The sequence below is a fragment of the Heptranchias perlo genome, chromosome 6 (assembly GCF_035084215.1).
Source record: "Heptranchias perlo isolate sHepPer1 chromosome 6, sHepPer1.hap1, whole genome shotgun sequence".
NCBI classification, from domain to species: Eukaryota; Metazoa; Chordata; class Chondrichthyes; order Hexanchiformes; family Hexanchidae; genus Heptranchias; species Heptranchias perlo.
Window position 1 is genome coordinate 41311918 of NC_090330.1, and position 144179 is coordinate 41456096.

General features: G+C 42.6%; 1 protein-coding gene across 1 annotated transcript; it reads right to left on the reverse strand.

Moving 5' to 3' along the window:
* Positions 1-8887: 8887 nt before the first annotated feature.
* Positions 8888-76862, reverse strand: LOC137322934 (GRIP and coiled-coil domain-containing protein 2). The gene is made up of 23 exons (XM_067986174.1): positions 76720-76862; positions 70854-70910; positions 70616-70700; positions 64829-64896; positions 63274-63378; positions 51420-53912; positions 48932-49004; positions 35872-35972; positions 35681-35779; positions 32357-32476; positions 27735-27899; positions 27472-27576; positions 25169-25331; positions 24331-24431; positions 23520-23597; positions 22671-22808; positions 20807-20928; positions 17359-17535; positions 15458-15675; positions 13987-14181; positions 13097-13236; positions 10813-11014; positions 8888-9769 (listed from the first exon to the last, which is right to left on the reverse strand). The coding sequence occupies exons 1-23, from the start codon at positions 76723-76725 to the stop codon at positions 9699-9701; spliced, it is 5082 nt and encodes a 1693-aa protein (XP_067842275.1). The 5' UTR covers positions 76726-76862; the 3' UTR covers positions 8888-9698.
* Between the last annotated feature and the right edge of the window lie 67317 nt (positions 76863-144179).

Here is a 144179-nt window from a genome sequence, read left to right on the forward strand (position 1 = left end):
AGGGCCTCTTGCCCCCTGCCCCCCCCCCCCAACTGTGGATATAGGATGTCCCTCCTTCTGTCCACCTCTTGCACCCAAGGTCTCTAGTGCATCAGCAGAGAACCTTGGTGCATGCGCTCTCGCAGGCCTGGTACAAACTCAGATCGGCAGCTTGGTGAGGTCTGGTGTGCAGATTGGAGGCTGTGGGATTTAGTAATGCGCAACCTTTATTCAATGTTTTAACATAACTCATCAGTGTGTAAACATAAGGATGGGATCTGCACCTGTGTTTTATGTGTGTGATGTCTGATCCCTGTTCGGACTCCATGCAGACAGTAGACTGTTATTTTCAGCAAATAACAGGAACAAGCTACCTTTAAGAGATTTCTAAGAAACATCTTCCCTTTAAAAGGTGGAGCTCCCTCTGGTGGTGGAAAGTGCAAATTGCATCCATTCCACATGCACGGCCTGGAAAGGAACGCGGATGGCAGTTAAGTGCTCCTTTGGGACCAAACTTGTGTCTTGCCAGCATCATGCTAACATTGCCCAGAACGGACCCTTAACCAATTTTTCCCCCAGTGTTTGTTGAGACTGAGTCATTGATATATACGGTCCTATGTTAGACCCATGGTCTGTTCTGAGTTAGGTGTGGGCAATACAATTGTCCTCAATCAGCCAAGGTATGCTGGAAAGCATATATATTTACTTACTGGCACACACATACATACCAGACGACAGAATCAGCCTCACCTGCCACGATCCCTACAATCAAATAGCTTGGTGGCATTCACCGTTTAGGCTTTTATATAGAGACTGGCCAGTTGGTTAAGATATTAGATGCTGACGGTGCCTGTGGAACCATAACTCATTTATCAGTTACTGCCTTCAGGAGAGGAGGGAGAAAATTGGAAAAGAAAACCTTCTATTACAATTTGACATTAGCATAGTTTTTTTATAAGCCTTTTTGTGTTACTATTGATACATTTAAATCTCAGCGATGGATCTAGCCCACAATACATTTCACATTGAATAATAGTTATGTGGATTAATTTGTGTAGTGATGTAATATAATATAGTTGTGAAATCTTTACATAGTCCCATGTCTGGTTGTTTTGTAATGTTGTGGAGGCAGCAGGATTAAGATGGAGTTTATAGATATGATGGTATTACTTGCTGCTGGTAAAATGGAAGATTAATGCGTCAGTTTTGCCATGTCCACACTGCAGACAGGGAGCCTCTCCTGTCAGCAGCACAAATCAGAAACTGGGCACACACTGTCCACAGTTTTCAGTCCAATTGTTTTAATAGTCAGACATTATGGATAGTGCACGCTAAAAATTTCCACTTTACGCTGATGGCGGAAGAGGCTCTCCACTGGCAGCATGGACCCGTAGAATTACCACCACGTGGACTTTTTTGGGGTACTTTCCCTTTCCCCATGTTCTTAGTTAGTTGGGGCTGATGTTGATTTATCAAACCTTCAAAATTATTATAGCCTTTAAAAGATAAAGTGTGGTCAAACTTGCTGCTGTTTTGTTCTATAATAATACAATAAGACACATTTGCAATTTTGAGACAAGTTGCCTCAATTCTAACTTGAGAGGGGTTAATAAAGATTGACAATTTTGAAACTCAAGTTTTTCCAAAGATATTCACCACACTACAAGAATATTTGTGTTTCATGATTCAGCACATCAATTTCTTCAGGTAGGAGCAGAGTAAAAGGTTATGGAGTTAATTGATATTACATATAGAGACATATACCTTTAGTAAATAAAAGCAATTGAAACTTCAGAACTACATTTACACAGCTGACGGATATAAAGCAATAAGTGTTACAAGTACAAGATATGTAAATACATTGGATACAAACTACTTATGCTCACTTATTGCTCCCTTTATATCCAAGGGCAGCGGAGTATGTATAAAAAGCATGTATTGCTTCCACACTTTCATGCCATTAATATTCTAGTCCTGTTTTATTGTTTAAATTGGAATATATGATGATAGACCTAAGGAATTGGTGATTGGATGACACCGATCAGCACACTGGACTTTCACCTCTGGGACGAGTTTGGAATCTAATCTCAGCTGATAGGATAATAAACTTTTCTCTCTGTTGATTGCAAGGGGTATACATATATGTTTGAGAGGTCTTAATCTAGCTCCTAGTACGAATGAGCCCAGCACAAAACTGCCTCTAATCCAATAATCTCACTCAGAGACCAGGAAAGAAGTGAAACATAAAAAAATTCACTTTGGTGCAATAAGGGTTCTTCTGAAGTTGGGTATCATTGAGCAGAGTAGGTGACTCTGTCCAGGCTCACACATAAATAATGGTCATGTGGGCAAGACACCAAAGGGCACCCAGCACTTGCTGAATCTTACCTGGGCAAGGTCAATGCCTTCAGGAATACTCTCCACTTGCCTGGATGAGTGCAGCTCCAACAACACTCAAGAAGCTCGACACCATCCAAGATAAAGCAGCCCGCTTGATTGGCACCCCATCCACCACCCTAAACATTCACTCCCTTCACCACCGGCGCACTGTGGCTGCAGTGTGCACCATCCACAGGATGCACTGCAGCAACTCGCCAAGGCTTCTTCGACAGCACCTCCCAAACCCGCGACCTCTACCACCTAGAAGGACAAGGGCAGCAGGCGCATGGGAACAACACCACCTGCACGTTCCCCTCCAAGTCACACACCATCCCGACTTAGAAATATATCGCCGTTCCTTCATTGTTGCTGGGTCAAAATCCTGGAACTCCCTTCCTAACAGCACTGTGGGAGAACCGTCACCACACCGACTGCAGCGGTTCAAGAAGGCGGCTCACCACCACCTTCTCGAGGGCAATTAGGGATGGGCAATAAATGCCGGCTTTGCCAGCGACGCCCACATCCCGTGAACGAATAATAAAAAAAATGATTATTTTTAAGTAGTCCTAGCAAATGAAACACTAATAGTTATAGTGAGAGTGTAAATTACATAGAAGCTCCCAAGTCACTGGATTTATTGCTTGGTTAGGCAACATGAGGGTGTGGGCCTCCCCTAACTGGCATTTTCACTGTACTCGGGGAAGAGGGCAAACCCACTGAAAGACTACTCCAGAATATGGCTCAATGGAATGAAAGAGCATGAATGCCACAAAGCCAACTGTACTAAATATAGAAGTTTTGCTTCACTTGTTCATCAAGCACACTTTCCCTGAAGGAAATCTGATATTCCATAAAAGTTATTCTAGTGGATTTACAATTAAAAAAAAGTTTTCACAATTTCCTGGCTAGAGCCCCCTTTGGCTGACAGATGCTCAACAGAGAATATTATATGGGAGCCCTTAGGCAGCTAATGCAATATCAAGTCTAAGAGTCAGGGAAATGGTAGTTTTGATCAGTAAACCAATCACAAATATGGAATTCTGCAATACTGCAAAAGATTTAAAGGAATTATGAGCCTTGATTTTCCTAATGAAATCAGGATACAGCCATTTTTTAAACTAAATGGTCAACAACTTGCCTTCTACAAGGCCTTTAATGTAGAAAAACATCCCAAGAAAATTCACAGGCTCGAGGAAAAACACAGGCACTAAGCCAAAGGAGATTAGAAGAGGTGAGCAAAAACTTGGTCAAATTGAAAAGTTTTAAGGATGGTATTTAAGGTGGAGATGAAAGTGGAGAAGCAAAGGGGTTTAGAGAGGGGAGAGCATTAGGCTAGAGCACCTGAAAGCACAGGTTGGGGCAGGGGGGGACACGGGGGAAGGAGGGGTTATAGTGCTGGAGGAGGTTACAGAGTTATGGAGGGATTTAAACATGAGGATGAGAATTTAAAATGAGGCATTTGGGCACAGGGAACCAATGTAGGCCAGCGAAGATGGGTAAGTGGAACTTCATGCGGGATAGTAAATGGGCAGCTGAGTTTTGGATGACCTGAAATTTGCGGAGGATGGGAGGCCAGCCTGGAGAGTAATGGAGTCTGAAGGCATGTACAAGGGTTTCAGCAGGAGATGGGCAGAGGTAGGGGTAAAGACAGGTAATGTTACAGAGGCGGAAGTAGGTGTGACAGGAAATGACTGGGCTCGGAAGCTTAGCTTAGAGTTGAACAGGTCACCAAGGTTGCAAAGTCTGATTCAGCCTGAGACAGTAAATAAGGAGACGAAGTTGGTAGTAAGGGTGCAAGCGTTTGAGGCAGGGGCCGAAAACAGTGGCTTCGGTCTTCTCCATGTTTAGCTGGAGCGAGTTATGGCTCATCTAAGACTGGATGTCAAACAAACAGTCTGAGCATGCAGCGGAGGGATCGAGAGAGTTGGTGAATCTTACCTGGGCTGGGTGTCATCAGTGCACATGTGGAAGCAGACCCTATGCCTGTAGATGATGTTGTCCTGGGGCAGCACGTAAATCAGTATGTTGAGGGGCCTTCCTCAGGGAGAAATACATCACATCTGAACTTAGAGAATTTAAGAAGATACACTTAAAGTATATGTGGTGTAGTGTCACGATACAGTCTCTGAAATGTATCTGGGTGGACAAGATCATTACTACCTACTTAATCAACAAAATCCTCCATTACTGCTTTTAAAACAGGGATCTTGGACTAGAGTTTTCAATATTTTCAAATTTACAGGCAACACATTCATTCAAAAATTAAAACTAAACGAAAAGGCTGAACCATGAAAAATTTATATATTTTTTAAACAAGTGTGCAATAAATTTATAATTGGGAACTACTGTAGATATATTTAACTGTCAATTTTGTGTTTACACAATTAGCTGGAAAGCCATTACATAGAACAAAGTTATTTAATAGCCACTAAGAAAGTCATTTGGTTTCAGTTCTGATTAGCAAATCAGTCTTCTGGGAAAACCAGGGCAGAGTTTTGAAAGGCAAATTCAGCAGAAAACTCTCATCTTCAAATTGAAAACAAAACCCTCACAAAAAGGGACTAAAATAAGCACAAAGATTTTCACAGGCTATTATCTCAGTTCACATAAGCTGTACCATTTTTCTAGCAGCTTCCCTTAGTAGTCATCTTTCAAATTGTAAACACAATGTACTACTAAATATGCCAACAAAGGTTGAATTTAAATTAATATGCAGTCAAAAGAAACTCCAATATTTTCATTCCCCAGTACACCTCTATTAAATGGGTTTTATATGTGAGACAAAATTCATTACAAACACACAGTAAGAATATTATCTGTTATGAGGCAGACTGATTTCAGCCCTGGGAGTGTTTCGTATTATATTAGGACATTCACTAAAAGTCCACAAATAGTTATAACATACAATGCTTGGCTTTCAAGGACCATTTTATCATGAGGATGGAGCATGTTTTAAATGATCTCACACAGGATGCAGGTACAGATTTCTCCATGAAGAAAATAGGCAAAAAATGTAACTATTGTTATATATTCTAACAGTTATACATTCCTTTCTGGTGCAAAAACACAAAAGGAAAAGCGGCCCAACCATGGCTAACAAAAGAAATTAAGGATTGTATTAGATCCAAAGAGGAGTCATATAAAGTTGCCAGAAAAAGTAGCAAGAGGATTGGGAGCAGTTTAGAATTCAGCAAAAAAGGACCAAGAGATTGATTAAGAGGGGAAAAATAGAGTGTGAGAGTAAACTTGCAAGGAACATAAAAGTGGACTGTAAAAGCTTCCATAAGTATGTAAAAAGAAAAAGATTAGTGAAGACAAATGTAGGTCCCTTACAGTCAGAAACGGGAGAATTTATAATGGGGAACAAGGAAATGGCAGAGCAATTAAACAAATACTTTGGTTCTGTCTTCACGGTAGAGGACACAAATAACTTCCCAGAAATCCTAGGAACCAAGTGTTTAGTGAGAAGGAGGAATTAAAGGAAATAAGTATTAGTAAAAAAAGTGCTGGAGAAATTAATGGGACTGAAAGCCAATAAATCCCCAGGGCCTGATAATCTGCATCCCAGAGTACTAAAAGAGGTAGCCATGGAAATAGTGGATGCATTGGTTATCATCTTCCAAAATTCTATAGATTATGGAACAGTTCCTGCAGATTGGAGGGTGGCAAATGTAACCCCACTATTTAAAAGAGGGAGAGAGAAAACAGGGAACTACAGACCGGTTAGTCTAACATCAGCAGTGGGGAAAATGCTAGAGTCTATTATAAAGGATGTGATAACAGGACACTTAGAAAATATCAACGGGATTAGACAAAGTCGACATGGATTTATGAAAGGGATAACGTGTTTGACAAACCTACTAGAATTTTTTGAGGATGTAACTGGTAGAATAGATAAAGGAGAACCAGTGGATGTGGTTTATTTGGATTTTCAGAAGGCCTTTGATAAAGTACCACATAAGAGGTTAATGTGCAAAATTAAAGCACATGAGATTGGGGGTAATATATTGGCATGGACTGAAAATTGGTTAACAGACAGGAAACAGAAAGTAGGAATAAAAGGGTCTTTTTCGGGTGGCAGGCGGTGACTAATGGGGTACTGCAGGGATCAGTGCTTGGGCCCCAGCTATTCACAATATATATCAATGATTTGGATGAGGGAACCAAATGTAATATTTCCAAGTTTGCTGACGACACAAAACTAAGTGGTATTGTGAGTTGTGAGGAGGATGCAAAGAGGCTTCAAGGCGATTTAGACAAGTTGAGTGAGTGGGCAAATACATGGCAGATGCAGTATAACGTGGATAAATGTGAAGTTATCCACTTTGGAAGGAAAAACAGAAAGGCAGAGTATTATTTAAATGGTGATAGATTGGGAATTGATGTACAAAGTGAGCTGGGTGTCCTTGTACATCAGTCACTGAAAGCAAACGTGCAGGTGCAGCAAGCAGTTAGGAAGGCAAATGGTATGTTGGCCTTCATTGCAAGAGGATTTGAGTACAGGAGCAAGGATGTCTTACTGCAGTTATACAGGGCCTTGGGTGAGACCACGCCTGGAGTATTGTGTGCAGTTTTGGTCTCCTTACCTAAGAAAGGATATACCTGCCATAGAGGGAATGCAGCGAAGGTTCACCAGACTGATTCCTGGGATGGCAGGACTGTCGTATAAGGAGCGATTGAGTTGACTAGGCCTGTATTCACTAGAGTTTAGAAGAATGAAAGGGGATCTCATTGAAACGTATAAAATTCTGACAGGGCTAGACAGACTGGAGGCAGGGAGGATGTTTCCCCTGGCTAGGGGGTCCAGAACGAGGGGTCACAGTCTCAGGATACGGGGTAGGATATTTAGGACCGAGATGAGGAGAAATTTCTTCACTCAGAGGGTGGTGAACCTATGGAATTCTCTACCACAGAAGGCTGTGGAGGCCAAGTCACTGAATATATTTAAGGAGATAGATAGATTTCTAGACACAGAAGGCATCAAGGGGTATGGGGAGAGAGCAGGAATATGGTATTGAGATAGAAGATCAGCCATGATCATTTTGAATGGCCTACTCCTGCTCCTATTTTCTATGTTTCTATTAGAGTTACCATGCTAAAGAACTTTTGTGCTCCAGTTATAAAATTCCACAAAATATCTATATAGCAAGAACATTGTGCACATTAGAATAACATTATTGTTTTATTAGAGAATCTGATAATGGTGAATTACAGCCGTGTGTGAGATTCCTTATTGGTTATGAGTCAAAATGTGGATATGTACTAGTTTAAATCTACTTACAAGCCCACAAAACAATGAAAGATTTACAAGAATGTTGCCAGGGCTTGAAAATTGCAGCTACGAGGAGAGATTGGATAGGCTGGGGTTGTTTTCCTTGGAGCAGAGGAGGCTGAGGGGAGACTTGATTGAGGTGTACAAAATTATGAGGGGCCTAGATAGAGTAGACAGGAAGTACCTGTTTCCCCTAGCAGTGAGTTCAAGAACTAGAGGACATAGATTTAAGCTGATTGGCAGAAGGATTACAGGGGACATGAGGAAAAACTTTTTTACCCAGAGGGTGGTGGGTGTATGGAATTCACTGCCTGAATTGGTGGTAGAGGCAGGGACCCTCAACTCTTTTAAAAAGTACCTGGACCTGCACCTAAAGTGCTGTAAGCTGCAGGGCTATGGACCGGGTGCTGGAAGGTGGGATTAGAATGGGCACCTGGTTGTTCTTTGAGCCGTGCAGACACGATGGGCCGAATGGCCCCCTTCTGTGCTGTATCTTTTCTATTGTTCTATGGAAAGACCTGAGAGATTAATAGTCACATTTCTTATTTTGCATCTTATGTATACAAATGGTACGTCCCTTCCCCATTCCAGCTGTGAGAGATGGTCAGTGGCTCATCATAGAAAACAACAGGCTGTTGGTAATAAATTGTGGGTGTGCAATGTCACAATAAAAGTAGGAGTTTGTCAGAGGTGGAAAATTTACTTAACTGGGGAAAGTTGAGAGAGAATTCCAGATGCATTCAAGGGGAGGAAGAGGAAAATTATCAGGAGACCCATCACTTCACTGCTCTCTCACTTTCTGGTTCAGTGATACTGAAGGATGACAAGCAACAAGTTGAGCACCTAACCTTTTGGCCACAATTAGTGAGTGGCTAATGGAAATTTGGGAAAGGGAAGAAATCCAATGGGCTTTGTATCCATAGATAAGATGAAATAGAAAATCAAAATTTATGGAAGAATCTTCATATACCAATATGAACAGCTTGTAAGGATAGTTTCAGAAAATATAAGGCAATAAACTACCATGTTATATATATTTCAAAATAATTCATTTGATCTCTACTGAAAAACTCAAAAATATATTGGCATAATTTTTATACAACTCTGAAAAAAATGTTGGATACATTTTTAAAAAAATGTATCCAACAGCCTTTGAGGTTCCAGAAACTCACTTCATCGTTACCTTATTGCTAGTGTGCAAATCCTTCAATCCCTTCTCTATACATCACTTTCATTTCTCTACATTTTCCAACATGGTTTATTTTTGGTATTGATTTATTCCATTTCGATAATAATGGTATTAATAATAAAAGTTAAACAAATTCAAATATACAGCTGATCCCAATGAACACATGACTGATTTGCCAAGAAGCTACATACTGGTATGATGACATATATAATCCCAGTAACATTGGAATTCTATGCTTTCGTGTACCTATATAATGCCCAGTCTTGCAGTATTAAATTTGCAAGCTTTAAGTATGTACAAAGTCAAGAAGTTCTTGGTAAACTCTTAATTGAATGAGTATATATATGTATATATATATATAATTTTCAAATGAAACATTTTTATACATTCCTTTTACCTTTTAAACATGTTAAAATATTTAGTTCGAGGGATTCATCATAACATTAATCAATAATTTTATATCAGACAACTCTAAACATCAGTAGCCCCTTTAACAATAGTATATAAAATAAGTGGGCTTATCATGCCAAGTGTTATCAGCTGCATGCTAACATTGTTTTCACATTATTGGAACAAAGAAGATAGGCTGATCATGAATTTACTTTAAACTTAAAGATTAATCACCTTTCTGTGCAAGTTACTTTAACATTTCTCCATCCAGTTACAAGTTCTTCCCAATAGTGATATAAAAGTAAGTATGAAAAAACACAATGAACGCATAGTAATGCATGCAAGCCAAATAAGAAACACAATAGGCAAATGAATTCTGTGAATAAGTTGGTCAATAAAGCAGGTCTCCTCTCCATAAAACAAACAGCTGTCGTCTTCTCTTCATGGAAAGGCTGGAATGTTAACTTAAATATCTTGTCCCATCAATCTTTATCTGAGTCCAGACCAGCTGTGAAGGTATGAAGCCCAACCTGATGACCTGGAAGTATTTTCCTCTTCTCCTAAAAATAAAACAAAACTAAATTAATGGACCTATTTATGCCTACTTTAAAACTGGGAGGTGGAAACTATGCAAGTTAGTAGGCAAATAAAGATGTAAATTGCATAATTTTCATGTATTTTTGTTTGGTTCAACAGGAAAGACTTGCTCTTCATGCATTTTCTCCCTGCATCATGCAATATCCCTGGCCTGGAAGGTGGGCAAAATACTTGCAAGCCACCAATGCTGCTTTAAAACTGGCTCTTTGAAAGTGCACAAGAGCAGGTTGAACACTAACATTTTCTTCCCCCTGGTTTCTGCTTGTTGCTTCACCATCCTTGGCAACACAGCTAACTTCAGGAAGTCAATGAGGAAGCAAAGTCGTTGGTAAATGTTTACTAGCATTTGGCCTGTACAAGTTATAAAATAAAATTGTAAAATTTTAACATTAGATTTCCCCTGACTGTAAAATCTCCTGCACCATGCACTATTAACAAAAATCTCCCATAAGCTACTTCTTCTGCCTTTCAGCCAGTGGATGAGGGTGATGTAAGTTGATTTGTCTCTGGAGAGAAGCACCTCTCCCACGCTCATGGCCCATTTAAGACTGAGAATTCACTGTATAGGGAACAAGTACGAATCTTCTTTTTACCAGTCCATGCACAGCATACTAGTACACCAGCATACTTTGCTAGAACGCTGCCTTCTTTACGTATACTCTGAGTTTAATGCTTAGGTCTTCAGACTGGTGTATCCAGACATTAGGGGGTCTGCAAAGGGATCCCAGATTATCAGATTTATGCACTTTTTGACTTATTAGCGTGTTATTTCTATACTGTACATACTAATAAAACAGATTTTCTGCAATAATAGCACTTTGGGTAGCTGACATTGTTTTCGACAGGTCAGAAGTCGCCAGAAGTGAGTCAATATTTGTAGGGGCACTGTACATAGAAAAGTTTGAAAACCACTGGTTTATTGTTCAAATTAATGTTAACAGGCTGTATGGAGTCCTCACTTATAGAAACATGCAGCATGGAGTTTTTCTTAGGTTTCAAATTTTACCTTGAGCTATGGCGGCAAGCTTACTTCTCTCCTCAGGGCTCAGTTGTAACATTGTGTCAATTACTGGGAGAAGGCTCTGCCTCTCGCTACCTGCATTTAGGAATATGAACTTCAACATAACATTCTTCAGGTACTCCAAGTTTGCGATAGACTTCTCACGTTCCTGGTTCCTCTCTAGCCTCCTCACTTCATTTTTCAGCAGCTATGTGAGAAAAGAACACTCTTTAAACTGCAAATTGAGTTAGAACACAAGATTAGAAAGGAGCATTCAATGAACTTAAGCATTCTGTGAGTTATAATATTTACTGTCACTTCACAAAGCCCCAACACCGATTTCGCAACAGTCTTTTTTATGCAAGCAGAAGTCCAATTATAACACTGAAAACAACAGAGCTATTCGCTAGTGAGTCTGGCACTGGCCTTTTTAAAAGGACAATTACCTTTTTTCTTCAGCATTGAGTTAAAATTAAAATCAAACTATTTGAATACTAACTAACTATACCAGCGTTGAATGAGCTCATCTCAGCCAGGACAGCAGATGGGTCCGCTGCAATTAACCTCAGTACCCTAGGGTGGGAATCAGCCAGGGTTTCCACTCCTAATTGCTGGCCAGTGACTCCTACTGGAAAGTACTTGTGTGGACATTAGGTGATGATATCGTCCAATTCATCAACTTTGACTTTGATCAAGAGAAAGGCTATCAAATTCTACCAAACAATTGCCCAGCAAAATCATGTTATATCAAACAATTGCTGTGCTCTTCCTGCACTTCTGGAGACACCAATGAAATTCCATTTATGATCTGTAGGCTAAACTCAGCTAAAGCAATCTCTCAAAGCACCAGAATCTCATCCACCCCCTCCATCCAGGGAGTGCACCAATGTTTGGGGCAGGATCAGACATGGAAAACTATCCATACTCAATCCTAACAAGGCTACATTCTGATTAAACCGCATTTACCATCAGGAGCTGAATAGAAGAATACAAAAATGCCATTAGGCCAACAAGTTCGTTCTTTTTTCCCCCACAGATCAACTTATCTGCCCTCTTACCGTATTCCTCAATGATTTCCCTCAGAAAATTATAATTACCTCTGCACTTTCAATAACGTTCTCTCCACAACACTATTACCCTTTGGGTATAAGTCATCATGTCAGATTTTGTGACAATTAGACATTCTTTACTACTATCGCAAACAGCCACAAACTAAAAATTAACAAGAATTTGCAGAAGCTAAAAGTAGACACATCTTGCCGTGCACTTAGTAACAAACAGACAAACATGCATTCACCCCCTGGAGTCACTTAATGCAGAAGATGTAGAATAATCAGAATTTTTTGAAATACCTGGCACTTTTGTTTGTGTAAATTGGTTTAGAATTTTACCTCATTCAAAAACTGTAGCAATTAGAGAACCTTCATACAAATAAATTACAGCCTAGTTTTAAATAGTAAAAATAACTACCAAGCACTAGAGGTAGCTCTAAAATGAAAGAAATATATATTTTATACATTTTATTTTCTAGTGACTTGACACCTTGAGTGTTGTGTCCAGAACTGGTCACCAAAACCCAAAGGAGACATTCAAGCTCTGGAAGCAGTTCAGAGAAGAGCCACGAGACTGATGCCAAGTGTCAGAGGAACAAGTTATGAGGAAAGACTGGAAAATCTTGAATTTTTCAGCCTTCAAGCGTCTGATTGTTGATCTTATCGAGTAAAAATGATAAATGGTTTAGAAATGAAACAAGACGACACAGGCTCAAACTAGTAAAAATCAAATTTAGGACTGATGTTGGGAGGATCTTCTTTACAGAAAGAAGGATCAATATATGGAATGGATTTCAGGTAGGGTAGTGGAGATGAAAACCCTGGAATCATTTAAGAAACCTTTTGATTCCACTATTGGGGGGGGCAGCAGCCACGGTTGGGGCTTTCTAGATGGGTAAATTAAGACGGGCTGAATGGCCTTTCTCACCCTTATCTGATCTCATGATTTATACCAGATGTCGTCAATTGTAGTAAAGCTACAATCACATAACAGACAGTGGTTTCTAGGTTTAAACACTGACTTTCACAAGTCAGGAATATGCACCTGACCACTGACTGACTTGCCCATGCTTCTCTTTCCTGACATCAAGTTAAGATGACACCAAAACAAAAACCAGATTTATTAAAGAATTGAAGCACATTTCATTTTATACTCTCAGCAAATTCCTCAAAATAAATAGATCTTGCACCATTTAACCAGTCACTTTAGTGCCCCACCCCACTGTGTGTATGCCTACCGTAATTTGTTCCATAAGGATGGCATTGGTAGCTTCTGTCTCACGTAGAAGTCCATTTAAATGGTCAATACTCTTTGTAGCTGTGTTTAACGTCTGTGCTATTTCCTCCTTGCTTGGCTCAGGTTGCCATTGAGGAGCATCTGCAAATCATCAGTGGAACAAGTGAGAACAGTTTCTATAGTTAACATAAATGTGGAAATATTTTAGTTGTTTTTCCTCAGGCCTTTTTTCCTTTAAAAGGAAACGAATAGTAGTTTCCCCAGTTCAAAATCAAAGATTAGGAAGTATTTTTAATTTGTGATTTTAGACTTTTCTTCTCTCCATAACTCACACCAATGTTGATTGAGGGGGCAAGCAGCTGACCAGTTTCTAGACATCTCAATCAAACCTCTAGGAAACATAAAAGTGTAGCCCAAAGTGATTCGTCCTTAGGTTTTCTTTTTGTTCTGCTGAGAAAATGCTGGTCTGCACTTGCTGTCTTCCTTAGTAGTTTCAATATGCAAAGAATACTATTGCAGACAGATAATTTTATGATATGCATTTTAGTTTTATAATAACTTCTAAAAATATATGCAAAAACCACTCAAGATTTAAATAACTACCATTTAGTGTGTCTTGAGGATGTTTGCCCTTCTTTATACCAACAAAAAGTAATTAAATATGATAAATTGGAAAATGATGAAATAGTTTTCTGTTGCGTTCAGGCCATAGATTGTAAAATAAATAGTCACTGTAATAGAGAGAACACAATATTTATAGATTTATGGCCTTAACTATTTTAATAATTTTTTAAAATCAGATATATACAACAAATATATTAGTCTGATAAGGAAAGTCAACAAAATAAATACCATTCTAGGTCTGTTCTAAATTCACTTTTGTCAACCAACCTAACTTAGTCTCAGGGAAAGTGAGCAATTGCTCAAGAGATGCAACTTGAGTATTGGTAGAAGGCACCGACTCTGTTTCGGTCATCTCCATTCCTTCCCCTTCCTCACGGTCAATAGAATTTATATCTAATAGAGATATGTCCACGTTTCTTCGGTCACGCAAAATCTTCCCTGATGGCTGAAGTGGTGGAGGATCTTAGACAAAAATATAGAAACAAGAGTCAAAATATGTTAGCATTAGTTTTTTGGACAGAAACTACATCAACCATTGATTACATTTTCACATTTATATGAATTTAAATACTAAACACCTCTATGTGCCCACACTACTTGTTTCTGGTGGCGCCTGTAACGTTTTTAGTAGCAATTTTGCACCAAATAATAGCCTGTAACGCTAGAATATATTTTTTTAAAACTGCTTTGTGTCTCTATGCAGTTGCAGGCTTTGGCCACTGGGTGGAGCTGTAGCTCACATTTTTTCCCAGCCACTGTTGGTAGCCATTTTGATTTTTGGTTTTGAAAGGAAAGTAGCCAGTAATCAGTTTTTAAAAAAAATTATTGTTTCATATATATTTTTAAATTTTGATATTTTTCTTTTTCATCCCTCCAGGTTTCACTATTCCATTCGGTCGGAGTTGAAGTGAATAGCATAGATGCCTTTAAGGGGAAGCTAGATAAACACACGCGGGAGAAAGGCATAGAATGTTATGCTGATTTGGTTAGATTAAGAGGGGTGGGAGGAAGCTCATATGGACCATAAACATCGGCATAGATCAGGTGATATACATTCTATGTAATATATTTTTCACTGCAATTCTCCTCACTTCTGCTCTGTTCCCACTGTTTGTTCACCTTATGGCCCGAATGATAAACATGTCTCTCTCCCGCACCACCCCCGCCCCACCCCCCACCCCGGTAGATAGATATCATCGCCCAAAGATAAGAACAATTTGAGACAGATTATATAATGCTGTCATTTAATGATTCCCTAATAGGAAGTTTTCTTTTAAGAAATGGATAAAGGAAATGGAAAATGTTTAACTGTTGGAGGGGAAATTTGGCAGCTAGAAGTGTCAATTTGAAATGGAAGTAATAACTATAATAAATAATGCTTGGAAAAACATACATATAAATGATTCATTATCCGAAGTCAAGCAATAGGTAATCTGTGAAAGAGGCACTTAATATATTTCAATCAACTGTTTTAAAGAAAAACACACACTTATCTGATCTGTAGCATTTTCACAACTTTAAGACAAATCTCTAGTGTGTTCAGTAATTAGCAGATAAAAATCAAAATAGAAAGCAAACCTTATTCTAACATGGTTCTAATATAAATTGCACTTTGTTGTTGTTCTCTCCCCCTTTAAATCAGCAGGGTATGGTTTCTAAATTCATCTACAATGATATGCTGTAGAATGACTGTAATCTGACATTAGCAGATGGTTGTCCGGCAGGTATTGAGACTCACTTGCTAAACTGCTTTCAATTTGAAGCTGGAACATCTGTGCCTCCATTTTGGACAATTGTTTCTGTAACATTTCAACTGTCTTTCTGTGATCTTCTTGCAGGTGCCGGACTTGCTCTCGGAAGCTGTTATGCGCTGCTTCATTCTGGGCAGTCATCTGACTCATAGTCTGAGCATGCTCCGATTTCAGCACTACATTTTCAGACTGCACGCTGCAAAATCTGTAAATAGTTTAAAAATACAAGTGTCATCAACTTACCTCAGTGCAATTGTGAAACATTACATAAAATATCATTCAGGTCTCTCCCTATGCATCAAGAAGGTGGGTAGACAGGAGCCCTAGCTTCTGTTGCTCCATACCTGGTTGTTAGGAGATCACAAGAGTTGCAACATCCCTCAATTTTCTGACCTTTTCTATTCCTTAGTTTAAATACCTAGGCTGAATTGAGGAATTCACTAAATGTGGAATTCTGTGGTGCAAATCTGGATTTTACCAACATGTGATGCAGTATATTACTGTATCATTAAACCCTACCACTGCATAAATAAATCTAAAGCAGCAGTAATGTAATTTGTTGTGCAACCGGGTGAGCATTAAATACTGAATTAGTTTATACAGCACAAAATCTATAGGGGAAAAAAATATCAATCAAGCATCACAATTCAATTTATAAATTGAGATTAATATGAACTAAACCAGCCTCTAAAAAAGAAATCCTACTGTCAATTTATAAACTTGTATGTAAGCACGAATGATAAATATGTATTTCTTCATGAAATTTCATTTCAAACTACATATTTCTGCAATACTTTTAATCACCTTACTCTGAGATTCACTATGACCAGAAAACTTAATATTCATCAATATACAAAAGACACAAGATTATATGGGATTAATGTAAATCATAAGAGACATAACCCACAAGAGTAACCCTCCAGTGACTTGTTAGTCATTTGAACTCTAAGTTAACTATAATTCGCACCATGTCGCCCATAAATATTTAATTATTTGCCTTTTAATTCCTCTGCTGCTACCACTGGTAATGAATGATTTGGAACTGTGTAGAATAGAAGGTTGGTGATGCAAAATGATGCAGGACCTCACCGTTGGGATGGCTAATTACTAAATAATTCATCATACTTCATATAACAATAGGCTATTCATATGTAAAACAGATAGAAAGATTATGATATTTAGGATCATAAACTAGTGGGATACAGTTATACACAATGAGTGAGGACAAGAAAATAGAGATTACAAATTAGTAATAAGCAATAGGTCTAAGCATCTAATGTTTGTTTTGTGAAGAGTAAAATTTAGTATATGACCTGTAATTTGTTTACATCAAGACTGCACATGTGTGCATTTGACTAGTTTGTGAAAATAGCTATTTTCCTTTCAAATATAAATAGTTTAAATTAAAATTTAAAAATCTTGTACTGCAGCATCTCAATGCTTAAAAGTAAACTAAAAACTATCTCATGTTGCACATTAATTGCAGGATTATTACTTTTGCACAATTCCAGATTTGCCAGATGTTTTCCCATTTAACCTTTATCTCATCTCAGATCTGCAAGAACATCAATTAGTCTTTAAAGTTCAAGAATAGATGTTGTAACTTACATAAAATGTCAGCTCTAGATATTACTAATGGAAAAGCCTCTGGTTATTGGGTTGTACAAAAGATGCAATGACAGGTTAAGAAAAAGTATATGAATTAGGTATTTTGTTGTAGCATAGTGATAACAAAAAATGTTACAGTAAATACACCAAGTTATACAAACTAATTTACAGATAGAGATCTTATTTTTCTTAAAGGTACTATAATATTTATAACTACTTAAGAACTGACCACTTTGTATAATGTCTACTTGAGGAGCTTGAAAAACAACAAAGGACATACTTTTCTCGAAGCTCAGCCTCCTTGGTCACAGTCTCCTGCAGAATCTTGTTATGTCGCTCCAGCAGCATGTCATGCTCTAACTGCAGAGTCTGTAACTCACCCACACTGACTTGTAGATTGCATTGAGTCTCCTGTAACTTGGCCTTCAGCTGGTCAACCACCTTTTGGAGGTGTTCTCTACAAAAAAAATGTTTACATTTATTCAGCACAACCGTTGCTTTTGGCACATCTCTTGAAGCTTGGATACTATTGGTCAAGCCACCCAATATTACACAAAATGTCATTTCAAAATAAAGCAATGGAGGAAGATCTCTATTTTGTGCTAAGTTAGTGATTGTAGTGGGAGCTGCTACAACAGGTTCATTTTGTATGACAAACTAGGGAGGGAGAAATGGACACCATAGAAAAGAGAAGACTGAGGGTAGAAAGAGACAGCAGGGTTTCACTCTCGAACACAGTAAGAACTAATCAAGGACATGAAAAGGCCACCTGGCCCATCAAAACTTATCCTTCTAGCATTTTAACTCATCCAAACGAGCAACCAACTGCATTTTGAATGCCTCTAATGTCTGACTCTAATATGCTGCTGGTAGATTACAACAATTTGCATTTATATAGTGCCTTTAATGTGGAAAAACATTCCAAGTCACTTTATAGAGGAGTTGAAAATAAAAAACAGTTTATTCCAAATGATTTTCATCCTTTGAATAATGAAAAATTTTCTAAGATCCATTTAAAAAAAATTAAATAAAGTTTTGCCCTCTGGTCCAACAGACCCGATTTACCATGAAGCAATATTCTGCGTTCAACTCATCCATACTTTATTTGCCTTGATGCTGTCCTTACCCACTCTTTAACCTTCTTCTCTCTATATTGACCAACTTAAACTGTTTTATTTTTTTCTCATGGCTCATTGAAACTTGAGGTCATTCTTGCTGCTCTTTTCTGTACCCTCCCCAATGCACACGTCTCTTTTGAAGTGTAGAAATCAAAACTGTAAACAATATGCCAATTGTGGTCTGACATTATATCGTCTCAAAATAATCTTTTGTCGACTTAAAATATTTTAGCTATGGATCCCAACTTTCTATTTGCTTCTCCACTTTCACAGTAATTAGTCCACTGCTACTCCCAGGTCCCCTTCTAAAACCATACTTAAGTTGTTCTAGAGGTTCGTTACTCAACACTAAATCTAGTACGGCCTTATCCTTGGTCGGTTCTACAACATATTATTCCAGAAAACTGTCGCGACCCAATCCAAAGTCCTAACTCTTCCCAGTCTGGTGTGTGGATAATGGCAATGGGCATAATAGGAGCTCTGCTGCATCTCAGATGTCCACAAAGTAGCCATGCAGAAGTTCTGAACTCAGAATGTTTTACCTATATAAGTGAAGGAGGTAGTGTGGAATAGTAAACAACAGAAAGAGTGAATTTTACAAGTCATAAAAAATGCACCTGTAATACAGATTGGGGGTTAAATTGATTAACCCCCGAAAACGGGCACGGGGATTGCGGTGCACAATTAACCTGCGCCTGGTTGCTGAGATGCAGGCAGCACGTAACATTCATGCTGCCTGCTATTTTACACGATTGCCGCGTGCAGCCAGCCCTACCTGCACTGTTGAATGGCTGCTCGCCAGTAGGGGCCCCAGATATCGCAAGTGGCTAGCACCACCTAAAGGCAGCCTGCACCTCTTAAAGAGGAGGAGAAGTGCGGCTGCACAAAGTGGTGGAAGTCAATGGTGAAGTGAATCTGTGCTGCAATATAGTGAAGCACAGTGATCATGGGAACACTGGAATTTTTAATGAGCAAAAACTTGGGTGCTCAAAGTTTGCAGGACTCATATTTTCAAAATATAAGATACGGGATGAACTGAGATCAGAAATCACACACGTAAAACACAGATGCAGGTCCCGTTCTTATATTTACAAACTGTTGAATTCGTTCAAAACATTGAATAAAGGTTGCTCACAACTACATCCCACGTCCTCCAATCTGCATGCCAGACCCCGCCAATCCGAGTTTATACTGGGCCTGCGAGAGAGCGTGCACCAAGGTTCTCTGATGATGCACTAGCAGTCTTGGTGCAAGAGGTGGACAGAAGGAGTGGCTTCCTATATCCGTGGGGAGGGCAAGTGGACCTCCAGACAAATGCTCCCGAGGCAGTGGGAGGCAGTAGGGGATGAGGTAAATGCCAGGAGCATAGCACCACTAACATGGATGCAGGGCAGGAAGAAGTGCAATGATTTGACACGAGCGGTCACGGTGCGCGAGTTCAACTGTCAAGTGGCATAGCCTACCAAATGTACCACTAGTTGCATCCACTGCTCCACGCACTACACCCCCCATTACCCAACCACCAACAAACTCTCAGCCAGTACTCAACTCTTCCAATCAGATGCTTCATCTCACCCTCACACAAGGGTTGCAAGCTGCACACCCACAACTCACAGGTCACACACACTGGCAGCTATTCAACCATGACAGCCACATCACCCAAACATCTTGCAGGGCACTCACCAACACACTTCCCGCTTTCTTGTAGGAGAAGGTGGCTCATAACAGAAGGTAGCAAGTGGCAGTGGCTCAATGGAATATGAACCTGCTGTCCTCTCTCAGGATGACAGCATTCCTGTCCTACCCCTGCCGCTCCGCCAGTGCCCTTGCTGTTGCCTGTCAGCTAGCCAGCCCACTCACTGTACAATATTTAAACTTTATTATAGGAGCATAGGAACAGGGGTAGGCCATTTAGCCCCTCGAGCCTGTTCCGCCATTCAATGAGATCGTGGCAGAGTTGTGAGCTAACTCCATATACCTGCCTTCGCCCCATATCCCTTACTACAAAAATCTATCAATCGAGCTGTCATCGACTGCCGTTTGCGGAAGAGATTTCCAAACTTCTACTACCCTTTGCGTGTAGAAGTGTTTCCTAACTTCACTCCTGAAAGTCCTGGGTCTAATTTTTAGGCTACATCCCCAAGTCCTAGTATTCAAATATAGGAGACCTGCAAAAACAGGTACAAATGTATCAGCAGCCAGAAGCAATAATCTAGCAACTAACCTGTAACTCCTGCATGATCCTTTTAAATATCGCTGATGGGGGATCCTCCATGCGGTTTAAGACCTGTTCAGCTGTGCGAGGTTAAGACAGTGCGTTGGCTGGAGAGTGGCGATACAAAATTGCATCTGTCCCTTTAAATCAGCATGGAAAATGAACCTTCTGCATAATCTCCCTACTTTACATGCTGCCAGCGTTCGTTAAGTGCACATGCGCAAATGCCTTTACCAAGATGGTGTCCTGCGCACATTACATCGCAAACGCGCATGCACATCTTGGACTCCACTTTGGGTCCTTAAGAGTCCGCGTAGCGCCTACAAAATAGGCACTACACGGCCCAATTTAGCCCCCATAGTATTGAGAACATTCTCTTAGGTTCTATAACTCACCTTTCTTGCTGGGTCAACTCATGTTCACTCTGGGCAGATGACCGGCTCTTCTGTTGCTTTAGGACATTATGAACACGAACTTTGTAACTTTCAAAATCCACAGCAGTTGCAGTTTGCTCAGCCTGTAAGGGCAACATGAAATCACTTCAATAGATGTACAAGAATTTCAACTAACTAAATTCTACCATTATTTAAGTAACTTGCATAGCACATCAGAATTAATCCTCAGTTCATAGCATTTAATGCTGTACATTGGGAATGTTTTTTTCTGATCAGGATTAATTAATTTCTAGTCACTTCATCTTTTGTAATGCTGGAAACCTCCTGACCTGTTCCCAAGGATAGTGAACATGTAAGGGTAAACTTTGCAAGGTGAGGCTCCCAGCATAGAGCCTTGCTTGACTGGAGCACAAATTGGAGAATCAGGTGCTCTAAATCAGAAGAAAGTTTTGAGCACTGTGAGTCGGGCATGGAGGTCAGTTTGCCAGACGCTCTGATCCATGTTCCCACTGAGCAAGTTGCTGCTTGGGGAACAGAAGCCATGCAAAATATACCCCATAATTTATAAAATTAATTAGAAAATACCTTTCTTTGTTTAAAAAGAAAGTGATGTCTGAATTAACATATTAAACTATTCATGTTTAGATGCTGAATATATATTTTACCCCACAAGAGAGAGGGAGAGAACTGACCAACTTACTAGCACCACAAATGTGAATGAACTATGGCAGGACAGGTGTGAAGTGAAAAGAATGACTAATCAATGTGAACACCACATTTAAATATGGCAGCTAGCAGACAACACCCTCAAAGAACCATGTACTGACATCAATGGCACACAGCAGCTTCAATGGCAAATGTTTACTTTCCACTGATTAATCTTCCTAAAAAAAGCTTGAAAATCTTTTACTTAAGTTGTTGTTTCTTCTTTCTAATTCTCACTGTCCAATTTGAAAAAGGTAACAGCTTTTTGAGAAACTACTATTCAGCCAACAGAAATTCTAAATATTAAGGTCCACCTGTTTGCACCATAAACGCAACAATGCCAACCTTTAACATGTTAATACCTGCAAACCCATCTGCTGCCAAGAGAACAGGTGGTTGGCCTGCTCAACAACATTGCTACATCCTGAAATCAGCTGCTGGGAGCTACCAGGCATGACTTTTCCTTCAGATTTTCCCTCCTCATTGCAGGAGGGTACCCTAACCTCTGCTGGGCATGTCTCCACTTGGTGCAGCTCAGAGGTAGGAGTCTGAACTGAGCAGGGATCTAACCTACTTTCATCCTCACTTCATGGCTTTGAGTGTGGATGCTCTAAGGCTCAGCGCTACTGTATTGCAAATTCTGCAACAGAACTTTTAAGAGTCATTCAAGACATTTTCAACTCCAAAATATGAACGAGTGACAAATTGTTTGACATATTTGCTGGACTTTAATTGGTCAAAAATTAAAAGTTTTATTAATTACTTGTATTTATTTTTATTGGAATTTATGATTTTTGTTTTTGTTAATCCACAAAAAAACTCAGCAAATTATCCTCAGAAAATCAACAGGTTTTATAACTCTACTGCTGGCAATTACTGAAAATGCATTGATGTTTATAATATTTATGATTTTGTATCAAAGAATCTTCTGTGCTAACTACAAACAGCTGTGAGGATGTAAAAATTTCCAGTGCTGTGGATACAGACACTTAGCTATCTGAGCCACGGACTGAAGAGAGAGACTGCATTCATAGCTCAACTCAAAACTGCAGTCATCTTGTTTCTTCTAAGAAACATCTACAGATATTCTCCAATTTTACATCAAAGATTGTGTTTCGGATCTGTTGAGAGCCTACTCCAAGTGCACTCAAGATTGTACCTTAGCAATATTGCACTCTTCCTGAAGAGCTGCCACCTTCTGTGTAAATGCACTCACTGTACGATGGTTCTGCTCATTTATTTGACGCAATTGTTCCTGAATTTTGTGGTTTTCAGCAGTTAACTCTGCCACTTGAATCTGCAACATTTAACAAAAATAATAGTCTATGCATTTTCTGCAAGACCCTTCGTTAAAAATTACAATCTCTACTGCTTTTATTAAGATTCACTACCGCAATTACTATGGGTAACATGGTCCAACAAAAACTAGAACAAAGGTGCAAAACCAGATTTTCCAAAGTAAGCTCTCTGGGTTACCCCAATAGTTTAGGCTTTTATTGTTGGCCCAATCATAGAGAGAAATTCTAGGTTCAATCCCTGGTCTATGTTGAGTTTCGTCATGTCAATTGGTGGGGGGGGGGGGGGGGAAGGGTTCTATAATTAGCTCCAATGTCCCCTGGCTACGGAGAGAGAAATGAGAGAACTTTCACTCTTGATTGCTATTCAGTGATCCCTGCTAGGAAGTGCATGCATATGGACATTGGATGAGGATGCATTGGGCTCTGTTGAAATGTCCCTTCCATGGTCATTCTCTTTTTATTTATTCTCAGGATGTGGGCATTTCTGGTAAGGCCAGCATTTATTGCCCATCTCTCGTTGCCCTAAGAGGGTGGTGGTGGGCCTTCTTGAACTGCTGCGAACGGTTCCTTCAGGAGGACAGTTAAGAATCAACCACATTGGTGTGTGACTAGATCACACGTAGGCTAGACTGGGTCATAATGACTGGTTTCCTTCCCTAAAGGAACATTTCCAAGAATTTAGTTGAAAAATAAATCACAGATTATGGTACCTTGTAATTTTCCACTTGCTGCTGGTTTGCTTCCAGTTCTCCCTTAATAGAAGCTTGAAGAACTAATTGGTCTGCTTCCTAAAAACATAATGTCATGTCAATTATACAGTTATTTGCCAAACCGCGTGAATTGAATTTAAGGGATAATTTCCATTTGATATTGAGTAGTAAGTATTCAATTAAAGTTTGTATAATATTCTGTATTGTTACATTTAATATCTTACACCATTTTATTTATCACAAAATCCAGTGTGCAAGTCTCTCCTACCTCCCCCTCCCCACACCCTGCACAAATGTTTTTTTTTAAATATAGGGAAATTGTTCTCAAGTTGTCCACTTTTTATGTATAAAATTTGATTTTAGTATTTTGGAGTTATGATTAAATTGAATGTGTACAGTACCATTTGTTGCATTCGTCTTTCGGTGGTTCTCTCCAATATTTCATCTGGAGATAATTTGGGTTCTCCTTTGGCAGTCTCTAATCCTTTTTTTTTCTCTCTGCAAGACTACCTCTTGCTTCCTTTCACTACCTTGTCTCAAGCACCCACATTGAAGCCAAAAATAATACTAGTCAGATATGCAAGAACTCCCCTCAAAACTGTGAACATTCCAAATCTCTGCAACCATCTTGTCTCAATCAGACCCTATTACACAGATGTACAAGTAACGTCCTGAAACTTGACAGAGGAAATGAAGATCCATTTATACACTGTATTTAATGATGCATATATTTACAAAACATTAAAATTCTATAATAAAAATATATTTTCACAGTGATTAGGATCATGCTGGGCCTATTGATGATACTCACAGCTCTCTTTGAATCAGTAAGTTCCTTTTTGGTTTTCACTAGAATTTGTTTCATCTTGGTATTTTTCTCTTTTTCCTCCTCTGAGGTTGTCTGAAGAGATTCTGAAATATGACCATATAATCAGCTTACATAAAATTACTTCTCTTACAGGCCTTATTATGTTATCTGTTGCAAGGATTAATATAGAATTTAATTAGGACGGCGCAGTTTATTTACTATATTCTTATGAAATGATTTCTAGATGAACAGATTTTTGGAAGAAACAGTATAAATATTGTCAACTTGAACACTGTATCTAATAGCTTTCTAATAAAATCAAATATGCTAAACCTTGAATAAAATAAAATGAATTTCACAACTAGTATTAAATTAAGGGAGAAGAAAAAGTTTTATTTAAATTCCTAACATCTATATCGAAAAAATCCCTTTCACTTATTAAAACGCTGTGGTGGTAAAATTGGTATTTGGCGGTAGCGCAAGACAGGCAATAGCGAATTGGTAGCCCATTTTACACCTCACCCATTTTGTGTTACTGCCCAAGACCAATTTCATCCCCTATATGTTTTTCTTCATCTCATGTAGACCTGCCATTTTAGTGCTATCACTGCCTAGGAGCTGCCTTCACCAAAATGGTTCTATTCATTTCATTGAGGGTCACAACCTACGAATGGCCTGTGAACTGCCTAAGACTAGAAAAGTGTTCTACTAGCCCTTTAAGATGCAATATATTCAGGCGTGCAAGTAGAAATGCAGCATGTAGTTCAAGATTTGTTGCTGAATCCACGTTTAATCAGCGATAATTTTAAAGTGTCCCAAGTACTCAAACTGCTCAACTTACTTATTTTATCTTCCATAGTTTCCAGTTTCTGTTTGCACAATGCAATTTCTTCTACTGCTTCTACAATCCGGTTGTCTCGATCAGTAATTTTCTGGTTCAGTTCTTTCACAAAACGCTCATAGTCTGCAATCTCCATGTCCATTAGAGTGCTTTTCTGAGCATCCTAGTAGCACAGTTAGAACAGTAAGTATTTGACTTGAACACTCAGAGTTACAGTTATCTGCATTGCACTTTTAGATTTCAAATAGAGTATGTTACACTGAGTGTGACGTATTGCTGGATTTATTTCACAATTATGTAATAAAGTCCCACTACAAGGTTTGAGCACATAATCTAGATGGACGTTTCCGTGCAGTCTGAGGTAGTGCTATATTGCCAGAGATGCCATCTTTTGGATGAAACATTAAACTGAGGCCCCACTTGCCCATTTAAGTTGCCACACAAGATCCCATGGCACTATTTGAAGAGCAGGCAATTCTCCCATTGTCCTAATCAATATACATCATTTAACCAACATCACCAAAAAGACAGATTATCTGGTTATTTAGCTAATTTATTGTTTGAGGCACCTGACTGTGTGCAAATTGGCAGTCTTGTTTACCAAAATAACAACAGTACTGCACTTAAAAAAAAAAGTAATTTATTGGCTGTGAAAACTCTTTGGGACATCCTGAGGATGTGAAAGGTACTATATAAATTCAAGTTCTTCCTTTTTCTCTTCCCTTTTTTAATATTTTGTCCTGAATTTGATTTGAGCAAACCTATCTCTGGCACATAAGATTTTTTTTGCATTTTTCCCTGATATTTGCCATTCAGCACTTAAATGGCAGGAATGCACACAGTAGCGTTGGCAACGATTTGAGAGTTTTTAAAATCAATAAAGATCACCATTTTACATCACTTTATTCATGTCAAATTTATTTATTTTTTTACACACAGGAGAATATTCTACAGGTGTTCATTGGTCTTTTTATTCCATACATGTTGGACATTAACCAATTGCAATTTCTGACCTGGAAGTTGTAGCAAATAATCGGGTTATAAAATTTCAAGTATCTCTCAGGACCGTCCCCTATGGCAGGAGTCCCAGAATACATCAGGATACAGTTCCAGTAGGTTTGGTTTCCAACATCTACCTAGCTTTGCGCTTTGTGGTCAAGATCAGAGTTTCTTTGAAACTACATCAGTCCCAGTTCTAGCACTTCACCTCATGCTAAAACAGTGTCTGTTGTGGTAAACCCTCTGAGGAATGCACTTTCACAGTCATAACTGTCTGTTCTAGAACTATTTTTCACCCACTATTGGTTGCAGAGAAAAGCAAAATACTGCAGATGCTGGAAATCTGAAATAAAAGCAGAAAATGCTGGAAACACTCAGCAGGTCAGGCAGCACCTGTGGAGAATGGAACACTGTTAACGTTTCAGGTTGTATGACCTGATTTACAAAGTGCTCTGGGAGTCTTTTGGACCCCCTGGACATTTTGCAAACGTATTTGACCTAATTTAAATGTTTAGAGAGCAGAAATTCTCCCCTCCCCACTCTCAATATTTAAATTTCAAACTTTTGGGTGACAACTCTACCCATGCATCTATCCACACCACCTTGTTTAGACCACACTTGAAGTACTATGAACAGTTCTGGTCTCCATATTATAAAAAGGATATAGAGGCACTGGAAAAGGTGCAAAAAAGATTTACTGGGATGAAACCAGAACTGAGAGGTTATACCCATCAGGAAAGGTTGAACAGACTGGAGCTCTTTTCTCTAGAAAAGAGAAGACTGAGAGGTGACCCGATAGAGGTCTTTAAGATTATGATAGGGTTTGATAGGGTAGATTTAGAGAAGATGTTTCCACTTGCGGGGAGACCTGAACTAGGGGCCTTAAATATAAGATAGTCACTAATAAATCCATAGGGAATTCAGGAGGAACTTCTTTACCCAAACAGTGGTTAGAATGTGGAACTCGCTACCACAAGGAATAGTTGAGGTGACTAGCATCGATGCATTTAAGGGGAAGCTAGATAAACACACGAGGGAAAAAGGAATAGAAGGGTATCCTGATAGGGTTAGATGAAGACAGGTGGAAGGAGGCTCGTGTGGAGCATAAACACCAGCATGGACCTGTTGGGCCGAATAGCCTGTTTCTGTGCTGTACATTCTATGTAATTCTATGTAGTGTAATGTGTAAAGCTCTCTCCTAAACCTGACAATTAAACATCCAGCCAGGCAGAGGACAAGTAATGTAAACAACGCTCTGTCTGTTTACCAGCTGCAGTGTATTTGTGTCTCTTGAGGTTTCCTACCTTTCTCACAAGTTCTAGTTCTTGTACTGTTTGTTGCAGCTGGTGTTTCTCTTTTTGAAGCTGCTTTTTAAGTTCTTCAACTTCTTTCAGCAGTGCATGGTTCTCCTGAAGAGTACAATTTTTTTTATATATATATATATATATATATATATATATATATAAACAATTTGAAGAAAAAGTAAATCCTTGATAAAATAACTCTGGCTATTCCACAGAATACAAATAAAACCATAAGGCATATGTCTATATTCAGTTTCCATTACCTTGGATATCTGCTCCTTAAGAAGCTTTGCAGCCTCGAGCTCCTTTTCAACAGCTATCTTGGCTTTCTCAGATTCTAATATTTGTGTTTCCAGCTGTCTGGAATTTGACAGCAAAGTTTCCAAACGAGCTAACATATCTTCCTTATCTGAAGTCAACTGGTTGTGCTGAAGGGAAGACATTAGAAATATAGAACTAGATTAATTAAGAAATAATACAGCTCATAAGACAATACTTAAAAATGTGGCGAGAAGTATCTAACTCGGGTAGCATTTTGTGCATTGTACTAAACCAGGAGGCCCTAAATTAACTAGAAGTTACAACATGGAAACAGGCCCTTCGGCCCAACATGTCCATGTCGCCCAGTTTATACCACTAAGCTAGTCCCAATTGCCTGCACTTGGCCCATATCCCTCGATACCCATCTTCCCCATGTAACTGTCCAAATGCTTTTTAAAAGACAAAATTGTACCCGCCTCTACTACTGCCTCTGGCAGCTCGTTCCAGACACTCACCACCCTTTGAGTGAAAAAATTGCCCCTCTGGATCCTTTTGTATCTCTCCCCTCTCACCTTAAATCTGTGCCCCCTCGTTATAGACTCCCCTACCTTTGGGAAAAGATTTTGACTATCGACCTTATCTATGCCCCTCATTATTTTATAGACTTCTATAAGATCACCCCTTAACCTCCTACTCTCCAGGGAATAAAGTCCCAGTCTGTCTAACCTCTCCCTGTAAGTCAAACCATCAAGTCCCGGTAGCATCCTAGTAAATCTTTTCTGCACTCTTTCTAGTTTAATAATATCCTTTCTATAATAGGGTGACCAGAACTGTACACAGTACTCCAAGTGTGGCCTCACCAATGCCCTGTACAACTTCAACAAGACATCCCAACTCCTGCATTCAATGTTCTGACCAATGAAACCAAGCATGCTGAATGCCTTCTTCACCACCCTATCCACCTGTGACTCCACTTTCAAGGAGCTATGAATCTGTACTCCTAGATCTCTTTGTTCTATAACTCTCCCCAACGCCCTACCATTAACGGAGTAGGTCCTGGCCCGATTCGATCTACCAAAATGCATCACCTCACATTTATCTAAATTAAACTCCATCTGCCATTCATCGGCCCACTGGCCCAATTTATCAAGATCCCGTTGCAATCCTAGATAACCTTCTTCACTGTCCACAATGCCACCAATCTTGGTGTCATCTGCAAACTTACTAACCATGCCTCCTAAATTCTCATCCAAATCATTAATATAAATAACAAATAACAGCGGACCCAGCACCGATCCCTGAGGCACACCGCTGGACACAGGCATCCAGTTTGAAAAACAACCCTCGACAACCACCCTCTGTCTTCTGTCGTCAAGCCAATTTTGTATCCAATTGGCTACCTCACCTTGGATCCCATGAGATTTAACCTTAACTAATTAGCCCTTTCAAGTGTTTCTCTACTGCAATTGTTTACTGCAAAGAAACTCAGACTTGTCCAGATTAATTTGGTATTTTCTTTTCCAACTGTAAGTAAATAGAAATAAAAATAATCTGTGTATTCCACCAAGGATGTAGGCGAGATAGTTCAATTGGTCTTTCTGAATGGATAAATTAAAATGGGCCAAGTGACCTTTCTCATCTTAATTATCTTGTGAACAGCTGGATTATAAGACCTCAAACTTTAGTCAAGACGGACTGTTCATTGTTCTGCTTTTTTTTAAACCCATAAAATAGTGCTGTAGTACCCAGACAATTTATTCAGCTATCTGGCAAGTACTGCAGTAATAGAGGATACTGTTTGGGTAAGGATGAAACACAATTTGTTGTGTGGCAGGATCCACCTCTTTTTCAGAGTGGTCTTGAAAATCCCATTATTGGGCAGTACACGACCACGACATGCTATAATCCCAGAAAAAAAATGGCCTCCTCTCTCATTAACATTTCCAACTTTATAACTTACTGCACCTTAACAAAATAAAAATTGAAAAGATTTAAATATTGTGATCTATGATTCATTTCACTGCTTTGCAAACAGCACTAAACTTGTTTAAATTTGCCCTTACAGCAATGTCTCCCACCCCCCCACCACCCCAATGGATTTTAAAGAAGAAAGAATGTAGGAGTACTCTTCACTGTTAAAGCTTTATTTCACAGCTTCGCGAAGGCTGCTTTGCACATCCCGCCTTCACTATAGCCCTGTAAACAGCAGCTGGGGTAAAATTATGATTTTCAACTCTCATTTTACGCTAAAAAGTTAGGCGACATCAGTAAGCTAGCTCCCCCTCAAAATAAAAATCATAAGGGAATGAGAGCTGGCAAAAAGCCCATTAACTGTAGCTGATGTTATTGATAGAAATATATAAAATATTTTCATGTGCTGTTGCTGGCATATGGTATATATAATTTATACAAGTTTCGGAGACAATACTCTTCATTGTTACAACATAGGTTTACAAGCATTTTGAAATGAAAAATTCCTAAATCATCAGAGAACAAGCAAAAAATAAATGGCAACAACAAGTTGTACTTATGATTACTTAAAATTTGAACTGTTTTTGAGAACTGTGGTAAACAAAGCATTTTTCTTTCAGTGGGTACAATTTTAGATATGCAAACATAAGAATATAAGTAGCAGAAAGAGTAGGCCATACGGCCCCTTGAGCCTGCTCCACCATTCAACATGATCATGGCTGATCTTCGACCTCAACTCCACTTTCCTGCCTGATCCCCATATCCCTTGATTCCCTTAGAGTCCAAAAATCTATCAATCTCAGTCGTGAATATACTCAACAAATAAGCATCCACAACCCTCTGGGGTAGAGAATTCCAAAAATTCACAACCCTCAGTGAAGAAATTTCTCCTTATCTCAGTCCTAAATTGCACACCCCTTATCCTGAGACTATGCCCCCTAGTTCTAGACTCTCCAGCCAGGGGAAACAACCTCTCCACATCTACCCTATCAAGCCCACTAAGAATTTTATACGTTTCAATGAGATCACCTCTCATTCTTTTTAACTCCAGAGAACACAGGACAACTCTCTCAATACTCAGTTAAAAAGGAGTCCAGTATCTCATGGAGAGAAATAACTTTTTTTGTATGTTAGGTTCTTTGGAGGTGGAAGGGTGGTAGGTGGTGAGCAGCAGATTTCCATGATCTTCTTTGACCTAAAGCCATGAGTAATCTATTTTTCAAAAAAGGGCTTTCACTTTTTCACACAGGGTTTGAATACACTTAAATATTACCTGTTAATACATTGCCATGTATACCCACGTACCTGCTACCTATTTTCATAATGCTGTCCAATAGATTTTTAATGACAATGACATCCTTTGTGATTCCAATCGTGGCATCTTATTCCTTCTTCTCCTCTGCAGCATTCAACACGGTTGACCACTCATTCCTGCTCCATTGCCTACCCTCTGATTTACCTTGTGGAAATGCCATTTTATGGTTTAATTCCTACATGTTTCAAGTTTAGCCAAAACATCTCTAGCAATGGCATCTCCACATGCCGAGTACCTCAAATCACCTTCCAAGTACCTCAAAGATCCAACCTTGCACACCTCCTTTTCCTCACTTGTATGTTCTCTCTCGGCAAGATTATCCATAGGGCTAGGGTCAGTTTCCATACATGTGCTGATGACACCCACCTCTACCCCTCCATCACTATTCTCCACTCTGTGACTACTTTTGTGTTGTCAGATTACTTATTTGAACCAAATCATGAATCATGCAGACCTTCTTCCAAGTGAATTTGGGAAGACCAAAACCATCTTTGTTCATTTCCTATCAAGAAGTGTTCCCTCACCCCCCCCACCCCCCCCAAACTCCATCCTCCTCTGGCTGCTTGCTGAAGTTGAACCACATGGTACACAAACTTAGTCTGCTGTTCAACTTTGAGCTTCAAATACCTTATGTTACCCATCACCAAGACCACTGATTTTCACTTCTGCAACATTGCCTGCCTCTGTCCTTATCTCATCCTACTGCTGCTGAAACCCTTATCTATGCTTTCATTATGTCAAGACTCCACTTCTCCAAACCCCCCCAACTTCGCTGGCCTGCTAAGATCCAACCTCCATAACTCATTCCCCTGCTTGCATTGAACTTATAAATCCTTGTCCTTATTTTTAAATCTCTCCGTTGCCTCATCCCACCCTGCCGCTGCAACCTCTTCCACCCCTACATCCCAACCTGTGCCCTATCCTCCTCTGGCCTTCCGTGCATCCGTCTCCTTCCTCCACTCTACTACTAGTGACAGAGCCTACATCTTTGTCCTATTCTTTCTAACTCCTTCCCTAAACCCCTCCACCTTGCCACTTCTCTCCCTACTTTTACAAGCATCCTCAAAGCCTGTCATGTCAATCATGCTTTCTGCCACATCTCTCAACTCTTATATTGCTGCTCACCCTGTTTCATGTGAAACATCATTGCTTCTATGTTAAAGATGCTATAGAAATGCAATTATTGCTATTGCCACTATGGACTCGATCTTTAAAGATTTTATTGTAATTCTTTAAACTTGGTAATTATGCAGTTGAAATAGACCACGATGCATTCTATATTTTACCAATAGAAAAATATTGTTCAGTAGGCAGCAGCACAGGAAGACAGCATCATACCTGTTGAAGACACGCACGTAGCTGTCGTGTAAGCTCTTCCATCTGACGTTCACAGTTACGTGCTCGCTCCTTTTCCGTATCCAGCTTTTCTGCTTGTTTCTCATATTCTAGCAAAAGATTCTGAGCCAAAGAAACATGATCTTAAATAAACTATAGCACTTAAAGAGAAAGTCAAACAGTTAATAGGCACTATAAACATCTTTTTTGTCAATTTAGTTGTGTATTATTTTAAACATCAAATGGCGCAGTAAGCTTTTTTGTCAATTTAGTTGTCTATTATTTTAAACAAATGGCGCAGTAAGCTTTTTTGTCAATTTGGTCGTCTATTATTTTAAACAACAAATGGTTTAGTAAGCTTTTCCAATGAGTAGTTATTTCAAGGTTCAATACAGGTCTGAGTTAGTTATTTTCAGTTGGGGTAGTGGTAAGAATGTCTCAGGGCCCTGGGTTGGGAAAAAGAAAAACAAAAAAAAAATCAGCCACTTCCAACCTCGACTGCTGTTTAGCTGGAAGTACACGTGTTGATGTTGGGTGAGGACAGAATCTGTTTGGCTATTACTGAGGCTACCCAGGATAGACTGCCATTCACCATCAAGGTTCATACGTAACTAATGGCCACTTGGACGAGGCACCAGAGGCTAACTGACACCTGTGGAACTGACCCCCCCCAGTAAAGAGTCAATGCCATCAAGAAAGTTGGGGAGTAAAATGGAAGAAAAAAGGGGAAGGAAAATAGCAAATGCTGGCAGCATCATTTCCTTACATGAAGAGGATACTATTCTCAACAGTGCAACAGCAATATATGACCATTTATATTATCATTTGCAAACCTCAACTCACATATGATACTAGAAACATCTCATACTCTGAAAAGTGGATTCTCGCAAATTTGCGATCAATTGTCATCAATCTGCTGGAATCTGATTCAGGTTGAAACTGAAATCAGAGGATCACTTGCCCTCGGAAGCAGTACAAATAGTACAATAGGCTGCTGAATTGACCCAGCTCACTGAAGCACCTTGGACTGGTGACTATCTTTACTAACATGAATTCAGTTGCCTCACATTGTCAGGCCCAGTAAGTCTTCCCAGTTGCTCTAATGAACATAATGCTTATTCATTCAATTATACCGGGTGACAAGAAAAACATTAACCTTATAATTAGGGCTAGTTTAATATTTTCAGGACCAGTCAATACAATGAATAATGAGTGATTACAAGTAGGAACTTCATAGGGGGGTTCAAATCACCATTATAAACTGTGAGGTAAAAGCTGAAGTGTGTTCCAACTTTATGCTAAACCTTGTGAAGAGAAGAAATTACTCCAGTTTAAAAAAAAATTCGTTCATGGCATGTGGGCGTCGCTGGCAAGGTCAGCATTTATTGCCCATCCTTAATTGCCCTCGAGAAGGTGGTGGTGAGCTGCCTTCTTGAACTGCTGCAGTCCGTGTGGTGAAGGTTCTCCCACAGTGCTGTTAGGTAGGAAGTTCCAGGATTTTGACCCAGTGACGATGAAGGAACGGCGATATATTTCCAAGTTGGGATGGTGTGTGACTTGGAGGGGAACTTGCAGGTGGTGTTGTTCCCATGTGCCTGCTAGATGGTAGAGGTCGCGGGTTTGGGAGGTGCTGTCGAAGAAGCCTTGGCAAGTTGCTGCAGTGCATCCTGTAGATGGTGGTGAAGGGAGTGAATGTTTAGGGTGGTGGATGGGGTGCCAATCAAGTGGGCTGCTTTGTCCTGGATGGCGTCGAGCTTCTTGAGTGTTGTTGGAGCTGCACTCATCCAGGCAAGTGGAGAGTATTCCATCACACTCCTGACTTGTGCCTTGTAGATAGTGGAAAGGTTTTGGGGAATCAAGAGGTGAGTCACTCGCCACAGAATACCCAGCCTCTGACCTGCTCTTGTAGGCACAGTATGTGTGTGGTTGGTCCAGTTAAGTTTCTGGTCAATGGTGACCCCCTGGATGTTGATGGTGGGGGATCCGGCGATGGTAATGCCATTGAATGTCAAGGGGAGGTGGTCAGACTCTTTCTTGTTGGAGATAGTCATTGCCTGGCACTTGTCTGGCGCAAATGTTACTTGCCACTTATCAGCCCAAGCTTGGATGTTGTCCAGGTCTTGCTGCAAGCGGGCACGGACTGCTTTATTATTTGAGGGGTTGTGAATGGAACTGAACACTTTTTAATCATCAGCGAACATCCCCATTTCTGACCTTATGATGGAGGGAAGGTCATTGATAAAGCAGCTGAAGATGTTTGGGCCTAGGACACTGCCCTGAGGAACTCCTGCAGCAATGTCCTGGGGCTGAGATGATTGGCTCCAACAACCACTACCATCTTCCTTTGTGCTAGGTATGACTCCAGCCACTGGACAGTTTACCCCTGATTCCCATTGACTTCAATTTTACTAGGGGTCCTTGGTGCCACGCTCGGTCAAGTGCTGCCTTGATGTCAAGGGCAGTCACTCTCACCTCACTTCTGGAATTCAGCTCTTTTGTCCATGTTTGGACCAAGGCTGTAATGAGTCTGGAGCAGAGTGGTCCTGGTGGAACCCAAACTGAGCATCGGTGAGCAGGTTATTGGTGAGTAAATGCCACTTGATAGCATTGTCGACGACACCTTCCATCACTTTGCTAATGATTGAGAGTAGGTAATTGGGGCGGTAATTGGCCGGATTGGATTTGTCCTGCTTTTTGTGGCCAGGACACACCTGGGCAATTTTCCACATTGTCGGGTAGATGCCAGTGTCGTAGGTGTACTGGAACAGCTTGGCTAGAGGCGCAGCTAGTTCCGGAGCACAAATAGTCAGCACTAGAGCTGGGATGTTGTCGGGGCCCACAGCCTTTGCTGTATCCAGTGCACTCAGCCATTTCTTGATATGTGATATCATTATCGTAACGGAATTGGTAGGGGTGCTTTTTTTATTTTCATTCTTTTGCTGGCAGTAGGTGTCATGGGGATATTGACAACCACAATGCTCCATTCAGTTTCTGAATTTACATAATTTATCTAGATCAGAAACAGTCGGAGCACTCCACTCGGTACGTCTCCCCAACCTAACTTCTACCTGTTGCTTCCTCTTTTTCTGAAAATTCCATAACGACCTCCAAGTTTTACTTAGTATACTGCCCTAAGCTTGCCTAACAGCATTTCATGTGGAACTTTATTGAAGGCTTTCTGATAACCTGGACATCACATCATAGAGCTTTCCACTGCCCACTTGGAATGTCACTTTCTCAAAAAGGGAAAGTACAAGTATACACAGTCAGTCATTCTCCAGTCTTTTGCAATTTTCCCCACACAATTTTAAGTAATTAATAATGTACCTTGTAGCTTTCTGCTCCTTGCATAATGTCTTTTATGGAAGATGACAATCTGTCTCGCTCAGACTTTACAATTTCCATCTCTTCTGTTAACAGTAGCACCTAATTGAAAACAAAGATCTCTTTATACAAAGGACACATTGTACAGACACTAATTTCAAATGGAAAGAGAACATTTTGACTTGATTACTTACCTGTTTTTTGCTGGCATCAAGTTCTTTCTTAGCTTTCACAGCTACAGCTTTAATCTTGTTCAGTCGGGTTTCCTTGTCATTGCTTACTTTTTCTAGAGCAACTGTTTAAAATTGAAACATTACAAATAAGCCAACCACAATTTTTCTCAGTCCTTTTTTTTTAAACATTGTTCTTAGTTATCGCTTTCATGGGTTGCTCAAGTTAAAACATAGAAAATTATTTTTAACATTGGTGGTATACATTATTTGAACAGTAAAAGTCACTAAGTTTAAAAACTGAAATATTAAAATCAACATAAGGTTCACAAAAATCATCTGCAAGTCTGTCCTTATGAACTAGTTGATACTGTAATGCCAAACCAAAGTTTTATCTTTATACTTTTTTTTAAAACAAGATATATTTCAATGACTGTGCATAAGTTATCCAATTTCCATGCTAATTTTTAGACTGCCGCAGATTTCCGATAATGTGGAACTGGAAGATAGCGAGTTTAGGACTCCAACTTTAGGGCTGACTAAATACAAAATTTTATTGCAAAAGTATACCACCCTCCCACTGGGCAGTATTTTAATTTTATTTTTTCACACTCCAGCCCTGAAAATGAATGTGGGAACTGGTTATGATCATCCTGATAACGGTCATCCTGATAATACAATTTGTGAATGTTTCCTGCTGTAATCCTTTGCAAGAGTAAGTCCAGTTAATGGGTGAATCCCATCCTATTTTTAAAAATTAATTTCCCATTTTCTTCATAAGTATTTTACAGGAATTCTTAGCTCCCTGCAAATATTTTGTTGGCCCAACACATCAAAGCAACATTAGATACAGAAAATAATATTCTGATATAGTAGGGTAGTGAGTGCATGTCAGCACTCAAACTAATGAGGGAGGGGGAGGGGGATGGAGAGGGTTTGCTCCTTTCTCTCTCCAGTATATCAGTATTTTTCATTTAACATCATGGAAGTTATGTTTTTCCAGCATCAAAATAGCAACTTATCTAGGATTCAAAAGAGAGATGCATGTGCCTAAGAAATTAAATACTTGCTTTCAATGCTGGCATGCTGCCATACTATATGCCTTTGGAAGGTTTGGCTCTACTACAACAATGGTGACATCATCAACAAGAAGCACTTATATAGTGCCTTTAATGTAGAAAAACCTCTCAAGGTCACACGAAAAATCGCTGAGCCAAAGGAGATATTAGGAGGGAAGACCAAAAACTTGGTCAAAGAATGGGTTTTAAGGTGAATCTTAAAATGAGGAGGCAGAGGCAGATGTTTAGGGATGGAATTCTAGAGAGTAGGATCTAGGCAGTTGAAGGCACAGCCACCAATGGTGGGGCAAAGGGAGGGTGGGGATGCATTAGACACAAGAGTCAGAGAAATGGAGTGCCTTGTGGGGCAGTTGTAGTGCTGGAGGTGGTTACAGAGATAGGGAAGGGCAAAGCCATGGATGGATTTAAACAAGAGGATGAACATTTTAAATCTGAGGCATTGAGGGACCAGAACCAATGTAAGACAGGTGTGATGGACGAGCAGGACATGGTGCAGTAATAGATTCAGGGAGCAGAGTTTTCGACGAGCTGAAGTTTTTGGAGGGTAGAGGTAGGAGCTTGGGTGGATGGCCAGGAGAGCATTGGAGATGGGCTGAGATAGGAGTAGAGGTGGATGAAGTCATGAAGCTTGAAGTAAGCATATATTCTCCATTACAAACAGTGAAGACAGAAGCTCAACAGGACACCAATGTTGCGAACATTTTCGTTCAGCCAGAGACAGTGGCCGGGAAAGGGATGGACTCAGTGGTGAAAGCCAAAGATAATAGCTTCAATCTTCCCAATGTTTAGCTGGAGAGATTTATGGCCCTTCCAAGACTGAATGCTGGAAGAGCAGTCTCACAACACAGAGGCAGTGGAGGGATTGAGAAGAGAGATGGAGAGGCAAGGTTGGGTATCATTGATATGCATGTGGAAGCTGACCCCATGGATTTGGATGATGTCACAAAGAAGGAGAGGCCAATGATGGATCTTTAAGTAACTCTGGAGGTAATGGTGCAGAAGCCATTGATAGAGATCTTTTAGCTACAATTGGATAGCTAAGACTGGAACTGAATGAGGACAGAGCGTTCAAGGCACCTGAACCTTTGCTGATAGCAACATAGCAATTGTTAGATGAAAAAAGACCAAGGTCCTTCTAGTTCACCTTCCACCATCTTGGTAATCGAATGATACAACGATAATGGAATTGTTGACTAATCTTAGCAATCGATCTCTATTAATTAATCTACAACAGACCCAGACACAAGGAAAGTCCCAGTGGTGGAGAGCCTTGGGAACCATAGGTCCAAATTGACCTGTTCCTCCCAAGCATGCTACACTTACCATGCCATGTCTCAAATTACTCACACACTATATCCAAAAATGTTATTTTCTGAAAGAAATCTATCTAATTTGCTTTTGAATGAATTAATACTACTTCCATCGTCTCTAGGAGACTGTTCCATTCGCTCACTGAAATATTGGGGGAAAAATTGGATAAGGGTCCGTTCTGGGCAATGGTACCATCCCACGCCCAACGGACCCTACGCAGGCAACACACGAACTTCGTGCTGCCTGCTACTTACCCTGAAATCTCCGTGCAGCAAGCGCAGCCCTCGCTGCCGAGAGGCTGCACGGAGAGTAAAGAAGTTGGAAATGGGGCGTGGACAGCGCATGTCATCAGCTGCCTACACTACTTAAAGGTGCAGGCACATTTCCAATGGCAGATACACAGCCAAAGAGGAGAAGGGAGAATGGCATCACGAGTAGCTGCACCAGCAAGAGAGCGGACACCAAGATTCTCTGACGATGCTCTGGAGGCCCTGGAGGAAGGTGTGGACCAAAGGAGGCCAGCCGTGTACCCGCAGGGTGGCCGGAAAGCATCTAGACTACAGCTGCTTAGGCATTGGCAGGCCGTAGCACAGGAGGTGAATGAGAGGAGCATTGCACCACGCACGTGAGTGCAGTGCCGCAAGAAATTTAATGATTTGACACGAGTGGTCAAGGTGAGTGAATGCAAGTGTCAAGTGGCACATCCTACCAACTGCAATACTCCACGCATGACACCTCCCGTCACCCACTCACCAACAAACACTGCCATCCATACGCAATGCTGCATCTCACCCACACAATACCACACTCGCAGGCCACACAACCACCACTCAAGTCACACAAACTGGCAGCTATTTGACCATGACAGGCACATCACCCACACACCTTGCAGGACACTCACTGACACACTGTCCTCGGTCTTGCAGGAGAAGGTGGCGTATAACACCCGCCAGCCGGAGGGACCTGAAGCTGGACGGGCATGTCTATGCGTCCTCACCCCCCTAGAGGAGACAGTGCTGCGGATTATTGGGCGGGCCATCGCTGAAGCCGTTACAACATGCCGCGCTGGAGGTCCCGGTCAAGGGGGTGTCTGCATATCTAATGATCCTTCTCCTTTTCCACATCTCTCTCCTCCCATAATCTTTTCTGACTCACGTGCTGCATATGCTGCCAGCATGCACCTCTTACTTGCTCCTCTCCCCAGTCCACATCTCAACCTGTTTCCCTTTGTCATTGCAGATACCCAAGAACACGTGGCAGCACCCGAGGAGGAGGAGGACAAGGACACTGAAGACACACCGTCACTTGATCTGACACTTGCTTCTACCAGCTCAGAGACTGACACTGCACGTCCTTTAGAGGTTAGGTTAGAGGGGGGATCTGCACATGGTGAGACACCGAGCACAAGTGCGCAGGAGCCGGGGCGGAGGGAACGGATACCACAGGTACCAACTCACTGGATGGCAAGGTCGCTTACTAGTTCTGCTGCAGAGGAGTTAGATGAGGACTTCGATGGGCCAGACTACAGAAGGCGGCTGATTGGCGTACACCAACAAATGCTTGGGGCACTGGAAAGCCTGCGCATAATAAGAAGGGACATGGAGGAGTCCAGCTCCAACTTGGTGCAGGGCTTTGCGCAGAGTTTGGAGCCCATCCTTTCCAACATGGAACGGGTGGTCACCTCCATCAAACCCACCTGTGGAACCCACCATGATGGAGCATCTGATGACTGATGTCACAGCATTCATTGCAGCACAAACATCTGCCATCCAAGGTCTGACTGCTGCATTTGCAGCTCAGACTGCTGCTATCGTGGCTCTGGGGACCACCGTGGAATGGGGCTTCCAAGGCATCACAGCACTCAAGCAATCCGTTCTCCAGCCGATCACCAGGATAGCTGAGGCACCGCCCCGGGAGCGTGGCAGTGGCGCCATGGCATTCGGGCCTGCAGTCCTCTCTCAGAACGACAGCATTTCTGCGCCCACCTCTGCCACTCCGCCAGTGCCCCTGTTGTTGCCTGTCGGCCAGCCAGGCCAGATTGCTGCAGCCCATGCTGAGATGGTGCAGTCTGAAGCCGGGCCCTCCAGGTCGAGCTGCTTGAGGTCGTCCTCCAAGGCCATCTGGACGTTCCTCCATTGAAAGCCAGAAGCCTACCACCACCCATGCTCCAGCCACTGGGAAAGCAGCTCGTAGGAGCACTAGGATAGGTAAAGGCACACGGACAATAGGCACTAAGGGAATGCACAAGGGTGAATAGTTCTGTTATGTTTGCATAATTTCATTTATTAATCCATACATGAGAGTTTGGTTTTGCAGTTGGTGGTGGTTTTTATGCATGCAATGAGAGGGACACCAATGTGATGGAGGGCGATGTGATTGTGTTGTGGGAGGGGCAAGGTGGGGAACGTAGGACTGTTGGTGCGTTGGGGGATACCGGACGCCGACACGGGTGTGTCCTCGTCCTCGTCCTCCTCCGCCTCCTCCTGATCTTCTGCAGTCATTGGTGGCAAAGGCTGGTCCCTCGTGATGGCGAGGTTGTGCAGCATGCAGCAGACCACCACAAATCTGGCCACCTGCTCAGGGAAGTACTGCAGGGCTCCTCCAGACCAGTCTAGGCAGCGGAAGCTTTGTTTGAGGAAGAATATGGTGTGCTCCATGATGTTGTGTGTGGCAGCATGGCTCTCATTATAGGCCTGCTGTGCACGTATGCATGGATTCCTGACTGGTGTCATGAGCCACGTTGTGAGGGAATAGCCCTAGTCACCCAGTAGCCAGACTTTGACTCGTCGAGTCGGATGAAAGATAGCTGGCACGTTGGACTGCCGCATGACAAAGGCGCCATGACTGCTCCCAGGGTAGCGGGCATCGACCTCCAAGATGCGATGCATGTGGTCCCTCAACGTGCAGCTGGTGTGCGAGTGAAAGCCCTTTCGGTTGACGAGGAAAGCCGAGTTGATGTGCGGGCCACGCAGGGCAATGTGTGTGCAGTCCATGGCACCCTGCACCATCGGGAAGCCAGCAATGCAGGCGAACCCCTGTGCTCGCTCGTTCTGATTACCTTTCCTCTCGACAGAGACAATGAACCTGTTCCTCATGTGATACAGTGCGTCTGTGACCTCCTTTATGCAGCAGTGCACTGCATACTGCGAGATGTTGCACATGTCGCCAGCAGAGTCCTGAAACGCTCCTGAGCCGTAGAAATTCAGCACCACGGTGACCTTCACAGCCATAGGCAATGCTGTCCTCGCCCTGCTCTGAGGCTGCAGTTGTGGCTGCACCAGTTGACAGATCTCTGACGGCTTCCTTGGTGAACCTCGGGGGTTGGATGCAATCCTCCTCGGTCATGTTGAGTTAAGAGAATTGATCCCGGAAGGCCCTCATTGGGTAGGGCCTCTTGCTCAGTGCCCTGCGCCTCCTCGTCCTCCGTCTCCTCACAGCTTGACCTGCTGGGCGTGTCCTCTCTGCATGCTCCCAGTCATGCTCAATGCCCAACGGGAGCCCTAGCAGAGTGCCCATGGTTGGCAGAAATGTTGTTCCACCAGGGTTGTAACTTTCCAACCTGTAAGGCAATACCTGCCAAAGCACTCTCAAAAGTAGTGTAGGGACTCTCAATAAGAATAGGGAGCTTTAAAAAAACATTTGCTGCTCCTCCAGCAGCCAGAAGCAATAAACCAGCAACTAACCTGCAACACCTGCATGGCCCTTTAAATAGCACTGGTGGAGGGTCCTTCAGGCACTAAGAAACGCTTAGGTGGTCAGGGATAAAACTGTGCGTTGAGTTGAGCATTAAGGTCCAAAATTGTGTGTATCACTTTAAATCAGCGTTGCACACTGATTGCAGCCATTTTCTCCCTACTGTACATGCTTCCAGCGTTCAGGAACTCCTATACCAAGATGGCGTCTGACGCATGTCACGCAGGAAGCGTGCGTGCACATCCAAGACGTCATCTTGGATGTCGGAAGGGCCGTGTAGCGCCGAAACAATGGGCGCTACACGGCCCAAATTAGCGCCCATTGTTTTCACAGATTAGTTTGGAATTTCCTCCCCTTCAAGTGCAGGCCTGTCTTTTGGTTCTACTATTCTGGATAAGGTGAAATAGCTTGACAAGGTCTACATTATCTAGTCCATTTAGAATGCTAAAAACAGCAATCATATCACCTTGCAGCCTTCTCTTTTCCAGTGAGAATGTGCCCAATTTACATAATCGCTCCTTTTAATCCAATCCCTGCATCCTGTCAATCATTCTGGTTGCCCTCTTCTATATCCTTTCAATAGCTGCAATATCCTTTTTAAATTGTGGCGATCAGAACGGTAGCTGTATTCCAAGTGCGGTCGCACCAATGCTTTATAAAGTGACAGGATTACCTCACTATTTTGGCTCAATATTGACCTTTCAATACATCCCAACATCTGATTTGCTTTACCCACTGCCACCGAGCATTATTGCAATAGCTTCAATTTATTGTCAATAAGGACCTCCAGATCTCTTATTTTCCCACGCACTTTATTTTCTTTCCATTTAAGTAATAATCCCTTTCTGGATTTTTTGTCCCCATGTTAAGCACTTTGCATTTCACTACATTGAATTTCATCTGCCACCTGTCTGCTCAATTCCTAAGTGTATTCAAATCCTCTTGTAGCTTACCTTATTGTGCTTTGGAGTCTACCACCATTAGCCTTGTATCATCTGAAAGTTTAGCCACTGCACTTGTGACTCCCAGCTCCAAATCATTTATAAAGATATTAAACAAAAAAGAGGTCTCAAGAAAGACCTCTGTGGGACCCACTGGTAACACTCTTCCAGGCCGATGACAATCCCTGTACCACTACCCTCTAGGTTCTATCGGTCAACAAATTACATATCCACTGTAAAATATTTCCACTGATTCCCATTTTCTTTATTTATAGTATGAGCCTTTCCAGAAGAACTGTATCAAAGGCCTTACTGATATCCAAGTACACCTCATACTCTGCCTTACTCCTATCAAGCTCCTTTGTTACATCCTCAAAGAAAACCAGTAGGTTACATTAGCAAGACCTCCCCTTCATTTACCCATTTGGCTGTCCTTTATGATCTTATCTTTACTAAGGGTTTCCACAACTTTACCCATAATGGATGTCAAACTCACAGGTCTGTAGTTTCCTGGGTCATTTTTGCTACCTTTTTGAAAAATAGGAGTAACATTTGCCTTTCTCCAGTATTCAGTGATTTCTGGAAGATTTGTGCCAGAGCTCCTGCAATTTGCTCCCTTATTACCTTAAGAATCCTTGGATGCATTTTATCCAACCCCTGAGATTTATTCACCTTAAGTTTGCACAGCTGTTCAGCAACCATGAATTAAGCAACGTAAATAACACAGAAAAATAAGAATTTAGTGCTAAAATTTTTTTGAATCATCAGAAAATGTGAACTAAGTAACTTTGCATTCTGAGACTACATTATATTCAATTTTGTTACTTTACTTTTAGAAGCACATTGGTGCATTGAAGAAGTTTCATGGAAGAATGACAAGGATAACTTAAAATTTTAAGTTATTAAGACATAGAATTCAATTTGTTTCACTGGAGAAATAAAAAGGATGGGGGACAAGAAGTATTCAGGACTTGATAATGCTGACAAATAAAGGTGCAAATAGACTACTTAAACTGTGATTTCAAGACTAGAGGACGTCAATGGAAAATGGCTCAAATGAGAGCAGCAAGTTTATAGAATTGACCTTTATGTAAGAAGCTAGCTAAGCACAAGTTTGAAAGTTATAAAGATTAAATGTGGACACAGGTGATCAAATACTCTGTGGAATTCTTTAGTTCCTGTTGAATCCAAGTTGAATATAAATTGAAATTTAGTGCTTAACAATCCTTCAGGAGCTTACATAGAATGTACAGCACAGAAACAGGCCATTCGGCCCAATAGGTCCATACCAGTGTTTATGCTCCACACGAGCTTCCTCCCTCTCGGATTCATCTAACCCTATCAACATATCCTTCTATTCCGTTCTCCCTCATGTGTTTATCTAGCTTCCCCTTAAATGCATCTATGCTAGTCACCTCAACTACTCCTTGTGGTAGCGAGTTCCACATTCTAACCACTCTGTGTAAAGAAGTTTCTTCTGAATTCCCTATTGGATTTATTAGTGACTATCTTATATTTATGACCTCTAGTTCTAGTCTCCCCTGCAAGTGGAACCATCTTCCACACGTCTACCCTATCAAACCCTTTCATAATCTTAAAGACCTCTATCAGGTCACCCCTCACTCTTCTCTTTTCTAAAGAAAAAAAAGCTTAGGAAAAAAAAGTTTCTCATCTTCTGGTAATTTTTACCTGTGGTTATATCCTTCCCTCAAGAGATTATCAAGCTTTTTGTTTTCTACCTTTGCAAATGGGCAATCACCTATTGTGTACACATTCTGTGCACTAATGTGAATTACCGTACATTTGACAACATTAAATTCCTTCTGCTACACCTCAGTCCATTCAGAACAATTTGTATGCTAGTCCCTCTACACATTAGCTTGCCACACAGCTTGATGTCATCAGCAAATTTCTTATTACTAAAAGTACCCTCATCCACACTGTTTTAACATTGTGGTCTAGAACATCCAATGTTCTGCCACGGATGATGGATGTTGTTTTCTTCCTCCAAATGTTCCTGCTGCATTTCTGGATAACTTTTTTTATGCTCTTTCTCAGAAAGGGAGAAACTGGGATGAGAAAAAGGAGCAAGGAGGAAATGAAAGAGACAAAAAGAAGGAACGAGGAATGGGGTAAGAGAGGTGCTAGAGAATGGAAGAAATAAAAGACTGAGGAAAATAGGGAATGAGAAAGAGGATAGTATAATTGTAGTTGCTGTGAGAATATCAGTGAGCATAGTGTATTATAACATTTAAAATGTCTGGTTCTTATTTAGTATACATTATTTCCCCATTGGCTCTTGAGCTTTGAAAGGTTGCCCAACCCCAGTGTATATAATGATAACAGCAAATTCCAGTCATTGGATGGTGATGAAAGTAGTGGGCCAGATTTTGCTGCAGCAGGGCATCTAACGTGTCAGTTGTTAGTCAGACTTGCCCCTGCACCCTTTAGCTCAAAAAAATAATGCCCACTAAATTGCTGAAAGTGCGGGCCGATAACAGCTCAGTAAAGGGAAACAGCGCATCTGGGACCTGAGTGAACAGGGCAACCAACAGGGTATCTCCTTAACCAATGAGAGTTAAGGATTGGGAAATAAACAGCAGAAGGACTGAGATGAAGGATGAATTAGAGTGGGTGAATTCAATGTCAAATCAGGTACGGAAAGAGAAATAAAGAGAGGGGGAAAAAAGATTGGATTAAGAGAGAGAGAAACAAAAAGTAAGGATTATTTTTTAATTGACATTTTTAAAATCTCCTAAAACAATTCATAACCTGAAGGAATGAGACTCCACACTTGGAATAGTTACTTTTCAGTGCCAGAGAGGTTGATTGGCAATCATTAACACTTATGTCATTAAAGGGGTATTTACACTATAATGACAAGACTTAACTTTCTGTGGCGAGTTTAGTTCGTATCTACCACGCAAATACAGCAATTTCACGACATTCAATGCATTTCAATGGTGAGGCAGACAGCAAAATGCCGTTTTTGTGAAGCTAATGACAGAGTGGCGCAACTCGGACAGCAACTTTTGGATTCTCACATTTAACAGTGCATCTACCCCTCACCTGAAGTTGCTGTACTGTTTAAGCATAAATAATCAAGAGGGCTATTAGCCTCACCATTATTTTGACAGCAAAATTTGGTCCACTGTTTATTGCAGTTAGGTTTCTGGATCATATCCTTCCAGTGGCCACAACAGGTTACTACAACAATTTTTTCTTTACAGCAGATTTCAGCACTAAAAGGAAACTTACTACCGCAAAACTTCAAAAGGAGGATTTTCTTTTGACTAAAAAACAGAAAGGTGCCAGCCTTGGCTCAGCACTTGTGCCTCTGATTCAGAAGGTCATGGGTTCAAGCCCCAGTCCAGACACTTGAGCACACAATCCAGTGCAATGCTGAGGGAGCCAGAGGTGCCGTCTTTCAAGTGAGATGTTAAACTGAGGCCCCATCTGCCCTCTCAGCTGGATGTAAAAGATCCCATGACACTATTCGAAGAAAAGCAGGGGAGTTCTACTGGTATCCTGGCCAATAATCAACCCTTAATCAATATTAAAAAATCAGATTATCTGGTCATGTATTTCATTGCTGTTCATGAGTGCTTGCTGTACGCAATTGGGCTGCCGCATTTCCCTACATTACTACAACAGTGATTAATTGGTATTGCATTGGCTGTAAAGCGGTTTGGGACGTTCTGAGATTGGGAAAGGCACTATATAGATGCAAGTCCTTTCCTTTCGTAGAAAGGAGAAGTTTAGAAAGCCATGAAAGAAATGGGAAAAAGTAGGCAAAACAGCAAAAAGGAAACCAAAAAATTACATAAAATGAAAGAAAATTAAGAATTAAACTAAGTAATTCAGAAAAATAGACAGTCAAATGTTCAGCTAGTGATGAAATCAGTGCCTCTCTCTCTCAAATACACAAACCAGTGACTTTGAAGTTAGGGTAAGCAGTTTCAAATATACATTGGTACAGGATTAGTAATCCATAGAAATATGTGACCTCAGCTTTAGAGTTCAACAGTAAAATACCAATTTCAGTTTAAAAGCCAGAGAAGATTAGCACCTTGCGCAGTAACATTTATCGTCCTGATTTTGTGCAATTACATCAAATGGTTTTAAAAGTACTGAGCTGACAACCATCAATATAACAAAGATAGCAATCTCAGATTTCACCAAAATTATTTTGGTTTATGCAAACACTGCAATGTCAGCAAGCTGCAATCAGGCATTTTTTTTCCTGTAAAGGCCTGGACACAAACATCAATGAATAGATGTCCGCACATTGAAATGGGATCTGCTGTGGGACATAATGGTTCAGAATTTAATTTGGGGAGTAGCTGAGCCACAGAAACCAGACGACCGGAGGCTTGAAAACCATTCTTTGCCAAATTAGGTTAATTTCAGCCAGAGCAGTAATAGGAGTGGCAAAATACAGTAGACCACAAGACTAGGAGTGAGCTACAACATAGGCCTGCAGGAGATTTCACAGATAGAGGAGGCCACAGAGAGACTTGTATACAAAGATGAAGATTTTGAAACCAATTTCTGGAGGGACTGGAAGGCAGTGGAGATAGATAAACAGGACTTAATATGGGATAGGATATAGTCAGCGGAGTTCTGGATGACTTGGAGTTTAATTAGAGTGGAGCGCAAGAGACTGGAATAAGGGTTATTTAGTTTGAGGGATAGGATCTGGCAGTCTACAAGAACATTTGGATGGGGTGGGGGGGGGGGGGGAAAGAGAGGCGGGAAGTTAAATATATATATTTACTGGATGATAAAGGAGGAAATTTGAGTTTGAGTTATGTATGTGGTTGAAGGACCCATGTATGATTGAAATAATACAAGAAGATTGTGAATTTTTCTGCTTTATAATCATACCTTCCCTTCTGTACATTGAAACCTGTTCTGTATTTTTTTTTAAATACACAATAAAAATGTGAAGTATAATAATGAATCTATTTACAGCTATGAAGTTTCAAGAAAGCATTTCTCTTCTGCAGGAAAGGATGTTCTATTTAGGAAATGAAAATGAAAGCACAAGTATATCAGGGTTTTACCAATGTCAGTGGTTACTTTGTTTTATGGCAGAAGAGCTCGAAAACATACACCGGTAAGCTAACCTACTTCATTATTGGTAATATATTCCCAGATGGAAAAGAGAAGGTACAACAATAGCCAGAAAACAAATATATAACAAATAGGACAATACAAATAAAACAGATACAGCTTGAAGGGAGAAAGGATGGAATGGAAACTGTTCAATTTGAAATTAGCACAGTGGAGATTTAAACTGCTCTTGCTATAGTATTAGGAACATCAGAATAATTCTCATTATGGAACATGCCTAAGAGACAATCAGTGCATTGTAAAATGACATTCTGATGGGAGCACACTGACCGTTTTAAAAGGCTCTTGATCAATCACAGTGACTGAAACGCTATTGCAACCCTGCTATCTTATTGAAGACCAGGCATCAAACCTGGGACATTCCTGGTCTGTATCACTCAGTATCACACCTGACAGTTTATTAACCCCTAAGCCACGGAGAAAGCTTTAATGCTGGTTTTCAGTGTCTGTCTATCATAGCGCTACTTTATAAAAGTCCACCCTGCTTCAGGAGGGGGAAAATCCCACCATAACTGACTAAAGGGGCACCATTAAAAGACAAGCATGAAACCAGAGGACTTATGTCGTATAAATGGAACAATGCATAGGAAATTGCTTAAATCAATGTTTTACTCTCTCATGAAAAAGCCTGAAATTCACTTGTTTTGCTTTCAATAAAAGCTTCTTCTTAAAGTAAATGTACATTAAAGGATAAAATAACACTGCTTAAACAAGAGTATAGATTGGGTAGGTTAGATATTGGGTGTGGATCATATGATCACATAGGAGCAGTTCGCCAGAGATCAGTTGTAGGACAAATTGTCAGAACCAAATTTAGTTATTAGTGGGAAAAATCTTTATGAAGAATATTTCTGAAAAACATTCAATTCCCATGTAGTACCAAATGGAATATTTACATTGATAGGAACTGAAATGAAACCATACCTATTTTGTCATTCCTTTCTACAATAGTGCTTTGTAAGGTAGTCTCTTCATTGGATGTTTTCTGCATCAAATCCTGTGTTGAACCGAAGACAAAGGTTACCCATTTTCTAGCTGTACTGTAGTTCAGGATTATTTACATTATAAAGTTTCTTGAAACAGAAAGCAAAAAACCCTTTTCCATCAAACTGCAAGATGCCAACCATTTCCTTCCCCAAAATATAAAATTTATTGCTCAAGATTTGATTTAAAATGTGTGAAAAACCAAAAATGATTATTCAGATGCAGACCAACAGCTACCAGTACTCCTGAATTTAAAAGGTTTCAAATCGTCATTCAGTTGAAGAGAAAGACAACTGTAACTTCATTCCACATACAATAAATTACTGCAAGACTAATTTCTCATCTCAGTATAGATCCTAAAAACTTGTACCTTACAACGAGTCTGCAGCACAGAAACAGGTCATTCGGCCCAACTGGTCTATGCCTGCATTTATGCTCCAGGCGAACCTCCTCCCTCCCTATTTCATCTAACCCTATCAGCACACCCTTCAATTCCTTTCACCCTCATGTGCTTATCTAGCTTCCCCTTAAATGCATCTATACTATATGCCTCAACTACTCCTTGTGGTAGTGTGTTCCACATTCTTACCACTCTTTGTGTAAAGAAGTTTCTCCTGAATTCTTTATTGGATTTATTAGTGACTATCTTATATTTATGACCTCTAGTTTTGGACTCCCCCACAAGTGGAAACATTTTCTCTATGTCTACCCTACCAAATCCCTTCATTATCTTAAAGACCTCTATCAGGTCACCCCTCAGTCTTCTCTTTTCTAGAGAAAAGAGCTCCAGCCTGTTCAGCCTTTCCTGGTAAGTATATCCTCTCAGTTCTGGTATCACCCTTGTGAATCTTTTTTGCACTTTCTCCAATGCCTCTATATCCTTTTTATAATATGGAGACCAGAACTGTGCACAGTACTCCAAGTGTGGTCTAACCAAGGTAGTGTACAAGTTCAACATAACTTCTCTGCTTTTCAATTCTCTCTCTCTAGAAATGAACCCCACTGCTTAGTTTGCTTTTTTAAAAAAATGGCTTTATTAATCTGCATCACTACTTTTAGTGATGTGTATCTGTACCCCAAGATCCCTTTGCTCCTCTACCCCAATTAGACTCTTATTATCCAAGCAGTACATGGCCTCCTTATTCTTCCTATCAAAACGTACCAATTCACACTTATCTATTGAAATTCATTTGCCAATTACACGCCCATTCTCCAAGTTTATTATTGTCTTTTAGCATTTTGACGCATTCTTCCTCTGTATCAATTATATCCCCCAATTTGGTGTCGTCCGCAAATTTTGAAACTGTACTTCTGATTCCCGAGTCCAAATCATTTATATAAATTGTGAACAGTGGTCCCAGCACTGATCCCTGTGGAACACCACTTCCCACCTTTTGCCAGTCTGAGTAACTACTCTTAACTCCTACTCTCCGTTTTCAGTTTTGTTGCCAGCTTGCTATCCATTCTGCTAACTGTTCCCTGACCCCACATGTTCTGACCTTAGTCATGAGCCTACAATGCGGTACCTTATCGAAGGCCTTTTGAAAATCTAAGTAGATTACATCTACTCAACCTTTTCAAATCCAAATATATTACATCTACTTGAAGCAACAAATTTATTTGTAAAAATTTTATCTGCTAGTTGCAGGCAATCTCTTCTTGTCAAGCCCACTATTCAAATTAAAGAAATCCTCAAAGACTCTATCTAGATCACTGTTCATCTTTGGAGGGAGTCAATTATTTGACAAAGCTAAGCATGGTACACAGACATAACAGAGGGTAAAAAAACTCCCAGAAAAATGCAAACTAACAATCTGCCCCAAAAGAGGTTTGGAATCTGAAAAGGACCATTTAAGTTCTGTTCAAATTCCTTTCACCATTCCATTGAAAGTTTTTATGAAGAAAAAAAATGAACTTTAGAAAGGCGGTGAAAGAATCATCAGCAGGATTTGGATATCAAACAACAAAAGTTCCAAATCAATTTGGCTACTGTGCAAACAGAGGTTTGCTTCTGTTACTTTGAGAGCAGGTATTTGGGGCTAAGAAATTTATGCCTAGAAAATAAGCTGGATTACCATGAGAAATTAAACAGATGTTACAACATCATGATCTTCAGTATATTAATGAACATACCTGGCAGTGAATTTACAAGGCAATGATTAAATCTTGGGGCTTCAGAGGATACATGTTGTAATCACTCCTAGTTCTTGGTCAGGTGATAGTAAGCAATCAACACACTTGCTAGAAGCTCGAGTTAAACTCATTAGTACCCGCAGAGGCAACAGACTTTCAACTCATAAGGCTTTTAGATTACAACACACGTTCCAAAGGTGAAAAGTTAGCATTCTAATCCAATGTATCACCCAGTTCCCCCAATTATATATTCTAATCGCATTTATTACGTTTAATTTTTCATACAAATGATTACCTTCAATGTTTGAAGCTCCTGTTTAAACTTTGATAGCTCAGACTCTTTTTCATTCAGCTGGAACTTTAATTGCTCCTCTTTTTCTTGTGTTGCTTCTTTTTCAGTTTTCTCATTCCGGTCTTGTTTTTCCGTTTCCAAGTTCTCAAGTTTCTCTGTAACATTCTGAATCTGAACCAACAGATCTTCATTTTCAAGGGTGATTTTTTCACTTAGGTGCTGCATCTCTAACAGATCTCTTTGCAATCCTTCCTTATCTAACAGTGCTTCATCTAGATGCTTTTGCAAAAGGGTTTTCTCTTTTCTGAGGTCATCTATTAAACAACTGAGCTCAGCCTGTTGATCTCTATTTGCATCACTTTGTAATTCCAATTCTCGTTGCAATTGTAGTATGCGCTCATCACACTGCAGCACCACAGATTGTTTTACCTCCCTAATTTTTGTCACATGCTCCTCCAGTAATTGCACTGCCTCAATTATACCTAACTCAGGAGCGTCATTTGTAAAACTAAAAGCTTCTTGTTCAAGAATATTAATTATTGCAAGTCTAACATTGAGAAGTTTTTGTTTTTCAACTCCATCTGCTAGTTGGAGACTATCTCTTTCCTGAATTAGATTTTGTAGCTGTTTATTGAGATCTTGAAGTTTTTCTTCATTTGCTCCCATATTTTCATTTTGTAATCTGAACACAGCTGTATCTTTTTGTAAAGCTTCTTTTTCTAACTTTGTAATAGTTTCTTCCAGATTCTGTGTTTTGGAGTCCAAATGCTCCTTCTCAGTTATAACAGCTCCTAGTCTGTTTTCCATCTCACCTAGTTTTTGACAGCTAGACTCCTTTTCAGAAACAGCCTCTTCCAAATGATGTGCAATTTCATCTAATCTTTGCTGCAATTCACATTTGTCCTTATCGAGTATTTGCACTTGTTGTTGAAGTTTTGCACATTTACCCTGCTCCCCCTCAAAAGATTGTTTCAACCTACTTAATGACTCTTCAGAGATACTCATTCTTGTTACTAGTTCCTCGTTCTCTCTGATTAAAGTGTCCACTTGTTCTTGAAAATCATTCACTTTTGCCTCCTTCTGAATTGAAGATGTCAACAACTCTTGATTCTTCTCTTGAAGATCACTCACAGTTTGCTTCAGTTCTTTTGCCTCCTCAATGTCAGCCTGCAGCTTGTTGATAGTTTCCAGAAGAGAATCTTTTTCATTAAAAACTCTTCTGAGTTTCTGCTGCAGGTCATGAATTTCATCAGATTGCTGTTGTTTCATAACTTCAAGCTCATAGCCGATCTTTGAAGCAGATTCTCCTAATTCAGTCTGTAATATTTCCATGGTTTTGCGCAAATTTTCATAATGAGCCTCTGCCTCTTCTTTCTCCTCCAATAATGTTTGGCAATGCTTCTTCAGATCGTCTATCTTGAGAAGGGATTCTTGTTTTTCTTTTTCAGCTGCAGTATGTAAAGTTTGTTCTAGCACTGAAATGTCTTTTTTATGTTGTTCTGTTATAACCTGCATTTCATACGAATGCCGGGTCACTGCCATTTCACAACTGTCATTAATAGCGTGAAGATCATCTGTCAGTTTTGTAACCATATTCATATATTCTTCCTTGGACAGCTGGAGTTCATTTATCTTAAACTCCCAGTCCTCTCGCTCATGAAAGAACTCCTCTTTTGTGTGGTGCAGTTCCATCTCTAGCTTCTCTTTTACATTTTTAATGTATGTAAATTCATCCTGTAACAAACTATGCTGCAATTCTATTTTTTTCACATTGTTCTCAAGGTACTTCACCTGCTCATTGGATTCAGAAACTGATTCTTTAGGGATTTCTTTTTGCAAGTGTTGGACCTCTTTTTGCTCTTCTGTCATTTTTCTTAACTGTTCCTTCAGTTGATTCAACTGATGCTCAGCGTTGGTCCTATAAGTGATCTGTTCATTCTCAAGACTTTTCTCTTTTATTGAATGTTTCTCTGTTAAATCTTGTTCCAACTTCTTAAGTTCCTTCTCATGCGCTATGACAGCAGATTCAAACTGTTGCTTCAACAGTGTCACTTCTTCACGATGGGTGGTTTGGATTATTTGAAGGTCCTTCCGGAGTTCCTTCATTTCACTTTCGTTTTCAGCAACAGCATCCCCATTAATTTCTTGTAGTCTTTTCATTTCTTCCTTCTGCTTCTCAGAACTAGCTTCTAATTGCTGTTTCAACTGCAAAATCTGATCTTCAGAGGCAAGTTTAACTTCATTTAATTCTTCTCTCAGTCGCTTTGCTTCAGTTTGCTGAGCTGAGTAGGCTTCAAGCTGTTGCTCAAGTTGTCCAATAAGGGTAATGTGTTTGAGATTTGACTCTTGAAGTTCATTTTCTAATCTGGTTACTTCCTCTTTGTGTTTTGCATGAGCAGCTTCCAATTCCCCATACAAAGCTTCAACTTTGTTTAAATGTTGATTTTTTAACAATTCTATCTCCTCCTGGAGTTCTGTTTCTTTTGCCAATGCATCCTTAAAAGATTAAAAACATTTTCATCATAGTTCATTTTACCACATATGTTTTGTTCACCTCAAACAGAAGTTCTAGTGACATTCAGCTAAATGGTTTATAAACATACAAGAATGTGATCAATAGTATGGTTAAACGAGAAGTCAACAGATTTTTAAAAAAATTACATGGATGCTACAATGATCTTGACAGGTTTGGAGCATCTTAACATATAAAAGCTTCACTACATAACTGACCATTGTAGACATTTGAATGCAGTCAATTCCAAGTATAAAGTTCTATTAAATCCAAACAAAAAGACATGTTCTTTTTTCCTTCCACAAAGGCAAACTATATTTAAAAGTAGAATATTTTGTTTGAACAGGGACAGCTACTGACCTCAGAGCAATAGATATGAAGCAGTTATTGAGCCAAAATAGTGTGAGCAAACTACACTGTCAGTGTGGAATTCCTCCAAACCAGTTCACTTAATGAGGTAACCAGTCAGTAACAAATGCTTGAAATAGACAGATCTACCAGCATCTGAAAAGCAGAAAGGTGGATTAAAATTTTGAGTCTAGACTCTTTGAATGTTAAATCTACCTTTTTCCTTTTCAGATGCTGATAGACAGGCTGCATTTTTGCAGCATTTTCTAAACCAAAACTTAATATTTAAACAAAACATACACATCAGAGGGACAGAAAAATAAAAAATGATAATGTTTTTCAATTTTTAAAAATCTTGCTAGATTTTTTTTTTAAAAGTGCTGTATGACAACGAAATTCTCTTGCTTCAGACTTCTAATTCCATTTTCTAGAACAGGGATTGCCAACTGACATATCACGAGCTGCATATGGCTCTTCTATTGCTGGGGTGCAGCTCTCTGTACAGGCCCACAGATTCCGTCATGATGCAAAAGATGCAGCGTGACATTGGAGCAGATAATGTTCCTTCCATTCTGGGTCAGGAACATCATGGGGCTAAATTGGGCCACGTAGTGCCTGTTGTGTAGGCAATACATGGACTCGTAAACTCCGGAAATGGCATCCGAGATGCACAAGCACACTTCCGGTGTGACATGCGCAGGATGCCACATTGGTAAAGACGTTTGCGCATGCGCACCTAGTGAGCGCCGGTAGCATGTAAAGTAGGGAGATTATGTCCTAAATCAGTGTGCAACACTGATTCAAAGGGACCACTGCTATATTGGAACTCCACGCTCCAGCCAAGGCACGGTCTTAACTCAGGACGGGTACGGTAGCATAGTGGTTATGTTACTGGACTAGTAATCCAGAGGCCTGGACTAATAATCCGAGGTCATGAGTTCAAATCCCGCCAAGGCATTACCATCACCGAATCCCACGCCATCATTATCCTGGGGGTCACCATTGACCAGAAACTTAACTGGACCAGCCACATAAATACAGTGGCTGCAAGAGCAGGTCAGAGGCTGGGTATTCTGTGGTGAATGACTCACCTCCTGACTCCCCAAAACCTTTCCACCATCTACAAGGCACAAGTCAGGAGTATGATCACAGAATCATAGAAGAATTACGGCACAGAAGGAGGCTATTCGACCCACCGTGTCCACGCCGGCTGAGAAACGAGCCACCCAGCCGAATCCCACTTTCCCATTTGGTCCATAGCCCTGCAGGTCATGGCTCTTCAGGTGCACATCCAGGTATTTTTTAAATGAGTTGAGGATTTCTGCCTCTACCACCCTCTCAGGCAGTGAGTTCCAGACCCCCACCACCCTCTGGGTGAAAACATTTTTCCTCGTTTCCGCTCTAATCCTTTTACCAATCACTTTAAATCTATGCCCCCTTGTTATTGACCCCCTCCGCTAAGGGAAATAGGTCCTTCCTATCCACTCTCTCTAGGCCCCTCATAACTTTGTACACCTCAATCAAATCACCCCTCAGCCTCCTCTGTTCCAAGGAAAACAACCCCGGCGTATCCAATCTGTCATCATAGCTAAAATTCTCCAGTCCTGGCAACATTCTCGTAAATCTCCTCTGCACCCTCTCTCGTGCAATTACATCCTTCTTGTAATGTGATGACCAGAACTGTGCGCAGTACTCAAGCTGTGGCCTAACTAGTGTTTTATACAGTACCAGCATAAATCCATATGCCTTCTTACCCACCTTATCTACCTGTCCTGCTACCTTCAGGAATCTGTGGACATGCACTCCAAGGTCCCTCACTACCTCTACACCTCTCGGTATCCTCCTATTTATTGTGTATTCCCTTGCCTTTGTTTGCTCTCCCCAAATGCATTACCTCACACATCTCCAAATTGAACTCCATTTGCCACTCTTCTGCCCATCTGACCAGTCCATTGATATCTTCCTGCAGTCTACAGCTTTCCTCCTCACTATCAACCACACGGCCTATCTTTGTGTCATCCGCAAACTTCTTAAGCATGCCCCCTACGTTTAAGTCCAAATCGTTAATGTATACCACAAAAAGCAAAGGACCTAGTACTGAGCCCGGCGGCACCCCACTGGAAATAGCCTTCCAGTTGCGAAAACACCCGTCGACCATTACCCTTTGCTTCCTGCCATTCAGCCAGTTTTGAATCCAATTTGCCACATTCCCTTGGATCTCATGGGCCTTTACTTCTTTGGCCAATCTGCCACGTGGAATACTTTCCACTTGCCTGGATAAGTGCAGTTCCAACGACACTCAAGAAGCTTGACACCATCCAGGACAAAGCAGCCTGCTTGATTGGCACCCCATCCACCACCCTAAACATTCACTCCCTTCACCACCTGTGCACAATGGCTGCAGTGTGTACCATCTACAAAATGCACTGCAGCAACTCGCCAAGACTAATTAGGGACTAAATTAAATAGAACCACAAAGGTGATAATCTTTGGATTATTACCTGAGCCACGAGCAAATTGGCACAGGGTAAATCAGATCAGAGAGATGAATGCGTGGCTGAAAGATTGGTGTGGGAGATGTGGGTTTCGATTCATGGGGCACTGGCACCAGTACTGGGGTAAGAGGGAGCTGTTCCGTTGGGACGGGCTTCACTTGAACCATGCTGGGACCCAGTGTTCTGGCAAACTGAATAACTAGGGCGGTAGAGAAGGCTTTAAATTAAATAGAGTGGGGGGAGGGCTCAGGTGGGGCAAAGTTTAGATTGATAAAGAGAAAAGACAAGGGAGTAGTACAGGAAAGTGATAGGGGTAATGACAAATAGAGCGCGTCAGGAAGGGACAGAGCGTACAAACATAAAAGTGCACTAGCAAATGGGGCCGGTGTAGGAAAGAATGGTAAAAAGACAAAATTAAAAGGTCCTTTATCTGAATGCATGCAGCATTCGTAATAACATAGATGAATTGACAGCACAAAATAGAAACAAATGGGGATGATCTCGTGGCCATTACAGAGACGTCGTTGCAAGGTGACCAAGGTTGGGTGCTAAATATTCAGGGTTATTTAACATTTCAGAAGGATAGGAAGAAAGGTAAAGGTGGTGGGGTAGCTCTGTTAATAAAGGATGAAATTGGTATAATAGTGAGAAATGATCTTGGCTCAGAAGATCAAGATGTCAAATCAATTTGGGTGGAGGTAAGAAATAGCAAGGGAAAGAAATCACTGGTGGGAGTAGTATATAGGCCCCCCCTAACAGTAGCTACGCTGTAGGGCAGATTAGATGGTATGATGGTGGATAAGCAGTGGCAAACATTTAAAAAAATATTTTATGACACGCAACAAAAATATATCCCTGTGAGGAGGAAAGACTCCACAAAAAGGGTGAACCGACCATGGCTAACTAAGGAAGTCAAGGATGGTATCAGGTTAAAAGAAAAAGCATACAACATGGCAAAGATTACTGGTAAGCCCGAAGATCGGGAAAACTTTTAGTCATCCTTTGCTGGTTTTTAAAGAATAATGGAGAGGGAAAAAATAAATTATGAGAGTAAACTAGCAAGAAATATAAAAACTGACAGTAAAAGCTTCTACAAGTATATAAAAAGGAAGAGGGTAGCTAAAGTAAACATTGGTCCCTTAGAGGATGACACTGGGGAAATAATAATGGAAAACAAGGAAATGGCAGAGGAATTGAACAGATATTTTGTATCTATCTTCACAGTAGAAGACACTAATAACATACCAATAATAGTAGAAAATCAAGGGGCAAAGGGGAGGGAGGAACTAAAAACTATCACTAGAGAAAAAGTACTAGGTAAACTAACGGGTCGAAAGGCTGACAAGTCCCCTGGACCTGATGGCTTGTATCAGAGGATCTTAAAGGAAGTGGCTACAGAGATAGTAGATGCATTGGTAGTAATCTTCCAGAATTCACTAGATTCTGGAAAGGTCCCAGCGGATTGGAAAACTGTAAACGTAACACCCCTATTCAAGAAGGGAGTGAGACAGAAAGCGGTAACTATAGACCAGTTAGCCTAACATCTGTTATTGGGAAATTGCTAGAATCCATTGTTAAGGAAGTCGTAGCAGGACATTTGGAGACTCAGAATACAATCAAGGAGAGTCAACGTGGTTTTATGAAAGGGAAATCATGTCTGACAAATTTATTAGACTTCTTTGAGGAAGTAACGGGCAGGGTGGATAAAGGGGAACCAATGGATGCAGTATATTTGGATTTCCAAAAGGCATTCGATAAGGTGCCACATAAAAGATTACTGCACAAGATAAGAGCTCATGGTGTTGAGGGTAATATACTGGCATGGATAGAGGATTGGCTAACTAACAGAAAACGAAGAGTCGGGATAAAAGGGTCACTTTCAAAATGGCAATCTGTAACTGGTGGGGTGCCGCAGGGATCAGTGCTGGGGCCTCAACTATTTACAATATATATCATTTACTTGGATGAAGGAACAGAGTGTCTTGTGGCCAAATTTGCTGATGATACAAGGATAGGTGGAAAAGCAAGTTGCGATGAGGACACAAAGTGTTGGCAAAGGGATATTGACAGGTTAAGCGAATGCGCAAAAATTTGGCAGATGGAATATAATGTGGGAAAATGTGAGGTCATCCACTTTGGGAGGAAAAATAAAAAAGCAAAATATTATTTGAATGGATAAATACTACAAAATGCTGCAGTACAGAGGGATCTGGGTGTCCTCGTACATGAAACACAAAAAGTCAACATACAGGTGCAGCAGGTAATCCAGAAGGCAAACGGAATATTGGCCTTTATTTCTAGGGAATGGAGTATAAAAGAACGGAAGTCATGCTACAGCTGTACAGGATGCTGGTGAGACCACACCTGGAGTACTGCGTACAGTTCTGGTGCCTTTATTTAAGGAAGGATATACTTGCATTGGAGGCAGTTTAAGAGAAGGTTAGAATCATAGACGTTTACAACATGGAAACAGGCCCTTCGGCCCAACATATCCATGTCGCCCAGTTTATACCACTAAGCTAGTCCCAATTGCCTGCACTTGGCCCATATCCCTCTATACCCATCTTACCCATGTAACTGTCCAAATGCTTTTTAAAAGACAAAATTGTACCCGCCTCTACTACTGCCTCTGGCAGCTCGTTCCAGACACTCACCACCCTTTGAGTGAAAAAACTGCCCCTCTGGACCTTTTTGTATCTCTCCCCTCTCACCTTAAATCTATGCCCCCTCGTTATAGACTCCCCTACCTTTGGGAAAAGATTTTGACTATCTACCTTATCTATGCCCCTGATTGATTCCGGGTATGGAAGGGTTGTCTTATGAGGAAAGATTGAACAGGTTGGGTCTATACTCATTGGAGTTTAGAAGAATGAGAGGAGACCTTATTGAAACATACAAGATTTTGAGGGGACTCGATAGGGTAGATGCTGAGAAGATGTTACCCCTCATAGGGGCATAGTCTCAGAATAAGGGGTCGCCCATTTAAGACGGAAATGAGGAGGAATTTCTTCTCCCAGAGGGTCGTGAATCTTTGGAATTCTTTACCCCAAAAAGCTGTGGGGGCTGAGTCACTGAATATATTCAAGGCCGAGTTAGACAAATTTTTGATCAGCAAGGGAGTCAAAGGATATGGGGAAAGGGCGGGAAAGTGGAGTTGAGGTAAAAATCAGATCAGCCATGATCTTATTAAATGGCGGAGCAGGCTCGAGGGGCCGAATGGTCTACTCCTGCTCCTATCTCTCATGGTCTTATGACTTCTTCGACAGCACCTCCCAAACCCACGATCTCTACCACCTAGAAGGGCAAGGGCAGCAGGCACATAGGAACAACAACACCTGCAAGTCACACACCATCCCGACTTGGAAGTATGTCGCTGTTCCTTCATTGTCGCTGGATCAAAATCCTGGAACTCCCTACCTAACAGCACTCTGGGAGAACCTTCACCACACGGACTGCAGTGGTTCAAGAAGGCAGCTCGCTACCACCTTCTCAAGGGCAATTAGGGATGGGCAATAAATGCTGGCCTTGCCAGTGATGCCCACATCCCATGAACGAGTAAGAAAAAAACAACTGAACAGGTCTTAAACAGCATGGAGGACCCCCCACCCCACCACCACAACAGCACTATTTAAAGGAATCATGCAGGAATTACAGGTTAGTTGCTGGATCATTGCTTCAGGCTGATGAGGCTTTTGTACCTGTTTTTGGAGGTCTCCTATACTTGAATTATTAAGACTAGGGGACTAAAAATTAGAGCCAAGACTTTGAGGAGTGAAGCTAAGAAACACTTCTACACGCAAAGGGTGGTAGAAGTTTGGAACTTTCTTCCGCAAACGGCAGTTGATGCTAACTCAATTGTTAATTTTAAATCCGAGATTGTTAAATTTTTGTTAACCTTAGGTATTAAGGGATATGGGGCTACGGCAGGCATATGGAGTTAGGTCACCGATCAGCCATGATCTCAATGAATGGCAGAACAGGCTCGAGGGGCTAAATTGCCTACTCCTGTTCCTATCATCCTATATTAAATTTCAATACTCTACAGGGAGTGAGCTGGCGAGATGACAAGCAACAGCAAGGGCACTGGCTGAGTGGCAGGGGTGGGACAGGAATGCTGTCATCCTGAGATGACAAAATTCCTGTCATGTTCACGTTCCATTGAGCCATTGCCTTCTGTTCTGCGTCACCTTCTCCACAAGAAAGCGGGAAGGGTGTCGGTGAGTATCCTGCAAGATGTTTGGGTGATATGCCTGTCATGGTTGACTAGCTGCCAGTGTGTGTGACCTGTGAGTTGTGGGTGTGAGGCTTGCAACCCTTGTGTAAGGGTGAGGTGAAGTCTCTGATTGGAAGAGTTGAGTACTAATTGAAAGAGTTTGTTTGTAGGTGGATGATGGGGGGTGTAGTGCGTGGAGCATTGGATGAGGCTTGTGGTGCAGTTGGTAAGATATGCCACTTGACAGTTGAACTCATGCACCTTGACCACTCATGTCAAAGCATTAAACTACTTCTTGCACTGCATTCATGTTCGTGGTGCTATGTGCCTGGCACTGATTTTGGCCCCTACTGCCTCTTGAGCATATATCTGGAGGGTCTCTTTCCCCCCTGCAGATATAGGATGCTTCTCCTGTCCACCTCTTGCACCAAGGCCTCTAGTACATTATCAAAGAACCTTGGTGCATGCTCTCTCGCAGGCCTGGTACAAACTTAGATCGGCAGATCGATGGGGTCTGACATGCAGATTGGAGGATGTGGGGTGTTGTTGTGAGCAACCTTTATTAAGTGGGATGGGACCTGCCTCTGTGTTTTATGTGTGCGATTTCTGATCACCGTTCAAACACCGCTCAGAAAAAGTTTGAAAATATAAAAGTCCGTCAAACTTTGAGCAGCCAAATTGTTGCTCATTAAAAATTCCAGAGTTCCCATTATCACCATGCTTCACTATATTGCAGCACAGATTTACTTCACAATTGACTTCCAGTACTTCCTGGTGCAGGCTGCCTTTAAGTGGTGCTAGCCACTCATGATATCTAGGTCCTCTGCTGGTGCATGCAGCCACTCAACAGTACAGGTAGCATTGGCTGCACGCAGCAATCACTGAAATTACTAGGCAGTACAAATATTACACGCTGCCTACATCTCAACAACCGGGCGCGGGTTAATCGCGCACCACGATCCCAGCGCCTGTTTCCGGGGGTTAACCAATTTAACCCCCAATGTGTTTGGAGTAGTCACAATGTAAACTGGTTTAGTTTGACCCTGATGTGCCTCCATGTCAGATGGAAAGGTCTGCTGCACATACTCTGCTTTTGAGCATTGAACCAGCCTAGAGCCAAGGGAGGAGCATCGCTGATGTCACAGGCACAGGCCTTTGGTACAGAAGAAACCAAACGCTATTGTCTGAAGTGGAAGTACAAGGGGTTTTTGGGGCAGAAAATCACTGCCAGTGGATGAGAGGGAAGGCAAATAATAGAAAGAGGGAATAGGAGGAAGGGAGGGGTATGGACAAGGCAGGGTTTCCTGCACTGTATGCTTGTGCTGATATTAGGAGGGGTGATTAAAAGGTTACATTAAATCTACAGCACAGAAATAGGCCACTCGGCCCAACTGGTCTATGCCAGCGATTATGCTCCACATAAGCCTCCTCCCTCCCTTCTTCATCTAACCCTATCAGCATTCCCTACTATTCCTTTCTCCCTAGGGTGCTTATGTAGCTTACCCTTAAATCCATCCAAGTTATATGCCTCAACTACTCCTTGTGGTAGCACGTTCTATGTTCTTAACACTCTTTGGGTATAGAAGTTTCTCCCGAATTCCTTATTGGATTTATTAGTGACTATCGTATATTTATGACCTCTAGTTTTGGACACCCCCACAAGTGGAAACATTTTCTCTACATTTACCCTACCAAACCCCTTCATTATCTTAAAGACCTCTAACAGGTCACCCCTCAGCTTTCTCTTTTCTAGAGAAAAGAGTGCCAGCTGTTCAGCCTTTCCTGATAAGTATATCCTCTCAGTTCTGGTGTCATCCATGTGAATCTTTTTTGCACCTTCTCGAATGCCTCTATATCCTTTTTACAATATGGAGCTCAGAACTGTGCACAGTACTCCAAGTGTGGTCCAACCAAGGTCCTAAACAAGTTTAACATGACTTCTCTGCTTTTCAATTCTATCCCTCTAGAAATGAACCCCAGTGCTTGGTTTGTCTTTTTTATGGCCTTATTAATCGGTGTCGCTAGTTTTAGTGATTTGTGTATCTGCACCCCAAGATCCCTTTGCTCCTCTACCCCATTTAGGCTCTTACTATCCAAGCAGTATCTGGCCTCCTTATTCTTCCTACCACACTTTGGTAAAAGAGGCAAGTTTTAAGGATGTGCTAAAGGACGAGAGAGAGAGAGATGGAGAGGCAGAGGGGTTTGGGGATGGAATTCCATAGCTTAGGCCCTAGATGGCTGATTACTTATTCTGTATTTTAAAAGGAAAGATAAACAGCCAGTCACTACCTTCAGTTCCTCTTTATTTTTTCCAATCTCCTTTCTAAGAGAAAGTGTACTTTGCTGAGCTTCTGCTTTTTCCAGAAGTACTGAATCCAGCCTGATTGTCAGTTCCTGGTCAAATAAGCAGAATAGTACAAATTACACCAATGCATAAATTTTATGTATTATAAAATATTCTGATTTTTTAAAATTCAGCTAGACAGAAGTAATTTCCTAATCCCTATGCAAATAAAGATCATAGTGATGTAACCTGAAGTCTTCAAAAATATAAACGGACACATAACCCAAAGATTAATTCTACCTCAATTTCATTACATATAGTCAAATCTGCTTATGTATGCAATTTACACCAACTTGTATTTGAGCAGCATAAAAAACAGTAATGTTAACTTTATGCAACTACGATATTGCTTACCCACACTCCTTAGTGTAAGCAAAGACCTTCAGTACCTTTATAGAACAGCTAACATCATGGCACAGAGTAAGGGACGAATTTTCTAATTAATTAACTACTATTTTTCACATATCATCTATATTTAAGTTCTTGCTTGTCCTTCACCAATATACTATTCAAATGACATTAATGCCTATTCATGTTCCTTTGGGCAAGTGAAAGGACTGTACAGCGAGCAATACCATGAATAAGTTTTGATGCCATTTTGAGAACTCAAACAAAGAATGCAACTCTCTTGATGGCTTAGTGAGTAAAATGCATAATATGATGTGGTACTAAGTCATACAGATCAGAAGGTCCCAGGGTTGGTTCGTAGTCTGGTTGAATTAATACATTTTAACCAGAGCAGCAGTAGGACACCACAACTATCCTGTATTCTGGGCGACAATGGTGCAAAATCAGCCATGGTTCCCATTCCTGATCACTATTCAGTGGCTCCTACTATGAGAGTGGACACTGGATAAGAACAGGCTTTGAATCCTTCACAGTTAAATAGCCTCCTATGATACTCACTGTCTAGTCCCAAAGAATAAGAATGGCTAACCAAGTGAAGTACTGGAGGGTTAACTGCACCATAGTATCATATCTCAGCAAGAGTGCCTGAAGGAAAGAAGGGGAAATAAGGAGAGAAAATAGGCAAAAAAAAACATAGGTGATGGAAATATTATGCTGGTAAAGTGCAAGAAGCCAGGAGAAGGAAGAGTCAGTTATGCTATGAAATGATTAGGACAAGTGATTTGGTGTAGCCCATCAGCTTGCAACAAATCACGTTAACATCTACTGATTGCAGGCAAAACGATTTGCTGCTCAAGTCCTACAATTTTGCATTCAAAGTCCCAAAGACAAAAGTGTCAGTTTTGAGTGGATCTGAGTAACAACAAATCACTTCCTCTATAGATGGATACTACTCATGCTAATGAAAATGATGTAGAGTTTTGTTCGTGCTAAGGAGCCCAAGTAACTATTTCCACAATTTAAACTAGTACATTCAATCCTGCTGGTATGCCAGTTTTGCTTGAGCAAGTTGATGGCGCATGCAAGCAGGGTTGACCGTAAATGCATTTATAAAATTACAACAATGACTGGAAGCTGCTTCATGGGTTTTACCTGGATGACTGCATCATTAGCTCCAATAGTTGGTTTTGTTTTGAGCTGTTCAATTTCTTTTTCCAGTCCTGAAATTACATTATATGTATTGTAAAACCTTTCAAAAATAACTTCTGCTTGATTAGATCTAAATCTGTCAAAGAAAAAAAACAAAACCACAAACTAATATTGATAGGATAAACAGTACTGAAATACAGTATACTCAATTTGAGAAATAAGCAAAATATGATTGAGTTTAAAAAAGAAAGCACTAAAAAATATCAGGAAACAGTACTGTCATGCCTGTTTTGGCTGGTACAGTTATTGGAAAGTCTATGATCCAGTCAGATACACTTAAAATTTTTAAATCTACCATTCCCAGTGAACAATGCAATATGACACAACAACTTGCATTTAGATAGCACCTTTAACGTAGAAAAATGTCCCAAAGCACTTCAGAGAGGCATAATCAGATAAAAATGTATGCTAAGACAAAGAAGGAGATATTAGAAGAGGTGACCAAAAATGTGGTCAAACAGATGAGTTTGAAGCAGGGCCATAAAAGAGGAGGCTTTCTCCTTCGTCAGGTGAGCGAGTGACACTCGCTCACCTGACGGAGAAAGCCTCCGAAAGCTTGTGATTTTCAAACAAAACAGTTGGACTATAACCTGGTGTTGTAAGATTCCTTACATTTGTCAACCCCAGTCCATCACCGGCATCTCCACATCATAAAAGAGGAGAGGGAGGTGGGGGGGGTTAGGGAGGGAATTCCAGAGTACGAGGTCTAGATGGCTGAAGGCACAGCTAGCCACCAATGGTGGGGCGAAGGGGGATGCACAAAACGCCAAACTCAATGGGATGGGGGGGGGGGGGGGCAGAGGGTAGGAAGAGGTTACAGAAGTAAGGAAGGGCAAGGCCATGAAGGAATTTGAACATGAGGATGAGAATTTTAAAATGGAGGCGTTGGGGGACCGGGTCCCAATGAAAGTCAGCGAAGCCAGGGTTGATAGGCGAGTTGATCTTGGTGCGGAATAGGATACAGCACAGTGAACCTGAAGCCCAGCAGGTAACAGCAGATGTAGGCTGGAGCAGATTACCTCAAACTTGCATGCGCAGTGACGTCTGAGCGATGGTGGAGCTCTATTTAAAGGGGCAGTCCACCAAAGCCCCTCCAGCCACAACCAAGAGGTATCGCAATATGGATCAACCCAGGGGTAAGGCTGCTCCACGCTTCACAGACCACGCCCTCCAGGTGCTGCTGGACGGGGTCAAGATGAGGAGGGAGACGCTGTTCCCGAGTGACGGAAGGAGGTGCCCTGGCTCCGCCACCAAGAAGGCATGGGAGGAGGTGGCGTCGGAGGTCAGCAGCAGGGGCAACACCACCCGGACTTGGATACAGTGTCGCAAGAGATTCAATGACCTCACCAGGTCCGGGAAAGTGAGTACACTAACGCACTCTGCCACACTCAGTCTTCCACATCACCTCAAACACCTCACAACCCCATCTGCACTGACACCACAGCGCTCCCGCAACAATCCTCACAGCCACTCAACTATCATCCTCACCGTGCCTGCACGTACCCACCGTCCCTGTCCCCACTCGACCACTACCACACACCCCAATCCCCATTCAATGGTATGGCCATGTGGCACACGCATCCTCCCATCCATCTGCCACACGCTCAACCCACCCACACCAATGCTTGAAGCGTCTCACAATGCAATCATCACTCAATTACGCTTTTGTGTTTTGCCATCACAGGAGAAGAGATGCAAGAATGCCCGGGAAAGGGCCCGCACCGGAAAGGGGCCCGCCACACGAGGTGGCTCTGACGGACGCCGAGGTGGAGGCGTTGGAGATTAGCCACACGGTACATTGCCTGTCCGTGGCGGATGGCGAGGCTGGGTCTGCAGAAACGTCCGGTAAGGGAAAGCTGACACTCAGCACTCATGATCGCGAATGATCTTAGCATCACATGGCATCTGCCGCACCGCCACATTTGGCCACATGCCTGATAATGTCCTCTGTTGTCTTACAGGGCCGTCTGCGAGCGCCGTGTCTGTGGAGGGCGATTCCTCAGACGACATGCCGGTCTCTGAGGGTGCATCGTCACATATGAGCCAACCATCCACCAGCGCAGATACACACACCTCGGTGGGTCCCCCCCCCAATTAGTTGGGATTGCACATGGTGAGTCACCGCGCACATGTGAGCATGAGCAGACCCTGGTGGCAGGGTCAGCCGCGGAGGGTCTGCGTCGGTGGGAGCACTCTTCTCCAGGCTCTGCTCAGCCGGACCCAGATGCTGAACCCAGGGGGCCACCAGTCAAAAGGAGAGTCGTCGAGGGGCACCAGCACATTGCCGAGGTACTGGGGGAGGTGCCACGCGCACTCTCCACAATCGCACAGAGGATGGAGGAGTCCAACTCCTGCATGAGGGGAATGGTGGCACAGGTGCAGGAGGGTATCGCCGAGATAGTGTCGCAGAGACGTGAAGGCATCTCTGAGATAGTGTCGCGGGTAGGTGCGGGAATGTCTGCGGTGGAGGACAGGCTAGCCTCCCTCGAGCGTCACGCACAGCTCAACATCGAGTCCATCCAGGCCCTCACAACGGCTGTTCGGATTCAGGGTGAGCAACATTCTGCCGCCATAAACAGATTGACAGATACATTGGAGGTGGCCTTGCAAGGTCTCACACACGTCATCCAAACTGCCGTCCAGCAGGGTGGAAGGGGTGATGTGGGCCTAGGCCATGAGAGGGAAGATGGTGAACGGGGACATGGAAGTGGGGACGCTACTCAAGGTGCCCCCACGTCTCACCCGTTGCCCCCCTCTCAACCAATGTCCGCAATGGTGCCTCCTCTCCAGGTGGCCGAGTCTGCCCCTGCACAGGTGCAGGAGGAGCAGTCTGTGGAGGTGCCTTCACGGGCACCGAAACCCAGGGGGCGTCGGCCCAAAGCATCCACCCGGTCAGGGCACGAACAGGAGCAACCTGCCACTACCTCTGCTGGAGCCACAGGGGTAGGACCACGTAGGGGTTCCCGAAAACGTAAAGCCAAGGTTTTGTGAACACACAGGGAATGCACCAGGGTGTCTGACGAATTGTTATCTTTTTATTTCTAGTCCTTGAATGGACATACAGAATAAACACAATTTTTATCACCACTGCTGCCACCTCTTGTCCATTCTTCTGCGGCTTGTGCAATAGGTCCCTTCCGTGCGCCTCATCATGACAACAAACACCTGGTCCCACCCATTGGGCATAATACAGTGGGTGCAGGAGTACAGGCACCACTCTTCTGTGGAGGGGGCTTGTATGGACCCTCGTCTGTGCACGTGATGATATGTGAACGCCTCACACAGTGTGATGTTAGGAGAACCGTTGGCATAGGAGTGCCTCCCTGGCCTGACGAGCACGCAGGTGAGCCGGTCGTTCCTCCTCCTCGTCCTCCTCCTCAATGTGGGTGGCGGGTGTGCATGGGGCCTCCTCCAGCGGCACCCCTCTCTGTTGTGCCATGTTGTGCAGGGCATAGCAGACAACTATAATGCATCCCACTCTGAGTGGCGTGTATTGGAGCGCTCCCCCAGAACGATCAAGGCACCTGAAGCGCATCTTGAGCAGCCCTATAGCCTGCTCAATTGTAGAACTGGTAGCAATGTGGCTGTCATTATATCGACGCTGCGGCTCGGTGATGGGGTTCCTCAGAGGTGACATAAGCCACGTGTGCAGGGGATATCCCTCGTCGCCGAGGAGCCAGCCGTTGCCGGTGTTGGGTGCGTGGAAGAGGGGCGGGACGGTGGACTCCCTGAGGACGAAGGCATCGTGGCAGCTGCCAGGGTATCTGGCGCACACGTGTAGGAATATCTGGCGGTGGTCACAAATGAGCTGGGCGTTCATGGAGTGATACCCCTTCCTGTTGATGAACAGCCCTGGCTCATGTGGAGGTGCCCGTATTGCTATGTGGGTGCAATCGATTACACCCTGCACCCGTGGGAAGCCAGCCACAGCATGGAATCCAACTGCCCTCTCCGTCTGGCTGCACTCATCCATGGCGAAGTTGATGTAGTTCGAGGCCCTGTGGAACAACCCATCGGTAACCTGCCTTATGCACTTGTGTGCAGACGACTGAGAGACCCCGGTGATGTCCCCCGTGGCACCCTGGAAGGATCCGGAGGCGAAGAAGTTGAGGGCAGTGGTGACTTTGACGGCGACGGGTAAGAAGATGCTGCTTGGTCCATCCGGGAGCAGCTCGTCATTAAGGAGGCTGCAGATGTCGACGACTACCTGGCGAGTGACTCTGAGCCTACGTATGCACTGCTGCTCAGAGAGGTCCATGAAGCTGAGCCTCGGTCTGTAGACCCTGTGTGGAGGGTAGTGCCTCCTGCGACGCATCTCTCTCTGCGGTTGCCCTCCCTCCTGCTGTGCAGGTGGATGTGCCACAGCACTGTGTTGTGGGGATCCACGTCTCTGAGGCGGACGGCGTGGACTGCGAGGCTGCTGAGGCTGGTCATGCTGTTCGTCCTCCGAGGATGTCAACGCAGCCCCCATCTGGCAGGTGTAGGTCTGAGGGGTTGTGCACGGTAGAAAAGTGTGTCCTCGCACAGGGGTCGCGGTTCCACGTCGGTGAATCTTCTTGCTTGGAGGAGGGTGGTGGAGGGCAAGCGTTGCCCTATGTTACGGAGTGTCCTCCTGCGTTGGTGAAGGGTCTCCCCCCCCCCCCTCCTGTGGAATGCACCTTGGCAGCTGCCACAGGCTGCTGGCTGCAACACGTCCATTTGGAGTGAGAGTGTTTCCCCCAGTATGGGAAACAGTCTCAGTTCAACGTAAAATCCCACACTTCCTAAAAAAACATCTCAATCAGGTCAGTTAATGACCTGAAATAGCTACATAAATACTCTCAAGTGGAACCCCGCTGGCTTTAATTGCCTGCAGGATTCCCACCTGCGGGGTCTGCGCGCGCACGCCGGCACGTCAGCGTGGAACCCGGAAGTGGGCGGGATCGAGGCGGGATCCGGTCGGGGTCCTCCATTTCGCGATTTTCAAGCCCCCCCCCGCCGAGAACGCACCCGAGAGCAGGTGCTAAAATCGGGCCCTGTGTCTCAATCAGGATGCCACCATTCCTCTGGTGGCAGTGTTTACTTCTGAAATTTCTATAACCAGTTTTGTTTAATTAAAAATCCTTGACAGCTTGCCTTGTTACAATTATCCATTATTTTGTACATTTGTTCTGTTTGTTATCAACCCTGAATAAAGTTTTCTAAAAAGGTGTTCCATTCAAAGTTGTGTATTTTTTACGGTGGCGCACACTGCCTTTATATCGGTGCACAAACCCAAATTCATTCTGCACATGGCCGAAAAGAATTAGAGGGAACATTGCTCATTACCCCATCAAGGTTGTAATTTTGCATTTGGGTAGGCTGATCAGACGTGCTCCTGTCCATACGCAACCCGACTAGTACATTACCCAGGCAGCTTGTAGTACAGATGTTATTGAACTTATTACTGCAGCCACCATGCCAGGTGATGTAGAGTTACAGTTGCTGTGGTGGGACCAGCAGAATTAAGTGATCAGTTCCTTATTTAAAACTAAACTGTACAATCAAGAGGAACAAGGGTACCCAAAAACAATGATGGTACCAAACTCAGCTCCCTCATGCGATTGGGCACAGTAGGCCTTCCAATACAGTACACTGGATTAGCATTCACTATTTAAGTGTGTAGAGAAAACAATGCATATTATAATTAATTAAAAGGGATATTGATAGTGGATTCTCTTTTCAAAGAACTGCATTGACTATACACATTACCAGTGCACTTTGACTTTGTCTTCTGTAAAAGCACAACCTGCTTCTTTGCGAATTTTATAAGGTCTTCCTTTGATAGAGTATCCAGCTGTAAATACAGTAGAACATGAATTAGTATGAACTCAACATATTCCAATGTTAATTCACAAGAAATGAATATTTAGATGTACTTTTAAAACAAGCTCTGAGAAATTGTGTAGGTAATGTTTAAGAAAAATTCCAAAGAATTTTTTCTTCATACCTTAGATTTTCCTGTCCCAGGGGTTGCTGGTGAAGCCACACCATCCTGACTACTCTCCTGTTAAACAACAGAAACAGAAGCTTTACAACAACTTATGAAGTTGGTTGCAGTGTTTTCTGCTCACGATAACCACAACTATATCAGTATTGCCATCAATGTCAATACAAAATTTGTGTATCTATAATAGATAATTGTGAAATCCTATAACTACAATTCAAATTCAGCATTAAAATCAAATTTCTTTTTCCCACTTGCTACCATGTAATTTTCTATCTATAAAAACAAATCTTATTTGAAAATGGTAACAGACTCTAATTTCTGTCCAGTAATTGGAGTCCCTTTTCTACGTCATGCTTCACACTCTGCAAACTTCAATAATAATTAGACACTTCATTACCAAATTCAGTTGGTAGAGCTGTAGTTCTGCTCAATTTACACCATACAGTGGGGGAGTTAACTTAACAAGCAATATAATTTTGGCAATTAAATCTGAAACGGTAGCAGATAGTAAATCCAGTATGCGGCCAAATGTGCATGTGCACATTCGTGATTAAGTTACATACATCGAAGGCAATTGGAACACAAGAAATTCCCCCTGTAGTGGTTTAAAATGCCTAAAAAGAAAGTTTATCCTGTTGGATCACAGCTTCGCTTATCCTACAGTTAGCTCTACGTCCTGTCATTTGGCATAAACAAATTTCAGATTTTTCCTGCATTAGGGTTAAGGTATGGGAAACTATTAGTGTGAAAAATAGTAGCGGAAATTATAAATAGCTGCTTCTAAATAACTGTAAACAGTTTAGTCCCCCAAGAAATATATGGCATTAGCTTAGTTTCTCTTCGCCCCCCTTCCAATAATCTTACTTGTAGAATTTCGCAGAGGAGTTCCGTAATGAGGCTTGGGAGAACAGAATATATCCAGGATTTGTTGTCTACCTTGCTGGGTTGTAGAGAAGCAAGCAGTTGCGCCTTCAACTAGTGAGATCATAGTTTGATGGGGTATATGGTGCATGTCAATGCTGTGGCCAGAAAAGTATGGCAGAGCATTTTATAGTAAGTTGTACTATTTTTATAGTGAGTTATATTTTATAGCGAGTTGTACTATTCACCACACCACTCGGGATGAATTCCTGGTACCTGCAGCCCTTCAATCAAGGGCTCAAACACCCGCTTGCCAATCATATAATTACCAACTATATCTATCTTCCTGTGGAGGAAGGCAGGGGCGTGGTGTGATGGAAGAAGGGGAAATGAGTTAAGAAGAGTCTCATTGAGGTCAAGTTGACTCCAAGATGACATACCAAGCAATGGAAAATTTTAACCGTCAATCCTCTGTGGCAGACTCTATAATCCAGTACTAGACCCAGACAGATCCACAGTACTCTAATGCATTGTTGCTAATTCACCAGCCAGCCTGGCTCATTGATGGGTAGGCCAGGTACTGGGAATGGGATTCTTCCCATTGAGCTCCAAATACCCTGCAAGCCAATGTACTAATGGGTAGGGAGTTCACAGCTGGACAAGCAACAGTGAACTTACCAGTACTCTATGCAGCCCAGTGTTAGGCGACTAAACTCCAGCAACACCCAGTTAAGCCTGGGTTCTTGCCAACCTGTGCCTAAATGCTCTGACTTAAGTAAATGGAGATCCAAGAGGGTCCTTTTGCAGCTCGTCCACTCCATAACACAGCAAATTTAAAATACAGACTGAATAAACTGCAAAGATTGTTACTTGCACTGCTGTGAGATCTGAATGCCTGTAAACAAGCAGTTAGAAACAAATTCCTGATTCCTCTGACAGCTGGCACATGAATAAATTTATACGGCTGAATTATGGTAGAAAAATAAGTTTAAAATATAGTTGCTGTGGCAACATTTTTCTCTTCAATACTGTTTTTAATACTTGTGTTTAAATTTTGCTTTATTGAAGCGGTTAAAACACCTGAACAACATTTCTGTAGCATGCCTTTTATAAACTTCTGCTACGACACAAGCATAGCACTTTGTGCATTCATCTGACTGAAACAAAAACCTCATTATTAATCCTTATATTAAATCCTGAAGATGGTTACACAGCTGCAAACTGTACCGTGGCATTACTTTGACAAAGAAGTACTGTACAGCACACTCCTTTAAACAATGCAGTCTTTGAAAGACATGCTTTAATGTTATAGTGAGAAGTATGTCATAAACAGGCCATTTTAGTTAGTTTGTCTACTTGATGCAGAAACGTTTTAGGTTACATCAGAGGTTATTATCTAACAAATGTTAAAGAGAGTGGTGTTAAAGCAATTCTTAAAATATTTTACATTTTGTGAGAAATTCCAATGTTTTAAACTTAGCCAAAACAATAATTGATTGACTCTTCCATTAGTGATGCTGCCATAACCAAATTTCTTACAAATGAATAAACAAAAAAGACAATACCACAGAGCAGGTCATTTAGACATATACATTAGCCTCCATTACCCCATTTACTGCATTTATCATGTTCTCTCCAGAGGCATGACTAACATAAATGGGGTGGCGTACATGCCTACAGAGGCAATAAACATCATCTTACTTCTTCATATAGAATCAAAGAAATTTATGACACGGAAGGAGGCCATTCGGCCCTTTGTGTCTGTGCTGGCTGAAAACGTGCTATCCAGCCTAATCCCACGTTCCAGCACTTGGTCCGAAGCATTGTAGTTTATGGCATTTCAAGTGCATATCCAAATACTTTTTAAAATGCGATGAGGGTTTCTGTCTCTACTGTCCTCTCAGGCAGTGAGTTCCAGACCCCCACCACCCTCTGGGTGAAAAAAATTTCTCCTCAGCTCCCTTCTAATCCTTCTACCAATTACTTTAAATCTATGTCCCCCGGTTATTGACCTCTCTGCTAAGGGAAATAGGTCCTTCCTATCCACTCTATCTAGGCCCCTCATAATTTTATACACCTCAATTAAATCTCCCCTCAGCTTCGTCTGTTCCAAAGAAAACAACCCCAGCCTATCCAGTCTTTTCTCATAGCTAAAATTCTCCAGTCCTGGCAACATCCTCGTAAATCTCCTCTGTACCCTCTCTAGTGCAATCGCATCTTTCCTGTAATGTGGTGACCAGAACTGTACACAGTACTCAAGCTGAAGCCTAACTTGTGTTTTATACAGTTCTAGCATAACCTCCCTGCTCTTATATTCTATGCCTCGGTTAATAAAGGAAAGTATCCCATATGCCTTCTTAACCAACTCATCTACCTGTCCTTCTACCTTCAGGGATCTGTGGACGTGCACTCCAAGATCCCTCTGTTCCTCTACATCTCTTGGTATCCTCCCATTTATTGTGTATTCTCTTGCCTTGTTTGCCCTCTCCAAATGCATTACCTCACAGCTCTCCGGATTGAATTCTATTTGCCACTTTCCTGCCCACCTGACCAATCCATTGATATCTTCCTGCAGTCTACAGCTTTCCTCCTCACTATCAACCACATGGCCAATTTTTGTATCATCTGCAAACTACTTAATCATGCCTCCTACATTTAAATCTAAATCATTAATAAATACCACAAAAAGCAAGGGACCTATTACTGAGCCCTGCAGTACCCCACTGGAAACAGCCTTACAGTCACAAAAATACCCGTCAACCATTACCCTTTGCTTCCTGCCACTGAGTCAGTTTTGGATCCAATTTGCCACTTTCCCTTGGATCCCATGGGCTTTTACTTTTTTGACCAGTCTGCCATGTGGGACCTTGTCAAAAGCCTTGCTAAAATCCATGTAGACTTCATCAAGTGCACTACCCTCATCAACCCTCCTTGTTACCGCCACAAAAAATTCAATCAAGTTAGTCAGACACGACCTTCCCTTAACAAATCCATGCTGACTGTTCTTGATTAATCCATGCCTTTCTATATGACGATTAATACTGTCCCTCAGAATTGATCCCAATAATTTGCCCATCACGAGGTTAGGCTGACTGGCCTGTAATTACTCGGTCTAACCCTTTCTCCCTTTTTAAACAATGCTACAACGTTAGCAGTCCTCCAATCCTACGGTACCACACCTGTAGCCAAGGAGGATTGGTATTTCCTCCCTTGCTTCTCTTAACAGCTTGGTATACATTTCATCCGGGCCTGGCGATTTATCTACTTTCAAAGATGCTAATCCCCTTAATATTTCCTCCCTCACTATGTTTATCCCATCAATGATTTCACACTCCTCCTCAATTACAATGTCTGCATCGTCCCCCTCTTTTGTGAAGACGGACGCAAAGTATTCATTAAGAACCATACCCACATCTTCCGCCTCCACACACAGGTTACATTTTTGGTCTCTAATATGCCCTACTCTTTCCTCAGTTATCGTCTTGCTCTTTATGTATTTATAAAACATCTTATTTCCCTGTTTTTAGAGGGAAAGTGCTGATAGTGGCAGAAAAGGAATTGGCTGCCATTGGCACCACTTGATTTTGACATTGCTGTTCTTTCCCAACATCGTACATGTGACTTTTTTAATAAATGGAATAGATTCAAATCACAAGAAACCAGGTCATATGGCAGAAGTGTTTTCACTTCTATTGACAGTTTGGCTCAGTTGGTAATACTCTCACCAGAGTCAAAAGATCATGAGTGCAAGCCCCACTCCAGGATTTGAGCACATAATCTAGGCTGACATTTGTGTGCAGTAACGAGGGAGTGCTACATTGTCAGAGGTGCCAACTTTCAAATGAGATGTTAAATTGAGGCCCCACCTGCCATTCCAGGCAAAGTACAAATTCCTATAGAAGTACAAATTCCTATAGACTCAAAGAGGAGCAGGGAGTTCTCCCAGTGTCCTGACAACATTCTTTCCTCAAACAACACCAAACTGGTTGCTGCATTTGCCTACATAACAGACTACACTTCAAAGTTAACTCATTAGCTGTGAAGTGCTTTGGGACATCCTGAGTATAAGGCACTATGTAAATGCAAGTTCCCTCTTTCTTCTATAACGTAAATGGAGAATTATAGATCAGATCACAGCAAGATCAATAGTGAACGATAGTACCATTAATGTTTGATTTATGCTGCAGAATTACCCTAGGCCTCCCAGTGCTGTGGAATCCATTCTGTTTGTATTGCAGGGGCAGGTTCCACAGCACCAAAAACATTTTTCATATGCAAGTTTTCGGATGCAGTGATTTTTACGGTTTGAGACCGTTGACTGGTACGAACTGATCAGGAAAGGAAAAATAGCACGGCAGTCTGGTATGTAGGCGTGTGCTGAATGCTTATCCCATAGGTCGTCAGAAAAGGTAGCCTCAGCCTCTGAGGCAACATTTAATTTGCTGTCAGATGTAGTGCTACCTCCAGGAACACCAACAGAAATTAGCTTGGTACCTCCCACGGTAATGACGCCATCTCATTTATTATACTGCTCCGCTGTTGAACTTAAAATGACTGAATGGACATTTGATAGGTTGCATCCTCCAGGATCTGCTTTGTAAATATCCTGCTTGGAGTTAGTACAGCTAATGACCATTACAAAATTAAAATTTGCTAATGATTATTTTTACAGTTTGACATCAGAAATGTCTATTGTTACATGACAGTTTTATAGACTAGATTTAATGGCGATAATAAACAAGGAGTTCATCGGGGAGGTTTTGCCACAGCACCAACTGTAGTGACAAGTGGTGTGTTTAGCTTTTCAGCTTCTTCTCACCCAAAGCCAACAGTGGTTTGTAATTTCAGTATAAATAACCGATGACTTATCCCAGCTCTCGCCCATTTCATCCCACGCTCACCGATCCCCTTCCATTTCACACAGGTAACGAAGACTCGCTGGGTAACTCAGTCTGGGTGTCGAGGCCCAGTGACACCGGCTGATACCTCAGCACCGTCCACTCACCTCCATGCTCTCGGCGCTCCAACCGCGTCCCTCTCACCGCAACTAAATAAACTACTGAAAACAGAGAGACGGGAACCCCCGCTCCCCGCTCCGCTCACGAGCCTCCAATCGCCAGTTCGGGCACTTCCGGCTTCGCGCTGCACCGTTCCTGCTGACGTCTCCTGGCTCTCAGAATACCGGAAGTGAGAGTAACCATAGCGACAGGTCTGTGCTATAAAATCGAGCAGCCGCCTTCTCTTCCGGGGATTTATTATATACCAACACCGAGCTCTGGTTGTATTCCTGTGCTTTAGCCGCCACTAGCAAACGTAAATTCTAAGGCAAGGAAAGGCCATCAAGCCCACTCCACCCATAGTCCATATATGATTGTTCTATGAGTGATTCCTCCACTACCTTGGCCCAGTTGGTAGTACTCTCATCAGTGTGTTCGAAGGTGATAGGCTCAAGCCCCACTCCAGGACTTGAGCACATAACTTAAATAGAAGGTTGGTAGAAAATATAGGAACACAAGAAGGCTACTGGACCCTTCTAGCCTGGTCTGCAATTCAATTAGATCTTGGTTGATCTGCACCTCAACTCTATTTATCTGCCTTTCACCCATATCCCTTGATACCCTTACCTAATAAAATTCTGTCAATCTCAGTCTTGAAAATTTCAGTTGACCCAGCATCTACAGCTTTTTGGGGGAGAGAATTCTAGATTTATGAGTGTAAACACGGTTTCTGCTGAAGTTACAATAAAGTGGGAGAAGCCCCAAGGAAATTCAACCCCATTATCCATGCTGATGCTTCAGTGCAGTACTGAGGGAGTGCTGCTTTTTGGATGAGACGTTAAACTTATACCCCATCTGTCCTCACAAGTGGATGCTAAACATCCCATGGCACTATTTGGAGCGTTCTGGTGTCCAGCCAACATTTATCCCTTAACCAAAACCACCAAAAACAGGTAATCAGTCATTTCATTGTTGTTTGTGGGATCTTGATGTGTGCAAGTTGCCTGCTGTATTTGTCTACAAAATATAATAGTGACTACACTTCAAAAGTAATTCATTCACTGTGAAGTTACTTTGGGGAACACTTAAATTCCTTTTCCCACCTCCTTTGAAATTAATATCAACTAATGCTATTAATATCTATATAACCCAGAGTGTCAATATCAAAATACTGATTGTTTTTATATGGATGAAAGCCTATGACCAATGTATCCTGAAAAGAGCATATTACTTCAAAAATAATTGGCTGTAAAGTGCCTGGGAGTCCTGTGATCATGAAAAGAGCTATATAAATTCAAATTCTTTCTTTCATTTTTATATGCCAACCTACAAAACTTTGAAAGGATGATGGACAGCTTCAAAAAAGCTGACAACTCAAAAAACAATGAACGACTGAAAACAATCCTCAATAAAGGACTATGACCAAGGCCATTGCTTCAAGGCAACTAAATAAGAAAGAGAAATTGAACTTGTATTTATATATCACCTTTCACAACCTCAGGACATCTTAAAGTACTGCACAACTAATGAAATAAGTCAAAATAATTTTTATTACATTGGAATTCAGGATTTTATTAGGGTTTGGAATCACATTCCACAATGCAGTTTGTTTCTCTGTGAAAACTGAAACCTAATAGCCTCACAATATGACATACGAAAATAAGTAGTCACGTAAGATAGTCACTAATAAATCCAATAGGGAATTCAGGAGAAATTTCTTTACCCAAAGAGTGGTAAGAATGTGGTATGCTAAGGAATAGTTGAGGCAAATAGCATAGATGCATTTAAGGGGAAACTAGATAAGCACATGAGGGAGCAAGGAATAGAAGGGTATGCTGATAGGGTAGATGAAGTAGGGAGACAGGAGGCTCGTGTGGAGCATTAATGCTGGCATAGACCAGTTGGACCGAATGGCCTGTTTCTGTGCTGTAGACTTGATGTAACTCGATGTAATTGGAGTGCTGTGGGATATAAATGTGTCATGACTAAACTGCAGCCATACCAAATATTCCATCAGTTGTATTCATTGTTCCCAACTATCCACATTTTACGAACATACAAATTAAGAGCAGGAGTAGGCCATTCGGCCCCTCGAGCCTGCTCTGCCATTTGATAAGATCACGGCTGATCTGATTGTGACCTCAACCCTACTTTCCCGTCTACCTACTATAACTTTTGACTCCCTTGTTAATCAAGAATCTATCTAACTCAGCCTTAAAAATATTCAATGACCCTGCCTCCACTGCTCTATGGGGAAGGGAGTTCCACAGACTCATGACCCTCTGAGTGAAAATATTTCTCCTCATCTCCATCTTAAGTGGGAGACCCCTTATTTTCAAACTGTGGCCCTGGTTCTAGACTCTCCCACAAGGGGAAACATCCTCTCAGCATCTACCCCTTCAAGTCCCCTCAGTATCTTATATGTTTCAATAAAATCACTTTTCATTCTTCTAAACTCCAGTGTATACAGGCCCAACTTGTCCAACCTTTCCTCATAAGATAACCCCCTCATCCCAGGAATCAGTCGAGTGAACCTTCTCTGAACTGTCTCCAAAGCACTTATGTCCTTTCTTAAATAAGGAGACCAAAACTGCACACAGTATTCTAGATGTGGTCTCACCAATACCCTGTACAACTGTGGCAAAACATCTCTACTTTTATATTCCATTCCCCTTGCAATAAATGACAACATTCCATTTGCCTTCCTAATCACTTGCAGTACCTGCATACGAACTTTTTGTGATTCATGTACTAGGACACCCAGATCCCTCTGTACCTCAGAGTTCTGCAATCTCTCTCCATTTAAATAATCTACTGCTTTTCTATTCCTCCTGCCAAAGTGGACAAGTTCACATTTTCTCACATTATACTCCATCTGCCAAATTTTTGCCCACTCACTTAACCTATCTATATTCCTTTTCAGACTCCTTGGGCCTGATTTTAGCAGGCCTGCGGGTTTCCGGCGGGTTGGGTTTCGGGTGCGTGGCCTCCGCGCCCGGTGAAATTAGTGGGTTGCCCGCGCGATCGTAGCAGGCAAACCACTAATGGGATCCAATTACCTGCTCCTCTGGGTTCCGCGCTGCAGGTCTGCGCATCGGGCGGGCTGCGCATGCGCAGTATGATCTGTCAGCTGGAGGCTCTCTAGTTAAAGCGGCAGTCCTCCACTGACAGATGCTGCAACCAATGGAACAAATTACAGCATGGAGCAGCCCAGGGGGAAGGCTGCTCCCAGTTTAATGATCCCTCACCCCAGGTATCATCAGATGGGGTGAGGAGGAGGGGGAGGACAGAGATCTTCCACCCGGCGGGCGGCAGGAAGCGGCCTGCCTCTGCCACCAAGAAGGCCTGGCTCGAGGTGGCAGAAGGGGTCACCTGCGCCACCAACATATTGCCCACCTGCATACAGTGCAGGAGGTGCTCCAATGACCGCAGTAGGTCAGCCACAGTGAGAACACGTAGTCTTTCCCCTACACTCCGTCTGCCACAACACTGCCCCCACCCCACATCTCCTTCGGCACCGCCAACACTACTCTGTCACATCACCCCTCATACCCACTCAAACCCCATCCTCATCTTACCTGCATCTACTCACCTCGCCAGTACTCACCCCGCCACTAACACGCAACCCAATCCTCATACAATCTCATGGCTCTATCCCATACTCACCCTCTCGTGCATCTCCCTCATGGCCAGCCTCACTCAACCTGCCACCACCTGTGCTGCAGCCACAGGGCATGCATCACATATGTGCAGTAGGCAGCGTAAGGCAAACGTGTCGTGAGCATGAAGGGGATGCACAAGGGTGTCTGAGGGTTTGGCATGGGTGTTACCTATATTGAATTTCAGAGCAACAAACATCACACATTATATTGGCACCACCACTGCCATGTCTCCGCGAATCCTGTCTGTTGTGTGCAATAATGCCCGCTCCTGGGTATCACTATGAGGACCCACCACTGATGCCACCCAGTGTGTCACTGCAGAGTAGGTGCAGGTGTATTTGCAGGGCTCTTCCGCGCAGACGACTGAGAGACATCGGCGGTGTACCCAGCTGCACCCTGGAAGGATGCGGAGGAGAAGTTGTGGAGGGCAGTGACAGGTAAGCAGATGGTGCTGGGGCCAGCCAGGAGCAGCTCGGCATGAAAGAGCCTGCAGATCTCCACGACTACATGTCGAGTGAATCCGCGCGTCCGTGTGCACTGCTGTTCGGAGAGGTCCGAGGAGCTGCGCCTCGGTCTGTGGACCCTGTGGCGAGGGTAGTGCCCTCTGCGACGCATCTCTCTCTGCGGTTGCCCTCCCTCCTGCTGTGCAGGTGGGTGTGCCACAGCACCGTGTTGGGGGGCTCAACGTCTCTGCGGCGGACGGCGTGGACTGCGAGGCTGCTGGGGCTGGTCATGCTGTTTGTCCTCCGAGGATGTCAACGCACCACCCATCTGGCAGGTGTTGGTCTGAGGGGTTGTGCAGGGTAGGTGGGTGGTTCCTCGCACTGGGGCTGCGGTTTCACGTCGGTCTGTCCTCTGGCTTGGCGGGGGGTGGTGGAGGGCAGGGGTTGCCCTACGTGACACGGTGGCCTCCTGCGTGGGTGAGGGCTCTCCCACCCGCTGTGGAGTGCACCTTGGCAGCTGCCACAGGCTGCTGGCTGGAACACGACCGGTTGAAGGGAGACTGTTTCCCCCAGTGTGTGAAACACACTGCGTTGAAGCTAAAATCCCACACTTCCTGTTTTGACAGCTGCTTCAGCTCATTTAATGACCTCAACAAGCAAGGTAAGTACACTCAAGTGGAACCCCGCTGGCTTTAATTGCCTGCGGGATTCCCACCAGCGGGGCCTGCGCACGCAGCCCCGCACGTCAGCGCGGCACCCGGAAGTGGCCGGGATCTCGGCGCGATCCGGTCACGTGACTGGATATCGGGATTTTCGGGGCCCCCCCGCTGGAAACCCGCAGGAAACCCACCTTTGTGTCATCAGCAAATTTAGCAACCATACATTCGGTCCCTTCGTCCAAGTCATTGATATAGATTGTAAATAGTTGAGGCCCCAGTACTGATCCCTGTGGCACTCCACTCATTACGTTTTGCCAACCTGAAAATGACTCATTTATGCCTACTCTCTGATTTCTGTTAGCTAACCATTCCTTTATCCACCATGAGCTCTTATTTTGTGTAGTAGCCTTTGATGTGGCACCTTGTCAAAAACCTCTGCAGGATCCCCTTTATCCATGTTGCTTTTTACTTCCTCAAAGAACTCTAATAAATTAGTCAAACACGATTTCCCTTTCACAAAGCCGTGTTGACTCTGCCTGATTGCATTGAGATTTTTTAAGTGCCCTGCTATAACCTCCTTAATAATAGATTCTAGCATTTTTCCTATGACAGATGTTAAGCTAACTGGCCTGTAGCTTCCTGCTTTTTGTCTCCCTCCTTTCTTGAATACTGGAGTTACATTTACTATTTTCCAATCTGATGGAACCCTTCCAGAATCTAGGGAATTTTGGAAAATTAATACCAATACATCTACTATCTCTGCAGCCACTTCTTTTAAGACCCTAGGATGAAGTCCATCAAGACCTGGGGACTTGTCAGCTTTTAGTTCTAATATTTATTTCAGAACCCTTTCCCTGGTGATTGTAAATATTTTAAGTTCCTCCCTCCCTTTTACCTCTTGATTCACAATTATTTCTGGCATGTTATTTGTATCCTCTACAGTGAAGACGGACGCAAAATATCTGTCCAATTCATCCGCCATTTCCTCAGACTCACTCGCTAGAGGACCAACACTCACTTTACTTACTCTTTTCCTTTTTAAATATCTGTAGAAACTCTTATTATTGTTTTTATATTTCTAGCTAGCTTTCTCTCGTACTCTAATTTCTCCCTCCTTATTTTGCATCAACAGACTGTTTCTTAGCTCCAATCTTGCTGGTGGATGAAAATCAACTGAAAATAGTTGGCATGTATGTACAAAATGTATCCGGACCTAGAACTCTGTCACCCTTAAATATTATTTAAATTGAATAAAAGCACTTACAAACCTTTAGCTACAGTCAGAAACTATCAAAGGGGTGGCTGAAAATTACCAACAATCAAATCCATACATCAGCGACCCCAATGATACCTCAACTAGTAATGTTTTCACTTGTAACACTTTGTGTAACCACCACCCCCCCTCCCCCAGGCTGAGCTAAGCATGTGCATTGGTCTACATTGCATTCTGGGAGTTGTTGACAGCTCTGTTGGGTTTCACACTTCTTATCGTGGGTCACAGGACTGAAATTCCCAGGAATGCCTGACAGGCTCCTTCTTTGTATTGTCATTTAAGAAGATGGAAGGTAGTTTGGAAGAAAATTAAAAAGGGTAGGGTTGGTGGAAATTGCTAAAAATTGTTAAAGAATAGTAGTTGAAATGTGCTGTTCTATACCAACCAGTGATTGGGTGGATTGGGTGAGCTACTTCAGAGTAAGACCTATTAAAACTGAAGGTATAAAATAAACATGAGTTAACTTAAATTACAATTGCCATATCTGGTTGAATAATGAAGTTAATTTGATATGGTTCGCAGGAGAAGCGGAAAAAGCATTTGAGAGGTACAGTTTTTTAAAGGGGATGTATTTAAACTGCTTTCTTCTGAGGAAATATTCAGTCTTATTCATTCCATATCCTCCACACACTGTAGAAGCATATATGTTAACCATTTGACACTGATAGTGTTTTGGGGCCTGGTCGGCATGTCAGCATTTGGTGACACAAATCAGTCTATTGGGCCCCATTCCTACTGAGTCTACTTGCTAATTTACTGGACAGGTCCTACTCCCCTTTTCATGTGCTTTCAGCACTAATGGACCTGATTGCCACCTTTGTATGTTGGAGGTGGGAGCACTCTGCACCTGCCCAGTGCATTAGACTCCATTAGCCAAGACCCATGATTGTTAGTATGAAAACTGGCAGAGCAGACTACAACTCCCAGACTGCATTGCAAACTACTGCCCATATTTGGCTCAGCCTCGGAATTATGTAAACCATCCCAAGTTCAGGTATTGGTGGGGCCACTGTTGTGTTGGTTTGATAACTGGTCATTTGCAGCCACTCCTTGCTTTTATTTAATTTCAATGGCATTTAAAGGGGATGGAGTTTTAGGCACGGATGCATCTTACAGATATATGCCAATCATTTTCAACTGATTTCCAGCTGCTAATGTGAACAACATGAATGGAGGCTAGAAACGCTGATTGTCTGTGTGAGAACCATCCCATTCGCCAATGTACATGAGCATTTTCAAATTAGGATTTAAGTACCCAACCTGTATTAGAAACTGGTTTACCACAAATCTAACATGCAACTCTTCATACCTGTCAATCTTTGTGTCTCATTCATGCTATTTCCTGGGAATTGGGAACAGCTGGCTGAACTTGCCTTATAGTACATCATGGATCACTTCTTCTGTACGTATGCTACATCACGCATGCACTGTAGAGATGACTCACAATGATTTATGGAGCAATTTAGGCTGCCCAAAAATAAGTGGATATTTTGGCCCCAATGAGAGCAACATGAATGTGGGCTCAAAAAATGAATATCCGTGTAAAAAGCAAACAGTTGGCAACTATGAAAGTGGAATGGACTATGCGGAAGTATGTCTCTCTGATTAGAATGCATTACCCTTACTTTTCACATTAAATTAATTTAAGGAAGTTTAGGTAATTTAATTTATTAATTTAGGATTACAATTTTCCAAATCATTGATGGATTGTCCTGGCTTACATTTACACAGTAACTGGACCTCTGTGTTACCCAATCCTGCTAATACTCCTGTATTTGGAAAGAGTCAAATGTATGAGATCATAGACTCCCAGCTCAGTGATGTGATGTCACAATCATGGAGGATCTGCACCGAGTCATGGAAACTGCTTTGAGCACAATTCATGTAATCGCATTTAAATTTACTTTTAGAGGATAATTTTCCATCCATTAAGAATGAATACTGCTAACAACATAGTTCTAAAGCTGCAGTGTGGTGTTTACTATGTTTTAAGCCAAGCAAATTGGTGGAGACTGCAAGTGGAATGTTGAGAATGTGGTACCACATCGGATATAAACTATTATGGCAGTAACATTCTGGATCCCAAGTATAACTAAATATCAGTTAAGTTATTGTGGGAGGGAGAAAGGAACAGGTCTCTACTTTCTACACCAACACTACTGACACTTTTCTATTCATTGTTCTGAGGGGCCAAAAAAATACAATTATAGGATTTATATTCAATATTTAAGAAAGTTTTTTCAAAGAGCTACCCACCAGAAGTCCAGCAAAATGCATACGGTGTCAGTTTTTAAATAATTTCTAGGAAGTCTGGGTTTAGATACTTGAATAAGGGATTCTGTTTGAAAGTGTGTCTCGAATAGTTTGTGGTCATTATTCAAGAGCACAAGTTTAATGTTAAATGAAATGCTGTAGGGTTTTGTTTACATCACTGAAGTGGTTACTATAAGGTATGATCTTTTTTAGAATGACATGAAATTCTTGAGACTGATATTATGTAGTCACCATGAATAGGTGGTCCTTAGGAGAATGTTCACTGTGCGGCAAGATTGGAAGAAAAATATTGCTTTCAGGTCAAATTCAATATGTGTTTTTGTTGGAATTGGGATAAAGTTACGGTTTACAGTTTTTGTTGTTTTTACATTTTACTGTAACCATTTTATCCATTTTTTTCAGTTGCACTAAATCTGGATTTAATTGATGCTTTCTATTTTTCTTTTATAAAATCTGACTACAATTTGATGTGGAAAAACAACATAAAGCATTGTTGTTTCATTCTGTGTTTGGGTAGTTTCAATACAATTTCGTAACTAAATGGAACGTTTCCTTTATGTTGCCGTTGAGCAAAGTAAAAAAACGTTTCACTTAAGAGAAAGCACTGTTATCACAATTTTATGCAAAACACAACTCACAAAGGAGAAATAATGGAGCTGAGTTTTTTTTACTTGTTTCCCTTATTTTTGGTGTCAATAAAATAAGCACAATTTTAAAATTTTCCAATGTGGGGGGGGGGATTGGATTATATGTCTTTATTAGTTTAAACTAAACATCTTAGCTAAAATTAATCATGGGCACTAAATTGGGCCGTGTAGCGCCTGTTGTTCCGGCGCTACGCGGCCTCTCGAACATCCAAGATGGCGTCTTGGCTGTGCACGCATGTTTCCAGCGCGACGTGCGCCAGACACTATCTGGGTATAGGAGTTTGCGCATGCTCAAATACCGAGTGCCGAAAGCATGTAAAGTAGGGAGAAAATGCATGAAATCAGTGTGCAACGCTGATTTAAAGTGATAGACACCACTTTGGACCGTAACGCTCAACTCAACACATACTCTTAACCATGCACACCTGAACGTGTCTCAGAATGCCTGGAGGACACCCCACCAGTGCTATTTAAAGGGACCTTGCAGGATTTACAGGTTAGTTGCTGGATTATTGCTTTTGGCTTCTGGTGGAATAGGAAGTGTTTTTTGAATCTACCTATACTTACTGAGAGTTCCTAGAGTACATTTGAGAGTGGGTTTGGCAGGAACTGCCTTACGGTTTGGAAAGTTACAACCGTGGTTGAACAACATTCCTGGCAACCATGGGTGGTCTGCCAGGACTCCTGCTGGGCATTGAGCACGATTGGGAGAATGTAGAGAGGCCACACACACCAGGTCAAGCTGCGAGGAGAGAGAAGACGAGGAGGCGCAAGGCACTGAGCAGGAGGTCGTATCCAATGAGGGCCTTCCAGAACCAATTCTCTTATCTCAACATGACTGAGGAGGATTGCATCCAATGCTTGAGGTTCACCAAGGAAGCCGTGACTGAGATCTGACAACTGATGCAGCCACAACTGCAGCCTCAGAGCAGGGCAAGGACAGCATTGTGGCTGTGAAGGTCACCCCATGGTGCTGAATTTCTATGGCTCAGGATCATTTCAGGCTTCTGATGGCAACATGTGCAACATCTCGCAGTATGCAGTGCACTGCTGCATAAGAGAGGTCACAGATTCACTGTACGAGATTTGGAACAGGTTCATCAGCTTCCCTCTGGATAGAAACAAGCAGAACGAGTGAGCACGGGGGTTCACCCGCATTGCTGGCTTCCCCATGGTGCATGGTGCCATTGACTGCATGTACATTGCCCTGCGTGCCCCGCTATCAACTCAGCCGTCTTCGTCAACCGAAAGGGCTTCCACTCCCTCAATGTGCAGCTGGTGTGCGTCCACACGCATCGAATCATGGAGACCGTTGCCCGCTATCCTGGGAGCAGTCACGATGTCTTTGTCATGCGGCAGTCCAACGTGTCAGTTATCTTTCACCCGCCTCGGCATGTCAAAGGCTGACTACTGGATGGCAAGGGCTATCCCCTCACGCCGTGGATCATGTCTCCGGTCAGGAACCCACGCACACGTACACAGCAGGCCTATAATGAGAGCTATGCTGCCATACGCAACATTGTGGAGCACACCATAGGCCTCCTCAAACAACGCTTCTGCTGCCTGGACTGGTATGGAGGAGCTCTACAGTACTCTTCTGGCTTGGTGGACAGATTCGTGGTGGTATGCTGCATGCTGCACAATCTTGCCACCATGAGGGACCAGCTTTTGCCACAAATGATCGGAGAAGACCCTGAGCCAGAGGCTGAGGAGGAGGAAGCTGAGGAGGAGGAGGCTGAGGAGGAGGAGGAAGAGGCTGGGGAGGAGGAGGGGGAGGATCCGGAAGAGGAAGTGGAAGAAGACGCAAGGGTGCAACAGGGATCACATGCTTTGTCTGCAAGGGCCCTGCATGCTCACCTGATCCATGCCCGCTATCAATAATGTGAACTACACCCATCCAACTCACCAACAGTCCGACACTCCCCACCTTTCCGCTCCCACAAGACAATCAAATCGCCCTCCATCCGACTGAACATTGGTTTCCCTCTCCGCTCATCGCACAAATAAAAACCACCACTAAATGCAAATTCAAAGTCACATTCATCAATGAATAAATGAAATTATGGAAACAGAACAGAACTATTCACCCTTGTGCATTCCCTTAGTTTTTTTTTATTCGTTCACGGGATGTGGGTGTCGCTGGCGAGGCCAGCATTTATTGCCCATCCCTAATTGCCCTCGAGAAGGTGGTGGTGAGCCGCCTTCTTGAACCGCTGCAGTCCGTGTGGTGATGGTTCTCCCACAGTGCTGTTAGGAAGGGAGTTCCAGGATTTTGACCCAGCGACAATGAAGGAACGGCGATATAGTTTCCAAGTCGGGATGGTATGTGACTTGGAGGGGAACGTGCAGGTGGTGTTGTTCCCATGTGCCTGCTGCTCTTGTCCTTCTAGGTGGTAGAGGTCGCGGGTTTGGGAGGTGCTGTCGAAGAAGCCTTGGCGAGTTGCTGCAGTGCATCCTGTGGATGGTACACACTGCAGCCACAGTGCGCCGGTGGTGAAGGGAGTGAATGTTTAGGGTGGTGGACGGGGTGCCAATCAAGCGGGCTGCTTTATCTTGGATGGTGTCGAGCTTCTTGAGTGTTGTTGGACCTGCACTCATCCAAGCAAGTGGAGAGTATTCCATCACACTCCTGACTTGTGCCTTGTAGATGGTGGAAAGGCTTTGGGGAGTCAGGAGGTGAGTCACTCGCCGCAGAATACCCAGCCTCTGACCTGCTCTCGTAGCCACAGTATTTATATGGCTGGTCCAGTTAAGTTTCTGGTCAATGGTGACCCCCAGGATGTTGATGGTGGGGGATTCGGCGATGGTAATGCCGTTGAATGTCAAGGGGAGGTGGTTAGACTCTCTCTTGTTGGAGATGGTCGTTGCCTGGCACTTATCTGGCGCGAATGTTACTTGCCACTTATGAGCCCAAGCCTGGATGTTGTCCAGGTCTTGCTGCGTGCAGGCTCGGACTGCTTCATTATTTGAGGGGTTGCGAATGGAACTGAACACTGTGCAGTCATCAGCGAACATCCCCATTTCTGACCTTATGATGGAGGAAAGGTCATTGATGAAGCAGCTGAAGATGTTTGGGCCTAGGACACTGCCCTGAGGAGCTCCTGCAGCAATGTCCTGGGGCTGAGATGATTGGCCTCCAACAACCACTACCATCTTCCTTTGTGCTCGGTATGACTCCAGCCACTGGAGAGTTTTCCTCCTGATTCCCATTGACTTCAATTTTGCCAGGGCTCCTTGGTGCCACACTCGGTCAAATGCTGCCTTGATGTCAAGGGCAGTCACTCTCACCTCACCTCTGGAATTCAGCTCTTTTGTCCATGTTTGGACCAAGGCTGTAATGAGGTCTGGAGCCGAGTGGTCCTGGCGGAACCCAAACTGAGCATCGGTGAGCAGGTTATTGGTGAGTAAGTGCCGCTTGATAGCACTGTCAACGACACCTTCCATCACTTTGCTGATGATTGAGAGTAGACTGATGGGGCGGTAATTGGCCGGATTGGATTTGTCCTGCTTTTTGTGGACAGGACATACCTGGGCAATTTTCCACATTGTCGAGTAGATGCCAGTGTTGTAGCTGTACTGGAACAGCTTGGCTAGAGGCGTGGCTAGTGCCTCTTGTTCGTGTGCCTTTACCTACCCTTGTGCTCCTACAAGGTGCTTCCCCAATGGTTGGAGCATGGGTGGTGGGAGGCTGCTGGCCTTCAGTGGAGGAGCATGCAGATGGCCTTGGAGGACGTCCTCGAGCAGCACTGGGCTGGGTGGGCCCGGCTTCAGACTGCACTATCTCACCATGGGCTGCTGCATTCTGGCCTGGCTGGAGCGACAGCCCGGCCAATGATCCAAAGCACTGTCTCCTCGAGGGAGGTGAGGACGTGTAAGTATGCCCGTCCACTCTCAGGTCTCTCTTGCTGCTGGCCGTTATGCACCACCTTCTCCTGCAAGACAGAGGACAGTGTGTCAGTGAGTATCCTGCAAGGTGTGTGGGTGATGTGCCTGTCATGGTCGAATAGCTGCCAGTGAGACTGGTTGTGTTGCCTGCAAGTATGGTACTATGTGCGGGTGAGATGCAGTTTGCCCAGTGCAGCATTGCATATGGATGGGCAGTGTTTGTTGGTGGGTGACTGATGGGGGCCAGGTCACACACACTGGCACCTCCAGTGCATCATCCGAGAAGCGTGAGGCCCTCTCTCGCGCTGGTCCTGCCATCCTCGCGGCCATCTTTCCCTCCTCCTTGTGGACTGTGCATGTCCCATTTAAAATGTGCACCTGCACTGTTAAGAGGTGCAGGCTGCCGATGACATGCGCTGAGTACGCCCCATTTCCGGCTTCCTCATTCTCCGTGCAGCCTCTCACCAGCACGGGTAGGCACTGGCTGCACAGAGATATCATGGTAAGTAGCAGACAGCTCAAAATTCACATGCTGCCTGTGTAGGGGCCATCGGGCTCAGGGTAATAGCAGATCACGCTATCCGTGCCTGAAAATGGGCCTTATCGAATTCTTCCCCCCATGTGTCTGTGCTGGAAATGCTTTAACTTGAACCTCAGGCCCTAATCGCTACCCTGCTGAGTTTTACAAGGTCCTATTACCAGATCTCACTCCTCCACAACTGCAACTTCTCCACTATGCTGGAGACAAAAAGCCTTCCAAACACCTCCAACGCAGTCACAGTCTTCATAGTACGTAAAAAAGGTAAGCGCCAAGAATTTCCTCAGGGATTCTCCTGATTGGTTGTCGTAACTTAGGCAGAAGATTGGCGGAAACCCTGTTTATAAGGTCTATTGGGGGTTTTTGTTGATCTTCCACCAAAGTTACAGTGCCGATTGGAAGACCTGCAAGGAAATTTCCATCCAGTGCTTGTCATACAGACCTATATCTCTCCTCAATGCCGACTATAAAATAAGGCTCAAGATCCTGGCCTCCAGTCTGGATACAATGATCCTGGGATGATCAATACAGACTAAATAGTACTGCCTCTCGAAGGACAACATCAGACAGCTAATCAATGTCATGCACCACTGTAATAACACCTATACGTCTTCCCTGGTACTCTCCCTGGGCGCAGAAAGGTCATTCAGGTGGGTACAATGGAAATTCCTTCTCGCAACACTCAAAAAAATGGCCTTTGGTGACACATTCAGGAAGTGGATTAAAATCTTTCACTCACACACCACATCCACAGTGTACACAATGGTCTAGCTTCCCTTCATTCCCATTCTGCCAAGGGACCACACATGGATGCTTCCTATCTTCCCTCCTCTTTGCCTTGGCCATTGAACCTCTGGTGACATGTATCAGAATGAATCCAGACATCCATTGAGTACAGTTGGAGGGACTAAATGCAAAGACAGGACAGAAAACCAAGAGGAAGTCTGGAAATGTGACGTAGGCCACCTGTTAAAGAAGGAAGAGGAGTGGAGACAGATCCTCAACATTCCTGTTCCACTGAAAACAAATTGTACAATTGCCAATTCAAGATTCAAGAACATCCACTGAATGTTCCATACCCTGTCAAACTCTACAAATTTCATCCTATAGCAGATGACTGCTGGAAGGGCTGTGACCAGAAAGGAACCCTCCTCCATATATTATGCTTCATGCCCCCACGTCCAGCCATTCTGCACAGCAGTCTAGGATTCCTATGGAGAATACCTGAGCAGTCTGCTCTTACAGGGACAGGTCAGCTTAGTAACCAAACATCACAACCATGCTCCAGATTCCAAATTGCCTATGAGCAAGCCAAGGGCGATCTGGTAGCACACACATTAAATGTATCATGTAATATGTTCACTAACACTCTTCTGTAAATACTGAACTAAGTGTGGTAAAATTGGATGGAACAAATCGTAGGTCATTGCTTCATTCGTATTATTCTACAAAGCAACTTAAAAATTCTATGCTTCTTATATTTCATGATAAAAGTTAAGGGACTATTTTAATTTTGATTTATTGACTAAGAGAACTGATATTTTCAAGGCAGTCTTCTGATTTAAATCTGCTTTTCAAACTGCCTTCATTTGTAATGGAATACATAAATTATTTTACTTGAAAATCTTATCAAACTGTTGACATTTAACTTTATTATGATCTGATTTAGAAAAAAAATGTTTCAGAAAGTTTTTTGCCCATTTGTCATATTGACAGGTCCTGAAATTAATGCAAACGATTGCTGAATGAGACATATATTCTGCAGGCAGTCGCACAACTTGTGCTGCTTCTTTTCTTATAGAAATTACCTGTCAGTCAAATAGTGACGGTGATCTTCAGAGCTTTCAGTTTTGCGTTTTGTACAAAGCTACCTTTCTTTGATAGTATTTTGAAATTCAAATATATGATTTTAGAAAAATAAAAATTATATATATGGACCTCAGCAAAAGCCCATAAAGAAAGCCTGAGTTGCTATAGTGGTTTTATATGCACTGATGGACCAACGTCCAGCTTCAGATGGAAGATAGAGAATGAACTGCTTCCACAAATGCAGTAAAGTCCTCTTTACACCATCCCAAGCTTTCCTCTCTCCCAATCGTATAAGTGATACAATCTCTATTTGATGCTCTCTCACAAATAATTGTTTATGTCTGTCATTGTATAATTGCAACTGACACTGATCCTGTATGCTCACTTTCCTATTTATGAAATGAAACGCCCATGCACCAAACCCAGAGGGGTTGATTTTGTAAGGCTAGGCTGCCGTCTAAGCCGTCCAAGCAATTCTAGAAAATACTTCTTCACACAAAGGGCTGTGAGAATGTGGAATGTGCTGCCCCAGAAGGCTATAAGTGCAAAGTCAATTGAGGTGATTAAAAAGGAGATAGGTATTTACTTGGAAAGTAAGGATATTAAGGAATATGGAAAGAAAGAGCCATCTCAATGTGATGAATGGTCTTTTCCTGTTCCTCTGAAAAAATAATTTGCTGGCCTGCCATTCTTGCATATTTCTTAGGCGGTAGCCTCAGAGCAACATCGGCAGAAACTTGGGAGCATGTTAACCACCTCTCTCTTGGCTGGAAGAGACAAGTGATCCAACTTGGCTGGAAGAGAGAAAAATGAAGGCAAAAAATAAAGGATAACATGCCCTCAAAAGAAATCAAGATCTCTGTATTTTTATGTCTGAAATACCAGTTTCAGTTATTGGTGTACTTTGTTTAATCTTGAACTATAAACGGAGATTCTGACAACTACATTCTGGACCAACGTTCTGATATGTGCTGCCAGAGGGCAAAGTTCCCCAACCCCAGTGAATGCTCAGAAAGTTACCCCCTCATGCTAAGGTACACCTTTAGCTCCACTCCCAGCCCCTGTTGCTCATAAAAGTGTCAGTCAACATCTTTCTTTTGGAAATAATTCTGTGGAATTGTTCAAATTTTAATTTTCCTATTTCATCCAGGCAAAAAAAGTACAGAAATAACTTTGAAAAATTCTAATTTCTCATTGAATAGTAATTGTCAGGCTGAACTATTCAATGTAAAAAATAGTTTTAGCCTCAGAACTGACAGCTTGAATTGAGACTTGGATACTAATTAGAAAATTAGTAGAGTAACTGAACAATAATTAGGCAAAGGCTGGTAATTTCCTTGGAACTGCGGTGGAAACCCCATTTTTACACGCAAATGGGGTTTCCGCCAAACCTCTGGTGAAGATACGGTGCCTGAGGAAGAGCAGCTCCTAGGAACTTCTAGCCAAAGTTCCTCTGGATGATTTAAAGACTTCTGGAAAATATCAGTTATCTAACCTGTATAAATCTGCTAATTTATTATAATACAAGTCATAACTGAAGTTTTTCACCCCATCAATATTCTTCCCTTATCGCTCCTCACCTCAAGGTACTGACACAAACCAATATTCTTCTGACTTAGCATCCATGTGTACAATTCCAGAAGGATTCACTTGGTACCAATCAGGAATGGAAGCCTAGTATTTTGTTTCCTTCTTAGTCCAGGAACACTGAAGTCAATTGCAGCACCCCATTATTGCTGAGATTGATAGATTCAATCGGAGATCTCCCTTGTCTATATAGCTCAGTATTATGACATTTACCCACTAAGCCATAGAGGTGGGGGAAAATGGGGAAGCACCAGTTGTGAAGACGTTCCCTAATCAAATTATAAATTTATTAAAAATCTTCTGAGTGCATCCTGATTTTATTTAGTATTTTTTTCCAATTGTAAAGATTACAGGTTTATTAATAACATACAAATTAGATTACTAATACATTATTTATGTTTTATTCATGCTAAAACAACTTTGGAAACAAAAAAACTTTAAACAAAGAAGAAACCAACCTTTCATAGCAGAGATGAACATTATATGCTGTTTATACATACACACTGGGAATTTCAGGTCATTGCCTTGGAGTTCTGGCTCTGTCAGTCATAGAAATCCATGGGTGAGCAGCACAGATCAGAGTGTGAGTGCAGAAATCTCAGGCTGATGAAACTGATCTCAGATTATCCAGTGATGAGATTGTGATGGACCCAAGCTCCAACATGCATTGTGTTGTAAAATATTTCTAAATTATATCCTTTTGTAAATTTGCAGCTATGCTAGGGCCCTAAAATGTTAAAGTTGGAGCCTTGTCTGTTGTTTCTGATAGGATTCCATTTGAACTTGCTTTGAGCACCTGTGGGTAGAGGAAATATACAAAACAGAATCGGGACAGATATGTACTAATTGTCTTCAATTGCTGCAACTATTAAAGGGAATGTAAGATTAGACGTAATTTCAATAAACTTTAGTTGTGAAATTTCTCAGCATTGCTCCTGCTTCATCGGTGTTACTTTGCCGGAAGTGCAGTGTAAACCCTATTTAGACACGTAAAAAGGGTTTCCACTGTACTTTTGGTGAAGTAACGCCAGTGGAGTGGGAGCAGCTCTGAGGAATTTCCTGGGCTTTGTTTCAGATTTGAACTAAAATAACTCTTCAGGTTGCTTTCCGTTTCTCATCCACATGGGATGATAGATGTAATTGGTTACCAGACTAGTGAGAAAAGATCTGGGCTTTTTCAAATAAATTTACATAGTGAGGAAAATGCTTTGATGTTCAGGTCAAATGTTTTGATCTGAGGTTTGAGAAGCTGCCTGGACTGGATATAATTACTGTAACCCTTTGCCATATCTTCATTTTTATCATTTCAGCCATATTTCCAAGCAATTGCTGTGAGACCGAACTCTGTGAGCACATAAGTGTGTGCTTATGTAAAAAGCTCATTCAAGGACTCAGTTTAAAGGACTCTGAAAAATAAATCTGAGAATTTGTTTCTTTTAGTTTCAGAAATGGTTTCAATTATCAGAAGAAGTGAAGTACTGTACTGGCATTTTATCTGCTGATTTAACCAGCTTCAGTATATATTTCTTTCTTACATTAATTTTAACTTGAGCTATAAGGTCTGAGAGATCAGGAGTGTGTAGTGGGCAACCTGTACGATTGTTAAGAGTACAAGGGTGGATTGTTCACCCTGAGGCATGCTATTTGCAGTCAATTCACACATACGGTTGAGATTTACATCATTGGAGGCATGAGTTTACATATGAAAGCTGCTTTTTACAGTGAAAATGAATAAAAAGCATTTGGAAAGACCTTGAATCATTACAAGGAGCACTTTAGCAGGTTTTAGTACCACAGAGGGCATCCTCAGAGGTTAGGAGATTATATCCACTAGAAACATTTTAACAAATAATAAAAAAACTCTTCCTCAGCAGTTAGTTTAATATTTTCCAGAAACTTTTTTACAATTCCACGTCAAGAGCCTAAAGCAATAAATATGTGATGAGCGGGGATATGGTTTTCCACATGTATGGTTTATGAAAGCTATCAAAATGTTTTAAAGCATAAAAATGATATTGTGGTCTTTCATGCACAGATCTGGTTTGGAATCCAGCCCAGATCTGTCTGACTGTAATAGCTTGTTTATAGTAACAAGCAAAAGCCATCTCAGCAAATAAAAAAATCTATTTGGCTCAATTTGATTCCTATCTATAAACACGAAATCTAAATAAACTGTACTATCTAAAAATCTCCTTGTTGGTGAGTTTCAGAAAATAGGCTGTTTATGTTATTTTACAGATGCCTTAACCTTTGGCAGACTCCAGAGTGAAGTTGAGGCAGCAACAAACAATGGCCTCTATTGCCATACCTGCCTTTGGCCCTTTTGCTTTTTTCTTGGTGACAGTTGAGTAATTTCTTTGGGACTTACTTGAGAAATGGCTCCTTGTTTTTGTCATTTAAAAATGGAAGTCGTATAGCAATGTTTTAAAAAGCCACAAAATAACTGTGGCTGCGTACTGGTGCCTGCACAGCGTATTTATATCATCTCTACTTTCCTTTATGAATGATGTGGAGATGCCGGTGATGGACTGGGGTTGACAATTGTAAACAATTTTACAACACCAAGTTATAGTCCAGCAATTTTATTTTAAATTCACAAGCTTTCGGAGGCTTCCTCCTTCCTCAGGTAAATGTCAATTTACCTGAGGAAGGAGGAAGCCTCCGAAAGCTTGTGAATTTAAAATAAAATTGCTGGACTATAACTTGGTGTTGTAAAATTGTTTACAATTCCTTTATGAAAAGAAACCACGTCTCAAGTAGTTCAAGAGGTGCAGTGAATGGTGCTCTCCTAAAGTAGAGACAGTGGGGATCATTTTTACCTTCACTGCCTAGGTAGTAATCTGGCAAAATGGATCGCCTGCCCAATTTGGAACCTGCCTGGTTTTTATCCTATGAAATCAGTGGGATAAAAATCAGGCATTTTGATAGCTTTCGTAAACCATACATGTGGAAAACCATATCCCCGCTCATCACATATTTATTGCTTTAGGCTCTTGACGTGGAATTGTAAAAAATGAGTGGGTGATTTGCTCCATCAGATCACTGCACGGGTGCTGAAGGTGAAATGTTGTAAGTTACAGCGGGGGGTGGGGTGGGGGTGGGTGTGAATTCCACATCTAATTAAGTGATAAAGAAAAAAGCAAAAAAAACCCTGCAGATGCTGGAAATCTGAAACAAGAGCAGAGATGCTTGGAAACATTCAGCAGGTCAGGAAGCACCTATGGAGTGAACAGACAAGTTAACATTTCAGGTGTAGACCCTTCTTCAGAACTGTTTTCAAGATGGGACCACACCTGAAATGATAACTTGTCAGTTCTCTCTACGCAGATGCTGCCTGACCTGCTGAGTGTTTCCAGGCTTCTCTGTTCTTTCTTTTAATTATAGATATTTAATCTAGGAGTGCTCCATACTCATACCGGGTGGAAACATTGGAAAAGTCATTCTTTGCCCAGAGTTGGTGTCCGACAATTTGAAGAACATTACTTAAAATTATCAATATTTAGAAATGTAAAATAAAAATTGGTATTCCATAATCAAGATTTACTGGATTGATACATTAGCAGCAGATTAATGCCAGGGCCTAATGCAGTTTACATGAGCTACCACCACACTTTGTGTCAAACAGAAAATAAGGGTCATAGAATCATAGAAATTTATGGCACAGAAGGAGGCCATTTGGCCCATTGTGTCTGTGCCAGCTGAAAAAGAGCTATCCAGCCTAATCCCACTTTCCAGTTTTTGGTCCATAGCCTTGTAGGTTACGGCACTTCAAGTGCATATCCAAGTACTTTTAAATGCAATGAGGGTTTCTGCCTCTACCACCCTTTCAGGCAGTGAGTTCCAGACCCAGACCACCCTCTGGGTGAAAAAAATTCTCCTCAACTCCCGTTTAATCTTTCTACCAATTACTTTAAAACTATGCCCCCTGATTATTGACCTCTCTGCTAAGGGAAATAGGTCCTTCCTATCCACTCTATCTAGGCCCCTCATAATTTTATACATTTCAATTAAATCTCCCCTAAAGCCTCCTCTGTTCCAAAGAAAACAACCACAGGCTATCCAATCTTTCCTCATAGCTAAAATTCTCCAGTCTTGGCAACATCCTTGTAAATCTCCTCTGCGCCTCTCTAGTGTAATCACATCTTTCCTGTAATGTGGTGACCAGAACTGTACGCAGTACTCTAGCTGTGGCCTAACTAGTGTTTTATACAGTTCCAGCATAATCTCCCTGCTCTTATATTCTATGCCTTGGCTAAAAAAGGAAAGGAACCCGTATGCCTTCTTAACCACCTTATGTACCTGTCCTGCTACTTTCAGGGATCTGTGGACATGCCCTCCAAGGTCCCTCTGTTCCTTTACACTTCTCAGTATCCTAACATTTCTTGTGTATTCCTTTGCCTAGTTTGCCCTCCCCAAACGCATTACCTCACACTTCTCTGGATTGAATTCCATTTGCCACTTTTCTGCCCACCTGACCAGTCCATTGATATCTTCCTGTAGTCTACAGCTTTCTTCCTCACTATCAACCACACAGACAATTTTTGTATCATCTGCAAACTTGTTAATCATGCCCCCTACATTTAAGTTCAAGTCATCAATATATACCACAAAAAGCAAGGGACCCAGTACTGAGCCCTGCGGAGCCCCACTGGAAACAGCCTTCCAGTCACAAAAACACCTGTTGACTATTGCCCTTTGCTTCCTGCCACTGAGCCAATTTTGGATCCAACTTGCCACTTTCCCTTGGATCCCTTGGACTTTTACTTTTCTGACCAGTCTGCCATGTGGGACCTTGCTAAAATCCATGTAGACTACATGGAAGAAAACTTTCCTCTGTTTGCTACTTATAATGAAATGATAAATGTATTCTTTATACTTGTGTTTACAGTTTTGCTACGAATAGCAAACAGAGGAAATTTCTCTCCATGCAGCTGATCATTGAGTCACTTTGATGGAGAAGTCACCTAACAAACATTTTGGAGTACCTAGCTGGAGGAAGGTGTGTGAGGGTGAATGGAATTATTGCTGATATGTGACAGAAAAATCTGTGCAGAAAATTGAAAAATTATAAAGGGAGATGTTTGCAACAGAACACTGAAAGCAAACAGTTTCTTTCTAGTACTATAAATTGAATAGACAGATTAGTCTTGTCAAAGTCACCGAAGCAACGAACAAATGAAGTGAGATATTGCTTTTCATACTCTGTTCCTTATCTGCTTCTCCAATTTATTTTTATTGAGCTATAAATATTTTTGAAATGTTGCTGTGTAAATCATTGTTTGGGATATGGAAACCGTACAAAGTGTGAAGTAAGGAAGGCCAGTTGGCCTGTCAAGCATCCATACAATATGTACAAATTGCACTATCCTGGATTCTACCCAATCACGCTAAATCAACCAACTACCCACAGGTAAACCTTCAAGAAGATAAAGCTCTGTGAATGAAGCACATATGTTGTAATGGAGACTCATGACAAAGAACAACACACCAATCCTAGATGCAAACTTAAAAAAATTGGTAAAATTAAATCTGTTAGAAAGAAGACTTTCACTCCTAAATATTCAAACATCAAATGCTTAGCTCCCTCTTGGGTCAGCTGATTAAGGCAATGAGTAGCTGAGCCAATTAGACCAGTAGGCCCCAGGTTTGATTCATGACCTGGGCTGTGTTGAGTTAATTTATTTCAGACAGCACAATGGTAGAGGTGCTAGTTAGTCTCAGTGTCTCCAGGTTAGTGAGGGGAAAATCAGCCAGAGCCCCTGCTCCTCATTGCTACACAATGAACTATCTGGATGATGGGTCAGAATAGGTTTAGGTCGAGTCCCCTGTTAACCTTCTATTGCTGCTAGCTATGGTAGAGACCAAATCTGATAACATTCACTGAAACAGCAAAAGAAGACGTAGATGTTGGCATAAACAGCCTTCTTCAGGACATGTGATTTTGGAGTGACCACCCCATTGCATGCAAATAAGTAATATGCCTGTTAATTATATTTAAAAGCCAATTTCTGATTATTTTGTTTGGAGTGGTGTTATAATGTACTAAAATAATTCTTTGACAATTAATGTTATTAATTTAATTGCAGTGAATATTGAAGTAAGTTAGCCCTCCTGACATGGAGTGTCAATTGACAGGAGGGCAAATTACACAATCAAGTGAGGAGATCACCATGCAGGTTTGGCGCCTTTACAATTTTAATATGACTAAAGTTAATAACTGGAAAATTGGGAAGCCTGTGAATTGGGTACATGGCCTCTGTGTCCAATTATGTAATCAGCCATCCCATCAGCTGTATTGCAGGCATCAACTGAAACTCTGCACCAGCAACACTTACTCATGACATTTATCCATTATATCAGCAATCAGCTGTTGTGATTCCTATATTTAAAAAGGGAGATAGAACATGTCCAGGGAACTATAGACCAATTAGCTTAACATCAATGGTAGGAAAGATAATGGAATCCTTACTCAAAGATGTAATTAAAAAAATCTAGAAACTGAAAATATAATAAAGAATAGTCAGCACAGATTTGAAAAGGGAAGGTCATGCTTGACCAACCTTATTGAATTATTTGAAGAAGTAACAGAAAGGATAAACAAGGATAATGTAGTAGATGTAATATATTTGGATTTTCAAAAGGCCTTCAATAAAGTACCACATAGACTCATAATTAAAGGCAGAGCAGCGGACAAGTAGCAGAATGGATAGCTAACTGGTTACAAAATGGAAAACAGAGAGTAGAGGTTAAAGGTAGTTACTCAGACTGGCAAAAGGTGGGAAGTGGTGTTCCACAAGGATCGATGCTGAGACCGCTGTTGTTCACCATATACATAAACACTCTGGACTCGGGAATTGGAAGTACAATTTCAAAATTTGTGGACGACACTAAATTGGGGGTATAGTTAATACTGAGGAAAATTGTGACAAAATACAGGACGACATCAATAAACTTGCAGAAAGGGCAAATAATTGGCAAATGAATTTCAATATAGATAAGTGCGAGGTGGCACATTTTGGTAGGAAGGATAAGGGAGCCACATACTGTTTGGAAAATAAGAGTCTAAATGGGATGGAGGAGCAGAGGGATCTGGGGGAACAGATACACAAATCACTAAAAGTAGCAATGCAGGTTAATAAGGCCATAAAAAAAGCAAACAAAGTACTGAGGTTCATTTCTAGAGGGATAGAATTGAAAAGCAGGGAAGTTATGTTGAACTTGTATAGAACCGTGGTTAGATCACACTTGGAGTACTGTGAACAGTTCTGGTTTCCATATTATAAAAAGGATATAGAGGCACTGGAGAAGGTGCAAAAAATATTTACTAGAATGATACCTGAACTGAGAGGTTATACCTATCAGGAAAGATTGAACAGGCTGGGGCTATTTTCTCTAGAAAAGAGAAGACTGAGGGATGACCTGATAGAGGTCTTTAAGATTATGAAAGGATTTGATAGGGTAGATGTAGAGAAGATGTTTCCACTTGCGGGGTAGACTAGAACTAGGGGCCATAAATATAAGATAGTCACTAATAAATCCAATAGGGAATTCAGGAGAAACTTCTTTACCCAGAGTGTGATTAGAATATGGAACTCGCTACCACAAGGAGTAGTTGAGGCGACTAGCATTGAAGCATTTCAGGGGAAGCTAGATAAATATGAGGTAGGAAGAAATAGAAGGATATATCGATGGGGTTAGATGAAGAAGGGTGGGAGAAGGCTTGTGTGTAGCATAACACAGGCATGGACCTATTGGGCCAAATGGCCTGTTTCTCTGCTGTACATTCTATGTAATTCAATGTAATCTGTAGTCATAGTTTATATTTGTAATTTTAAAAAATGCTGCATTGACTTTTGGCTTGGCTGTATGTTTTATTGCATTATTGATTAATACAACTTGTTTGTGTATCTAACTGCATGCAAAATGTTCTAAAATTGTGTTTTTTTGTTACTTTTATCATATGACAACAAAAGTAAAGAAGCATTTTTTCAAAGAGCATTTTAGGCAAAGGGGTAATTATTTTTTTGCAGAATCTGAAATAATCCAGTAGATTTAAACTTGCTTAACATGTTTATTTAAAATTTCTTTGTGCACTATTTTACTGCAGCTTCTAACTTGTTCATTTTAAATAAATTAACAATTGTGTTAAAATAATGTGATAAAGAGAGTTTTGCAAACATATTAAGCAGTGCACTGCCAGAACATATTAAAACACCAAACTGCTTTAACAAAAACTTGTACTGGGCATATCGAGGGCTGATTTTATGATCTTGACGTAAGTGGCGGCAGGAGCTGCATTGCTTGGGCACTGCATGTTGTGGTAGGGAGGGGGCTGGTTGGGTTGGATGGAATTCCTATCACCATGAGAGGCAGCTGGCTCAACCATCTCACCTCCTCCCATGGCCTAAGCACTGGAAATTCTTGCAAGATGACAAGCTTTCTGCCTGGGTACAGACTGTTGGTTACCACTGAGGAATGTGAAGCTCGCTATCAAGGTTCTCTCAATCCAATACTGGCCTTGTCTCTTCGGGAACCGATCTTCCTTCTCCAAATCTTGGAGTGCCATTAGAACCCTCAAAGGGATCTAATTGATTTTGCTCACTGCAAGTGAAATGGCAACTAGAAGTAGGAGTGCATTTCGGAAAAAGAATGGTAAATAAAAGCATTGCAAAGAAAAAATCAGGCATATACAGAAATAGGAAATATGTACTAATGAAATGCAGAAAAAGCCAAGTGATAAAAGCAACAAAAAAAACTTCGCAATCAATACTGAAAAGTTTAACACTCTTTTAAGAAGCCCAGCTCCTAAATTCCAGGCCATCCCAATGATCATATGTCTGTTTTATATGGGCAAGTGGAACAATGAGAGAGGCCACCTCACCAAAAATGTAAGATTCAGCATGGGACCTATTACCACGCATTTACACAGAATTGTCAGGTATAATGAGGCTGGACAGCGTTAGAAAACTTTAAGAACTTTTACAATGCAAAATCAGTTTTAGCGGCAGCATGGGGCTTTGCAGAATTTGCCTTTTAGCCACCAGCTGGTCATCAGATTAATTGGCAGTTCTAAGTAGGCAGACAGCCGATTCCAGAAACTCCTTATCAGTGGCATGGTAAGCAGCACAACTCACAACTAAAATATGTGAGTGCATTGCCACCATGCTGCTGACCACAGCATGCACACACTCTATATCCCAATGAATCGTGATTGCATCAGTTGGCAATGTGAAGTTTCAGCAACTTGCCCATCTGCACCCCAATCATGGTAGGCCCTAAACCATTCATATATGAACACATGGTCTGATACTTAGCCTCCAGCTAATGCCTTCCAGCAGCTGTTATGCCAAACTTCATAATTTCCTCATCAGCTATACGATGGATGTCTGCCTTTATCATGGCGGAAGGATCTGCGCAGGGCAGTTTGCAATGTGCCAGTGATCTTCATGTTCTAGGCAATCAACTCCCATGCCACATACCAGATTTTCTCATCACTAGATTCTTAACTCATGAAGTGCTGCTTTTGAAAAAGCCATGAGGCTAATTTACCCCCTCCCAGAGTACTGAGACATAAATCAATGTAGGGCAGGGCCTACCTTCCTACAATTGTTTCTGCTTCCTGCCATAAATCCCACCTCACTGGTTGATGCTGGATCTTAAAGGAGTTCTAAATCATGAGGAAGAATCTTTTGGAAACACTTATGACACAATCGTAACCTTAATTGGGACTTTGATGTTGTTGAAGAAAGATGAGAAATATCAATGATGTGGAGATGCCGGTGATGGACTGGGGTGGACAAATGTAAGGAATCTTACAACACCAGGTTATAGTCCAACAGTTTTATTTGAAAATCACAAGCTTTCGGAGGCTTTCTCCTTCGTCAGGTGACGAAGGGGATAATCTCCGAAAGCTTGTGATTTTCAAATAAAACTGTTGGACTATAACCTGGTGCTGTAAGATTCCTTACAGAAATATCAAAACAGCCTTCACCCCTTCTGAAGCTAATGTTGGTGTTGACAGGAACATCAGATGTTGGTACAAATCAATAATTTATAGATGCCTCCTTGAGCCGTGCAAAGCCATAATGCTACGCTTGGGGCCACCACCCCATCCATCACAACATGGCACTGCTTAGCCCATTGTTCAGGATGGAGTAGAACATACTCGGTCCCCAGGAAAGTCTGCCAAGGACACAATATCATTTGTGGAAAGGAGCATCACAATAGGGATATAGTGAGGACTCGCTGAATCCATTCCTCTCAAAAGTGGAGCAAGGCCCAGGGCCACCTATTCTATTTGATCTCTTCATTATTGCTGTTGTGGATAGCATTGTAAGGAATGGTCTCAGCCATTTGTGACAGGTCAATTGCAGTGCCCCAACCATTTCCATGACTGAGATTAGCTAGCTCAGCACAGACCTGGGGTTTTCCTGGTCTGCGTGGCTCAGTACAACAATGCGCAAGGCTTTCCCAACTGAACCATTGGGGAGTTCAGAACTCTTGTCTTATTATGGTTTAAAGGCCATCTATGTTTTTTTTTAAATCTTTACAAATGATACTTGAAGTAACCTTAGTGAATTATGAAGTACATCAAACTAAGCTAATGTAATACCACTGACAATAAAAAAAAACAGGATGAAAGCAGTAAAAGTAGTGGGACTTCAAATTTATTATTATGTATTAGTTTGTTTTCATAACATCTTCCATGTAGCAATTTTTTTAATTAAAAATTTCAGTTATCTTTTCCTGAGAACAGTGTGAGTATTTTTGATTGTGGTAGTTTAGAACCCATAGAATGTTATGATAGGGCAACAGGTCATTTGGTCTGCCAAGTTTACAGCAGTTTTTTTCTCCATGAGGCACCTAGTCTAATCTAGGGTTGTCAACTCTGGTTGGACATATTCCTGGAGGTTTCATCACATGACGGCCTATCTCCAACCGCCCCGCCCCCACATTCTCATCATTGGTCGCCCGACATGTTCATCTTCATGGTGCACAGCCTTCCTACACCAATCGGAAAGTGAATAGACTCTTCATTACCCGATTGGATGATTCTTGACTGTCAGTCAAGCAGCAGTTTTTTCCATGTCCAATATTTTTATAACTAGTAAACAGAAGTGTTCAAAGACAATTTTTTAAAAACGCAATTTTTTTTAACGCCACTACGATTTTTCACCTGGGTTGTTCGCAGCAGTGTCCTGGAGCCTGTGTCTTTAATTCCTGAAGACCCCAGGGCATTCTTTGAAATTCTTTGAAATTTTGAAAGATCTAGTGGGTGAATGTTTAGACAATAATAAATTATTAAGGAACAATCAACATGGAATAAAGGAAAGGGAAATAATGTTTAACTAAACTGCTGGTGTTTTCCAAAGATAATACTGGGGTAGTGGATGTTGAAATACAGTTGATGTACTTTGGCTTTCTGAAACCTAGTCTAATCCCACTCTTCTGCTCACTCCTCGTATCTTTTAATATGCTCTCTTTTTAAGCAATTATTCCAACTACCCTCTTGTGTAACCTCTCCCTTAGTTCTTTTTATGATTATCTTAAATCTGTGCTCTTCGATCCCCATCTCGCTGTCCAGTGGAAACTGTACTACACCGGGTGCTTTGAAAGCCTGAACTAGAAATTAGTAGGAGTTACGCCTGTTTTACAGTCATAAAATGGATGCCGAAATGTCTAATATGGCAGACGGCATGCACTCGCCCATCCGCACTGGAAGTGTGCCGCCCACCTCATTGGATTAGACTCCTCCATAGGCGCCCAGAGTGCACACCGGAACAATTCAGGAAACTCATTATAATATTTAAATAAAGGTCCTTCACTGGTTGTAGGACACTTTTGTGAAATTGGGCTGTCCCAGCACCTGACCTGCCCCGAGATAAATTTGTTCAGCAACTCGTGGCTCTAGCAGGCAGCAATGAGCCTTCAGCAGTGCTATTTTAAGGGATCATCCACTACATTCAGGTTAGTTGCTGGTTTGACCCTGAGTTGAGCTTCCGACCCCATATCCTCTCTATCATTGCCTACTTCCACCTTAGTAACATTGCCCTTCTCCGCTCCTGCCTCAGCTCATCTGCTGATGAAATCCTCATCCATGCCTTTGTTATCTCTAGACTCGACTATTCTAATGCTCTCGTGGCTGGCCTCCAACCTTGCACCCTCCGTAAACTTGAGCTCATCCCAAACTCTGCTGCCCTTATCCTAACTCGCACCAAGTCCCATTCACCCATCACCTCTGTGCTTGCTGACCTACAATGTCTCCTGGTCCATTAATGCCTCGATTTTAAAATTCTCATCCTTGTTCTCAAATCCCTCCATGGCCTCACCCCTCCCTATCTCTGTATTCTACTCCACTAGACCTACGAGAACCCTCCGATATCTCTGTATTCCTCCAATTCTGGCCTCTTGTGCATCTCCGATTTTCATCGCTGCATCATTGGCGGCCGTGCCTTCAGCTTCCTAGGCTCGAAGCTCTGGAATTCCCTCCCTAAACCTCTTCACCTCTCTACCCCCTCTCTCCTCCTTTAAGACGCTCCTTAAAACCTACTTCTTTGACAAAGCTTTTAGTCAGTTGTCGTAATGTTTCCTTATGTGGCTTGGTATCAAATTTTGTTTGATAACACTCCTTTGAAGTTCCTTGGGACGTTTTACTACATTAAAGGCGCTATTTAAATGCAAGTTGTTGTTTGTCCTTTTAGGCTGCTGGTTAACTTCTAGGCATTTTTTGGCCTATTTTCTGACTTCTACAACTTTTTTTAAATTCGCTCATGGGATGTGGGCATCGCTGGCAAGGCCAGCATTTATTGCCCATCCCTAATTGCCCTTGAGAAGGTGGTGGTGAGCCGCCTTCTTGAACCGCTGCAGTCCGTGTGGTGACGGTTCTCCCACAGTGCTGTTAGGAAAATTCTGAAATTTTTACTGGTGCTGGACTGCTTTTGGCTGCCTTCAAAACAATTTCACTGCAATCATGGGTGGTCTGGTAGGCCTGCTTTTGGGGCTGGATGAGGAGGAGAAACAGTCAAGTAGACAGGAGCAGCTGGGAGAAAAGAGAGGAAGTGGGCACTGCGCAGGAGGCCATACCCACAGGGAGCACTTCTCCTATCGGAACTTCATTGAGGAGCAATATCTGAGGGAGCCTTTGCATCAGAAAGGAGGCTATCACTGAGCTATGTCATCTGCTGCAGCCACAACTCGAGCCTCGAACCAGAGCATGGAGAGCATTGACTACGGCTGTCAAAGTCACCATCACCCTTAACTTTTATGCAACAGACTCCTTCCAAGCTGCAGCAGGTGACATCAGCGACAACTCCCAGTTTGCAGTGTACCGTTGTGTCAGGGAAGTCACCGAGGCTCTCTGTGCCAGGAGGAACACCTGGATCTCTGGTGCCTTTGGCACCCTATCTCCCTGCTCTAGCTCCTGCACACTTGTGGCTGGAGATTCACCACTTAAAAACCCCTCCTCTAGCCTACGCTCTAAAATATGCTTTGTGCCAGTTTCAGAACTGGTGCTTGCTCAGGTGAGAGCAAGTGATGGTGCAGCTTCAGGAAGACTGGTCTCCTCTTCCTGAAGTGGCAAAGGGGTGTCCACATTTTTGGCATCTGAAATGAAAGAGAGGGACAGCTTTTAGTGTGAAGGTAGAGTTGAGAAAGAAGTAGCTGGTGAAAGCAGCTACAGTTTGTCATGCAGAGTGTGTAGGGAGAGATAGAAGTGAGAAGGCAAAAAGAGAATAAGGTGTGAAGAAACCCTGCATGATGTCTCCTCCAGCATTGCCACGGCCATGACTGTCCCCCTGCCTGTGATGGCCAACACATTAAAGTGCATCTGGGATAAATTCCATCCGTGAAGAATTGTAAGATAAAACACACTGGGGACGAAATTCACCCTGGGCGGTAGAGCAAAATGGACAATGGCAAATCGGCCGCCTGTTTTATACGCCGCCTGATTTTCTTTTCCAGAGTGTAAAACAAGCTGACGATTTACTATTGTCCAATTTGTGCTACTCCCAAGATGAATTTCACCTTCATTAGGAGATCTTTCAAAGCCGTACCTCTTAACAGTGATTCTTAACAGTGAACACCATGTCCATCAGTGATTTGATGCAGTTTTGTTCCTCTGAGTATTTTTCTTATGGAAACAAGTAGGGTAAAAGTGCCTTAGACAGTCAGTACAGAAAACTTATAGTTTGATTAGTAATGCTCCTGTCTTCCACAAATAAATGCATTGGAATCCTTTTGAAAAATGCTCATAACATATATTATAAAATAAAGTATCGCCAATGTGAATCAGTAGAATACCCAGCTTATTCAATAGGTAGGGAAGAACTGACCAGTTATGATTTTATAATTAGCTGGACTAATTTAAATTTGATAGTTAGGAAAGTTCTTATTCTAGTCAATTTTCTTACAACTGGTGTTTTGTTGGCAATTATCAAATCTTGAAATAACAGCTAATTCTGGAGTTCAACAACATGGTGCACACATGAAACTAAAATGACTAATAATGGTCACAAAAAACATTCTGTTGTTTAGTGACTAGTTTCTGTAATTTGTTGGCATCATAAATACAAGCAGCCATTTCCTTTCAACAAATGTTAATGACTGGTTTATAGAAATTGTTAACCAATAGAGGTTATTAAAAACATGAAGAATAGTTCAGGTGGTAGTTATGATGAAGGTACCTATCCGAAACCTGTATCTGTGTAGTGCAATGCTCAGCTGGTAGACTTGAGTTATACTGACAACTGGGCTTCATCCTCCAGATGTTTTTTGTTGTTACAAGAAAGTGGATAGGACTGGAAACCTTTCTCAAATCATTGAAAAGAGTCAAAAATAAGTTTATAACAACATTTTGCATTTATATAGTTCTGTTCCTGTAGAAATGGCAGTTCTGAGACTACCTGAAAGAGGCGTGCAGCTATTTCTACAAACCTAAAGGTTAAAGTTTCAAAAGAACTCAGGTGGCCTGCAGTACTGCTTTTAAATTTCTAATGATAGAGAATAGATGAAAAACTCATCAGCTGTTTTTAAGTTTATAAATGTCACCATCTTATATTTAAGTACACACTCATAATCTGCTTTCCTAAACTCGAGAATCATATGAACTTGCAGTTGCCTTCTTGCAATACTCTTAGAAATACCCCATATAATGTGCAATTATATTATATAATATAACTGGGGCAAGATAGTGGCTGATAGGTTGGGTGGGAATATCCACTTTAACTGGATGGGAAGCATACTTACATAATCATTAACTTTAATATTGACAGAATTTGTTAAACATGTTTTTGAACAATAACTATTTATCTGAACACCATTTTCTCTTAAGAAAAATAGAATCATAGAAGTTTACAGTACAGACCGAAGCCATTTGGTCCATCATGTCTGTGCTGGCACTATGCTAGACTAATCCAAAACCTATCGCACTACTAGGAATACATAGGAACAGCAGTAGGACATTCAGGCCCTCGATCCTGTTCCGCCATTCACACTAACAATCTATCAATCTCAGTTTTGTAATTTTCAATTAGCCTAGCCTCAACAGTTTTTTGAGGGAGAGAGTTCTGTACTCTCCCCATAGCCCTTTAATTTCCTCTGCTTCAATTGTTTATCTACTCTTCCCTTTAAAGATGCAATGGTCTCTGTGTCATCTACTCCCTGTGGCAACATATTTTATGCTCTAACAACTCTCTGAATAATGACATTTCTCCTAACCTCTCTCCTCACTTTCTTAGCAACAATTTTAAATTGAGGACCTTTTGTTGCTAACTCTTTAACTAGAGCAAATAGAGTGCTAAATTGGGCCGTGTAGCGCCTGTTGTTTTGCTGCTACACGGCCTCTCTGACATCCAAGATGGCGTCTTGAATGCGCACGCACGTTTCCAGCGTGATGTGTGCCGGACGCCATCTTTGTATAGGAATTAGCGCATGTGCAAATACCGAACGCTGGACGCATTTAAAATAGGGAGAAAAAGCGTACAATCAGTGTGTAACGCTGATTTAAAGTGATAGACACCATTTTCGACCTTAACTCTCAACTCAACACAGAATCTTAACCCCGACCACCTGAACGTGTCTTACAGTGCCTGAAGGACCCCCCCACCCCCCCCACCCCACCAGCGCTGTTTAAAGGGCCATGCAGGTGTTGCAGGTTAGTTGCTGGATTATTGCTTCTGGCTGCTGGAGGAGTAGGAGGTGTTTTTTGAAGCTCCCTATTCTTACTGAGAGTTCCTAGGCTACATTTGAGAGTGCTTTGGCAGGTACTGTCTTACGGTTCGGAAAGTTATAACCATGGTTGAACAACATTCCTGCCAACCATGGGCGGTCTGCTAGGGCTCCCGCTGGGCATTGAGCATGACCGGGAGCATGCAGAGAGGTCACACATAGCAGGTCAAGCTGTGAGGAGACGAAGGATGAGGAGCCACAGGGCACTGAGCAGGAGGCCCTACCCAATGAGGGTCTTCCGGGACCAATTCTCTTACCTCAACATGACCGAGGAGGATTGCATCCGACACCTGAGGTTCACTAAGGAAACCATCACCGAGATCTGTCAACTGGTACGGCCACAACTGCAGCCTCAGAGCAGGGCAAGGACAGCATTGCCTGTGGCTGTGAAGGTCACCGTGGTGCTGAATTTTCTTCGGTTCAGGAGCATTTCAGGCCTCTGCTGGTGACGTGCAACATCTCGCAGTATGCAGTGCACTGATGCATAAGAGAGGTCAGAGACGCACTGTACCAGATGAGGAACAGGTTCATCACCTTCCCTCTTCACAGAGACAAGCAGAACGAGCGAGCACGTAGGCTTGCTTGCATTGCTCGGTGCAGGGTGCCATTGACTGCAAGTATATTGCCCTGCGTGCCCCACATATCAACTCAGCCGTCTTTGTCAACTGAAAGGGCTTCCACTCCCTCAACGTGCAGCTGGTGTGCGACCACGTGCATCGAATCATGGAGGTCGATGCCCGCTATCCTGGGAGTACTCACGACGCCTTCGTCATGCGGCAGACAACATGCCAGCTATCTTTCACCCGACTCGTTAAGCCTAAGGCTGACTACTGGGTGACAAGGGCAATCCCCTCAAGCCGTGGCTCATGACACCGGTCAGGAACCCACGCACAAATGCACAGCAGGCCTATAATGAGAGCCATGCTTCCACACGCAACATCGTGGAGCACACCATAGGACTCCTCAAACAATGCTTCCGCTGCCTGGACCGGTCTGGAGGAGCCCTATAATACTCCCCTAAATGGGTGGGCAGATTTGTTGTGGTATGCTGCATGCTGCACAACCTCGCCATCAAGAGGGACCAGTCTTTGCCACCAATGACTGGAGAAGACCCTGGGCCAGAGGTGGAGGAGGAGGAGGCTGAAGAGGAGGAAGAGGAGGAGGGGTTGGAGCTGGAAGAGGAAGTGGAGGAAGATGCAAGGGTGCAACAGGAACCACACGCCTTGTCTGCAAGGGCTGTGCGTGCTTGCCTAATCCGTCCTCGCTATCATTAATTTGAACTACATCCTCCAACTCACCAACAGTCCTACACTTCCCACCTTTCCCCTCCCACAAGACAATCAAATCACCTTCTATCTGATTACACATGGTGTCCCTCTCCTCTCATTGCATAAATAAAAACCACCACCAAATGCAAAATCAAAGTCTCATTTATCAATGAATAAATGAAATTAAGCAAACATAACAGAACTATTCACCCTTCTGCATTCTCTTTGTGGCTTTTGTTTGTGTGCCTTTGCCTATCCTAGTGCTCCTACGAGATGCTCCACCAGTGGCTGGAGCATGGATGGTGGGAGGCTGCTGACCTTCAATGGAGGAGCGTGCAGATGGCCTTGGAGGACGACCTTGAGCAGCTCTGTGCCGGGAGTTGTAGGATGGCGTCTGGAGATTGGCTGTTGTTGGCGTTGAGTACTGATGCTGTTGCAGTGATGCCGTCATCGTGGGGGATACTGGTGTAGAGTGTCGAGACGTCCATCGTGGTGAGAAGTGTTCCTGGTTCAACTGGTCCGTGGGCATCGCTGCAACAGCATCAATACTCAACACCAACAACAGCCATCCTACAACTCATCCGCTTCATCCTGGATCACAATGTCTTCACCTTCGATAACCAGTTCTTTACCCAAACACACGGAACAGCCATGGGGACCAAATTCGCACCCCAATACGCCAACATTTTCATGCACAAGTTCGAGCAGGACTTCTTCACTGCACAGGACCTCCAACAAACGCTATACACCAGATACATTGACGACATTTTCTTTCTATGGACCCACGGCGAAGAATCACTGAAGAGACTACATGATAACATTTACAAGTTCCATCCCACCATCAAGCTCACCATGGACTACTCCTCAGAATCGGTTTCTTTCTTGGACACACGAATCTCCATACTCAGCACCTTACTCTACCGCAAGCCCACGGACAACCTCACGATGCTCCACTTTTCCAGCTTCCACCCTAACCACATCAAAGAGGCCATCCCCTAGGACAGGCCTTGCGAATACACAGGATCTGCTCAGACGAGGAGGAACGCGATGGACACCTACAGACGCTGAAAAACACCCTCGTAAGAACGGGATATGACGCTCGACTCATTGATCGACAGTTCCGATGGGCCACAGCGAAAAATCGCATAGACCTCCTCAGAAGACTAACACGGGACGCAACCAACAGAGTACCCTTCGTCGTCCAGTACTTCCCCGGAGCGGAGAAACTACGCCATGTTCTCCACAGCCTTCAACATGTCATCGATGACGACGAACACCTCGCTAAGGCCATCCCCACACCTCCACTACTCGCCTTCAAACAGCCACCCAACCTCAAACAGACCATCGTTCGCAGCAAATTACCCAGCTTTCAGGAGAACAGCGTCCATAACACCACACAACCCTGCCACGGCAACCTCTGCAAGACATGCCAGATCATCGACACAGACACCACCATCACACGAGAGGACACCACCCACCAGGTGCATGGTTCATACTCCTGTGACTCGGCCAACGTTGTCTACCTCATACGTTGCAGGAAAGGATGCCCCGGAGCATGGTACATTGGCGAGACCATGCAGACACTGCGACAACGGATGAACGTACACCGCGCAACAATCGCCAGTCAGGAGGGTTCCCTCCCAGTCGGGGAACACTTCAGCAGTCAAGGACATTCAGCCACCGATCTTCGGGTAAGCGTTCTCCAAGGCGGCCTTCGAGACACACGACAACGCAAAATCGTCGAGCAGAAATTGATAGCCAAGTTCCGCACCCATGAGGACGGCCTCAACCGGGATCTTGGGTTCATGTCATGCTACACGTAACCCCACCAGCGAATAAAAGTTATCTGTTTTTAATACAACGGGTCATTCTCTGTCTTTCTCTTCCTTTCAGATGTTTCTTCCTCTCTCTCTCTGTTTTGTGTTCTGGCCGTTTATATATTCGGTGGTCCTGTAGGTAACACCTCTCTGTCTGAACACTTTGATTGCCTTGACAACGGGCAGTTGGAAAGATTATCTGTAATCACCAGGTATTGTTCTCTGACTATAAATGCAAAACGTTCAAGGATTCCCACATTCACCTGACGAAGGAGAAAGCCTCCGGAAGCTTGTGATTTTCAAATAAAATTGTTGGACTATAACCTGGTGTTTTAAGATTCTTTACATTTGTTATAGAACAAATAGGCTATTTGTCTTGTGCTAGATATGAATCTTCATAAACAGCAGGAAACAACATGACTGCTACCCATTCAATAACCTATAATACTGTTTACAACACTGTAAAACACAGCTGATTTTCTTTGATATATTTTAGTGAAAGATTTAACTGTGTTGAATGAATAATTTTAGACCAATCATTGAATTAGATCCAGAATAAGCATGCTTGTCGTATTTTATATATACTTTTAAAAAATGTAATAGAGTGATCTCTTTCTTATTACTTTTAGGTAATTGAAATCAATATTTCAGTGAGTCTGCCTGCTCGCTTAATTCTTGTAGAATTGCTTGACATTTTCCACTCGACACTTTCACTTGGAAGCACCCAGTATGTTATTGTATGTCAAGGTTGTACATTTACAGTGGGGAGATTCCACTAAGCTAAGAGAGTCTATGAGGGAGTGCTTCTGAGGCTCACAGCCATTGCGCATCACACCTACATTGTGACAGCAGCCATTAAAACCCTTCAGGTGACCACAACAGTGGTACTGCACCAATATAAGCAGATTTCAAGTTTGTTATTTATTTCCAGAATGCTTAATTAAGAAATGTTCTGTGATTCAGTGCCATTATATAATTCCATTTCATACGATTATTGGAGTAAGTTTATAGAGAATCACTTCACAAGGATTATGCAGTGATCACTCTTACCAATGCTACCATGGATAGATATGTCTGTGGCAAGCTGGTGAGGACGAGGTCAAGTAGGTTACTTCCTTGTGTTGGTTCCTTTGCAACCTGATGCAGGCCCAGTCTGGCAGCAAAGTCCTTCAGGACTCAGCCAGCTCAATCAGCGGTGGTACTACCAAGCCATTCTTGGTTGTAGACATTGAAGTCTCTCACCCAGAGTCCATTCTGTGCTCTGTGCCCTCAGTGCTTCCTCCAAGTGATGTTCAACATTGAAGGGGGTGGTAGGTAGTGGTCAGCAGCAGGTTTCCTTGATGTGCAGCCCCTCATGGTGTCCAGAGACAATATTCAGGATTCCCTGGGCCACTCCCATGTAACTGTATATCACTGTAGAACTACATTTGGTGGGTCAGTTCTGCCGATGGGACAGGACATACCAGAAATGTGATGGAGGTGTCTGGAATGTTGGCTGAGCTGCTTAACTAGTTTGTAAGACAGATCTCCAAACTTGGGGACCAGTCCCCAGATATTAGTGAGGCGGACTTTGCATGGTCGACTGGGCTAAGATTGCTTAAGTCTCGTTCTGATTCAACACCTGGGTCATTGTCAATAGGCCTGTTCAACTTTTACCTTATTATTGAACTTTGTAGTGATTGTTAACAACTGAGTGGCTTGTTAGGGCATTAATCACAGAGTGTGGGACTGGAGTCACATGTAGGGCTGACCAGGTTGGGGTGGTAGGCTCCCTCCCCTGAAGGACATTAGTGAACCATTTAGGTTTTTTCAATGAAACAGCAGCTTTCCTGGTACTAGACAACAATGACTAGGTTTATTGAATTCAGTTTCACAAGTTGCTATGGTGGGATGCAAACTCAGCAACCTCTGGATCATTACTCCACTACTGTAACCACTACACTATCATTCACACTCCATGTTGTTTGTGGATATGCCCTATTAATAAGCGCTTCTTAGATGACAACGCTGTATTGGGTGGCTTCATAGCCAACTAGTGAGCTGCAGGCAATACAGAAGGCTTGCTACCTGTATCTGTGATTAACCTTGATGATCCTGCATCAGTGCTAGGGGCCTCCTTTGCTACAGTTGTTGTGGTTCCTACCATAATTTTTGCAGCATTACGTGATGGCTCGCTTTTCTGAATGCTATCCAGCTGGTCCTGTGCTACTCCACACACGTAAATAGAGGAGAGGATCTCCTCACAATGTCAACTAATCTGTATGATCATAGAACAGTGGCTTGTCAGTTAACAGGTCAGTCAGCATCTGTAAAGAGAAAAGATAAATTATGACATTTCGGTTATGTACGCTTCAACAAAACTGAAGAAAGAAATAGCTAGGATTTTCCCTTTACCTGCAAGTGTTTCATATTATTCAATTCAGAGATGGAAACACCTTTTTAGGAACAGCTTGAGATATTTTCTGCCCATTGTTTCACATGGAGGACATGTCACAAGTGTTGTAACATGTGAATATGCAAGTACAGACTGTGGTATTGAAGACCTATGAAGATCTAATAACCAAGTACTGGAAATCTGGATTTGGACTCAGCGCTGCTCTGATGTATGTAAAAGTATGGTAACAAAAATAGTCATTCAAAGACATCCGACTGGTGAAGTTTCATTTTACAGACTGATTGGTGAGCTGATAGCACATTTGGTAGGAGCATAGGAACTGGAATCGATCTTTCAGCCCCTTGAGCCTGTTCTGCCATTCAATCAGATCATGGTTGACTTGTCCCTCAACTCCATTTACCCACCTTTGATCGATATCCTTTGATACCATTACCCAACAAAAATCTATCGATCTCAGTCTTGAAAATTTCAATGATCTAGCATCCACAGCCTTTTGAGGGAGCAAGTTGCAGATTTTCACACCCTTTGTGTGAAAAAGTGCCCCCTGATTTCACTTCTAAATGGCCTAGCTCTAATTTTAAGATTGTATCCTCTTGTTCTGGATTCCTCCATCAGAGGAAATAATTTCTCCGTATCCACCCTATCGAATCCCTTTATCATGTTAAACACCTCAATTAAATCACCTTAGACCATAAGAGATAGGAGCAAAGGTAGGCCATTTGGCCCTTCGAGCCTGCTCCGCCATTCAATGAGATCATGCTGATCTGATTTTTACCTCAACTCCACTTTGCTGCCTTTTCCCCATATCCTTTGACTCCCTTGCAGATCAAAAATTTGTCTAACTCAGCCTTGAATGTATTCAATGACTCAGCCTCCACAGCTTTTTGGGGTAAAGAATTCCAAAGATTCACGACCCTCTGGGAGAAGAAATTCCTCCTCGTTTCCATCATAAATGGGTGACCCCTTATTCTGAGACTATGCCCCCTAGTTTTAGATTCCCCCGTGAGGGGTAACACTCTCTCAGTATCTACCCTATCGAGTCCCCTCAGAATCTTGTATGTTTCAATAAGATCTCCTCTTATTCTTCTAAATTCCAATGAGTATAGACCCAACCTGTTCAATCTTTCCTCATAAGACAACCCTTCCATACCCGGAATCAACCTAGTGAACCTTCTCTGAACTGCCTCCAATGCAAGTATGTCCTTCCTTAAATAAGGGAACCAGAACTGTACACAGTACTCCAGGTGTGGTCTCACCAGCACCGTGTACAGTTGTAGCATGACTTCTCTGCTTTTATTCTCCATCCCCCTAGAAATGAAGGCCAATATTCCATTTGCCTTCTGGATTACCTGCTGCACCTGTATGTTGACTTTTTGTGTTTCATGTACGAGGACACCCAGATCCCTCTGTACCGCAGCTTCTTGTAGTATTTCTCCATTCAAATAATACTTTGCTTTTTTATTTTTCCACCCAAAGTGGATGACTTCACATCTTCCCACATTATATTCCATCTGCCAAATTTTTGCCCATTTGCTTAACCTGTCAATATCCCTTTGCAGACACTTTGTGTCCTCATCGCAACTTGCTTTTCCACTTATCTTTGTATTATCAGCAAATTTGGCCACAAGACACTCTGTTCCTTCATTCAAGTAATTGATATATATTGTAAATAGTTGAGGCCCCAGCACTGATCCCTGCGGCACCCCACTAGTTACAGATTGCTATTTTGAAAATGACCCTTTTATCCCGACTCTTTGTTTTCTGTTAGTTAGCCAATCCTCTATCCATGCCAGTATATTACCCTCAACACCATGAGCTCTTATCTTGTGCAGTAATCTTTTATGTGGCACCTTATCGAATGCTTTTTGGAAATCCAAATATACTGCATCCATTGGTTCCCCTTTATCTACCCTGCTCGTTACTTCCTCAAAGAAGTCTAATAAATTTGTCAGACACAATTTCCCCTTCATAAAACCATGTTGACTCTCCTTGATTGTATTATGAGCCTCCAAATGTCCTGCTACTACTTCCTTAACAATGGATTCTAGCATTTTCCCATTGACAGATGTTAGGCTAACTGATCTATAGTTACCGCTTTCTGTCTCACTCTCTTCTTGAATAGGGGTGTTACGATTACGATTTTCCAATCCACTGGGACCTTTCCAGAATCTAGTGAATTCTGGAAGATTACAACCAATATATCCACTATCTCTGTAGCCACTTCCTTTAAGACCCTTGGATGCAAGCCACCAGGTCCAGGGGACTTGCCAGCCTTTAGAGCCATTAGTTTACCTAGTACTTTTTCTCTAGCGATAGTGATTGTTTTTAATTCCTCCCTCCCCTTTGCCCCTCAAATTTCTACTATTATTGGTATGTTATTAGTGTCTTCTACTGTGAAGACAGATACAAAATATCTGTTCAATTCCTCTGCCATTTCCTTGTTTGCCATTATTATTTCCCCAGTGTCATCCTCTAAGGGACCAATGTTTACTTTAGCTAAGCTCTTCCTTTTTATATACTTGTAGAAGCTTTTACTGTCAGTTTTTATATTTCTTGCTAGTTTACTCTCATAATTTATTTTCTCCCTCTATTATTCTTTTAGCCATCCTTTGCTGATTTTTAAAGTTTTCCCGATCTTCGGGCTTACCAGCAATCTTTGCCATGTTGTATGCTTTTTCTTTTAACCTGATACCATCCTTGACTTCCTTAGTTAGCCATGGTCGGTTCACCCTTTTTATGGAGTCTTTCCTCCTCACAGGGATATATTTTTGTTCCGAGTCATAAAATATCTTTTTAAATGTTTGCCACTGCTTATCCACCATCATACCATCTAATCTGTTTACCCAGTCCACTTTAGCCAATTCTGCCCTCATTCCTTTATAATTGCCCTTATATAAGTTTAATACAGTAGTTTCAGACCCAAGATCCTCGCTCTCAAACTGGATGTGAAATTCTATCATGTTATGATCACTGCTTCCCAAGGGATCCTTTACTTTGAGATCATTAATTAATCCTGTTTCGTTACCCATTACCAGATCCAAAATGGCCTGTTCCCTGCTTGGTTCCCCGACGTATTGGTCTAAGAAACAGTCCCTAATACACTCTATGAACTCCTCCTCAGGGCTATTTTTGCCAATTTGATTTGTCCAATCTATGTGAAAGTTAAAATCGCCCACGATTATTACATTACCTTTCTTACAAGCCCCGCTTATTTCCTGATTTATATTTTGTCCTACAGTGTAGCTACTCTTAGAGGGCCTATGTACTACTCCCACCAGTGATTTCTTTCCCTTGCTATTTCTTACCTCCACCCAAATTGATTCGACGTCTTGTTCTTCTGAGCCAAGATCATTTCTCACTATTATACCAATTTCATCCTTTATTAACCGAGCTACCCCACAACCTTTACCTTTTTTCCTATCCTTCCGAAATGTTGAATAACCCCGAATATTTAGCTCCCAACCTTGGTCACCTTGCAACAACGTCTCTGTAATGACCCCGAGATCATACCCATTTGTTTCTATTTGTGCCATCAATTCATCTATCTCATTACGAATGCTGTGCGCATTCAGATAAAGAACCTTTAATTTTGTCTTTTTACCATTCTTTCCTACCCTGGCCCCATTTGCTAATGCACTCTTATATTTGTACGCTCTGTCCCCTCCTGACACACTCTGTTTATCATTACCCCCATCACCCCCCATCACTTTCCTGTACTACTTCCTGTCTTTTCTCTTTATCAATCTAAACTTCGCCCCACCTGAGCCCTCCCCCTCTATTTAGTTCAAAGCTTTCTCTACCGCTCTAGTTATTCGGTTTGCCAGAACACTGGTCCCAGCATGGTTCAGGTGAAGCCCGTCCTAACGGAACAGCTCCCTCTTTCCCCAGTACTGGTGCCAGTGCCCCATGAATCGAAACCCACTTCTCCCACACCAATCTTTGAGCCACGCATTCATCTGTCTGATCTGATTTACCCTATGCCAATTTGCTCGTGGCTCAGGTAACAATCCAGAGATTATCACCTTTGTGGTTCTGCTTTTTAACTTAAGGGAATGCAAGCCAAATTTATACAACCTGTCCATATAATTTAACCCTTTAAGCCCCAGTATCATTCTGGTGAATCTGTGCTGTACTCCCTCCAAGGCCAATATACATTTCCTAAGGTGTGATGCCCAAAATTGAACACAGTGCTTTTCAACTGAAAAAAAGTCAGATTTATACAATTAAGTCTCCGAGATACCTGCCACTCAAATCTCATACTTTAGTTGATTCAGTGAGTTTTGTCAGTACTTGACTGGGCCACTAGGTAGAGCAGTGCACACAGAAATGCTACTATCCATCTCTATGAGAGCAAAAACTGAAGTTTTGGTTGACCGACTTACATAGAATTACACAGGGAATGTACAGCACAGAAACAGGACATTCGGCCCAACATGTCCATGCCTGTGTTTAAGCTGCACACAAGCCTCCTCCTACCTTTCTTCATCTAACTCCATCTATCCTTCTATTCTTTTCTCCTGTATGTGTTTATCTAGCTTTTCCTTAAATGCATCTATAATATTTGCCTCAACTATTCCTTGTGGTAGTGGCATCCATATTCTAACCACTCTCTGGGTAAAGAAGTTTCTTCTGAAATCCCTATTGGATTTATTAGAGACTATCTTATATTTATGGCCCCCAGTTCTGATCTCCCCTGCAAGTGGAAACATGTTCTCCACGCTTACCCTATCGAACCCTTTCATAATATTAAAGACCTCTATCAGGTCATCTCTCAGTCTTCTCTTTTTTAGAGAAAAGAGCCCCAGCCTGTTCAATCTTTCCTGAAAGGTATAACCTCTCAGTTCAGGTATCATTCTAGTAAATATTTTTTGCACCTTCTCCAGTGCCTCTATGCCCTTTTTATAATATGGAAACCAGAACTGTTCACAGTACTCCAAGTGTGATCCAACCAAGGTTCTATACAAGTTGAACATAATTTCTCTGCTTTTCAATTCTATCTCTCGAGAAATGAACCCCAGTATGTTGTTTGCTTTTTTTTATGGCCTTATTAACCTGCATCACGACTTTTAGTGATTTGTGTATCTGTACCCCCAGATCCCTTTGCTCCTCTGCCCCATCGAGACTCTTATTTTCCAAGGAGTATGTGGCCTCCTTATTATTCCTACTAAAATGTACTACCTCACACTTATCCATATTGAAATTCATTTGCCAATTACATGCCCATTCTGCAAGTTTAGTAATGTCTTCCTGTATTTTGTCACAGTCCTCCTCAGTATTAACTATACACCCTAATTTAGTGTCGTTCACGGATTTTGAAATTATACTTCCAATTCCGGAGTCCAAATCATTTATGTAAATGGTGAACAACAGTGGTCTCAGCACGATCCTTGTGCAATACCACTTCCCACCTTTTGCCAGTCTGAGTAACTACCTTTAACCCCTACTCTCCGTTTTCTGTTTTGTAGAATGTACTCTGGGTGGGGGACTTCAATGTCCATCACCAAGAGTGGCTCGGTAGCACCTCTACCGACCGAGCTGGCCGAGTCCTGAAGGACATAGCTGCCAGACTGGGCCTGCGACAGGTGGTGAGCGAACCAACACGAGGGAAAAACTTACTTGACCTCGTCCTCACCAATCTACCTGTCGCAAATGCATCTGTCCATGACAGTATTGGTAGGAGTGACCACCGCACAGTCCTCGTGGAGACGAAGTCCCGTCTTCGCACTGAGGACACCATCCAATGGATTGTGTGGCACTACCACCGTGCTAAATGGGATAGATTCAGAACAGATCTAGCAGCTCAAAACTGGGCATCCATGAGGCACTGTGGGCCATGAGCAGCAGCAGAATTGTATTCCAGCACATCTTCAGCCAGAAGTGCCGAGTGGATGATCCATCTCGGCCTCCTCCCGAAATTCCCACCATCACAGAAGCCAGTCTTCAGCCAATTTGATTCACTCCACGTGATATCAAGAAACGGCTGAGTGCACTGGATACAGCAAAGGCTATGGGCCCCGACAACATCCCAGCTGTAGTGCTGAAGACTTGTGCTCCAGAGCTAGCTGCCCCTCTAGCGAAGCTGTTCCAGTACAGCTACTACACTGGCATCTACCCGACAATGTGGAAAATTGCCCAGGTATGTCCTGTCCACAAAAAGCAGGACAAATCCAATCCGGCCAATTACCGCCCCATCAGTCTACTCTCAATCATCAGCAAAGTGATGGAAGGTGTTGTCGACAGTGCTATCAAGCGGCACTTACTCACCAATAACCTGCTCACCGATGCAAAGTTTGGGTTCCGCCAGGACCACTCGGCTCCAGACCTCATTACAGCCTTGGTCCAAACATGGACAAAAGAGCTGAATTCCAGAGGTGAGGTGAGAGTGACTGCCCTTGACATCAAGGCAGCATTTGACCGAGTGTGGAACCAAGGAGCCCTAGTAAAATTGAAGTCAATGGGAATCAGGAGGAAAACTCTCCAGTGGCTGGAGTCATACCTAGCACAAAGGAAGATGGTAGTGGTTGTTGGAGGCCAATCATCTCAGCCCCAGGACATTGCTGCAGGAGTTCCTCAGGGCAGTGTCCCAGGCCCAACCATCTTCAGCTGTTTCATCAATGACCTTCCCTCCATCATAAGGTCAGAAATGGGGATTTCGCTGATGACTGCACAGCGTTTAGTTCCATTCGCAACCCCTCAGATAATGAAGCAGTTCGTGCCCGCATGCAGCAAAACCTGGACAACATCCAGGCTTGGGCTCATAAGTGGCAACTAACGTTCGCGCTAGACAAGTGCCAGGCAATGACCATCTCCAACAAGAGAGAGTCTCACCACCTCCCCTTGACATTCAACGGCATTACCATCGCCAAATCCCCCACCATCAACATCCTGGGGGTCACCATTGACCAGAAACTTAACTGGACCGGCCATATAAATACTGTGGCTACGAGAGCAGGTCAGAGGCTGGGTATTCTGCGGCGAGTGACTCACCTCCTGACTCCCCAAAGCCTTTCCACCATCTACAAGGCACAAGTCAGGAGTGTGATGGAATACTCTCCACTTGCTTGGATGAGTGCAGCACCAACAATACTTAAGAAGCTCGACACCATCCAAGATAAAGCAGCCCGCTTGATTGGCATCCCATCCACCATCCTATACATTCACTCCCTTCACCACTGGCGCACAGTGGCTGCAGTGTGTACCACCCACAGGATGCACTGCAGCAACTCGCCAAGGCTTCTTTGACAGCACCTCCCAAACCCGCGACCTCTACCACCTAGAATGACAAGAGCAGCAGATACATGGGAACAACACCACCTGCACGTTCCCCTCCAAGTCACACACCATCCCGACTTGGAAATATATCGCCGTTCCTTCATTGTCGCTGGGTCAAAATCCTGAAACTCCCTTCCTAACAGCACAGTGGGAGAACCGTCACCACACGGACTGCAGCGGTTCAAGAAGGCGGCTCACCACCACCTTCTCAAGGGCAATTAGGGATGGGCAATAAATGCCGGCCTCGCCAGCGACGCCCACATCCCATGAACGAATAAAAAAAAGCCAGCTTGCTATCCATTTTGCTATTTGAAGCCGCATGCTTTGACCTTAGTCATGAGTCTACTATGCGGTACCTTATCGGAGGTCTTTTTAAAATACAAGTATATTACATCTACTACATTACCCTTGGCTACCCTTTCTGTTACTTCATCAAAGAATTCAATAAGATTGGTCAAGTATGACCTTCCCTTTTGAAATTCATGCTAACTATTCTTTATTATATTTTGGGTTTCTGGATGTTTTTCTATTCCATCTTTGAGTAAGGATTCCATTATTTTTCCTACCACCAATGTTAAGCTAATTGGTCTATAGTTCCCTGGACTTGTTCTAGCTTCCTTTTTCAATATAGGAATCACATTAGCTGTCACTATTCCTTTTTCTAGTGATTTTTTTTTATATGTAATCATGCCTCTGCTATCTCTTCCCTAACTTATTTTAATATGTGCAGGTGCAATCCATCTGGACCAGAGGATTTATCCTCTCTACATTTGATTAGTTTATCAATTATCACCCCCCATTCTAGCTTAAATGTCTTTATATCTTTTTTGATCCCTTCTTCTAATGTCTCCCTGGTAAATATTGAGGCATAGTAATTATCTAATATTCCTGTCATTTCGCTGCCATTACCTATGAGTTTATTGTGTATATCCTTTAGTGGTCCCTATCCCTATCCTGATTTTTCTTTTGTTATTTATGTGTCTTTTTATATTCCTTAATAGTTTATTTTTGTAGTTTCCCTTTGCCTGCCTAATTTTTTTTGTCTATGTACTTCGTGTATGCCTTTTTCTTTAGTTTCAATTTTGCCCTTATTTCTTTATTCATCCATGGTGTATCATTACTGACTTGTTTGTTCTTGCTTTTTTAGTAGGATATATTTCTCCTGGACTCTATTGATCACAGTTTTAAATGTTTCCCACAGTTTTAAAATTTCCAGTTTATTTTCCTTAGTTCCCTTCTCATCCCCTTAAAATCAATTTTTCCCCAATTTATTATGTTGGGGGTCTTTGTCTTACTTATGTCCTTCTCAATCTTTACCTTGAACCTTTTTATGTTGTGATCGCTATTGCCTAGATATGCCCTACACTTATTTCTCTTATCTGTTCTGATTCATTTCCCATTACTAGATCCAGCAGTGTTTCTTCTCTTGATGGGCTTTTTGCAAACTGGGTAAGAAAGGAATCCTGCATGCATTGTAAAAACTCCATCCCCTGTACTCCTTTACCTACCTCTTCTTGCGAGTTTATTTGGGAATAGTTAAAATCTCCCATGATTATTATTCTATGTCCTTTACTCATTTCACATATTTGCTTACATATTTCTTCATCCACCTCCTTTCCTCTATTAGGTGGTCTGTAGTATGCCCCTATTAGCATTATCAATCCCTTCTTATGTTTTATTTTAATCCATATGGATTCTGTTTTGATCCTTCTGTTAGTTATGTCCCTTTTTTCTACTGCCATTATGTTATCTCTAATTAGTACAGCTACTCCACCTCCTTCTTCCTTCCCTATCCTTTCTGATTATGTTATAACCTGCAATATTTAGTTGCCAGTCCTATTCTTTATGTAGCCATGTTTCAGTTATTCCTACTATATCTGGTTTCTCTCTGTGGATTATTGCCTCCAGTTTCCCCATTTTATTTTGGACGCTGTGTACATTGCTGTACAGGTAGTTTAATTCATCTTTAATAGTTGTTCCTTTTACTTTATTTTTAACTGTCCTTTTGTACTTCTGTTTTATAACTGTATTTGTTCCTTGATCATTTATGTTATCTTTATTCCTTACCCTGGTCTGACCTTTACACTCATCTTCTGTTTCTTTTATCTTTAGGCTTTTGTTATTGCTACCAGATCTTGCTAGTTTAAAGCATTTTCCACCACCCTATTTATCCTTTCCTATAGGACTCTGGTCCCATTCTAGTTCAAGTGGAGCCCGTCACAGCAGTACAGCTCTAGTGTCCCATGAAATGGAACCCTTCCTTCCCATACCATTCTTTCCGCCATGTATTCCCCTTTCTGATCTGCCTATCCCTATGCCAAATAGCACGTAGCTCGGGTGGTAACCCTGAGATCTTGCTTTTTAATTTAGTTCCTAGCTTCTGATATTCCCTTAGCAGGACCTCCTCCTTGTTCTTCCTTATGTCATTTGTGGCAACATGGACCACGACAACTGGATCCTCCCTCACCCTTTCCAAGTTCCTCTCCAGTTGCTCTGAGATGTCATTTAGCCTTGCACCAGGTAGGCAACACACCCTCCTGGACTCTCAGTTGCGACTGCAGAGGATGCTATCTATCCCCCTGATTATAGAATCCCCTATGGCTACAACCTTCCTATTCTGACCCTCCCCCCCCCCCCCCCCACCTTGGACTGCCTCACGCTCCAAGGTGCTATGGTTAGCATTCTGGGCATCCTCCCTGCAACCTTCATCCTTGTCCTCACAGGTATCAAGTATCTGTTAGATAGGACCAGTGTCTGCGGGACCTCATTCTGTACCTCTCCTAGGTTCCCACTACCCTGCTGACTAACGATCACACCCTCCCCTTCCTGCATCTGTGCTTTCCTCTAAGGTAGGACTGTACTCTGGAGAAAACTATCTAGATAGTCCTTCCCCTCCCTTATGTGTCGGAGTGTCTCTAACTCGCACTCCAGCACAAGGTCTCTGAGCCATCTTGCATCATATCACTGGATAGTTGAACATTGCTGATCATTGTCAACATTCATAACGACCATAAAGAAGTTTGCAGCTCAGCTACCCAGTGTGAATCAAGAACATTAGAAAGGAGGAAAGAAGGAAAAACAAGACCCTGTAATGTATAGATTCAGGTTTCATATGAACTTTATTTTGGTACTTATTACCACCAATTATTAGAATGAAAGATTTATTTTTTGTTATGAATTTTGTGCTTATCAAGGTGAGAAAATTTAGTGCTTGAGAAAGCAGAGAGAATATTCTTTCTTCCCAAATAGAAAAAAATTGCAAATGCTGGAAATCTGCAATAAAAATGGAAAATGCTGAAGAATAAACAGCAAGTCAGTGAGCGTCAGTGAAGAGAACAGGCAGGGTAATATTTGAGGTGTAATTAATCAACTGAAAATTAAAAGATAAGCAAGCATTTTAGTAAGGTTGGAAAAATAAAGAAAAATAAAGGAGGGGGCGGGAGAACAATGGATACTCCAATCATGGCAGGGTAGTTAATGGGTTGAAGGACCTGCAATCTGCTCAATAGAAAACTGGTGGAGGAGGATGGTGGTCGATGGAGACTGGTTTTAGGGTGTTACTCAAGGAAGAAGGGGAGGGCCCGGTGACAGACCCAGGGGGGCGATGAAGTAGTAGAGGGTCCGGTGACAGACCCGGGGGGGCGATGAAGGAGTAGAGGGTCCGGTGATTGACCTGGGGGGCGATGAAGGAGTAGAGGGTCCGGTGACTGACCCGGGGGGTGATGAAGGAGTAGAGGGTCTGGTGACTGACCCGGGGGGTGATGAAGGAGTAGAGGGTCCGGTGACAGACCCGGGGGGTGATGAAGGAGTAGAGGGTCCGGTGACTGACCCGGGGGGTGATGAAGGAGTAGAGGGTCCGGTGACAGACCCGGGGGGTGATGAAGGAGTAGAGGGTCCGGTGACAGACCCGGGGGGCGATGAAGGAGTCGAGAGTCCGGTGACTGATCCAGGGGGTGATGAAGGAGTAGGGGGTCCAGTGACTGACCCGGGGGGCGATGAAGGAGTCGAGGGTCCGGTGACTGACCCGGGGGGTGATGAAGGAGTAGGGGGTCCAGTGACAGACCCAGGGGGTGATGAAGGAGTAGAGGGTCCGGTGACAGACCCGGGGGTGATGAAGGAGTAGAGGGTCCGGTGACTGACCCGGGGGGTGATGAAGGAGTAGAGGGCCCAGTGACAGATCCGGGGGGCGATGAAGGAGTAGAGGGTCCGGTGACTGACCCGGGGGGCGATGAAGGAGTAGAGGGCCCAGTGACAGATCCGGGGGGCGATGAAGGAGTAGAGGGTCCGGTGACTGACCCGGGGGGCGATGAAGGAGTAGAGGGCCCAGTGACAGATCCGGGGGGCGATGAAGGAGTAGAGGGTCCGGTGACTGACCCGGGGGGTGATGAAGGAGTAGAGGGTCCGGTGACTGACCCGGGGGGGTGATGAAGGAGTAGAGGGCCCGGTGACTGACCCGGGGGGCGATGAAGGAGTAGAGGGTCCGGTGACTGACCCGGGGGGTGATGAAGGAGTAGAGGGTCCGGTGACTGACCCAGGGGGTGATGAAGGAGTAGAGGGTCCATGTGACAGACCCGGGGGGTGATGAAGGTGTAGAGGGTCCGGTGACAGACCTGGGGGGTGATAAAGGAGTAGAGGGTCCGGTGACAGACCCCGTGGGCGATGATCGAGTAGAGGGACAGTGTGCTCAAGGTGAAAATGAGACGTTTGGGGCGGGATACTTTCCTCCCATAAATCAGGGCTGGATTTGAACAGAGCTGCTGTGCCTTTGTCTAATGCATTGCACGAACCAACTCCTAGTTACCTTGTGAAGCTGCAATGGCGGTGGACCCTCAGTGCGGCAGGACAATAGCCTGCCCTTGGTTCTTGCTCTTGACCTCAGCCCAGTTCTTGGGTCAGGAGCATTTAAATATTTTGGGAGGGTGCTGGGGTCATTTATGGTACTGTTGAGGCCCCCACCTCGGTGGGGAGGGGGTAGGCGGCGTGGCATCTTGCAGCAGGTTAAATTGCCTTGCGGTTCCAGCCTAAGATTTAAGAAATGTTGAAGCCCATTTTCAAATTTATTCCGTTGACCCGTAGCAACACTGCATCCCTGCCAACCAGCATTGCTATGACACAAATGGTGGGAGTGGAGTGGATTGTATGACATATTCATGTCATTTGCTTCTTATTATAATATACACACCCACATTTGACTCGGCATATTATATGCCTGACATCACCTTTTGTGAAAAATGCCGGACATGCTTTCAGGGAGGGGAGTGGGGGTGGCAGGGTCAAGGACCCAAGGAAGTAGCTCCCTGCATAATTTTCTTCCCTCATCCCTCTATGTTAAACCAGTTTACCAGCATAACCAGAAAGGAAATTCAGGGCTCATACATGTGATTTACATTTTTTAAAATCTAAAAGCTTGTTTTCCTTACTTCCTTATTTCTGCTGCCCACAACCATTCTGAATAAAGTTTAAGAGAATCATTCCTTTTAAAAAAACTACTGTCTCTGTGGTTTCTTCAGCAGCACATTTTCTAATTCGCTAACCACCTCCATTTCAGGCTGGAGATTATTAATGAATGAATGACAGCATTACCTTTAAGGCTGGCGCCCTCTGCCGGATACAATCGCAATTATACAGTACAATCTTAAACATTCTCGGGGTGAATTTTCATCTACAGCCCTCTCAGTACAGGGAGCACATATTGGGAATTCAGGCACATGCCTGAATGTACAACCACTGCTCAAAGCTCTGCCCTGGGAGCATTGAAGATGAAAATTCGCTCCTACAAGAGGGTGGGGGTGTTTGTGATAAGAATTACTCTGTGTAATCAGCTGAAAGGAATTATATTTTGTACAGCATGATTGTTCTAAGAGGTATCAAATCTTTGTTTCCCCCCAATGGTAGGATTCAACCACTGAAGCTGCTCTATCGGTGGTCAAGTCGCGTACCAGTGATACATTTGCACTGAGGACATTGCTATTAGTATCAGCTGTGGCTCAGTTGGTAACACTCTCGCCTCTGCATCAGAAGGATTGTGGGTTTAAGTCCCACTCCAGAGACTTGAGCACAAAATCCAGGCTGATATTCCAATGGAGTACTGCCCCGTTGGAGGTGCCGTCTTTTGGATGAGACATTAGACCAAAGAGGAGACGTCAGCACACGAGGATTCAGTAAAGATTCAGCGAGGAGATGCGTTCAATTAAATGAAAGCTTTTCACCTCTAGTGCGAATTGTGGAGAACTGTTACTTTGGTCTAAAGATAAACATACTTAAGGCATTGGTAGCAAATAACATTGGAGGGAGTCTACGATTAGTGCAATTAACAGTTTTTGTCACCATCCTATTCGACGTTAACTTCTGAAGTAAACTACAAATGAACCCAAATTACCTGGCATATTGTAATAATCATTTATCAATTTCCATATTTTATATTTACAAATTAAGTAATTCTGACAGATCATGAATAGTACTGTTATTAAAGATCCTTCTACAACTGTGCTAAAATATACTTTCCAATCACTTTGGTACATTGTAATCAAATCAATGAAGTTGATTTAAATTGTTTAATACAATTGCTATCCAAAGGCCCTTAGTTGCCCCAAGGATTGTCTCTTTTTATCGTTGTCTGTTGCCTCCCTCAGTTCAGGTTCTTCATGACCAAACTGCTCCCTGCCTTACATAGAGGCAGCTAAAACTAATGAGACCTGCAAGATGTATAACTTTTTTTTATTCGTTCATGGGATGTGGGTGTCGCTGGCAAGGCCAGCATTTATTGCCCATCCCTAATTGCCCTTGAGAAGGTGGTGGTGAGCGGCCTTCTTGAACTGCTGCAGTTCGTGTGGTGAAGGTTCTCCCACAGTGTAGGGAGTTCCAGGATTTTGACCCAGCGACGATGAAGGAACGACGATATATTTCCATGTTGGGATGGTGTGTGACTTGGAGGGGAATGTGCAGGTGGTGTTGTTCCCATGTAGAATGCAATAATTTTTTTAACCCTGCTGAGGGCTCAATGGTGGGTGGAGGGGAGCTTTAATTAAACTGCTCCCTATCCCCAAATTCACATTGACTGATTTGACAGCTGTTTTGTATTTCTGACTCAATTTAAAAATTTTGATTGCACATGATTTATTTCTGTTTGAATCTGAGTCATTAAAATGATTCAACAAAAAGCCGATTGGAATCGTGCCCATCAGATAATTTTTAATAAAATATAATGAGACTGGTCTGCTCAATCCTAGTGCAACTTAAAAAACCCATTTCATAAATTCTATGAATTTATCAGCCAATATAACATCAAATTGTTGCAATTATCCATTATTTTGTACATTTGTTCTGTTTGTTATTTACCCTGAATAATGTTTTCTAAAAAGATGTTCTATTTAAAGTTATGTTTTTTTTTACGGTGGCACACACAGCCTTTATATCGGTGCACAAACCCAAATTCATTCCGCACATGGCTGAAAAAAATTAGAGGGAACATTTGTTTACAGAGATTGGGGCGAGGCAGTGGGGGGAGTTAAACACAAGGATGAGAATTGTAAATTTCAGGCACTTGGGGACTGGAAGCCAATTTAAGTCAGCAAGATTGGGTGATGGGTGAGTGGGACTTGGTGTAGGATAGGATACAGTCGGCAGAGTTTTGGATAAGCTGAAGTTTACAGACTGTGGAGAATGGGAGGCCAGCCAGGAGAGCATTGGAATAGTAATAGTTATATCATCATATTCCTGGGATCATTCTAGTGAATATTTACTGTATCCTTTCCATGACTTCAATATCATCCCTATAATGGGGTACTTGGTATTACATGCAATATTCTGATTGTAGCTTAACTAATGTCTTCTACAAACTCAGCACCACTTCCTTATCTTTATGTGCCCTATGTATAAAACCCAGAATCCCATTTGCCTTTTGTATTTGCACTCCCACAATTAAAGGTCTTTGCATCTGCACCTTAGTTCTCTTGGCTCCTCCACTCTGTTAAGAATCTTACTGTTTAGGGTATACTTTCTTTCCTTATTCTTTTTCCCAAAATGTATTGCTTCATATTTCTTTGTATTGAACAGCTTCTGTTACCTATCTGCTCACTCTGCTAACCTGTCTATATCCTTCTGCAATCTACTAAATTCTTCTCCACAGTTTTCGATGCTCCCCAATTTTGTATCATCAGCAAACTTGAATATCATTCTTCTTATGCCTATGTCAAATCATCTATTTCAATGGAACAAAAGAGGTCTCTCAGCATGCAGCCTTGGGTCTTACCATTACCTATCTCACCAATCTGAATAGCAACCCTATACCTCTACTGTCTGCTGTCTGTCCTTGGTAAGTTTATGATTTATTAAGTGTTCACTAATTTCATCCTATGTTGTGGATTCTAGGGGGCAGATTTTCCTCTTATTGCACTTTGGTAAAGGATCAGCCGAGTACTGCATGTAATTGGGTGGGGATGATTGCAAGACAATAACCCAATTTTCTGTTGATTGAAATGAATGGATGGAAAACTCAGTAGGCTCTGTTCCAGGCATGTCTTCTTCTCCACCTGACTTCCCACTACACGCTCTGCCCAGACAATCCTTTATGCTCAAGCACAAAAAGAGGAAAATCTGCCCCTTAAAGTTTACCCTTAACCAAGGTGAGACTAACTACCTATAATTTTCTGGCTTATCATTTTCTCTTTCTTGTAAAAGTGTAACATTTGCCATAGTCTAATCTTTTGGTAAAAACCCTTTCTAATTTCCTTTTTGCTGGTTCTAATTTTCCTTTTGATCTTTTTTCCTATTCCCACTTAATCTCCCTTTTTGCTTCCCTTCAATGTTTTTAATACTCCTCATTGTTTTCTTCAATATGATCCCCTTTATATATTTATCATCGTGGTGTTAGTGTCTCTATTGAATTCCTAGTAAAGGAGGAGGGGAAAGACTTGGTAATGGTTCATCTGTCCAATCTCACTCCTGCTCCTTAATTTTGGTTAAGGTGCTCTAGTAGAGTGGTTTTAATTACACTAAGAAGCCTGGGGTATGTGTCAATATTCCTGCAGTTCTAGCTGATGCTCTGTGGCATGCATGCAGTGCCACGTTATGGTAACTGTTTTATATTGGTTTTGTGCCATTCTGGTACTGCTGTTTACCAATTTGCAGGTTTCTTGAAACCAAGAGTAACTCTAAAATTAACTTGCTGGATTTTCCATTTTTACCAGGTCTTCCCAGCAGCTGGCATTAGTGAACCCAGTAAGTTTACTTTGGGACTGCTGCCAGCTGGTGAAATCTGTGCGTCAGGAGCCAGTGGCACTACACCATACAAAACCAATGTAAAAGTGGGTGTTGGAAAGGCTTTATCTATACTGACCAGCTTGGATTAAAATACAACTATTTTGATTTCCATTTTGGAATCTTAAGATTCTTAAACCAAATCTGGTGTTAATTGACCCAAACATTCATCTCTAATGCAGACACATACTTAATAGTTTATGACTAATTTGGTCCAAAATAAATGAAATATATGATTAAGAAAAGGCAAATCTTGGAGAAGGACACCTTAGTTTTGATTGTTGCTGGAGGCAGCCTACATAACACGGAATAGCTAAATAATTATTTGGGAGTGTAACTGACAAATATTAGCCATCTCATACTCAACGTCATTTATATGATCTGTGAAATGTTTACTCTATTTCATCTCATCACTATATTTTATTGAAGAGGCTGAAATGCTTAGCTGAGTTTTCCGTTCGTCATGATGCCAACTCATTCTTGGAGTAATATGCCACAATTTGTACAACGAATATATATTAAAAAAGGTCACGGTTGTGCACACAGTGTTGTTGCTGTTAATAGACTGATGCTGCAGATAAGATTGTGGTGCACTATAATGTCGTTATTAGAGTTTCAGATTTCTTGAGAATATCAGTATTTCATCATAATATGTCCTTTGCAGAATAAACAATTGATAAAAGTGACAGGATTTAATTAGATTTAACCTGATTTTAAATAGCAATCTGTTTGTTGGAAAACGTTTATAGGAACATAAAATTGCAGGACTGTAGCTCTTTTGGAAGCAGTAATCCATATCTGAAGCCAAAAAGTCTTCCATGTTTTGAAGCAATTATCCCTCCAAGGACTGTAGTAGCTCTGCCATACCAAAATGAAAATTACAAATTTAAAATTTGTTTATTGAACATAGACTTTGAAACATACAAATAAAATGATTCTCAGTGACGATTGCTAATTTAAACATGGGAGGATTTCCTTTCGCTGTAGTGATCTGACACACTGGTCAAGCTTTCAAAAGGTCTGCCCGTTCAATCATCAGGACCAATGTATGAAATACTTCTTCTGACAGCCCATCCAGTGTGTTAGAACACTGTACTGAGAGAAAATCTATCTATATAAAAATATCTTGAAATGTTTTATACAGTATACAGTAACTGGGATAGGGAGGGGTGGGGGAAGGTGGGGAGAAAGATTTCTCCTGTGTGCCACTTGTAATGAAATTATAAATCCAGTGGGGCCGAAGTTGCTCACCGTTCTGACACACTGCTGCTGTAACTCTGGCAGGAGTCCATAGGAACGGCTACAAACTCTGCCAGGTCCTGGACTTGTGGTGAAGTTTCCTGTGGGCATTTTTCGGGGCAGAGCCTTGGCCCACCCCCAATAGGGCTATTGACACAGGACTGAGAGTGGGGACTTCCTTTGTTGAAAGTTTCTGAGTCCTTAGCCACATGGGGACCCCATGTAAATTTGGAAGCCAGTATGCTGAGGGGGAATATGTGTACCAGCCTCCTGAAGAGCAGAAGTGAGCCCCACCTGGAGGGATAAGGCCAGACTGGGATTGTGGCCTGGGCACCGAAGATGGTAAGATCAATTTATAAAAAGAAATTGTAACTAGGGCTTTTTTACAAAGTGGGCATGGTAAATGTTTTCCTGGGGCTGATGAGAAACCTTCTTGGTCTTTGTGGTTCAGTACCATATTGTGAGGTGCTTCTATCCATTGACCCTTTGGGGAATCGTTCTTTTTTTATTTCCATTTTCATTTTATTTACATATGTGGGTACATTTTGTAATGGTCCTTCACTCCTGGTGTGGAGCCTCACTCGACAGGAGCACAGATCAGAGAATTGGTACGGAGGTCAAGGTATACAATTTATTTAATGATTCATTTTAATGACCAGAAAATCAGGACCATTGCAAATCTGGTGCGCTGACCTCTTTGCCCAATTTTCTGATCCTGCTCCCATCGAGTGAGGCTCCATGCCCGTGGGCAGGGCCTTGCAAAATTGATCTTATGATGATAGTCGCAGCACCTCAGTAGCCCCAGACTACGAGAATATTAATTGAGCTGCTCAATGCCAGATAGTAGATGCTCAGTTGCCTGCTTTCTTTTTTGAGGATACCTTCAATGCGTTACGTAGTGAAGATAATTGTGTATGTGTTGGAAGCACAGAATTATTATTCGTTACTCGTAATATATCAGCGTTATTTCTGACCAAAGTAATTCACAGTACTAATATTATATATAAAGAAATGATACATTTTCTGGACAAAGTTTCTTGAGACCTTGCATTACTGGCAGAACCTCGCACACAGCAAGTGGCTTATCGACACTTTGCGAGTGCACTGCCTACGATTTTCTGATAAGCCCCTCGCTGTATGTGAGACCTAACTGGTGGCGTGAGGGCTCTGAAAATTCTGTTCAGGTTATATACGCAGTGCATTCTATTTTCCTCCATGCCAGGATAATATTCCCAGCTCATTTACAGATTGTAGCACGCTGCATCGTTACCCTTCAGAGTTCAGGCAACACTATGCCACATCGCTCTTTTATCTTGAGTTCTGTGCTCTGCTGTCATTAATATTTTCTTGCAGATGGTTTCCTGGATTTTCCTCTTGAATACATCTGTTGTTCAACAATATTGCAAGATCAAACAGTGTCACAGTTTCTTTCAGAATAATGTAAACGTGCAAAAACATGCAACGTAGTGCAAATAGATTCTTTACAGAAAGTACACATGATAGTACTGTTGTTCGAAATTATATATTGCTTTTTACCACATTATAATCTCGGGATGTGTAACCAGGGAAATAGAACTTAAGTCCTGGGGATAATAGTAAGCTTATATAGGACACTAATTTGGTCCCACTTGGAATACAATGTAAAATTTTGGTCACTGTACTACACTTGGGCCTTCCTGGCTTTGGGCAGCATACAGAATGGTGCAATTAAATTAATATTGGGCACGGGCACCTGAACTATGAGGAGAGACTAAGGAAGCTAAAAATTTCTACACTGAACAAGAAGGTTTGGGGAGACATTGGGGGTAATTTTCACCTTCATCGTCTGGGCAATAATCTGTTGTACAACCTGCCTGATTTTCACCCCATTGATTTCAACGTGATGAAAATATGATGGGTTCTATAACAGGCAGCCGCTCCAGCAGATTACTGACCAGATAGTGAAGGTAAGCATTACCTCCATTGTTGATTTTTTAAGATTCTAAGGGATATAGATAAATGTAGACCTAAAAAATTGTTTGACATAGCTGTGACAAAATGGGGAGTTACTGCATTATTTGTTTATGTGACTTTAAATAGACAGGGTAAATGTTATTTAAAAATTGCCTTCAACAATCGAAGTGATCAGGAGGGAGGGGTGATTGGGAAAGGGGGGAAGTGATCAGGAGGGAGGGGTGACTGGGAGAGGGGGGAAGCAATCAGGAGGGAGGAGTGACTGGGAAAAGGGGGAAGCGATCAGGAGGGAGGGGTGATTGGGAGAGGGGGGAAGTGATCAGGAGGGAGGGGTGACTGGGAGAGGGGGGAAGCAATCAGGAGGGAGGGGTGATTGGGAGAGGGGAGAAGTGATCAGGAGGGAGGGGTGACTGGGAGAGGGGGGAAGTGATCAGGAGGGAGGGGTGACTGGGAGAGGGGGGAAGCAATCAGATGGGAGGGGCGATTGGGAGAGGGGGGAAGTGATCAGGAGGGAAGGGCGATTGGGAGAGGGGGGAAGTGATCAGGAGGGAGGGGTGACTGGGAGAGGGGGGAAGCAATCAGGAGGGAGGGGCGATTGGGAGAGGGGGGAAGTGATCAGGAGGCGGCCGGCAATGGTCTTCGGCACTGCAGTGGAGTTGGGAGGAGCACTCCCTGCTCCTCCTGGCTCCACATTTAGGAGTGTATTTTTAAAAAAACTTACCTTTTTGGTGGCAGTCTTTTAAGGACCGCTGGTTAGGCTGCATGTAGATCATGTTATTCTGTGGACAGCCAGCCCGGCCCGGTGTTGGCTGCGTTCAGGGCTGCCCAATTTTGAAAAGGGCTTGTTTCAGATGTGGGCCCTTGTGCCTCTTTTTCTGCCTTTATCAATATGGCAGGCAGCGCATTTCCAGTGCGTAATGAGCGCACGTACCCCACTCGCCATATTGGATGTTTTTCTGCCCATTTTGCGCCTCCTCCCTTAACCCCACTATTGGCAACTGTGCCTTCAGGCTCCCAAGTCTTTTGCTCTTGAATTTCGGGCTGAAACCCCTCAGCCTCTCCACACCTCCCTTAAGATCCTCCTTAAAAAGCACCTCTTTGTCCAAGTTTTGGGTCACCCCTCCTAATATCTCCTTCTTTGGCTCTTTGTCCATTTATTTCTGATTACATCTCTGTGAATTGCCTATTATAAATGCTTTTTTGGAGCTGTTCATCAATTTTTGTGCGTTTTCTTGGTTGACATATATGTGTATTTTCTGTAACAAGTTATATACTTGTTAGTAACTAAAATGTTACTATACACGAAACAGGAAAAGTATTTATTTTATTCAAGAATCCTTGCTAAGATACATGCAGCATGGAAGTGAAAGGTCTAATTATGGGCTTTGTCAAGATTGTTTTTGGTGCAGCATGTAACCTGACTGTATTGATTAATGACCTGCTGTCTGTTTCTCAATAAACTGCTTTAATTTTACCTTATTGTGACCAGTGCTCAATTCAAACTTTGCAAGGCTCAAGCTGTGCCCTGAGAGCATCGGGCTATGAGCACTCTTGTTAGATCCTTTCAAATCGATCATCTGGAAGCTCATGACAAAGTCAACGATTGTCTGTTCCTCCCTCTGTTGTTAAGAAATATCCTGTGAGCAATCAGGCGATGAAATTCTGCTGGGAGTGCATTGATGGCTGAGTACATTTTGCATTCTTAGTGCAGTGTGGAAGTGGGGGGTGGGGGAAGGTGGGCCTCTCTGGGTTTTCCGAGGTCCTTTTGTTTACATGCTGCTTTGAGTTTGATTTGCGTCATGTACTGGGAACACAGAGGTTGTTGTTGGTGGTGGGGGGAGGGGTTTGCGACGGTGGAGAATGCATGGGGTTCCCTAGGCAGAAGCATAAATGTGCTGGTGCAACTTCTTAAAGCTGCACCTACACATCCCGTTGTCTTCAAATTGTCCAGTTCTGCTTCTTTTGTTGTGTATTGTGCTGAGATGAGCCATCAATCTGTCAATTCCCAAAGGGGAGGGAGCGCGGCTCCTTTTTTTTTAGGAAGCCTTGTATGTCATGCCGCGGGAAGTGATGATAAGGAACCATGCCATTTTTGGGCGTGAGAAGCACTGTCCTCAGCAAGCTGCAATATAGTTGTTTCCACCTGCGTTTTTGTGCGGATGGATAGCTTTTCGACTACCTGTTTCTACTGCTCAAATCGGGCCCTGGAAGTCTGTAGAAGTCACCCTATAAGTTATTATGTGCACAGAACAGGTAAATGGTGATAGGATGACAAGTCCAAAATTGGCTTCATGCATTAAAGTTTTAAATCTGTGTTTGAGATGGGACAGTGGGATTGAAATGGTGTGAAAGATAGAACTGTGCAGGTCTGTGCAAGAATGGTCATCTCTGATGCATTACTAGGTTTATGTTACCAGTGTGAGACCCATAATTCAAAAAGATCTGGAAATTACCCTTGTTATTAAGTGTAAGAAAATAATTCTGTTAGTTCTTCCAGCACAGGTCTTGTTCTACTAGTTAAATGTCTGTGTAATGTCAAGTAAGGAAATATTCAGTTAAATTCAGCAACTTTCCATTGGTCACGTTAATTCCATGTTTCTTTCCAAATAAGAGTTGCTGCTAATTCTGTGTAGGTTGCTGATAGAGGTGATATGAAGACCTCAGTCGGCTTGAATGAAAGATATTTTTTGTTGGTCGCATCAACTTGGGGGGAGCAGAGAGCACCAACATTAACAAAGTGCAGGAGGAGTTGACTGGAAGTGCAGAGGCAATCAGAGTAGGACACACAGAATGTGCCCATAGCACCCCCATATGGTGTACCATTCTAGGTCAGCTATCTGTATTTGTAACAGTGGTTGAGAAGACTCCAACCAAGTAAGGAGACTGCCAGTAACATAGATCACCTGTTAGAACAGGTGCTGGAGACTCACTCAACTATATGGACTGCTATCCTACTGACAATTAAAATAAATACAGTGTTAAACTTCTACATGAGCAGGGCTTTCGAATGCTCATTAGGGGATATAAATCTTACCTGACCCAATGTGCGGTGCATTGTGTCACAAGGATGTGACAAATGTTGTATTTTCACATGGTGTCACCTGCTATCAATTCTCTTTATATCAACAGCAACAGGAAAGGCAAAGATATTTTTTCCTCAGTGGTGGCTTTTCCAAGGTGCAAGTAGTATTTAATTGCCTTCAAATAGCCCTCTGCCTACTGTTGGTCCATGCTGTATCATAGATGAACAGAAAGGGACTTTTCAAGTCTTCACTTCAGTAGCCAAAATATTAAGGTCCTCTCAGGAAGGATCGATTTACTCGTTGCGATCAATTCATCCTTCGGGAAGGGGGATGGCATTTAAAATTTAGAAGGCCTTATGCCAGCCCTTGGCAATGCTGCGCGCTAGTAACATGCTGGCATTGCTTGCGCGCTCATCATTGCTATGGAAGCTATCTCTGGAAATTCAGTGCATTATATCATCCTGTCATTATCGCGTACTTCTAATACATTTGCATATTCAATGACCACCGTCACTCCTGGAAGGAAAATCCCAAAAGTGACAGCGATTGGCAGGGAGTTGGTGAAATAACTCTTCAGCTTGGATTTTATCCTTACTCATCCAAGTTACATTGGAAAACCATCATAGCTACAGAAGAAAATCCTTAAGGTATCTTAATCTGAACAAGTATGATTCCATAATTTATTGAAAATGGTATTTTATTTTTACCATCCATTGTAGAGAGTTAAATGAATAACAGGATGTTATTTGCTTTGATATTATGTAAAATCATTTCCAGAAGTGTAGCAAGATCTAGCAATATTCAATTGGAATTTTCCCATTTGGGATGTATTTTCTTTCCAAATTGAGAATGACTGCTCGTTGCTATGTAAATATTCATAAAAGTTGGTGACACAAATATGCATCAAGCAGCATTTACTATTTTTGCTGGAAGTAGTATAACCATGTTTCAAAAGTGCAGCCTTTCTCCGTCATTGGGTCTGAGGCACTTAGAAAAGTGAATGTGTGTGATGTATGTTATCCACTTAGAATCATAGAATCATAGAATGGTTACAGCACAGAAGGAGGTCATTCGGCCCGTCGAGCCCTTGCCGGCTCTCTGCAAGGGCAATCCAGCTGGTCCCACTCCCCCACCCTTTCCCTGTAGCCCTGCAAATTTTTTTCCTTCAAGTACTTATCCAATTCCCTTTTGAAAGCCACGATTGAATCTGCCTCCACCACCCTTTCAGGCAGTGCATTCCAGATCATAACCACTCGCTGCGTATCGGCAATTACCTTAAATCTGTGTCCTCTTGTTCTTGACTCTTCTGCCAATAGGAACAGATTCTCTCTATCTACTCTGTCTAGACCCGTCATGATTTTGAACACCTCTATCAAATCTCCTCTCAACCTTCTCTGCTCTAAGGAGTAAAACCCCAGCTTCTCCAATCTATCCACGTAACTGAAGTCCCTCATCCCTGGGACCATTCTAGTAAATCTTTTCTGCACCCTCTCTAAGGCATTCACATCCTTTCTAAAGTGTGGTACCCACAACTGGACACAATACTCCAGCTATGGCTGAACCAGTGTTTTATAAAGGTTCATCATAACTTCCTTGCTTTTGTACTCTATGCCTCTATTTATAAAGCCCAGGATCCCGTATGCTTTTTTAACCGCTTTCTTAACCTGCCATGCCACCTTCAGCGGTTTGTGCACATATACCCCCAGGTCTCTCTGTTCCTGCACCTCCTTTAGAATTGTACCATTTAGCTTATATTGCCTCTCCTCACTCTTGCTACCAAAATGTATCATTTCGCACTTCTCTGTGTTAAATTTCATCTGCCACGTGTCCGCCCGTTCCACCAGCCTGTCTATGTCCTCTTGAAGTCTATCACTATCCTCCTCACTATTCACTACACTTCCAAGTTTTGTGTCATCTGCAAATTTTGAAATTGTGCCCTGTACACCCAAGTCCAAGTCATTAATATATATCAAGAAAAGCAGTGGTCCTCGTACCGACCCCTGGAGAACACCACTGTTTACCTCCCTCCAGTCCGAAAAACAACCGTTCACCACTACCCTTTGTTTCCTGTCACTCATCCAATTTTGTATCCATGCTGCCACTGCCCCTTTTATTCCATGGGCTTCAATTTTGCTGACAAGCCTATTATGTGGCACTCTATCAAACGCCTTTTGGAAGTCTATATACACCACATCAACCACATTGCCCTCATCAAACCTCTCTGTTACCTCATCAAAAAACTCAATCCGGTTAGTTAAATACGATTTGCCTTTAACAAATCTGTGCTCGCTTGCCTTAATTAATCCACAATTGTCCAAGTGACTGTTAATTTTGTCCCAGATTATCGTTTCTAAAAATTTCCTCACCACTGAGGTTAAACTGACTGGCCTGTAGTTGCTGGGTTTATCCTTACACCCTCTTTGAACAAGGGTGTAACATTTGCAATTCTCCAGTCCTCTGGCACCACCCCCGTAGCTAAGGATGATTGGAAGATTATGGCCAGTACCTCCGCAATTTCCACCCTTACTTCCCTCAGCAACCTAGGATGCATCCCACCCGGACCTGGTGACTTGTCTACTTTAAGTACAGCTAGCATTTATAGTACCTCCTCTTTATCAATTTTTAGCTCATCCAGCATCTCAACTATCTCCTCTTTTACTGTGACTTTGGCAGCATCTCCTTCCTTGGTAAAGACAGATGCAAAGTACTCATTTAGTACCTCAGCCATGCCCTCTGCCTCCAATAGGCGATCTCTTTTTTTGGTCCCTAATCAACCCCACCCGTCCTCTTACTACCCGTTTACTATTTATATGCCTATAGAAGACTTTTGGATTCCCTTTTATGTTAGTTGCCAGTCTATTCTCATACTCTCTCTTTGCCCCTCTTATTTCCCTTTTCACTTCCCCTCTGAACTTTCTGTATTCAACCTGGTTCTCACTTGTATTATCAACCTGACATCTGTCATATGCCCCCTTTTTCTGCTCTCTATCTCTTTCATCACCCAGGGAGCTCTGGCTTTAGTTGCCCTACCTTTCCCCCCAGTGGGGATGTACCTAGATTGTACCTGAACCATCTCCTCTTTAAAGGTCACCCATTGTTCGATTACAGTTTTGCCTGCCAATCCTTGATTCCAATTTACTCGGGCCATATCCATTCTCAACCCATTGAAATTGGCCCTCCTCCAATTAAGTATTTTTATTCTAGATTGTTCCTTGTCCTTTTCCATAACTAATCTAAACCTTATGATATTATGATCACTGTTCCCTAAACCTACCGTTCCCCTACCGACGCTTGCTCCACTTGACCCATATCATTCCCCAGAAACAGGTCCAGCAATGCCTCCTTCCTCATTGGGCTGGAAACAAACTGATCAAGAAAGTTCTCCTGATCACTACTTCAGAAATTTTTCCCCCTTTCCGCCCTCTGCACTATTACTTTCCCAGTCTATACTAGGATAATTGAAGTCCCCCATTATCACTACTCCTAACTGATCATTTGCATTAAGTAATGCTCCTGAAAGCTTGGCCACTTTTCATGTGCCTTTGCTATATCTTAGATGAAATGTTTTCATAATTTTGATTTGATTACAAATTTTTTCATCTCTTGTCCCTGTGCTATAAGGAAGATTCATAAAAATGTTAACAAGAGAATGCTAAAAAAAAATTGCAAAAGTACTTCAAAATAATTAGAATGGGATTAAAAAACTAAAATGGAAGTTATGTGGGATTACATTTTCCAACCGACACCTTTATTCCTGTTGGTGGGATTTGGGCACCAGGGAATTGGGTGGTCATTGATATTGCTTGATTTTGCTGGAAACACCTGGGGAGGAATTTTAACCCCCAAGAACGAGTAGGTTGGAGTCGGGTTTGAGGTAAAAATACAAATTTTTGTGATTGAGACTGAAACCCGGCTCCAACGTGCCCACTTCTGGGTTTAACATGGATGCGTTTGGATGCGAACGTGGAGACGAATAGCGGATGTCATGTTCCCAATTAGTGCCAACGGGCGTGTTATTAGCGGGGCATTTAGCCTTGTTGAAATAGTTAAGGTAGGTTTTTTTATTATTTAATGTTACTCACCTTTAAATTTAATGCCGCCAGGACGGCTTTCCTGGGGCTCGTGAATCTCACCAGGTGAAAGGAGGCAAGAAGGGCCGGTTCATCAGGTAAGTGTCTTTATTTCACTGCTTGTGGGCCAGGAGGAGCAGGAATGTTCCTCCAAGGCCCAACAAGTTTACTTGCCGCGATTGGACCCCCTGATGGCAAACCTTCCCCCCTCCAAATATGGGAGACCTCCCCTCCCTATCTCTGATCTCTGACTCCTCCCGATCTCTAACTCTTCTGCCGACCCAACCACCTCTCAGCCCGCAATCTTCTCCACTGCCCCCCCCCCCCCCCACAACCGATGTCACCCATGGAGCCCCCCTCCTGATGTCCTCCACGGCCCCACAGGCGCTGTGAATCTGAAATGCAGATAACATGGGGCCTTATTGAGCCTTGCGCACGGTTGGTACGTAGACTTGAATGCACTATATGCTGACTGGCTGCATTGGGTGTGCTGAGCACCTCAGGTAGATCAAAGGCCTCGAGCCTCTGTGCCCAATAATAAGGAATGTCTGCTATCGCATTATCAGCCCTACAGAGACTGACCACTGCATAAGACAGAAAAACAAGGAGCCCAGCACACACTATTTATCTACCATTAATGCATAAAGGTAAAACACGGACTCGGAATTGAGGCATGCTATAAGATCATGGACATTTGTAATTTGTACTTACAAATGAAATGATAATAGAATTTTGCCCAAAAAGATGTCTATGTTCACACATAAACATTTTCCCACAGGCTACAATAATGATGCATATTTGCTTCTCTGCACTAACTTTAACAGAGATGTGGACATGAGTGAATGGATGAAGATAGCTCCGAGTTAGAAATGAACCATTCTTCCATTATTGACCAATGCCTACATTTTTTATCCTGTGCTGAGGTGTTAAAGGCAGGGAGGTAAAGAAAACTATGACTTGTTCAGGACTGATCTGCTTAGAAACACAGAAAGTTCCTTGGCTTGCGTATTAAAGGAAGTTTAACTGGGGTGAAATTGTAAACGGATCCTCCCCCCCGGTCCTCCACGGCCTCCCCCCCACCCGATGTCCTGCGTGGCTCAATATGTCCCCCTCCCTCCCTCCCTCCTCTCCGATCCCTGGCATTCCCATCCAATAGCCAACCAGCCTGTCAATCTGGCTGGCTGTCGCGCGGAAGCCTCGCGGCCGATTTTCAGATGGCTCAGCGGGTGCGTTGGGGGTGGGGGGGGCTCGTAAAATGGGGGAATCCCGGAGCGGGTCCGGAGCCTGGCTCCAACCCGCCCACTTCCGGGTTCCCCAATGACGTATTTGGGTGCGAGCACAGCTCCCGCATGCAGGGCTCACACTGGCAATTAAAGCCGGCGGGATAACAATTCACAAACTTATTTAGATAGTTGAGGTCCTTGACAGACCTCATTGACTTGAGATTTTGGAGGGGTGCAATTTTCAAGTATCCTCAGCGTGTTTCCCGTGCTGTGGGAAACACTCCCTGTTGGAGCGGACATGTTTCAGCCAGCAGCCAGTGGGAGATGCAAAGGATTATTTGACAGGTGGGGGGAAAACCTCATTTATTGCAGCAGGGCAGTCTGTCACTTCAGACAAAGTTTTGGCTGCAACACCTTTGTCTTTCCACTCAAAATTATTAATTTATACCCTAAACTCTGCTGTGCAAACACATTTATCTACTTTGCGGACCCCCTCAAACTCACACCGTCAGGATGGGGGGGCGCCATAACTGCATTCATCACTTCATCCGAGGAAGAGCAACATCACCAGCCTCGCCAGGCACGGCGTCCACCTCCACCACGTGGAGCTCCGCAACACAGTGCTGTGCCACAGGCACCTGCACAACAGCACGGTGGGCAACAACAGAGAGAGTGGCGTCGCAGGAGGCACTACCCTCGCCACTACCCTTGCCACAGGGTCTACTGACTGAGGCTCAGCTTCCTGGACCTCTCTGAGAAGCAGTGCATACGGAGGCTCAGACTCAGTCGCCAGGTGGTCGCGGACATCTGCAGCCTCCTTCATGCCGAGCTGCTCCAGGCTGGCCCGAGCAGCATTTTCTTACCTGTCGCTGTCAAAGTCACCACTGCCCTCAACTTCTTCGCCTCCGGATCCTTCCAGGGTGCCACCAGAGATATCGCCGGGGTCTCT

Excerpts from the sequence above, each read along its gene's own strand:
- LOC137322934 (XM_067986174.1), bottom strand. Across the intron at positions 22,809-23,519 it reads AGCAAGTGGAAAATTACAAG|ATTCAAGTGGCAGAGTTAAC; the intron begins GTACCATAATCT and ends TAAATGTTGCAG. Across the intron at positions 14,182-15,457 it reads AATTGAAAGCAGTTTAGCAA|ATCCTCCACCACTTCAGCCA; the intron begins GTGAGTCTCAAT and ends TTTTTGTCTAAG.